This window comes from Macaca nemestrina, chromosome 6, assembly GCF_043159975.1.
Source record: "Macaca nemestrina isolate mMacNem1 chromosome 6, mMacNem.hap1, whole genome shotgun sequence".
In the NCBI taxonomy this organism is placed as follows: Eukaryota; Metazoa; Chordata; class Mammalia; order Primates; family Cercopithecidae; genus Macaca; species Macaca nemestrina.
The window spans coordinates 3823523-3955907 of NC_092130.1; the positions used below are offsets into that span (position 1 = coordinate 3823523).

General features: G+C 45.9%; 2 protein-coding genes and 2 long non-coding RNA genes across 6 annotated transcripts; 2 read left to right on the plus strand and 2 right to left on the minus strand.

The window, feature by feature from the left end:
* The first annotated feature begins 329 nt into the window (after positions 1-329).
* LOC105480941 (ring finger protein 44) lies at positions 330-13156 on the plus strand. Of its 2 annotated transcripts, XM_071098058.1 has the most exons (12): positions 330-2940; positions 7421-7561; positions 7644-7794; positions 7967-8156; positions 8530-8697; positions 9137-9310; positions 9429-9590; positions 9677-9801; positions 10068-10155; positions 10241-10362; positions 10498-10597; positions 10794-13156. In XM_071098058.1, exons 3-12 carry the CDS (start codon positions 7688-7690, stop codon positions 10854-10856), a joined length of 1299 nt encoding a protein of 432 aa, XP_070954159.1. In that variant the 5' UTR covers positions 330-2940; positions 7421-7561; positions 7644-7687; the 3' UTR covers positions 10857-13156. The 2 variants fall into 2 exon arrangements, with proteins under 2 accessions (XP_070954159.1, XP_011738449.1); XM_011740147.3 differs by lacking the exon at positions 7421-7561.
* Positions 13157-14528: 1372 nt separating this feature from the next.
* Positions 14529-23226, minus strand: LOC139363687 (uncharacterized). The gene is made up of 3 exons (XR_011624413.1): positions 22961-23226; positions 22688-22760; positions 14529-14628 (listed from the first exon to the last, which is right to left on the minus strand). It is a non-coding gene; the product is annotated as an uncharacterized lncRNA (long non-coding RNA).
* A 12354-nt stretch (positions 23227-35580) lies between these two features.
* LOC105480940 (Fas associated factor family member 2) lies at positions 35581-96155 on the minus strand. Of its 2 annotated transcripts, none has more exons than XM_011740145.3 (11): positions 96132-96155; positions 63483-63551; positions 56074-56208; positions 53530-53606; positions 50615-50753; positions 48854-48939; positions 48663-48754; positions 46289-46466; positions 43545-43716; positions 42560-42703; positions 35581-36448 (listed from the first exon to the last, which is right to left on the minus strand). In XM_011740145.3, exons 2-11 carry the CDS (start codon positions 63528-63530, stop codon positions 36266-36268), a joined length of 1254 nt encoding a protein of 417 aa, XP_011738447.1. In that variant the 5' UTR covers positions 63531-63551; positions 96132-96155; the 3' UTR covers positions 35581-36265. The 2 variants fall into 2 exon arrangements, with proteins under 2 accessions (XP_011738447.1, XP_011738446.1); XM_011740144.2 differs by lacking the exon at positions 96132-96155 and adding an exon at positions 95840-95996.
* Positions 96156-123946: 27791 nt separating this feature from the next.
* LOC139363688 (uncharacterized) lies at positions 123947-128575 on the plus strand. The gene is made up of 3 exons (XR_011624414.1): positions 123947-124079; positions 124770-124917; positions 128437-128575. It is a non-coding gene; the product is annotated as an uncharacterized lncRNA (long non-coding RNA).
* Positions 128576-132385: the final 3810 nt, after the last annotated feature.

Consider the following 132385-nt stretch of genomic DNA (forward strand, 5'->3'; position numbering starts at 1 on the left):
AGAGGCGAGCCTGAAAAGTTTGGGCAGGAAGAGCTTATTAAGTACAGCCTCCAAGCCAGGCTTCCATGCAGTTGGCAGTAGGGAGCCACTGTAGGCCCTATCCATAAGGGCAGGCAGGCAGTAATCTAACAAATATGTAGGTACCTTCGAATGTGGGGAGGGTTTTTTTTGTTTTGTTTTGTTTTTTGAGACAGAGTCTCGCTCTGTCGCCCAGGCTGGAGTGTAGTGACGTGATCTCAGCTCACTGCAACGTCCACCTCCTGGGTTCAAGCGATTCTCCTGCCTCAGCCTCCTGAGTAGCTGGGTTTACGGGTGCATGCCACCATGCCCGGCTCATTTTTGTATTTTTTGTAGATACGGGATTTCACCACGTTGGTCAGGCTGGTCTCAAACTCCTGACCTTGTGATCTGCCCGCCTCGATCTCCCAAAGTGCAGGGATTACAGGTGTGAGCCACTGCGCCCGGCCAAGGGGAGGGTTTTCAAATTGCTTTTATGTAGTGGGGAAAACAAAAGGTTGAAGGAGACATTGGAGGTGAAGGAACAGTTGATGATAAGGAACTGGTTAAAGACATAACCTTGTATATCTACACTTATTCTCATGCACACGTAATTTTTAACTGTGATGGATAGAGTTTGGCATTCCGGGTAACATCGATAGCACTGCATCATGAACTTGCTCTTGTGTTGCTTAGAGATCTGCAAAGAACCGGCTCAGTTCCATCTTCAGTCATTGTATTGCACAGTGATACTGATTGTTGCTGGTCTAAACATTGCCATAAACATGTCTGTTCCCCAAGCGGAAAGGGGATTTCTGATTCTAAGGGAACAAACGGTTTTCTGGCTTAAAAGACTTAAGACATAGTCTCTATAATAGTTTTCTTTTAAAATTTCAGTGGGTTATGATGCATAGAGTTTTTTAAAAAGAGCTAATGTGCAATATATACAATAGTCTATCCTCCTGACCCACTTCTCCCTTCCAGTTCTCCCTAAGGACAATTGTTAATCAGTTTTCTGTATACCCTTCCAGAAATAAATGCAGATGTGGTATATGTCCAATTAAAAAAACCTGATACATACTGTTACACCTGTTAAGCATCTTGGTTTCAATTTTTATTTAAAATTTGGGATTATGAAATATACCAAAGAAGCAAAGAAAGTGAGCCCCCCATCCCCCTGCCCCATGGCCCACCACGCAGGTTAACAGATGTTAACATTTTGCATTGGCGCCTCGTTTATGGCTGTCTTGGAGGTAGCTCCATGTCGCCTCCAGCTGCCTCTTTGTGGTAACTGCCCAAGAGTCGTTATTGATTATATATGCATGCACTCAATATTCATTATTCGACCTCTTCCAGCTCTCGGATATTTAGGAAATTACTGATTTTCTGCTTATATAATTGTGGTGGAGGTAATACCCCATTTTGTATAAATTTTGCCCGGGTGGGTGGGCTTCGAGGCAAAGGAGAACGAGGCTTGGCTTTGGGTTAGGTTCAAATTCCTGCTCCGCCACATTTCTAGTTGTGTGATCTGGAGTAAGGGAAGGCCCTCACTTTCCCCATCTGTAAAAAGAACTGGCTATTAGCAATCCCTCCGTCTCATAGCTGCTGAGAGGAATAGAAAACTAAAGTATAGAGGCTTCACTGGGCTTAGTTCCCAGTTTCCCTGGGTAGGGAGGTCTCCGCGGGGACACCAAACTCTCAAGCCCAGCCTAGCAGCTAGAGCGCCCGGTGCCTGCAGTTTTGCTTTAAACTACTACCTGTTCCCCGCCCCTGTTCCTTCGCCGCCACGCTGGGGGCGGGGCGGTTAAATGTCTCTGTGACGTCAGCGCGAGCAGGGCCAATCTCCTTGCCCGGCGGACGTTATCTCGTTTGCATGGGTGGCCCGCCATTGGTCTGTTGGGCAATGTGGGCCGTCCCAGCTTTTTAAAGACGCCGCGTAGTATAAACAAGGAGATGTGGGGCGGCCGGGCCATGATGTCAGCGCGGTGCTGCAGCTCTTGGGGGTGACGTCATCTCCGGGAAGGTGGCCGGCCCAGGGTTGTTAGAGCTAGCCTAACTACTTGGGCCGGCTTGAGGCCGCTCTCGCCCTGTCAGAGGTCAGACCCATTGCACTTCAGTATCTCAGGCGGCACCCTGTCCCCGAGGAGGGGACCATGACACAGTAAGTCCGTACTGCCGGTTGTCCTGCAGTACAGTTTCTTCGGCAGGGAAACAGCCTCAGAGGCGCGAGTAGTTAGCGAGTTTGCATAGCAAGTTCGAGTTGCAGCCGATCGGTTTTGCCCACCCTGGGGTCTCCCCATCTTTATATCAGTCCATGTGGCCCCGCCCCTTGCTTTTGACTAGGGCTGCGGTCACTTTAAGTGCGAAGGTGGGGGCGAGGTGGTTAAAAAAATCTTTCAAGATGGCGGCCCAGTAGTCACGTGCGTGGTCGCGGCGAGTGATTGGCTCTCAGGGCGGAGCTCCCGGCGCGGGGCGGGGCCCCCGCGGGCTTGCAGCGGGCTACTGTTTGCCGTATCCTCCTGGCGCGCCCCCGCGAGCCCCCTCCCGCCCGGCGCGCGACCCCGCCGCTTCGAATGTTGTGAATCAAATGTGGGGTTTGTTACATTCCGCTGCCGCCGCGGACAGTTCTTAAAGGGCCAGCCGCCGGCTGCCGCGCAGACCCAGCTGCGTCCTTCGCCGCCTCCCGCTCCCTGAGGGCTTGGGCCGAGAGAGACTGACCGCGTGTGGGCCTCGCGAGGCAGACGCCGTCGGGCGGACAACAAAGAGAGAGGCCCCGGAAGGAGCCGGGCTGCCCCCGGACCCGGGGGTGGGGAGGGGAGCACATTGTTTCGCAGGGCGGGAGCTCTTAAAGGGTCCAGGCAGCCCCCCCCCCCCCGCCCCCTGCCCAGTTTGGCCGTCTTAGATCGGAAACAAAGGAGTCAACGTGTGGCCGGGCGGCCAAAGGTGAGTCGGGGCCAGGGCCCCCAACTCCCTATTCCCCTACTCATGGACCTCCTGCTCCCCTCCCCTGGGAATGGGGGCCGTGATCTAGCTAGCTCCGCAGGGGTTAATCACGGGCGATCCAGACTGCGGACAGCGAGACCCCAGGGATCAGGAACCCCCCCGGGCCCCCCGTGGCCAGGCCGGGTCTCCACTCTTCCTGCGGCTGAACGCTGCGGTTGGAGAGGAAGGAGCCGCCCCCCTCCCCCTGCGGCCGCCACTTCCTTTGTTGTTGCTTTTGTCTCTCGCCGAGCACATGGTCCGGGATCCTCGGCTCTTAAAGTCACAGCGCTCCGGCCCCTGCGCTGCAGTCTTGTCTCCCGCCCCCGGTGTCCCTCCGAGAGCGGCACAAAAGAGTGGGAAGCGGACGAGGGAGGCCCCTCTCGGGGCAGACGTCCGCGCCTCGGCTCCCCAGCGCTATGCCTGGAGAGGGGTGGCTGGGTAAGCTTCCCAGAGCCCCACAACATGCACTTGGCCCGCGTTGGAGAGCCCCCCTTCCCCAGGGACACTGGTCTCCTCCCCCACTAGTGTGACCACCTGGTTTCTTCTTGACTCTTCTGGTTTTATTTGGGCGCTCTGGGAAGGAAAGATTTCCACCCCCATTTTACAGTTGTGCCAACTGAGGCTCTCAGAAGCAAAGGGATTTCCTTGACCAAGGTCACCCAGGGAGTTTTCTCTCCTTGTCTGGTGGTCCGGCCCTCAGCGGCTTCCAGCTGGGAAGCTCTGCTTGCGCTGGGCAGAGCCTGCTTGTTTGGAGTGGGGTATGGGGAAGTAAGAAGGGGGGCTTCTCTTCCTGGCTGTGTCTACTCATGCCCCCAGGGTCTGACTTTGTTTTTATCTGCAAAAGGGAGTGTCTCTTCCTGCAAACAGATCCCTGGGGCTCTTAGACCGAGGTCAGGGTAGGTGCTTGGGGCGCTGGACCTAAGGGGTTGGCCGGCTTTCCTCGGTGGGTGTAGAGGGGTGGTGTTAACTGCAGAATGCATTGCATGCCTCAGGGCGGACGGGGCTCAGCGACGGGACTCCCAAGACTTGATCGCACAGACCTCCGTGACAGCACAGCACAGAAATGTGGACCGGCAGAGCAGTTGTTAGGGGAGGCCACTTGGCCACCCTTGCTGTTTGACCTTGAGCAAGTTGCTAGCTCCAACTCTGGGCCTTGCTTGCTTCTCTGTACCACCGAGCTAAAGACGGGTGCCTGAAAGAGAGTGCTCTCCCAGCCTCCTGTACGGCTTGGCCACTCGGGATTAGGCGATTTCCTCCAGCTACTGATGCCACAAGGAGTTATGGGTTGGGGGAGTTTGGGCCTAGGAGGCCAACTAGGACGGACCAGTTCTGTTCTCTCTGGCCTTGTGGCCTAGAGTAACTTACTTCCTTTCTCTCAGCCCCAGTTTTCTCAGCTGTGAAGTGGGTGTAACCCTTCTATGCCACCCCTGTTCCTGGCAGGGCTTAAAGAGCCAGGATCCACTCTTCCCAGCTGAGGTATTCCCCTCGAGTAGCCTGCTGCCTGGGAAGTGGTGCCCTTCAAGCTCTGCTGGGGGCTGGAAATGGAGGTCAGCGTGTTGTAGTCTCTAATAATGATCATTCACACCCAAGCTACGTTCAGACTTTACAAGCTGCTTCTGCTGTTGCCTTGGAGCAGTCCCTGATGGTAAACTGGGAGGTAGTTATTGGGCTGTTCCCATTTTACAGATGAAGATACTGAGGCTCGGGAGGGGAAGCCCTTGCCCACGGTCTAGCTAGGCAAGAATCTAGCTAGGCAAGAATCTAGCTAGAAGTGACTGTCATGTGTGAGTCTGTGAGGGCCGACGCTCTTATAGCTGGAGGCCCTTCTGTCTTCTGGCTTGCTTTCCCAGCTCCTTACCACCTTCCCTGCCTTGGGGAGTGGGTGCCTTTGTAGGGTGTCTACAGAGCAGACACCCACAAGCCTGGGCCTCTGTGAGAGTGCCTTGGGTCTGGCACTGCTCAGCCATCTGCAAGACATCCTGGCATAAGAGGAGCAGTCAAGGCTGCTGGCTTGGTGGCTAATCGTGGGTGCTTTACGGCCAGACTGCTTAGGTCATGCCCCTGTGCACTCACGATTCCGGCTGACTGGCCTTGGACCTCACCTCTCCGAGCCTTGGTGTCTTGGCTGCTGGGAGGACTCACCAAGTTGGCGCGGGGGAAACAGCATAGTTACTATGGTGCTTGTTCCGCACCAGCAGAACTGCGGGCTCCCAGGCTTTCTGAGGTTAGCTGGGGTAGAAATTCCCAAACCTAGCTGTGCTGTGACAACTTCTGGGGAATTTGATAAAAATCTAGGTGCCCTTGTTCCCCATCCCTCCAAAGCGTCTGGTCCAGGAGGCTTGGGATGGGCCAGGCATCTGCTGTTTCAGTTATTTGGGGATTTCCTGAGTCTCCCTTGGCCGTTGTTTGCTTGGCTGGTTTGTCGGCAGGAATGAGGGAGGCTGTGCGTGTAGACATGCCTGTCACGATGTGCACTTGGCCCAGGCCAGGGGTCACAAACCCAGTCCCCGATGATGGGCAGGCAGAGGATGGGCCTGGGTGACCTGGAGGGAAGGCTCTTGCTCCCAGTGAGGGGGCCAGGCAGAAACAAGTGGGACCAGACTTGTCATGAGACGCCAGGTTTTTTTGTAATCTCCCAATTTTCAGTCATTGGCATTAAAGTCATCGCTGCCAGACTGGGTGGCCTGGGACCTGTGTGATTGGCTCTGTTCCGTGCACATTTATCCCATCAGGCCTGCCCTGAGCTGGACACAAGGTGGTCCCTGGCCCTGCCCACATCCTCTGCTGGCCGGGCCCCGTCTCCCATGTGGGCTCCTTTTGAGAAGTAGGGCCCAGGCTTGTGAAGTGCAGCACAGAGGAAATGGTTCTTGTCGCTGTTGGCAGGAAGGAACTAGGTGTTGAGCTGACAGTTACGCTGGCTGGCTGTGTCAACAGGGAGGCAGCCTTGAAAGCTGGGTATAGGCCGGGCGCGGTGGCTCAAGCCTGTAATCCCAGCACTTTGGGAGGCCGAGACGGGCGGATCATGAGGTCAGGAGATCGAGACCATCCTGGCTAACACGGTGAAACCCCGTCTCTACTAAAAAATACAAAAAACTAGCCGGGCGAGGTGGCGGGCGCCTGTAGTCCCAGCTACTCGGGAGGCTGAGGCAGGAGAATGGCGTGAACCCGGGAGGCGGAGCTTGCAGTGAGCTGAGATCGCGCCACTGCACTCCAGCCTGGGCGACAGAGCGAGACTCCGTCTCAAAAAAAAAAAAAAAAAAAAAAAAGAAAGCTGGGTATCAGGGATGCATAGGAGTTTTGTTAGGTGGGAGAAGGGATGGAAGGGGCCTCCCTGTGGCAGGAACAACAAAGAGCTGGTCCTGTCGGACGCATCCTTCAGCTTTGCAGGGCCTGATAGGTTCTAGAGCTTTTCCAGCAAGGGCCTTGTCGCAACTTTGAGTTGAGCGGAACCCTGAGGTTGAGCCAGGTCCCTGGACATCCCCCACCTGGACCCTCGGCTCTGACCTGAGGCAGGAGACCCTGCCCAACCCATTCCTATTCAACTTCCTCTCTCGGGTTCTTGCTTCCCTTTTTTCTCAACAGGCCCCACCTCCTACTTTGAGGGCTGGGTTGGGGGCCCCAGAGCAAAGGCCTGGCTGCATGCCAGACTCCAGTCTCCCCAGGCCGGCCTCCTTCATTGCCTCCCGTGAAGCCTGGGACGGGTCCTCTCTGTTGGCAGCAGAGCACAGGGAGAAGCTTGTGTTTGGCCCACCTCCCAGCTTTAACACTACCGTGGGGCTTTGGGCAAGTTTCTTCTGGCTGAGCCTCAGTTTCCTCCTCTATAAAATGGGCCAGCTATACATTCTTGAAAGGTAGATGAAGTCACACTTGGCTAGGCACAGTGGGAGCAGGTAAAGGAAAGAAAGAGTAGTGTCTTGCCTTGGACTGGAAGCCCCCGAGGGCAGGAGCAGGTTAGAACCTCTTGCCTGGCGCCCGTAAGAGGAGAACTGGGTGCCAGGCCTGTTTGGAATCCCTGCTGGAGCCAACCAGAGGGAAGGGAGGATGCTGGAGCCTCCTCAGGAACCCCCAGCTGCCACCTGGAGGCCAAGTTGTAGCCCCTGGTATAAGGCAGAAAAAGGTCCATCCCTAAGCCCCTCTCCGAGACAGGGTGCCCTGAGACCCCGCCCAGCAGGAGCCTGTGGGGAGCCCACTGGCCTGGAAGCGCGCTGGCCAGCTCCCTGAGCTCACAACTGAGGAGGCCTGGGTGCTGGCCCGCTGAATTGTCCTGGCTCTTCAGCAGTGGACCCCAGGCCTCAGAGGAGGGGCGCGGCTGAGCACCATTGGTCCCTGGGGTCACACTGCAGAGGTTTGGTTCTGTCTCCTGACCCCTCATGGTGCAAGCGCCTGGACTCCTCTGTGCCTCAGTTTCTTTTTTTCTTTTTTCTTTTTTTTTTTGAGACAGAGTCTCGCTCTGTCACCAGGCTGGAGTGCAGCGGCGCGATCTCAGCTCAGCTCACCGCAACCTCTGCTTCCCAGGTTCAAGCGACTCTCGTGCCTCAGCCCCCCAAGTAGCTGGGATTACAGGTGTCCCCCACCATGCCTGGTTAGTTTTTGTATTTTTAGTAGAGACGAGGTTTCACCATGTTGACCAGGCGCCTCAGTTTCCTTGTCTCTTTGCCTCCTAGAGTTGTGAGTCCCGGCCCAGCCCCTCCACCCCCCTGCCCCCCTGATGCGACCATGGGCTCTGGCAGTGACTAGGTGGCCACCCTCTGCCCCCGTGGGTCAGCGGCGATTCTCTGCGGGACCCGGCAGCACCCCGGGCCAGCTCTGGGGAAGGTAGGAAGGAGCCTCACCATTCTGATGCTGGGGCACGGGGGCCAGCAGGGGTGGGGCGCAGGGCCCTGAGCTGCCTTCCCTCCCCATGGGGGGAGTCACCCTGGCTTCTCTCCCTGCTCTGTGCACGAGTGGCCCCCCTCAGTCCTATCGGGGCCTCCTCTCTGTGGTGCAGCCCCGGCCTCGAGGGTCCCCTGGCCAGCCCACCTGCCCGGGATGAGCGCTTACCCTCCCAGCAGCCGCCGTCCCGACCTCCACACCTCCCCGTAGAGGAGCGCCGAGCCTCGGCTCCTGCCGGCGGGGGCCCCCGAATGCTGCACCCAGCCACCCAGCAGAGCCCGTTCATGGTTGATCTCCACGAACAGGTAGGCAGAACCCCATCCCCTGTGCCCCTGGCCCTGTGAGCCATTCTAAGAAGCAGAGGCAGCAAGGCCTTGATTTCACCTAGCTTGCTTCATTTCACGTTCCAGGGAGGCATTATTAGCCCTGTTTTACAGGTAGGTAAACTGAGGCCCGGGGAAGGGGCCACAGTGGATGACTGGCAGAGCTGGATTCCCACAGGGCTTTCTCTGCCCCGGGGCCCTGGGAGTAGAGGCACAGTCTGGTCTGCACTGAGGTAGGCCGCTGTGGAGAAGGGAAGGGAGCCGGCAGCTGATCGTGGCAGGACGATTTCTCCTGAGAGTAGCCCTCAGGGCCAGCTTCCTTCTCACACTTTCCTGGCGTTCTCTCTACCCACAGGTGCACCAGGGACCTGTCCCTCTGTCCTACACGGTCACCACAGTGACGACCCAAGGCTTCCCCTTGCCTACAGGCCAACACATCCCTGGCTGCAGTGCCCAGCAGCTCCCAGCATGCTCCGTGATGTTCAGCGGGCAGCACTACCCCCTCTGCTGCCTCCCGCCCCCGGTGAGTGAGTGTTTCCAGCTCCTACTCCACCAGCTGCAAGCCCCAGGCACAGGCCAGCGGCTCAGCGGGCCCAGGGCAGCCCTGCACTGAGCTGAGCTATCCAGCCATCCAGGCTGTCAGAGCGCCTGCCTGGCCGCCCCAGGAGAGCGTACGTGTATTCACATTTGGTAATAGAGTGTTTCAAGGTTCAGGGGCCTTCCAGTACCCCTGTACCTGCCTTACAGCTTGGCAGAGGCCCGGGAGTTGAGGCTGTGGGCCTGAAGAGTAGAGTGGCCTGCCTGGTGGCCTAGGACAGGGATGGGCCTTCCACACGGTTTCTTGTGCAGACCCTGGAGCTGCTGGGTGTGTGCCCGGTGGGGGCCTCTTGCTGGGCGGCATGGCATAGACCTGGCCCAGAGCCCAGGAGAACATTGTCGCCTCCTGTCCCCTCTCTCGGCAGCTCATCCAGGCGTGCACCATGCAGCAGCTGCCTGTGCCCTATCAGGCCTACCCCCACCTCATCTCCAGTGACCACTACATCCTGCATCCCCCACCACCGGCCCCACCCCCGCAGCCCACCCACATGGCACCCCTGGGGCAGTTTGTGTCTCTGCAGGCCCAGCACCCGCGGATGGTGAGTCGCAGGGTCTGATGCTGGCGGGGGATGATGATGGAGGGGGATGGCGCCGGGGGAGGCGGGGCGAGGACAGCGTTGTCTCACTGACTTCCTGACCCAGCGCCGCTTCTTCCAGCCCCTACAGCGGCTCGACAATGACGTGGACCTGCGTGGGGACCAGCACTCCCTCGGTAGCTTCACCTACTCCACCTCTGCGCCTGGCCCAGCCCTTTCCCCATCGGTGCCCTTGCACTACCTGCCCCACGACCCGCTGCACCAGGAGCTGTCCTTTGGTGTGGTGAGTGCCACTGCAAACCCCACTGGGCTCCGGGCCGGCTGGGAGGCAGGCCCGTCGGGCTGACCCGCACCTGACCCCTCTTGCAGCCATATTCTCACATGATGCCGCGGAGACTGAGCACCCAGAGATACCGCCTGCAGCAGCCACTGCCCCCGCCGCCCCCACCACCACCCCCACCACCCTACTACCCCAGCTTCCTGCCCTACTTCCTGTAAGTATCTGCACATCCACCCGAGGTCCCTGATGCCCTGTTCTCCTAGAACCTCCAGTGGTTAGACCCAAACACAGCTCCAGGGGCCCCAGGGCCTCTGAAGCCATCTTGCGTTCTCCCCCAAGCCTGACAGGCACACCAGCTGGGCTCCCGTCCCCGCTGCAACGTTCTGGGCTCTGTTTGCAAGGAGGGAGTCAGGAGAGCGGCTCTGTGCGCCCCACTCCTTTTGACCTTGACCCTGGGCCCCCACACTTGTCTCTCTCTAGCTCGATGCTGCCAATGTCACCAACAGCAATGGGGCCCACCATCAGCCTGGATCTGGACGTGGATGACGTGGAGATGGAGAACTATGAGGTCCCGTGGAGCCCCATGCTGGGAGGTGGGGTTTGGGAGACCTGCAGCCCTGGGCGCCGCTGACCCGTTTCCTGCCCGCATGCAGGCCCTCCTGAACCTGGCCGAGCGGTTGGGAGATGCCAAGCCCCGGGGCCTCACCAAAGCAGACATAGAGCAGCTCCCGTCATACCGCTTTAACCCGGACAGCCGCCAGTCAGAGCAGACGCTGTGAGTACCGTGCGCCACCTCCCACCCCTCTGAACACAGCTGGCTGCCGTGGGCCACCCCTCTCAGGGCAGTCACACTCCACTGAGCGCTCCCGTGGACCTCAGCGCGGAGGTGACGCTCCGTGCCCCTCCGCAGGTGTGTGGTCTGCTTCAGCGACTTCGAGACGCGGCAGCTGCTCCGAGTGCTGCCCTGCAACCATGAGTTCCACACCAAGTGTGTTGACAAGTGGCTGAAGGTAACACTGCCCAGGCCGGCTCCTGGGCATTCCTCGTGCAGTGACGGGGATGGGCAGGCCTGGGCTGTTTCCCTCCTTGTCCTTGTCATCATCTCAGAAGTTCCGGCTCTAAGGGGACCAAGTCCCCCCAGGTGGCTGCACAGATGTGATGGGTTGGGGCTGGTGAGAGCAACGCCTGACATGCATGTTCCCGCAGGCCAACCGGACGTGTCCCATCTGCCGGGCCGACGCCTCCGAGGTGCCCAGGGAGGCTGAGTGAGGCCACACAGCCGCTCGGGAGAACCCTGCGTGAAGCTCTGGAAACTTGGGGGTAGGGCCCAGGGAGGATGGGGAGGGAGTGGCCCAGGCCTGCCCCATCGCTCCTGCCTGTATCTCCAGAGCTGGTGCCAGGGTCAGCCCGGCGAGGAGTCCCTGCAATAAGCCCCTGCATTTGCCAAGCTCCAAAGACTCCCTCCCTAGTCTGCCTGCCCGTCCGCCCGCCACGGAGCTGCCTGAGTGTCCCTAATCTGGTCTCCCTCCTGTGCGCCCCTCGGGTCCCTCCTTTTCCTGCTGGCACTGAGAGCCAGGGGTCCACTCCCCCGCTGCAGCTGGTGGAGATCCTTGGCCCCAGGATGGGCAGACAGCACCATCCTGGGTCAGAAGGTCTCGTGCTCTGAAATGGTGTGCCCTCTGCCCAGGTGGCACTGCCAGGTGCATAGACTGACGGTGTTACGAGGCCATTTCCTGAGCTCCAGAGCTGAATCCTCCCCCCTTGACCCCAAACAGTGAACTCAGGCAGCCGGCTCTGCGTTGGCTGCTGTTGAGGGCTGAGTCTGGCTCCCTAGAGGACCCTCATCCCAGGCACAACATTCCAGCCCTACCCTCAGGCTGGAGAGTGTCCCAGCCTAGCCCCGAGCTGGGGCACACGTATCCTGAGGGGCCTGGGCCATACGGGGAGAGGGAGTCCTGTGTTCCCGGTGGCTGTCCCTCCCAGGGATGCAGCCAGACCCGTGCCCATTCTCCTCTCCCTCTGTTGTTTTGCATGAACGTGAGGAGCAGCAGTTTTTGTTTATTCATTTGGCCCGAAATCGCGTGTAGGATTTGGGGATGTGGATATTTAAGACAATTTATGTTTTCTTTTGGTTTAACAGGGGCGAGTATAGGGACCAACTGGGACCGAGTGCCCAGGGGCCGAGCACGGCCGTGCTGGCCAGCCTGCATGCATGCGTGTGCCCGGCCGGCCGGCGGTCGTGGGGCAGGGTTGGGGGTCTGTGCTCAGCTGATAACTGCCATGCACTGTACTGCACACGTCCCTAGAGCCTACCGGGACCCGACGCTTTTCAGGGCATTTCTCCCTCCAGCCGGGGCCCGTCTCCCACCTGCCTGGGCGAGTCTCCTCCAAGGAAATCCCAGGAGAATGGGGACCAGGAAGGCCGTGGACCCCCATCTCCAGGGGGCCCTCCCAACCTGTTCCCTGTCCTCCAAGCCCTGGAGGAGGCCGCTGTAGGGTCTGGCTGAGCTTCCCACCCTCTTTCCCTGGTCCCAATCCTTTCTTGTCCTACACCCAGCTGGGGTTGCTGCCCTGAACGAACTGCGTGTGGGGCCGGCACATCCTAGCAGGTAGCCCCTGGCGCCTGCTGCCTCAGGGATGCTCCAACCACCCTCGTTCTCCCGGCAGCGGCCCTGGCTCCCAGCTCCCGCCCCAGCCTGCCGCGGGGCCCGTCAGCCTGGTCCCACCCCCATGGAGAACCCAAAGTCTTACTGTATATAACTCCAGGTGACGTTTCTATATTTATAGCAGTGTTGAAAACCCACGTGTTTTACACAGAACCACCCTCTCCAACCCCTCCCTTCCCGACCCCAACAAAAGGTTTTCAAACCCCTTACGGTTCCTGGGGCAGGCGGAAACAGGCTCGCAGGCCGTGTGTCGGCTGCAGCAGTGATTCCAACAAGCAGTTGTTGGGGGGGAACACAGCATTGAAAAAATCATCATTAAAACCAAGATTTATACAACAATTACTTAGGATGTTTGTGATTTGCCGACCTTGCTGTAGATGCCATGTTACCAATGATTTCCTGTGGTGGGGGCTTGCCATTGTTTACTCTTTTATTTACCAACTTCTGGCCTAGGCATGACAGTGGGCACCTTCCCCCAGCCCCGGCTGGGCCCAGCGCCTGTGTTCTGTGTTAGAAAGGTTTTATATATATATAAAATTACATATATATATAGAAATATATGTAATTTTGGGGGCCCTGTTCCTTGCACATTTTACAGTTACCTCATTTTTCCCATGTATGTATTTGAGAAAATGCTAATATATAGAGAAAAAAATGGTTCTTAAAGCTTAAATGTGTGGTTTTTTCCATTCCATGGGATTCACATTGGTTTGTAGCATTTAACATAACTAGTATGTTGTATTATATATATGTGTATACTGATTGAAATTTTTAACAGATTTGTACTTTTTTTAAAATGAAAGTTGCTAGTTCTGCTTGACCAAGTAGTGCAATCATTATTTTTTTTAATATTGTTGCTGATTTCAGAGGGATATTCACTAATAAATGTATGATGTATACCAACGACCGCCCACGCTGCCTTTGGCTGCCTGTGTCTTTTTGGTGGGAGGTGGGATGGGGATGAGGCCCGGAGCAGACAAGATTGCTGTTTGCTGTGGAACTGTGGGGTGGCCAACACCCGCTCATCCAGAGGGGCCTGCCAAGCCAGTTCAGTGGTGGCCTATTCCAAGCTATCTGCTTCACATGTGAGTTAGGCTTCTGTTAGCAGGTGACAGGATTCCATCTAATTGGTTTGAGGGAAAAGTCACTTATTGGTCTCCTGTGATTTGAATCCCAAGGTGGAGGCCAGGCTCGGTGGCTTACGCCTGTAATCCCAGCACTTTGGGAGGCCGAGGCTGGTGGATCACTTAAGGTGAGGTGTTCAATACCAGCCTGCCCAACATGGTAAAACCCCTTCTCTACTAAAAATACAAAGAAATTAGGCCAGGCACGGTGGCTCACACCTGTAATCCCAGCACTTTGGGAGGCTGAGGCCGGCGGATCACGAGGTCAGGAGATTGAGACCATCCTGGCTAACATGGTGAAACCCCATCTCTACTAAAAATACAAAAAAAAAAAAAAATTAGCCAGGCGTGGTGGCGGGCACCTGTAGTCCCAGCTACCTGGGAGGCTGAGGCAGGGGAATGGCGTGAACCCAGAAGGCGGAGCTTGCAGTGAGCCGAAATCGTGCCGCTGCACTCCAGCCTGGGTGACAGAGCAAGACTCTCAAAAAAAAATAAGCCAGGTGTGGTGGCATAAGCCTATAGCCCTAGCTACTCGGGAGGCTGAGGTAGGAGAATTGCTTGAATCCAGGAGGTGGAGGTTGCAGTGAGCCAAGATTGCACTACTGCACTCCAGCCTAGGTGACAGCAGACTGTCTCAAAAAATAAATAGATAAAAATGAATCTCAAGGTAGGTTCTTCTGTCCTGACTGGATCAGGGGGCTCAGGCCTGTCATGAGGAAAACTTGTTTTGTTTTTCCAATGGGAACGAGTCTTACTGTGCTGCCCAGGCTGGTCTCGGAACTCCTGGGTTCAAGCGGTCCTCCCACCTTGGCCTCCCAAAGTGCGAGCCACCGTGCCCGGCCTGCAACCTTGCTTTTCTCTGCGCAGTAGCGCTTGGTAGCCCTTGCTCAGTTTCCTCTAATTTAGCATCACCTTTGGGGATCGAGTGTTGTCAGGCTGACTTTGGTTGTGTGCCCACATCAGATCCGTTTACTGGCCAGGCCTGTGTTCATACTGCCCACCCTTCAACCCCACTGAAACTAGGAAGAATTGTACCCCTTGGACCCAGGTTCAGTGGGGATAGAGTGCCCAGGAGCCATGAAAGAGACCAGCTTGGTGATGAGGAATGTTGGCTGACTTGTTAGCGTGTCACAGCAGTGTGGTCTGGAGCCGGAACAGTGGGCTGGAGTCAGGAGACCTGCGACCTTGTGTCTGTGATGCCACTAACCAGAGCCCTGGTCAGGGCACTTCTCTTTCCAGTCTTTGGATCATCTGCAAAGAGGGGACAAGATCAGTAAAACAGTTCTCTAAGTGTGTTTCTGAGAAAGTCCAGTGAGGCCCTAACAGGGTTTGTGCAAAACAAGAGCTCTGTGGTCGAATAAATGTGGTAAAGTCCATGTCAAAGGTAACAGGAATCTATCGCGGGGCTTCACTGAGGCTTGGCTATGACGATGGACATTGTAAAGCTCCAAGAATCTATACGGTGGCATTTCCCGCATTTGGCTAGTTTGGCCAGGTGGAGGGCTCAGGCTACATTCCCTGGAGCACACTGGTACAAGGTGGACTAGAACAGCGGTAGCACCTGAGCTCCTAGGGCCCCATAGGTCTGAGAAAATTGTAAGATCGGGAAGGTTCCAAGCTTTTTACAGTATTTTGCAAATGCTAAAGAAAAATCACATGATCATGTCGATGCAAAAAAAATTTTGACAAACTTCTACACTCATCCATGATAAAAACTGTCAACAAGCTAGGAATAGAAGCTAACTTCCTCAGCTTGATAAAGAACATCTGCAGAAACCCCTACAGCTTGCATCATACTTAATAGTGAAAGGCTAGAGGCCTCCCCTCTGAGATGGGGACCAGGCAAGGCTGTCTCCTCTCACAACTCCTGTTCAACACTGTACTGGAAGACCCAGCCAGCACAATAAGGCAAGAAAAAGAAATAAAATTAGGGCTGGGCGCGGTGGCTCAAGCCTGTAATCCCAGCACTTTGGGAGGCCGAGACGGGTGGATCACGAGGTCAGGAGATCGAGACCATCCTGGATAACACGGTGAAACCCCATCTCTACTAAGAAATACAAAAAACTAGCCAGGCGAGGTGGTGGGCGCCTGTAGTCCCAGCTACTCGGGAGGCTGAGGCCGGAGAATGGCGTGAACCCGGGAGGCGGAGCTTGCAGTGAGCTGAGATCCGGCCACTGCACTCCAGCCTGGGCTACAGAGCCAGACTCCGTCTCAAAAAAAAAAAAAAAATAAATAAATAATAAAATTAGGCAAATAAATGCCTAATATGTAAGGAAAGGGAGAAATAAAATTCCCAATTTATAGCTGATAGGATGAAAATCTAGGTAGAAAATCTGAAGAATCTACAAAAAACTCCTAGGACTAAATGAGTTCAGGTCACAGGTACAATATCAACATAAAAAAATTAATTGATTCTGCTGGACGCGGTGGTTCACACCTGTAATCCCAGCACTTTGGGAGGTTGAGGCAGGCGGATCGCCTGAGGTCAGGAGTTCAAGACCAGCCTGGCCAACATGGTGAAACCCTGTCTCTACTAAAAATACAAAACTTAGCCAGGCATAGTGGCGGGCGCCTGTACTCACAGCTGCTCGGGAGGCTGAGACAGGAGAATCACTAGAACCCAGGAGGCGGAGGTTGCAGTGAGCCAAGATTGCATCATTGCACTCCAGCCTGGGCGACAAGAGTGAAACTCTGTCTGAAAAAAAAAAAGAAAAAAATTAATTGATTCTATGTACTAGCAACGAACACATGGAAACCGAAATTTAAAACACAATAATACCTTTTTTTTTTTTGAGACAGAGTCTCTGTCACCCAGGCTGGAGTGCAGTGGCATGATCTTGGCTCACTGTAACCTCTGACTCCGAGGTTCAAGTGATTCTCTCACCTCAGCCTCCCAAGTAGCTGGGACCAGAGGCGTGCGCCACCACAGCCTACTAATTTTTTGTATTTTTTTGTAGAGATGGGGTCTCATATTGTTTCCCAGGCTGGTCTTGAACTCCTGAACTTAAGTGATCTGCCTGGCTCAGCCTTCCAAAGTGCTGGGATTACTGGGGTGAGCCACCGCGCCCAGCTTAAAACACAATAACACTATTTCTAATTGCTCAAAGAAAAATGAAATACTTAGGACTAAATCTAACAAAACGTGCAGGACTTGCATGCTGAAAACTACACAACTCTAATGAAAGAAGTCAGACCTAAATACGTGGAAACAAACCATGTACTTGGATTGGACTATTCAACATAGTGAAGGTGGCATGTCTTCTCAATCTGTAGGTTTAATGCAATTCCTATCAAAATCTCAGCAAGGGTTTGTTGTCTGTTTTTTAAGACACAGACATGCATAGGCTGGGCACCGTGGCTCGAGCCTATAATGCCAACACTTTGGTTTTTTGTTGTCATTGTTCTTGTTTGTTTATTTGTTTGTTTGAGATGGAGTCTCACTCTGTCACCCAGGCTGGAGTGCAATGGCACGATCTCAGCTTACTGCAACCTCTGCCTCCCAGGTTCAAGTGATTCTCCTGCCTCAGCCTCCTGAGTAGCTGGGACTACAGGCACACACCGCTACGCCCAGCTGATTTTTTTGTTTGTTTGATTGGTTTTTGCTTTTTTTTGAGACGGAGTCTGGCTCTGTCGCCAGGCTGGAGTGCAGTGGTGTGATCTCAGCTCACTGCAACCTCCGCCTCCTGGGTTCAAGTGATTCTGCCACCTCAGCTTCCCAAGTAGCTGGGACTACAGGCACACGCCACCATGCCCAGCTAATTTTTTTTTTTTTTTTTTTTTTTTTTTTTTTTTTTGAGACGGAGTCTCGCTCTGTCGCCCAGGATGGAGTGCAGTGGCCGGATCTCGGCTCACTGCAAGCGCCGCCTCCTGGGTTCACGCCATTCTCCTGCCTCAGCCTCCCGAGTAGCTGGGACTACAGGCGCCCGCCACCTCGCCCGGCTAGTTTTTTGTATTTTTTAGTAGAGATGGGGTTTCACCCTGTTAGCCAGGATGGTCTCGATCTCCTGACCTGGTGATCCACCCGTCTCAGCCTCCCAAAGTGCTGGGATTACAGGCTTGAGCCACCGCGCCCGGCGCCCAGCTAATTTTTGTATTTTTAGTAAAGACGGGTTTTCACCATGTTGGCCAGGATGGTCTTGATCTCCTGACCTCAGGTGATCCGCCTCCCAAAATGCTGGGATTACAGGCGTAAGCCACTGCGCCCAGCCAATTTTTTGTATTTTTAGTAGAGAGAGGGTTTCACCATGTTGGCCAGGCTGCTCTGAACTCCTAACCTCAAGTGATCCACCTGCCTCGGCCTCCCAGAGTGCTGGGATTACAGGCGTGAGCCACCACGCCTGGCCCTGTTTTTGTGGGTTTGTTGTTGTTGTTGTTGTTGTTGTTGTTGTTTTTCTGAGACAGATTCTCACTCTGTCACCCAGGCTGGAGTGCAGTGGTGCGATCTTGGCTCACTGCAACCTCTGCCTTCCGGGTTCAAGAGATTCTCGTGCCTCAGCCTCCCAAATGGCTGGGACTACAAGTGTGGGCCACCACGCCCAGCTTTTTGTATTTTTAGTAGAGACTAGGTTTCTCTATGTTGTCCAGGCTGGGCATGAACTCCTGGCCTTAAGTGATCCACCCGCCTCGGCCTCCCAAAGTGCTGAGATTACGGGTGTGAGCCACCACGTCTGGCCTAATGCCAACACTTTGGGAGGCAGAGGTGGGAGAATCACTTAAGGCCAGCCTGGCTGGTCTCAAACTGTCTCTACAAGCAAAAAAAAAAAAAAAAAAAAAATACAGATATGCTTATTCTAAAATGTATATGAAAAGGCAAAGGAATGAGAGTAGCTAAAACAATTTTGAAAAACAAGAATAGGTTGGGCGTGGTAGCTCACTCCTGTAATCCCAGCACTTTGGGAGACCGAGGCAGGCAGATCACCTGAGGTCAGGAGTTCAAGACCAGCCTGGCCAACATGGTGAAACCACATCTCTACTAAAAATACAAAAATTAGCCGGGCATGGTAGTGGATGCCTGTAATCCCAGCTACTCAGAAGGCTGAAGCTGCAGAACTGCTTGAACCCAGGAGACGGAGGTTGCAGTGAGCCGAGGTCGTGCCATTGCACTCCGACCTGGGCAACAAAAGCGAAACTCTGTCTCAAAAAAAAAAAAAGAAAGAAAAACAAGAATAGGCTGAGCATGGTGGCTCTTGCCTGTAATCTTTGGGAGGCCAAGGGAGACAGATTGCTTGAGCTCAGGAGTTTGAGATCAGCCTGGGCAACCTATGTGGCAAAATCCCGTCTCTATAAACAAAACAAAACACAAATTAGCCGGGCATGGTGGCACATGTCTGTAGTCCCAGCTACTTGGAAGGCTGAGGCAGGAGAATCACTTGAGGCCAGGTGGTGGAAGTTGCAGTGAGCCAAGATCATGCCACTGCACTCCAGCCTGGGTGACAGAGGCAGACCCTGTCTCAAAAAAAGAAGAAGAAGAAAAAGAGGGAAGAAGAAGAGGAGGAGGAGGAGGAGGAGGAAGAAGGAAGAAGGAGAAGGAGAGGAAGAAGGTGGCAAAAATAAAGTGGGAAGATCAACTGTACTTGATTTTAAGAAGAGAAGAAGAAAGAAGAAGAAGAAAAAGGAGGAGGAGGAGGAGAAGGAGGAGGAGGAGGAGAAGAAGGAGGAGGAGGAGGAGAAGGAGGAAGAGAAGGAGAAGAAAAAAAAATAAAGTGGGAAGATCAACTGTACCTGATGTTAAGACTTATTGTCATCGCTGTATTAGTCAAGACAATGTGGTATTTGCAGAGGACAGAGAAATGCATCAATGGAACAGAATTAAGAACCCAGAAATACACCCACACAAGTATAACCAACTGATTTTTAAACATTCAATGAAGGATAGTCTTTTCAACAAATAAACTCCACAACTTACACAAAAATTAACTTAAAATGGGTCATAGATGTAAAGGTAAAACATAAAATTAGAAAACTTTTAGAAGAAAACGGGTGAAAATCTAGGGCTAGGTGTAAAGGTCTTAGACATGACACCAAAAACAATCCATCAAAGAAAAATCTATAATTGGCCCTTATCAAGATTAAAAACTTTTAATTTGCAGCCACATATCTGACAAATAACTCACATCTCAGATATATAAAAACTCTCAATTTCAACCTGAGAAAGCTGAAAAAAAAAACTCTGAAAAGCCCAAAAGATCAACATACATTTTACTAAAGAGATATTTCATGTACTCACAAAAATACGTTCCACACCTTTAACATTGCAAAAATGTAAATTAAGACACAACGAGGAATTTTTTACACACCTATTAAAAGAACTAAAATAAAAAATACTGACTATTGGCCGGGCATGGTGACTCATGCCTGTAATCCCAGCACTTTGGGAGCCCGAGGCAGGAGGATCATTTGAGTCAGGAGTCCAAGACCAGCCTGGCCAACATGATGAAACCCCGTCTCTAGTAAAAATACAAAAATTAAGGCTGGGCACGGTGGCTCATGCCTGTAATCACAGCACTTTGGGAGGCCGAGGCCAATGGATCACCTGAGGTCGGGAGTTCAAGGTCAGCCTGACCAACGTGGAGAAACCCCGTCTCTACTAAAAATACAAAATTAGCCGGGCGTGGTTGCACATGCCTGTAATCCCAGCTACTCAGGAGGCTGAGGCAACAAGAATTGCTTGAACCAGGGAGGCAGACGTTATGGTGAGCCGAGATCGCACCACTGCACTCCAGCCTGGGCAACAAGAGCAAAACTCTGTCTCAAAAAATAAAAAATAAAAAAAATTATCCAGGCATGGTGGCACCTGACTGTAGTCCCAGCTACTTAGGAGGCTGAGGCAGGAGAATCGCTTGTACCCAGGAGACGGAGATTGCAGTGAACCAAGATTATGCCACTGCACTCCAGCCTGGGGTACAAAGCAAGACTCCATTTCAAAAAAAAAAAAAAAATAGGGGGTGGGAAGAGGGTGGCATGACTTTTTTTTTTTTTTTTTTTTTGAGATGAAGTCTCGCTCTGTGGCCCAGGCTGGAGTGCAGTGGCGTGATCTTGGCTCACTGCGAGCTCCGCCTCCCAGGTTCATGCCATTCTCCAGCCTCAGCCTCGTGGGTAGCTGGGACTACAGGCGCCGGGCACCACACCCGGCTAATTTTTTGTATTTTTAGTAGACATAGGGTTTCACTGTGTTCGCCAGGATGGTCTTGATCTCCTGACCTCGTGATCCACCCGTCTCGGCCTCCCAAAGTGCTGGGATTACAGGCATGAGCCACCGCACCCGGCAAGGGTGGCATGATTTTTAAAGAGGCAGCATAAGTAAGATGTTTGCACTGATGGAACAGATCTGTATCTTGATCATAGTGTGGGCTACACACATCCACATGTGATGAAATTTATAGAACTACACACACACCACACACACACACACACACACACACAAATAGGTGCATGTAAAACTAGTAAAATCTGTACATTGTAACAATGCCAATTTTCTGGTTTTAAACAAGATGCTGCCATTTGAGGGAAACTAAGGGTACATAGGTCCTTTCTGTAATGTTTTTGCAATGTCCTATGAATCTTAAATTATTTCAAAATTGTAAAAAGGTCATTTGTGCCAAACCATTCATTCAGCAGAACTGGCCAAGTGCCTCTGCCCAGGCCGGGCACTATCCTGGGCATTGGGACTACTCCAGTGGACAAGATGGAGCTGCTGTCTCCAGGAAACTGGCCCTCCCAAAGGACAGTGGGACAAAATGGAAGTCAGCAATTATTTCAGAGCACAACAAGGGCTATGAAGGAAAAGTAACAAGCCACAGAGGATCTGTGGACCCTGACGTAGGAGTGGCCTCTCAGAGGAAGCAACCTGGAGATGAGTGAGGCCTGAGTGGTGGGAAGGAGCCAGTCAGGAGAAGAGCATTCCACACAGCACACAGAATGAGCAAGGCAGAGGCAGGGCGGTGCTTGAGCGGGAGCTGGAGGGAGCTGGGAGCTGGTGAGGTGGCAGAGGGGGCAGGAGCAGGGCCAGGTCCCAGGGCCTCACAAACCCTCGCATTTCATTTGCATCTTGGCATCCAGAGTTGAGGTGTTTATTATATTCTGTTTCTATTTGGAGAAAACGAGGCTTAGAACGGCCTGGGTCTAGGCCCAGCTAGAAAATGGGAGTATCAGGTAGTTCTGTAGTCCCCATTCCTGCATTCCCCAAGTCAGAGAATCTACTTTTGGAAAGCCTGCATGGAGGCCCCCCGGCTTGGTTGGCCTCTGCACCTCGGAGGCCCCTGTTCAGCCTATCCCCCCTGCTTCCTGGGAGCTCCAGGTGTGCCCTCCCTTCCTGCCACCTCCATTGCCACTGCCACTGCCCTGCCACAATAGGAAGCGGAAGGCCTCTGACCCTTAGAGGGCTCTTTGAGGGGCCATCAGCAACAGAATATGTTGTTCCTTTATTGAATGAGGAGACTGAAGTCAGACTGGATCCAGTCCTGAATTTAAATCTCCTTTGCCATTTCAGAGGAAGGTGAAGGCTCTCAAAGGGTAAGTTTGCAAGCTGGACTCTCCCTCGTCTCCCATCTTCTCCAGCCTCCCTGCGGGAGGGATGGAGGTGGTGGAAGAACCAGTATCCCAATCTAGTCACACTTTGTCAGTTCCCACCTCTCTCTCCTCCCTTCCAGCCATGCTCCAACCCTTGTGGCTCCCCAGTGTCCGTTCCAGCATGCAGGGCGTGTGCTTCCTCTGCCCGGGGACACTCACACTCTTTGTCCTGCCGTGCTGCCATCTCACCCCTGCGGGACCCTTCTGCTTTCTTTCTCTTTTTCCTTCTTTCCTTTTTAGAGGTAGGGTCTTGCTTTGTCACCCAGGCTGGAGTGCAGTGGCGCAATCATAGCTCACTGCAGCCTTGACCTCCCAGGCTCAAGCCATCCTCCCGCCTCAGTCTCCCAAAGTGCTGGGCTTCCAGGTGTGTGCCACTATGCCTGGGCTCTTCTGTTTTCTTGACAGTAAAACTGTTATTACCTTCCTTCTAGTTCCCATTGAAGAAACAGAGGCTCAGAGAGGGAAGATGACTTCCCCAAGGTCACAGAACCAACAAACAGCAGAGCTGGGATTCAGACCCAGGTCATCTGCCCCTGCACCTTCCGCCCTTTCATCACCTGTGTTGCCTCAAATGCCTTAACGTGTCTTCTCCTCCTGGCAAGCATGCTCCTTTCTCACAGCCCAGTGCAAATGTCCTCTCCTCAAGCGAGTTGCCCTGACCCCTCCCTCAATCCTGAGCAGCTGCGCTTCCACTCTGGGCTCCACTGCACACCTGCAGGTGGCTCTTCTCTGTGCATCTCACCTGTCAGGATGGATCCCGCTGACTGCCCGCGTTCGCTAGACCGAAGGCCATCATGTTTGCCATGTTCCCAGACCTAGCAAGAGGGCAAGGACACAGCGGGCATCAGAGAGTATCACCTGAATAGGTGACTGAGTAAGCGAGTAAGCGAGTAAGTGAGTGCACTGCTGGGACAGAAAGTGTGTGCGGAGCTGACTCCACCCCTGGGCCCAGGTGCCCTTACACAGGCCCTGCCCTCTCTTTCCAGTGCCCCAGTGTAGTGAAATGACCTGTTACCTGTCCCGTTTCTGATTATTTTTTGTGTAACGATGACTCCTTACACCCCTCCTCACTGCAGATCAGACAAGCTGGTTCACATCCGTAGGCCTCTGCTGCTGTTTCTACCTGAGATGAAGGCTCTGGAGAAAGGGCACCCTGGAGAGACCCTCATGTTGAAGACTCGTGGCTGATCAGTGCCCAGCATGCTGTCAGGTCTGCCCAGGGGTAAGTGCCAAAGTCCAGCTTGGCTAGATGTTAGCCACATTTGCATAGCATGGATTTATTTTAGCATATCTATAAACATTTTCTGTAATTTTCTTTTTTTTTTTTTTTTTGAGACAGAGTATCACTCTGTCACCCAGGCTCGAGTGCAGTGGTACAATCTTGGCTCACTGCAACCTCTGCCTCCTGGGTTCCAGCAATTCTCCTGCCTCAGCCTCTCGAGTACCTAGGATTACAGGTGCCTGCACCATAGCCCGCTAATTTTTTATTTTTAGTAGAGACGGGGTTTCACCATGTTGGCCAGGCTGGCCTTGACCTTCTGACCTCAGGTGATCCACCCGCCTCGGACTACCAAAGTGCTGGGATTACAGGCATGAGCAACCGAGTCCAGCCCACATTTTCTGTTATTTTAACCAAAGTATATCCATGAAAAAAGCTGGAAGCTGGCCGGGCACGGTGGCTCACTCCTGTGATCCCAGCACTTTGGGAGGCCAAGGCAGGCAAATCACCTGATGTCAGGAGTTCAAGACCAGCCTGGCCAACATGGTGAAACCTCGTCTCTACTAAAAATACAAAAATTAGCTGGGTGTGGTGCAGGCACCTGTAATCCCAGCTACTTGGGAGGCTGAGGCAGGAGAATTGCTTGAACCTAGGAGGCGGAGGTTGCAGGTGAGCTGAGATCGCACTGCTGTACTCCAGCCTGGATGACAGAGCAAGACTCTGTCTCAAAAACAAACAAACAAACAAACAACAACAACAAAAAAAAAACTGGAAGCAAATATGCCAAAATATTAATCATTTTGGATGGTAGGAATAATGGTTATTTTTTCTTTATACTTTTCTGCAATTCTTTCTTTTCTCCTTTTTTTTATTTTTTTATTTTTGAGACAGAGTCTCGCTCTGTCACCCAGGCTAGAGTTCAGTGGCACTATCTCAGCACACTGCAACCTCCGCCTTCCAGGTTCAAGCGATTCTCCTGCCTCAGCCTCCCGAGCTAGGATTACAGGCATGCGCCACCACACCCATCTAATTTTTTGTATTTTTAGTATTAACGGGGTTTCATCATGTTGGCCAGGCTGGTCTCGAACTTCTGAGCTCAAGTGATCCACCTGCCTCAGCCTCCCGAAGTGCTGAGATTACTGGTGTGCGCCACCGCGCCCAGCCCTCTTTTTTCTTTTTAGAGACAGGGTCTTGCTCTGTTGACCAGGCTGCAGTGCAGTGGTGCTCACTGCAGCTTCAAACTCCCAAGCTCAGGCAATCCTCCTGGCCAGGCACAGTGGCTCTTGCCTATAATCTCAGTACTTTGGGAGGCCAAAGCGGGCGGATTACTTGAGGTCAGGAGTTCAAGACCAGCCTGGCCAACATGGTGAAACTCTGTCTCTACTAAAAATACAAAAATTAGCTGGATGTGGTGGCAGGCACCTGTAGTCCCAGCTACTCGGGAGGCTGATTCAGGAGAATGACTTGAACCTGGGAGGCAGAGGTTGCAGTGAGTGGAGATCACACCACTACACTCCAGCCTGGGTGACAGGGTGAGACTCCATCTCAGAAAAAAGAAAAAAATAAAAAATCAATTATCCTCTTCAGCCCTCTGAGTAGCTGGTTAGTATAGGCACAAGCCACCATACTTGGCTTTTTTTTTTTTTTTTTTGAGGTGGAGTTATGCTCTTGTTGCCTAGGCTGGAGTGCAATGGTGTGATCCTGGCTCACTGCAACCTCCGCCTCCCAGGTTCAAATGATTCTCCTTCCTGCCTCAGCCTCCCGATTAGCTGGGATTACAGGCATGCACCACCACGCCTGGCTAACTTTGTATTTTTAGTAGAGAAGGGGTTTCTCCATGTTGATCAGGCTGGTCTCAAACTCCCGACCTCAGGTGATCCGCCAGCCTAGGCCTCCCAGAGTGCTGGGATTACAGGCATGAGCCACCACTCCTGGCCTTACTTGGGTAATTTTAAAAAAAAGAAAAAAAATGTGTAGAGACGGGGTCTCACCATGTTGCCCAGGTTTGTCTCGAATGCCTGGGCTCGAGTGATCCTCCCACCTCAGCCTACCAAAGCACTAGATTTATAGGTGTGAGCCACCACACCTGGCTTGTCTACAACTTTTTAATAAAGCTCTGCCCTTTTTTTTTTTTTTGAGATGGAGTCTTACTCTGTCGCGCAGGCTGGAGTATAGAGGCACAATCTTGGTTCACTGCAACCTCCGCCTCCCAGGTTCAAGCAGTTCTCTGCCTCAGCCTCCCGAATAGCTGGGATTACAGGTACCCACCAGCATACCCGGCTAATTTTTGTATTTTTAGTAGAGACAGGGTTTCACCATCTTGGCCAGGCTGGTCTTGAACTCTTGACCTCGTGATCCACTCACCTCAGCCTCCCAAAGTGCTGGGATTACAGGCGTAAGCCACTGCACCCGGCCAGGTATTTCTTTTTAGCAATGAAAACAGACTTACACACCTCCCTTCTAATCCCTATGGTGACAGAAATACCTATAATCCACATCTGATAAAGCCCTTCACTGGCCCTTGGGGCAAAATGTGAATTCCTTAACCTAGTTCACACAGTCTGACCTCAAACTTGTGGGAACAGAGACAGGGGGACTTACTCTGTGTTGGGTACCAGCTGGAGAACTTTTACATTCAGAGAAGTTTTGTAAGAAGCCAATGAAGATGGTAATTAGGAGGTCACAGGTGACCATAAGAGATGGTCAGTGGAGACGAAAGTTCAATTACAGGAGGCTTAGGAGGAAGTGGAGGCTGGCTGTGTAAACCATCCTGGCAGCAACTTGTGGGTAAACTGGGATTGAAGTTTTGTAAGGGAGGGGACTCCAAACATTTTTAGAGAGAAGATAAAGAGATCCAAGTGGTTTAGAAGGGGATGATTGTTGGTGAAGGTTCTGAACATGGTGACAGGTGGGAGGCTGAGCACATACTCATACACTGCTGGCAGGAGGAGAAATGACTTCTCTGGACTACAGTTTGGAGATAACACAAACATTAAAAAGAAGAAAAACTTTTATCCCTTTTTGACTAAGCAGTTCTAGGATTATTATTTTTTTCTCCTGAGGAAACTAGCATGGATGTTCACATTCAGGTATGGGGATGTTTATCAATTTACTATTTTAGAAAAGAGAAAAAAAGTTTAGCATGTCACAAGATAATTTTCATCAATATATGGTACATCCATTTAGTGAAATGCTGTACAGCTATTTAAAAAGACACAGAAGAGGCCGGGCACGGTGGCTCACGCCTGTAATCCCAGCACTTTGGGAGGCCAACGAGGACAGATCACCTGAGGTCAGGAGTTTGAGACGAGCCTGACCAACATGGCGAAACCTCATCTCTACTAAAAATACATCTTTACTAAAAATACAAAAATTAGCTGGTCATGGTGGTGGGCACCTGTAATCCCAGCTACTTGGGAGGCTGAGGCAGGAGAATCACTTGAATCCGGGAGGCGGAGGCTGCAGTGAGCCAAGATCGCGCCACTGCACTTCAGCCTGGGCGACAGAGTGAGACTCTAAATAAATAAATAAATAAGATACAGAAGAATGTGTGAACTTGAAGTAATACACTATTTATATTATATCCCATTTCTGTCTCATTCTGTCACCCAGGCTAGAGTATAATTGCATGATCTTGACTCATTGCAACCTCTGCCTGCTGGGCTAAATTGATCCTCCCACCTCACCCTCTTGAGTAGCTGGGGTCACAGGCCTGTGCCACCATGCCCAGCTAATTTTTGTATTTTTTAGTAGAGTCTGGGTTTTGCCATGTTGCCCACACTGGTCTCAAACTCCTGGCCTTAAGTGATCCACCCGCCTTAGCCTCCCAAAGTACTAGAATTACAGGCATGAGCCACTGTGTCCTGATTGAAAAGTTTTTATATGCAATGAAAAGTCTAGAAAGATAAACATCAGAATATTAACAGTGGAGACCGGGCACAGTGGCTCACGCCTGTAATCCCAGCGCTTTGGGAGGCCAAGGTGGGTGGATAACTTGAGGTCAGGAGTTCGAGACCAGCCTGACCAACATAGTGAAACCCTGTCTCTACTAAAACCACAAAAAATTAGTTGGGCGTGGTGGCAGGCGCCTGTAATCCCAGCTACTCGGGAGGCTAAGGCAGGATAATCACTTGAACCCAGGAGGCAGAGGTTGCAGTGAGCCGAGATCGTGCCACTACACCCCAGCCTGGGCAACAGAGTGAGGCTTTGTCTTAAAAAAAAAAAAAAAAAAAAAAAAGAATATTAACAATGGACATTCCTGGCCAGTGTGGCATTACGAATTTTTCCTTGTCTTTTTCGTTTCTTTGCATTTTCTAAGTTTTCCTACATGAAAAGAAATTAAACTCAACCAGGAAAACAGTTGATAAACCACCCCCCCTACCCCTGCAACACACACACACACACACACACACACGCACACGCACACGCACACAGTTTAGTAAGAACAGGCAACCTGGCAACAGTGAGATCCTATTTCTACAAGACAATTTTAAAAATTAGCTGGGCATGGTGGTGCCTAGCTACTTAGGAGGCTGAGGCAGGAGCATCACTTGAGCCTAGGAGTTCGAGGCTGCAGTGAGCCATGATAATGCCACGGCACTCCAGCCTGGGTGACAGAGTAAGACCCTATCTCAAACAAAAAACAAAAAACAAAACAAATAAAAGGAGGCCGGGCGTGGTGGCTCACACCTGTAATCCCAGCACTTTGGGAGGCTGAGGCAGGCGGATCACGAGGTCAGGAGATCGAGACCATCCTGGCTAACATGGTGAAAACCCCGTCTCTACTAAAAATACAAAAAATTAGCTGGGCATGGTGGTGGATGCCTATAGTCCCAGCTACTTGGGAGGCTGAGGCAGGAGAATAGCGTGAACCCGGGAGGTGCAGCTTGCAGTGAGCTGAGATCGAGCCATTGCACTCCAGCCTGGGCGACACAGCAAGACTCTGTCTCAAAATAAATAAATAACATAAAAATAAAAAAATATAGAGGAGGAGCAGGCAAAACAATGGTGAAGAGAAGTTAGAAGAATGATCTCTGAAGGCACTATTGACTGAGCAGGCTCCCAGAGGAACTTTCCAGGGGGATGGAGGTATTCTGCATCTTGATTTTGGTGCATACATAGTTAAAAAATTATCAAGCTGTGGATTTAAAATTTGGGCATTTTACTGTTTGTAAAGTATGTTTCATTAAAAATATACATCCACAAGACAAAAGGGAAAGAGGAAGTAGGTAACATCACTAAACAACTTTTTTTTCTTTTGAGACAAGGTCTTGCTCTGTTGCCCAGGCTGGAGTGCAGTGGCGCAGTCATGACCCATTGCAACCTCTACCTCCCAGGCTCAAGCCATCCTCCCACTTCAGCCTCCTGAGTAGCTGGCACCACAGGCACATGCCACCATGGCCAGCTAATTTTTCCATTTTTTATGGAGACAGGGTTTTGCCATGTTGGCCAGACTGGTCTCAGACTCCTGAGCTCAAGCAGTCTTCCCACCTTGGCTTCCCAAAGTGCTAGGATTACAGGCGTGAGCCACCACACACAGCCCACAAAACAATTTTGAGGTGAAAAAGGAAGATAAAGTTCTGTGATGTCAATTTCTTTCAGGAGGCGTGCTCTCATAGTAATGAGCTTAGAATGAGGATGCAGGTGGGCTTGGATTTGGGAAAACTGGACATGCTGGAGCCATTCCTATGTGGCAGTGGTGCAGGAAGTATCCTAGAGCCGGATTCAAGGAATGGCCACCAACATTCAGGGCTCCCAAGTTTGCTCTGATATATGCTGAGGTTCTCCAGCTTGAAGAGTAGGAGAGAAATCAAACAGTTGAGTTTACTTCAGAATTGTGGCAGTCAGTACTGGCTTGTGAGGGAGACAGGAATGAAGGCAAGGAGGTTCTAGTAGGAAGAACTGAGGCAACTGCAGAGGGACAGAATGGCTTTGCAAACAGATCAGGGACAGCGGGAGCTGGAGAGAGAAAGGCTGTGCTCGCAGGGAGTGGTGCTGAGGTCTTGAGGGCAAAGCAGTTCCAAGTGAGGCATGGCCCCGCTGGGAGAGGACTGGGAGGGAAGCAAGCTAACACTGACTAAGCAGCCCAATGCTCAATGCCAGGCACTCCAGTCATCAGCTCACTTAAACAGCACCCCAACTTTACAAGGATGTGCTATTGTAATATTTATGGGTGAGGAAACAGGTTCCAAGGTCAACAAATATCATTGTCAGCAAGCAGCAGAACAACTTCAAATCTAGATTTGACTCTGAAGTCTCCACCACACTTTAACACAAGTTAAATCAGAAACAGTAGAACCGGAATTTCAGGGAATCCATGTATGCAGATGTGGGAGTCATCTAGGCTGCCAGTGGAGGCAAAAATACCTGTTGTTTTGAGTCAGACTTTCAATAAACATAAAAATAAAAAAGGAAAAAAATATCAGTTGCCAACTTCTGGAGAATGGCTAGTAATAGCAAGCAGAACAGGACAAAGTCGTACAAGCAGATGGCATGCTCTTCAGCACTGTCCTTCAAGACCACGCACCAAAGTGGCAGAAAAGAAATACAGATCCTGGCCGGTGGCTCATGCTTGTAACCCTAGCACTTTGGGAGGCTGAGGCTGGTGGATCACAAGGTCAAGGGATTGAGACCATCCTGGCCAACATGGTGAAACCCTATCTCTACTAAAAATACAAAAATTAGTTGAGCGTGGTGGCATGCGCCTGTAGTCCCAGCTACTCGGGAGGCTGAGGCAGGAGAATTACTTGAACCCGGCAGGTGGAGGTTGCAGTGAGGTGAGATCATGCCACTGCCCTCTGGCCTGGGCAACAAAGTGAGACTCCATCTTAAAAAAAAAAAAAAAAAAAAAAAAAAAAAAAAGGAAAGAAATGCAGATCCTGCCTCCTGGTGTCAAGATTCATGGGAAAATTAGCGACCTTTGCTTAAGGGTTTTTTCAAGTGGCATCTTCAAGGGAAAACCAGGTTTCAGTTAAAGGGGAAGAAACCTGGGAGTTTTGGGGCATCACTCTGTTAGCGAGGACAGACAGTGCAGTGGCCGAGCTTATAGGCGTGAGGGACCCTGGGGGCCCAAGGCTCCATCAGGGTAAAAGTGCACATGGAGCTCTGCCTGCCACGCCAGAGAGAGGTGTGAAGAAAAAAAATGCCAGGCACTCAGCCACTTCTAGGGTAAATCTTCAGTAGTAAGCTACAACTGTTTTGAAAACAGCAACAGGAGGTATTCCAAACACCTACTACGTGCCAGGCGTTCTGCAACAGCAATTCATTTCAACTTCACAGCAACGCCACAATCAACCCTATTTTACAGATGAAAAGTAGGTCTACGGAGTTAAAGCCAGTCACTTGGCCATGGTCATGGCCAGAGCCAGGATTTAAAACCAAATGTTGGCTGGGCGCAGTGGCTCACACCTGTAATCCCAGCACTTTGGGAGGCTGAGGCAGGCAGATCACTTGAGGTCAGAGGATCGAAACCAGCCTAGCCAAATGGTGAAACTCCATCTCTACTAAAATTACAAAAATTAGCCAGGTGTGGTGGCACATGCCTGTAATCCTAGCTACTCGGGAGGATAAGGCAGGAGAATTGCTTGAACCCGGGAGGCAAAGGTTGCAGTGAGCCGAGATTGTACCACTGCACTCCAGCCTGGGCGATGGAGCAAAGACTCCATCTCAAAAAAAAAAAAAAAAAAAAAAAAAGTGTAATCTGGCATTGGAGTGTTGAGTCCTCTGATTCTGTTCTCTGATAGCAAAACTTTATGGGGTTTTTTTGGGATAGAGTTTCATTCCTGTTGCTCAGGCTGGAGTGTAATGGTGCAATCTTGGCTCACTGCAACCTCTGCCTCCTGGGTTCAAGCGATTCTCCTGCCTCAGCCTCCCAAGTAGCTGGGATTATAGGCATGCACCACCATGCCCAGCTAAAACTTTTATACTTAGTTTCTTTTATTTTTTTGAGACAGAGTCTCACTCTGTCACCCAGGCTGGAGTGCAGTGGCGAGATTTCGGCTCACTGCAACCTCTGCCTCCTGGGTTCAAGCGATTGCCTCTTGAGTAGCTGGGACTACAGGCATGTGTCACCACGCCCGGGTAATTTTTTTTATTTTTTAGTGGAGATGGGGTTTCACCATGTTGGCTAGGCTGGTCTGGAACTCCTGACCTCAGGTGATCTGCCCGCCTCAGCCTCCCAAAGTGCTAGGATTACAGTCGTTAACCACCACAATTGATTTTAAGTTTCAAAATCAATTGTGAAATGTTTTAGTGGCTTCTCACCTTATGTAAATAAACTCTTGCACACTTATTAAACTGAGCAATAGAATTCTAGTTTACACTTAATGCACATTAAAAAAATGAGGGTCCCAAATCTTTGGCTAGGAACAGGGGGACAACTCTGAAGGTACCAAGAATCTGTATCCACAAAAGTGAGTATCTGCACAGGAGAAAGGCAGAGAACTGAGGCTTAAATTTCCTCTCAGAAATGAAAACATGAGGCTGGGTGCAGTGGCTTATGCCTGTAATTCCAGCACTTTGGGAGCCTGAGGCGGGCGGATCACGAAGTCAGCAGTTAGAGACTAGCCTGGCCAACATGGTGAAACCCCATCTCTACTAAAAATACAAAAATTAGCCAGGAGTGGTGTCGCGTGCCTGTAATCCCAGCTAGTCGGGAACCTGAGGCAGGAGAATCGCTTGAAACCGGGAGGCGGAGGTTGCAGTGTAAGCTGAGACCATGCCACTGCACTCCAGCCTGGGCAACAGAGCCAGACTCTATAAAAAAAAAAAAAAAAAAAAAAAAAAAAAAAAGTGGCCGGGCACGGTGGTTTACGCAGGTAATCCCAGCACTTTGGGAGGCCGAAGCGGGCGGATCACGAGGTCAGGAGATCGAGACCATCCTGGCTAACACGGTGAAACCTCGTCTCTACTAAAAATACAAAAAATTAGCCGGGGGTGGTGGCGGACGCCTGTGGTCCCAGCTACTCGGGAGGCTGAGGCAGGAGAGTGGCGTGAACCCGGGAGGTGGAGCTTGCAGTGAGCCGAGATCGTGCCACTGCACTCCAGCCTGGGCGACAGAGCAAGACTCCGTCTCAAAAAATAAATAAATAAAAAATAAAAACATGAGCAAAAGTACCTAGGAGAATGCCAATCATCCAGAATCTGTAAGATAAGAAGAGACTTTTTTTCTTTTTTTTTTGAGACGGAGTCTTGCTCTGTCCCCCAGGCTGGAGTGCAGCGGCCGCATCTCAGCTCACTGCAAGCTCCGCCTCCCGGGTTCACGCCATTCTCCTGCCTCAGCCTCCCGAGTAGCTGGGACTACAGGCGCCCACCACCTCGCCCGGCTAGTTTTTTGTATTTTTTTAGTAGAGACGGGGTTTCACCGTGTTAGCCAGGATGGTCTCGATCTCCTGACCTCGTGATCCGCCCGTCTCGGCCTCCCAAAGTGCTGGGATTACAGGCTTGAGCCACTGCACACGGCCAGAAGAGGCTTCTTCTAGCCACTGCTTTGCAAGGACACAAGTTGGTTCCAACAGAAGTGACAAATTCCTTAAGAAAGTAAGTTACTGCAAGAAAATACTCACAAAATACACTCCCATAGAAGGGGAAGAAACACTTAATGACATCTTTGTATCAAGAGCCTCATATACATTTACTTAATTGAATCTATAAACCTATTCTGAGGTGAATGGCATTATCTTCATTTATAGTTGGGGAAATTCAAGTTCAGGGAAGCTACAGAAATTGCCCGAGGTTGCAAACCTGAGAAACCAGAGCCCAAATCTGAACCCAGGCCTGTCTGCTCTCTCTCCATCATACTAAGTTGCTATTTTTCCACAGGGATACAACAGAAAAGACCTAACTCCATCCTTCTCTTTGACTCTCCCTTCCTTGGCAATGCCACACCATGCTGTTCCTTTCCGGTGTTTTTCAACCTCTCCTTCAGACATAGAAAATTATCTACCACATCTGTCCTACACAGAAAGACCCACAGCGTGTTATGAAATTTTTGTTATAAAACATTTAATGTTAACCTACAATACAATGTAAACTTTTATGAAAAAAATTTTAAGTACACTAGATTTCTTCAGTAAATTATCACATGACTATTCAGGCGCAGTACAAGTTGGGGCACTGCATCCTTTGTGGATGGATTTCCGTTGCTGCGTTCCTCACAAGTCCTAAAAAACCAGTTGTAGAGTGGAGCTCCTTGTTCAAGCACCAGATGATGATGCCCCTGATTTTGCATTCTGGGGGTTATCACTCCTTCTCAGTCATTTTCTGAAACTCTTTGCTTGGCCTTGGCACCATTAGCAATTTTCACAACTGCTCAGTTGAAGGTTCTAGGTTCTTTTTAGCTTAGTTTTTAAAAGGTAAGTGTTATCCTCTGGCCATCTCTTATTCAAATATCATGGCGGAGGCAAGCAAGGAGAAAGAAGTATTTGCTAGAGGAAATTCTGCAGAAGTGGAAGAAAAGATCAGAAGGGCTCCACGGAGGGTATAAATATTCAACGGACTCCAATCGGGTGTCTGCTTGGTCACTTCCCATGGCTATTCAGCTGAATCTACAACTGCAGTCTTCGGAGTGCAGAACAAAACTTGAAACAAGTGCTTTTAGTTGATCGCTTGCCATTTGGAAACAACAGCTGAAATATCCCAGAGGTGATGTGGAAACAAGCGCAAATGCTTGCAGATCATCGGCTTCTCAGTGTCTTCTCCCTTGCAGGTCCCGTCAAAATCCCAAAAGCCCTTAGGAGTGACACAGATTGTACTGGCATTAAGTGACAGAATGTGCAGCCTGTGTTTGACTTAGGAGGAAAGGAAATGGCATGAAGGCAGCAGCACTAGGGTCAGCAAGAAGACCGGTCTAGGGTCTCAGTAAAGCAGAACTGTTTCAAATGGGACTAGACAGGGGCATGTGCTTCTGGTGAAGCCTCTTGAAACCTGAAGTAAATGGGTAGGCCACCCCAACAGTTGTACTGACGTGAAGGAGACCCTTCTTAATATTCTGGCAGCTGACTTCCTTCACTGTTATCAAAAGGCAAGAGGCATAAAGTGCACACTGTAGAGTAAGATGAGACTGAATTATGACGGGAAAAAATCGTAACTTCCCCGAAGAGGTGTGGACAAGATCCCTATATAGTGTACCTAGCCTCACAAAGGTTCTTAATACCCTCCTGTGTGCTGCCAGGGAAAACCTGTGAATTCCAGACGGGGAGGAAGGCTCTGACTTCAGTGGGAAAATTCCTCGGCATGGTTGTCGGCAGGAAAGTTGCACGTAAGGTTATCCTCAAGTGGAGAACATGGGTTATCCTGCTGTTCAGTCCAGATACACTTCATTGACAATAGTCAGATGGTGAGTCCCACTCGTCTGGCCTTGGGAGAGCAGAAAACCAAGTGGAAGAACAACAGGTAGCCAGGGACAGAGTTAAATTTTCCGAGAGATGGTGTTCTAGACAGCTACGCCAAGGCCACTGGCAATTTCTCAGGCTCTCCAGGTTAATTTCTGTGGGGTGCCTTACTCTGTCATATGGGATTTACCCCCAACAACTCAGGACTGCAGTGGATAGTAACCATATAATTGCTACCAAAAACAGTGGTCCTTAGGTTTTAGTTAAGCAAGAGAGAAAGCCTTGAGACTACAACTCTACCAAGTTATGCTTTATGTTGATCTGAACCCCCATCCTCACAGCATACTAGGAACTGCAGTAACGTCAGTTGGTTGCAGTGGTACGAGCCTGCACCAGTCTAGCTACAGAACACTTTGGAATACTTGTCAGAGCGCACTGGCATCTGTTAATACATGGCCTGACCCATGTACCCATTACCATAAACTGAACCACAGACGAGATATCCAGAGGTTAAAAAAAAACCCTATTACTTCAACAGAGCAATAGAGAGAAAGGATAAAAGCTGCCTCCAGAAGGTGGCTGCATCAGAAACGAAAATGTGCCTTCCAAGAGATTACACAGGCTGGGAGTTCTGTCTTGGCTCCCTTCAAGGCCTCTGGTGCTTTCTATCCTTAAAACAATAATACACTTCCACTGAGACAGGCAGGGCACTCTCCTGTGGTTCTGCTGGCTCCACCACAGGCCCTGCTAGTCCTTTGGAAAGGCACCAGGCTTGGCAATTCAGGAAAGCCCAGGGCTGGGAGGAGCAGCATGCACATGTCAGAAGAGGAATGAAGAGCTGCTATCCTTTGGTTCGGACCCCATAACCACCACCTGGTACAGACTCCAAGGAAAAGCTGCAGTTGTGTGTAAAGATGAGTTCCACCACATACATAGGTGTATCTACATATACAGCCTTTGCAGGGTCACAGACCCAGATTTCCTCCTACTGCTCCAAGTGGGGTGCACAGGTGGTAAGAAAGGACAGCAAGAGCTGGACCAAAAAGAATGACCTCTCTGGGAACATGAGAGGGACAATGGCAGAAATAAGCACAAACCAGCCCAGGGCACTTTTATTACACTATTGTGGGCTAAGGAGCCCAGGGCATAAACTCATGGGTTTAAAGAATTGGCTCTTTATCAAATAAAGGAAAAAAAAAATACACCTATGTCAGCCTCATTCCTTTGGTCATTACAAAACAGAAACAAAAGTTATTGAAAAATTGTGGGCAGTTCAAGGAACATCTCTGCTTCTCTGCTTTCTCTTCCCTCTCTTCCCCAGAGGCAGGAGAAGCAAGTCCTCAGGAGATGCTGCAAGTAGCTGGTTGATGGAGGTTTTTCACTTTTATTTTCCATAAAAGCAAGAATGAATGAGAACTAGTGGGAATGTCCCCTTCCCAGCTGGGACGATGGATGGGTTGAAGGTGAAGAGTCTCTGTTCACTGGAAGGTGCGTGCACAGAGGCCATAGGAAGGGTGGGCTTGCCGAGTGGGTACGTTTGTTGCTAACCTTGCGCGCACACACACAGGTTGTGACTCTTGCGGGCAGCATGGTTTCTGATCCTTCCTAAGGATGCAGCAGTCTTTTAAAAAAAATATTGTATTATAATAATAATAATAATATGAATTTCTCTCTCTCTCTCTTTTTTTTTTTTCTGCTTTGTTGTCGTCGTTTTCTTTTTTCCCTATTTCATTTAGGGACTGGGGTAGGAGGGGAGAGGAAGAAAAAAATGTCATTCGTCAGTTAGGTCCTGAACAAAAAGAACTTCTGTGTGGCTGAGTCCGGCTTCCTGTAGCGTAGGGGGATTGGGCCACTCCTCTGAAGGGATGCAGGGCAGCACTCGCCTGGGAAAATTGGCTTCAATCTGAAACTTTTCAGGGCTTTCCTTCAAGGAGAATAAGAAGTCGTGGATTACCTGCAGAGGTCATATAGAAGAAGGGCGGTGAGAAAAAGAGAAACACACACACACACACACACACACACAACTCTGAAGTCAAATATCCCCCAACTCTCCCCAGGATGACTCTAGATGAAAGAATCACATGACACTGGAATTCTAGATCTTTTCATTCCCCACAGCATATGCATGGGGCAGCCCTTTTAAAAGAAATCACACAAACCCAACACTAGTCCTACTCTGAATTCATCTGTCTCTTCTGTGACGTGTCTGATAAAATGCTAACTTAGAAATCATCACAAAGTTACAGAAAAGTTGGAAGTATAGGACACAGAATTTTTTTCTTTAAATCAGTTGAGAGTGAAGTGCCAACTGTAAGACACATGGCCTCAAGTATTCTGAGGTGATCACAGACTCACAGGACAATCTTCTATATAACCACAACTTGGCTCTCAAAATCAGGAAATGTAACTGACACATTATTTCTATAATATAATATATTATCATTCAGACCCTATTCAAGTTTTGCCAATTATCTTTTACATAATAGCAAAAGGATCCAGTTTTTTTTTTTTTTTTTTTTTTTTGAGACGGAGTCTCACTTCTGTCGCCCAGGCTGGAGTGCAGTGGCACGATCTCAGCTCACTGCAAGCTCCGCCTCCCAGGTTCACGCCATTCTCCTGCCTCAGCCTCCCGAGTAGCTGGGACTACAGGCACCTGCCACTATGCCCGGCTAATTTTTTTGTATTTTTAGTAGAGACGGGGTTTCACCGTGTTAGTCAGGATGGTCTCGATCTTCTGACCTCGTGATCTGCCTGTCTTGGCCTCCCAAAGTGCAGGGATTACAGGCATGAGCCACTGCACCCAGCCAAGGATCCAGTTTTAAGCCCATCAATCAACGTGTGGATAAAGAAACTGTAGTATATATATATACACGATGGAATACTTCTCAGTCATAAAAAGGAATGAATTAACGGCATTCACAGCGACCTTGATGAAAGTGGACACTATTATTCTAAGTGAAGTAACTAGAAATGGAAAACCAAACATTGTATGTCCTCACTGATATGTGGGAGCTAAGCTATGAGGATACAAAGGCAAAAGAATGATACAAGGGACTTTGGGGACTTGGGGGAAAGAGTGGGAAGGGGCGAGGGATAAAAGACTACAAATAGGGTATAGTGTATACTGCTTGGGTGATGGGTGCACCAAAATCTCACAAATCCCACTAAATAACTTCCTCATGTAACAAAACACCACCTGTTCCCCAATAACCTATGGACAAAAAAATACAATAAAATAAACATGTTGCACCTCATATGAATCTCCTCTCTGTGGGAATGCCCTCCTTACCCTGCTCTGGCTCTGACAAGGTACAGGTAAAATCCTCAGTGAGAAGGGAGGCAGGATCAGGAGAGTCCATGATGCTAAAATTTAAACTGTGTGTGAGATGCCCCACAGGCCACTGCCATCTCTCCCTCTCTCTGCTCTGTGGCCCCTCCATCTAGCATTCTACTTCTAACAACAATTCTGCCAGCCTCTTTCAGATCAACCCCAAAGATGACGAACGTGTCATTCAAGTTATTTTTCCTTTTTGGGAGGAATCTATTCTTATTTTCTTTTTGATACACCTCTCACAATGATGAATTCTCTGGGTTTTATTTCCCTCTGTGTAAAGCAGCCCTTTATTTCTTAAACTTAGCTCTTTAGGGACTTCCCCCCCACCCGACAGGTCTCGCTCTGTCACCCAGGCTGGAGTGCAGTGGCACAAACACAACTCACTGCAGCCTCGACCTCTCAGGTTCAAGCAATCCCCCTGTCTCAGCCTCCCAAGTAAGTGGGATCACACATGTGCAACACCATGCCTGGTTAGTTTTTAAAAATTTCTGTAGAGACAGAGTCTTGTCCTGTTGCCCTCCTGAGGGATTTTTAAAGGGCTATAATCCAGAATTTAAGCAGTAAATCCATGTTCCTCTTATCTAATCCATTCCTGATTTTATAAACTTCTCATATTTTAGTCTATCAGCCCCACTCATTTTCAGTTTCCTTCTCTCTTTGCAATTCCCACTAACGTTCACTCTTTCTTAAGATGCATCAATTAGACTTACACCAAGTATTCTTGATATGAAACCAATATGGGTTTGATACAAGAGTGAAAAAAAAAAAAACTTTTTTTTTTTTTTTTTTTGAGATGGAGTCTTGCTCTGTTGCCCAGGCTGGAGTGCAGTGGGAGGATCTCGGCTCACTGCAACTTCTGCCTCCCGGGCTCTAGCGATTTTCCTGCCTCAGCCTCCCGAGCAGCTGGGACTACAGGCGCGTGTCACCATGCCTGGCTAATTTTTTTGTATTTTTCGTAGAGATGGGGTTTCACCATGTTGGCCAGGCTGGTCTCGAACTCCTGACCTCGTGATCCACCCACCTTGGCCTCCCAAAGTGCTGGGACTACTGGCATGGGCCACCTAGCCTGGCCAGAGACAGGGTTTCATCAGGCTTGTCTCGAACTCCTGACCTCAGGTGACCCACCCACCTCGGCCTCCCAAAGTGCTGAGATTACAGGTGTGAACAACCATGCCCGGTCAAAAAAATACTTTCTGATTCCTTTTTAATCACTGCTTGAGAATACCTGGTACAAACTTGGCTTTTGTTTTTCTTTTTTTTTTTGAGATGGAATCTCACTCTGTCATCCAGGCTGGAGTACAGTGGCACGATCTCGGCTCACTGCAACCTCTGCTTCCCAGGTTCAAGCCATTCTCCTGTCTCAGCCTCCGGAGTAGCTGGGATTACAGGTGCATGTCACCACGCCTGGCTAATTTTTGTATTTTCAGTAGAGATGGGGTTTCACCATGTTGGCTAGGGTGGTCTTGAACTCCTGGCCTTAAGTGATCCACCGCCTTGGCATCCCAAAGTGCTAGTATTACAGGCATGAGTCACCGCACCCAGCTGGCATTTTTTATTTACTAATGGCAAAGGGTTGATAACCATCAGGAAACAGATTATATTACTACCAGAGGTCCCTTTCGGTTTGCAATGGACAGAAAAATTAGTTCTGGGCTTTGGATCTCTTATACATTTGTTTAAAACAAAGTCAGTTGCCTCTTTTATGACCACTCATGGGACCTGGCGATTGTTCTGCAGCGTATCCCTCTTATCTTAGCATTTCACTACTTTCCAGAGCTGAGCATTACCCACAAATCTGTCACTCCTCGAGATTATTTACAAAGGACCAAGTTCACAGGAAGATGATACAAGGCCTTTTTTTTTTGAGACAGAATTTTGCTCTGTTCACTCAGGCTGGAGTGCAATGGCACTATCTCTGTTCATTGCAACCTCCGCCTCCTGGGTTCAAGTGATTCTACAGCGTCAGCCTCCTGAATAGCTGGGATTACAGGCCTGTGCCACCACGCCTGGCTAATTTTTGTATTTTTAGTAGAGATGGGGTTTCACCATGTTGGCCAGGCTGGTCTCAAACTCCTGAACTCAGGTGATCCACCCACCTCGGCCTCCCAAAGTGCTGGGATTACAGGCATGAGCCACCGCGCCTGGCCGACACAAAGTCTTTAAGGGTACTAAAAAACACTATAGCATTATTAGGTTTTATGTAATTATCTCTGTGAATGTTAAATTCCAGGCCGGCACTATCAGGGCACTGCTACTTTACACCTTTTTCCATCTCTAAGCCCCATTTATGAGCAAACATTTCTCTTAGACTCATCTCAGGTGGCCATGATACTCTTTTTTAAAAAACAGCTTTTAGTGAGGAACTCATTTAAAAGTCTTCAAGGATCAATGAAGACTTTTAAATGAATGAATGGCTGGTTCCCTTCTGGCTGTAAGCCTATTCTGTTCCACAGTTCTAACAAATTTTTCCTCCAAAACTCTCAGGAGAGTAAATTTTTGTTAAGTTTTTCATTCTTTTTTTTTTTTTTTTTTTGAGCCAGAGTTTCACACTTGTTGCTCAGGCTGGAGTGCAATTATAGGCGTGAGCTACGGCACCTGGCCTAGGTTTTTCATATATAGTTTTATCAGAATTTTTGGGGTAGAAATTCCATGTAGTTTGTGTGTACAATAGCAAAATTGCTAGTGAACATGAAAGCTAAACTACATATACAAACCCATAGTTAAGAAACGGGACACCAGGGGAAGAAAATTAACACTAATTAACCACCTACTACATGGTGGATACTGTGTGAGGCACATCCATGTTATCTCAATTTAAAAATCCAAAGTTAGAGACATGGGGCTGAGTGCAGTGGCTCACACCTGTAATCCCAGCACTTTGGGAGGCCGAGGTGGGTGGATCACTTGAGGTCAGGAGTTTGAGACCAGCCTGACCAACATGGTGAAACCCCATCTCTACTAAAAAAAAAAAAAAAAAAAAAAAAAAAATTAGCCAGGCATGGTGGCGGGTGCCTACTTGGGAGGCTAAGGCAGGAGAATTGCTTGAGCCCAGGAGGCGGAGGTTGCAGTGAGCTGGGATAGTGCCATTGCGCTCCAGCTAGGGTGACAAGGCGAAACTGTGTCTCAAAACAAACAAAGTTAGAGACATGAGCACTTCCCCTAATATAAATAAATGCATAAATGAGAGAGAAATAAAACAAGGAAGCCATTTGCTTCTCTCTTACCAGAATGTTTCATAACTTTAATTCTGTATTAGTTCTCTGAGTCTTACTTACATTCTGTACTGGCCAGTAAGCTCCATGAATTCCAAAACCATGTCTCAATCATCTAAACGATTCCTAGACTATCTAGCTCAGTGTATGACACACCTATCTGCAGTTTAAACTTATCAGAGGGCAGATTATAGTTCCAGTTCACTAATGGGATATCTGAGGCCCTGTAAAAGTTTTGCAACTTGCCCAATGTTGTCCAGTTAAACAAACAGAAGCCATGAATGTACTACCCAGCCTCACCTGACTACAGTGCATCATCCTTTAATTACGAAGTTTACCCTTGATTATTCTGAATGATCAGGAAAACTGCAGAATCCACTACAGCTATAAATTTGGAAAGGTGACATACTGACTCTCAATATAAACAAATTTTCTTTTGGTTACAAATACCAAAAATAGTAGTGAGTATTTAAGTGCTTACTAGGAGCCAGGCACAATGTTGAGAATTTAATTCTAACAACAATCCTACTAGGGAATGCCTATTATTATTATTATTATTATTATTATTATTATTATTTTTGACAGGGTCTCTCTCTATCGCCCGGGCTGGAGTGCAGTGGCACGATCTTGGCTCACTGCAACCTCCACCTCCCGGGTTCAAGTGATTCTCCTGCCTCAGTCTCCTGAGTAGCTGGGACTACAGGCGTGTGCCACCACGCCCAGCTAATTTTTGTAATTTTAGTAGAGGCGAGGTTTCACCATGTTGGCCAGGCTGGTCTCAAACTCTTGACCTCAAATGATCCACTCACCTTGGCCTCCCAAAGTGCTGGGATTACAGGCATGAGCACTGTGCCATGCCATGCCTATTATTAAACCCATTTTACAGATGAAGAAGTTGAGGCTTAGAAATTAAGTAAACTGACCAAGGAAACACATTTAGTAACCCTGGAAGAATGAAAATTTGATCCCCATGCTGTGAGACTGAGTTTCTGTTTTTAATGACTTCCATGTGGAAATGACAAACACTATTACATGGCTATCATATATACAAAGTAGCCTCAGAAAATGGGGCCTCAGAAAATGAGTAGAAAGAGAAAGACAACTGCATCCAAACTGCAAGTGCACTTATATTCAGGTATGTCATTCTAGTGCTTTTTCTACAGAGCAGGCGTCTGGTGGGATTCTGAAGCCAAGGCAGGAAGACAGCACAGAAGAGTCTCCCATCTTCAAACACACAAGTCTTTTGAGGGACTTATGTAAGGTACCTGTTTTTCTTAGCAGAGCCCAAACATAATTAAACAAAAACTTAAACATTGCTTTGAGTTGGAAGCTAGAACTGAAGGAGCCTACAGCAGTCCACTCTGCAGTACTGTTCCTGGTATCCACTGATGGCATACCCATCTCTCTCTCTGTTCCCTGTTCATCAGAGCAGCAGACAGACACTCTCAAGAGTCAGTAAAAGCTCCAAATCTATAGCCCAGATGCTACATACACTTCACAGAACTTAGGTGGTCCTTACTGTTAGAGACTGTGAAAAGTGGAATCGTCTCTCTACTCGAGAATCATTGGGCAATTTGAAGATGATCTTGACACTTTCAGGGTCATCAGGGGAAGGTTCAGGGGGCAGGCATTCCAACTTCCTTTCCTTTTCCTCCTGTAAATTCTGCAGAGACACAAAGCAAAGGTGAGGCTATGGCTCAAGAAATAAATACAATGACCATGTAGCTTTATTATACAGTCGTCAGAAGAAAAATTAATGTTTAAGTATTCTAAGAAAAACCTCTTGGGAATAGTCAAAAACAACCTAAATTTAAAGTACAATTATATCTCATGTATTATTTATTATGTCTAGGTATTTATTTGAGAAAAAGGGGAAAGGGAGCAGGGTGCCATGGTATGTGCTTGTAGTTCCAGCTACTTGAGAGGCCACAGCAGGACTGCTTGAGCCCAGGTGTTTCGGGGTGTAGTGTGCCATGACTGCACTAGTGAATAGCCACTGCACTCCAACCTGGGCAACACAGTGAGACCCCATCTCTTAAAAAAAAAAAAAAAAAAGAAATACATTGCTAGGGAACAAAAACAACAACAACAAAACAAAACAAAAACAAAAAGATAATGAGTAAAATGCCAAATCAGCTAATACTGGTATCAATAATGAATATTTAGGGCCAGGCATGGTGGCTCATGCCCGTAATCCCAGCACTTTGGAAAGCCAAGACAGGCAGATCACGTGAGGTCAGGAGTTCGAGAGCAGGCTGGCCAACATGGCAAAGCCTGTCTCTTTTTAAAAATTTTTATTTAAAAAAGAATGAGTATTTAAATGGTATGAAAAATTTAAATCACCCATAATCACAACATGTTCTATTTTTTTCTTTCCTTTTTCCTTTTGTTTTTCTCTTAGTCTGTTTAAAGTGGCTATCATTTATTCCTTTTACACTTAAGACCAAGATGGCAAAGTCTCGGCAGTTTGGGAACCACAGGGAGTAAAGCCACAGGTCCATTACCCGCCGCCGTCTCTCCTCTGCCAACTTTTGTTGTTGCACCTCCTCCTCCTTCCGCCGCTTACGCTCCCGCTCCTCCCGTTTCTTTCTTTCTTTCTCCTGGTCAGCCCTAAGAGAGGCCAGGTAGGCCTCATCCTGCTGTTGTCTCAGCACTTGGGTCTGGTTTCTTTCTTCCCTGTGAACAGATCAAAAGCAAGAGAAGAAAAACAGCACTCTCACAAGTTCTGTTTTCTTATACTGAAATTTTCTGTGTGCGCGCGCGTGCGTGCGTGTGTGTGTGTAAAAACGGTGATATTCTTAGCAGATGACTATTTCACACTGCCATAAGGGATTCCAAAAGCAAAGCATGGCAGAATCTGAATAAGCCACCTTTTATCTCAGTTTAATTTGGCAGAAAAGAAAACAGCAAGTTGTCCTCTCCTCTTTTACAATAAAATTTTTCCCCTAATTCTAACAAATGTAACACAGTACTGTTATTATGAAGGGATCATCAACATCATATTTTGGGTTACTGCATTTTTGTACTGATCTCATAAAACCAAAACACACACATATACATCCATATACACATTGTAGCAGATCTGAAAATGTAGAGTTTTCAGAGTGATTCAGAGATTCCCTAATCAAAGATAAAACACTATATAACATTTGGCATAGCTCCTATTTTCTCTCCAACAAATTTCTGTTTTGTCTTACCCAAAATATTTAGCCAATCAAAATAGTTGAACAGATAAAACATTCTTGCTTTATACTTTCTTTAAAAATTAAGACAAAATTTACATGCAATGAAATGCACAGATCTTAATGTACAATTCAATGAATTTTGATAAATGTAACCACATAATCACCACTTCAATCAAGAAAGAACATTTCAGTTACCTCAGAAAGTTTCCTCTTCTATACATTTTTTTTTTTTTTTTTTTTTTTGAGACGGAGTCTCGCTCTGTCACTCAGGCTGGAGTGCAGTGGCCGGATCTCAGCTCACTGCAAGCTCCGCCTCCCGGGTTCACGCCATTCTCCGGCCTCAGCCTCCCGAGTAGCTGGGACTACAGGCGCCCGCCACCTTGCCTGGCTAGTTTTTTGTATTTCTTAGTAGAGACGGGGTTTCACTGTGTTAGCCAGGATGGTCTCGATTTCCTGACCTCGTGATCCGCCCGTCTCGGCCTCCCAAAGTGCTGGGATTACAGGCTTGAGCCACCGCGCCCGGCCTACATTTTTTTACACAGTTAAAATAACACTATATTTATAGGGTTTTGACCTTGTTTTTTCTTTTTTTTGGAGACAGGGTGTTGCTCTGTCACCCAGGCTAGAGTGCAGTGGTGCGATCATGACTCACTGCAGCCTCAACCTCCTAGGCTAAAGCAATCCTGCCACCTCAGCTTACAGACGTGTGCCGCCACGCCTAGCTAATTTTTGTATTTTTTGTAGAGATGGGGTTTCACCTTGTTGCCCGGGCTGACCTCAAACTCCTGAGTTCAAGTGATCTTCTTACCTCAGCCTCCCGAAGTGCTGGGATTACAGGTATGAGCCAACATGCCCGGCCTGATTCTGCATTTTTCTAATATGTAACAAGCATGTCCCCATGTTATTAAAAGCTTTCCATAAATTTAAGTTTGTTTAACTTTCTTGAGGGCAAGTTGGCATTACAAATCAAAAGTCGTAAACATATACTTATATTGTCTCACCCAGAAACTGTACTTTCAGGAATTTAAATTTTAATCTAAGGAAACCATCACAAATTGCAAAAAAATTATCTCCATGTATGCTATTTATTATAGCAACAAACAGAAAGTAATCCAAAAATCCAAAAAGAGTGGCCTGGTTAAATTATGATGTATTTAGATAATAGAATGTTATGCAGTAATTTTTAAAATGTGGCAGAATATTTAATGATGAGGGAAAAGGCTGTGATACATTCTTACATGAAGAAGGGTTGTAAAAAAGTATTGTCTCAATTTTACAAATAAATGTGTACATATAGAGGGGTGTGTGTTGTGTGTAAAATTAAAAAAATATATAACAATGTTCAAGTGGTGGCAGGATTATCAGTGATTTTAAATTTCTTCCTTGTGCTTTTTTGTGGTTTTAGGATTTCCTATAATTAATGTACATAACTTATGTAATGGAGAGGAATTATAGCCATTCCACTTTTTTTTTTTTTACATCAAAGTTCTTTATATTGTATTCGGCTATTCTAAATACCACAATGTACATTCTTGAGCATAGAGGCCTGTCTTTATTTTGTTTATTCATTCATTTATTTTTTAAAGACAGCGTCCTGCTCTGTCATTCAGGCTGGAGTGCAGAGGCACAATCAGAGATCACTGCTGCCTCCAACTCCTGGCCTCAAGCAATCCTCCCACCGCAGGCTCCCAAGTAGCTGGGACTACAGGCATGTACCACCATGCCTGGCTAATTTTTTCTTATTTTTTGTAGAGATGGGGTCTTACTTTGCTGCCCAGTCTGGGTTCAAGTAATCCTCCTGCCTCAGCCTCCTAATGTGGTAGGATTTCAGGTGTTAGCCACTGCACCCAGCCCTTGTCTTTATTTTGAACATCTCTAAGAACAGATTACCTGATATAGAGTAATTTAGGTCAAACTATGTAAATATTTTGACGATAAATGGGCAAAGCTAAAAGCTAACAGTGGCCTGATGCACAGAAGAAGTCAGTATTGGTAGAGCCCCAGGTCAGCCCTCCAAATTTACAACTGGTCTCTCTCTGTTCCAGAAGGGAACTCCCTTGTACCTTTCTAGGCGTTCTGACACCAGGTAAGTCTGGTTAGCATCCATGATAAATGTCAGTTGGTTAATGAGGTCATCAGGTTGAATGAGGCCTTCTAGCCGTCCCACCACAGTCATCCTTCGATCCTTCAGCATAATCATGGCCAGGAATGGATAGGTGTTCTCTCGTAAAGCCTGTGAGACTGACAAAAAGACCCAACAGATCAAGGGCAGGACTTGACGGTGAAAAAGATCAACCTTAGACTTTTCACAATGAGTGAGAGAGAACTATTTTAATCCTGGTTGAGGAAGACGGGAGGTATCATTTGGTCTCTGCCTTTCCCCACTTCCTAGTTTCTTTCTTTCTTTTCTTTTTTTGAGCCAGGGTCTCACTATGTTGTTCAGGCTGGTCTCCAACTCCTGGGCTCAAGTGACCTGACCACCTCAGCCTCCTGAGTAGCTGGGAGTACAGGTGTGTGCCACCATGCCTAGTTCCTCCCAGTTTTGTAATCTTTTGTTTTTGTTATCAATTTGCATGCCTATCCCTAGGTGCTTGACTAGAATAAGACAGGCTTTCCTGGTGGCGGTGTGGTTGTTGTGATGATGCCAGGGAAGGCTGCAGAGTTCAAGGATAATGTCTACTTGATGGTAGGAAAAGGATCTATAAAGAATCTGGCAGTTTTTCCCTGTACAAGGGCTCAAACATAAAAGGGCACAAGGCTGCAAGTCTCAGCTTGATGATACTGATGATAATCTCCACCATCATCTTTTTTCTCTTGCCTAATCCTTTCCTTACCCTTTCTCCCCATGTATCTTTTCTCTACCCGTAAAAAGGTTAGTTTTTCTGTTCCAAAGAAGTTTATTAATAGAAAGTTGAGGCTGGGCTGGTAGCTCACACCTTTAATCCCAGCAGTTTTGGGAGGCCGAGGTGGTTGGGTCATTTGAGGTCAGGGATTCGAGACCAGCCTGGCCAACATGATGAAACCCCATCTCTACAAAAAATACAAAAATTAGTAGGGCATGGTGGTACGTCCCTGTAATTCCAGCTACTTGGGAGGCTAAGGCAGGAGAATCACTTGAACCCGGGAGGTGGAGGCTGCAGTGAACCAAGATCGCACCACTGCACTCCAACCTGGGTGACAGAGTAAGACTTGGTCTCAAAAAAAAACAAAAAAAACAAAAAGAAAATTGGTTTCCAAATGACTAAACTTTTTACCATAACAGAGTTTTATCTATGTTTTCCTTATGGTGTGAAATAAGAGATTTTATAAACTTCTATTAAAAAAAGTCCTTACCTTCCTTCTACTCACAACCTCCCTTTCGCCCCCGTCAAAGCTGTATTAGAATGGCAAAATGCATGCAGGAATTTGGATGTTTAAAAACAAATAGGCTGAAGATTCAGATTCCGGGATGCAGGGACAACATCTGCCGCATCTTTGGTTCTAAAGTCATGGCACAGTATGTGGCATGCTAATATAAACTCAAAGGTTGCTGGATACAAGTAGCCGCAAAAATGACTACATTCTTCCTCACTGGATGCCTTCATATCTTTTACTAAACGCCTAAAAATACTTATCTCTAAAGATCTGAACTTTCCAAATCCATATTAGTACTCAAGGTACTCAAACAACTGACTCACTATGCAAGGGCTCTGTTAAAATTGTTGATGAAAAGAATAAACTCTTCAGTAAAAGCCCATTAAGATTAAAGGCAAGCTGCTAGCCAAGACTGGATATTTCTATGAATGTGGCAGGCTTTGGCAATGCTGAATGTGAAGAATGGGCTTTAGAATCTGGCAGACCCAATCATATGCTACAACTTGCTAATTATGGCGGGGCACAGTGGCTCACACCTGTAATCCCAGCACTTTGGGAGGCTGAGGTGGGCTGATCACTTGAGTCCAGGAGTCTGAAGCCACATGGTGAAACCCTGTCTCTACTAAAAATACAAAAAAATTAACTAGGTGTGGTGGCGCACACCAGTAGTTCCAGCTACTCAGGAGGCTGAGGCAGGACCATCGCTTGAACCCAGGAGGTGGAGGCTGCAGTGAGCCAAGACTGCGCCACTGCACTCCAGCCTGGGTGACAGAGCAAGACTCCATCTCAAAAAAAAAATTTTTAATTAAATAAAAAACAAAAAAATAAAACTTGCTAATTGTGTGATCTTCAGCCAGTGGCTTAAACTCTCTGAGCCTGTTTCCTAAACCATAAAGTGAAGGTAATATGACCCCCTATCTCTCAGGACTGCTGAGAGGATTAAATAAGACAATATAAAACAGTAACTAGCATCGTATCCTACCACAGAACGAACACTCTTGTAATAAATGGCACGGCATGTCTTTCCAGACTATTCCAAAGATTCTCCAACAACCTGAATGAGGCAGAAGAAACATAACTTACCCCTGTATCCCTCAGGTTTGTTTGTAGAGCATGCCCAGAAGAGCATCCTTGTGTTTATTAGTGAAATAACTTCAGGTGCACAGAGTGTGTTGCTGTGGAAAGGTACGAAAAGGTCATGAGAACAACTTGCTGACTACGAACTGTCACCAGAAAGAGTCAGAAAAGAGAAGGAAAATAATCAATCCACTTACCGACAAAACTCATCAGAGTCCTGGTGATCATCTCCATGAAGATAAACCAAAAGAAAGCGAAGCTCCCGTTTGGCATCGTTAAGTGCCTGTGAGAAACAAGAGCACTCATTATTACGAAGACTGTGCCTTGAGCTTATATTTAGGCTAAGGGTCCTAATGGATACAGTTATGTATTTAAGAACAAAAGGAAAAAATAAGGAAAAAAGGTGAGCGAGAAATCAGAAAATTCCTGAGCTCCTACCTTCACACCCCTGGCATTGCTCTCCCTATAGAAACTCCATGCTAACAAGCTTTAATGAAAAGGTTTTAGTGTTGTTAGGATTCAAACTGTAACAGACACATGAGAGTAGACAGGCTTACAAATACAGGTTCCCAACAAATCACAGAAAAGTCAGCTGCACCCACAGTCTAAGGAAGATTAAAAACAGGAGAATCTGACCATATGAAAGGGAGGTGAGAATTTTTCTACTTCACAGCTACAACATCCTTGTAAGTAAAAAATAACCGTGAAGACAACCCTGATCCTAGGCCATATGGAGTAGGAATGATGGACTGTACGATCCAAAGGCATTCTAAAGAGCACAGGGTGTAAAAGACTTTCAAAGACTTTCATCCAAGACTCGTGTGCGTGCTCCTGAGTGTGCGTGCTCCTGCGTGTGCGTGCTCCTGAGTACACTATACGGTACAACTGCTGACATGGCCAAGGGTGGTCTACCCTCAGGATCATAGCAGAGAGGGTACACGGGAGGTGCTCATCTCACTCATCTCTGTATCTTTAGCACTGAGGACACTGCCTGGCATACAGTAGGTGCTCAGTGTTTGTTGAGTGGGGTGGGAACAGCCACCGAGGAGACTGACTATGATAAAAAGCAGATATGGGAAAATCAAAGCAGGAAGCAAGGGTGAGCATTTTTCTCTTTCTCCAGATAGATTCAGGAATTCTGGAGGCTGCATAATAGAACCCCCTTGTGCCTATTCCCACGGCATTCCCATAGTTTTTCCTATTCCCATAGTGTTAATTCTATGTATTTCTCTGGCAAACTAGGGACATACCTAACACCCACAGAACTCTAATTTTTCCTTCCCTGAATGGTCAGGTCTTGAGTCAAAGGTCTACATAGCTGAGGTTGAATGAGATGTGCTACCCTGAGTCTATGGTCTACGTTCTTGTTCAATTCTGTGAGAGATAAAGAAGATTTAGGCTTTGCCTTCAAGGGGCTTACAGTCTGGTAGCAGAGATTAGACATGAACACAAATAATATATGAAAGAATATAAAATTGCTATCAAGTTTTAAAAGCTATGGAAGAACAAAGGGAAATATTAGTATTCTAGATTGTGAGACAGGGGAGGACAGGGCACAACAATCAGGGATAGTTATAAGTGGGGAGCAACATGAGCTAGTTGAAGGACTGGTAAGATTCCAATTAGCAAAAATGTGAGGAAGGCATTCCATATGGAGGGACCAGCAAAAGCAAAGGCACAGAGGTAGGCAAGTATGGACTATGTTCAGGGAATGAGCCAGCTGGAACTGAGGGTATGGTAAAGTAAGTTATGCAGAAAAGACCTCAAAAGAAGGGCAGCATTAGATCAAAGAGGGGCCAGCTACAGGGTTTGGTCTTTTTTTATTACCCCCTGTAAGCACTGAAGAGCTAATTAAGGTTTTCAAGTAAAAGAAGGACATGATCAGTACTGGGCTATGCTTTCCTTTGAGGGTAGAATCATCTCAGTAAGTTGGCATCTACATGGTTTGCGGCACTGACCTGGCTGTACGTTCCCTGGTAGAAGACAGGGTGTGCCCTCCCATATTTCTCTTCAAAAGAGTGCATAAATGAAACAATGTCCCCAACGGGGTCAGTGACCCGGCTGCGAGGGTCAGGCCGTATAAAACGAAGAGCAAACCTGGGGAAGAAGGAATAAATATCACATGAATCCAGCTTACTATAGTGCATATGGAGTGGGCCAATTTGTACAGATTCCTGTAACATAGCCAGAGGCATCGCAACAAAGGGAGGTGAATGGTCTGTGAGTGGACCATCAAATCCGACAGTAGAGTCTGGTTCAAAAGCCATAAAGCAGCAAGTGTTATTCTACTGCTTGTTCAGGAAGAATGCAAACTACTGGGATTATAAATTCCAACACTGGCCTACATAAATTCTGAGTATTTTTTGTGGAACAATTTAGGGCTAGAAGGATTTGGAAGGGAAGACACAGTATCCAAAAAGATCATGTGTCAGGCTATGCATCCAGACTCTCTAGAATGGCACCATCTAAATACTGTAGCCACTAGTCGAATGTGGCTATTCTGAATTTAAATCTATTACATACAATTAAAATTCAGTTCCTTAGTAATGCTAGCCACATTTCAAGTGCTCAACAGCCACATGTTTAATGGTTTTCATATTGAACAGCGGAGATACAGAACACTTCTATCATCACAGAGAGTTCTACTGGACAGTGCTTTAGAACAGAGGTCACTTTCTGGTTGTCCTACTTGCTCCTCCTTCTCCTTTGTTTTCCTGGGATTTTGAATATTGAGTTCACAACCCCAAACTATTCAAATTACGGATAGGAACTTCAAATCTAAAGTTGCGGTTATGATTTACTTGCTCTTCAAAGGGGCAAGTACATTTTGCTTGATGATTTATTGTTGATGGTATCCACGGAGGAAGTTATAAAACTGCTCCACAGTACCCTGGCAGATGTGGAGTACTGGCAGCTCTTGTAAAGTGAAGAATACATACCTAATGGTATCACACATCTGTTTCCAAAGGGCCTACCCTATTTGCATAGTACCATTTATTTATCCTTTGGGTTTCCAGAGAAGGCAATGGGACAGAGGCTAATGTGTTACCTAACATTAAACAAGCCGGTTGGATGATACAGCTGCATTAAAATTAGTAATACATGCCATGCATATTTTCCCTGGGAAAGCAAACAATATTCATTTACTTGGAAAATTTTCAGCACAGACAAGGTGACTAAACTATAATACTTTCCTTAACAAAAAGTGAACAAATTCATTATCCCAACAAATTCCCCGTGTATACAATTCTACTTGGAATTTCTCCCGAGTAATCAAACCAAATTCATCAACACAAACATTCCAGAGCGAATTAAAAGCACAAAATGTAGTAAGTTGTATATGTGGGGGAATGGTTAGAAATTCTTTAGTAGCCTGATGTTTTAACTACTTTCTTTGAAATTAAGCATTTTAGAATTATCTCTTAAAGGCTTTATTTTTTTTTCCTCATTATACAATATTCCTACAATCTACACAATGTAGGACAATCAGCTTTTTTTATTTTTTAGAAAAAAACAGAGATGTCAACTTAGTTTTCATTATGATTTTTAAAGGTTTCTACCTGTTCATTCTTAAATAAAACGGGGATGGAAAGAGTACTAAGCAATTAATTGATGACCATGAAGAACGTTGCTAAAGCAAGAAAGTCATTAAGCCAATAGCCTCATAAAACACCAAGGGGCCAATATAAAAGGTACTATCTGACCCTTGTACTTATGCAGCTGCTGGACTCACACCTTCAGACTCTGTGCCCTACAGCAGGGTAAAGGCTGTCCCATATTTGAAGGGAGGTACAGGTTCCCCGTATACACAAGGCCCAGACTACATATCCCAGCTCCATCTGCTCGCCTGGATGCCCATGAACATTTTAGTTCCCCATATCTGGCTCTGGGCCAGATAACCCAAGTGTGACGTGCTAGGAAGTTATGCCCCACTCATTTTCTGGCCCTGGACCCTCTGTAGCTTCCAATGATGAGCTCTTTTAATGGTACATGAAGGAAGCTAGAAGAAAGGTGAAGGTATGAAGCAAGTGGGTATATACATAAAAGGGTCCAGTGTTTGCAACCTAGGGGTTGCTGGAGCAAAGTGAAAAGGTACAGAAGGTACTAGGCGTGGTGGCTCACTTGAGGCCAGGAGCTCAAGATCAGCCTGGCCAACAAAATGAGACTCCATCTCTACTGTCTCTAGTAAAAATACAAAAATTAGTCGGGCGTGGTGGCGCATGCCTGTAATCCCAGCTACTTGGGAGGCTGAGGTATGAGAATCGCCTGAACCCAGGAGGTGAAGGTTGCAGTAAGTCGAGATGGTGGCACTGCACTCCAGCCTGGGCGACGGCAACAGAGCAAGACTCTGTTTCAAAAAAAGAGAAAAAAAAAAGAAAGAAAGAAAAGGTATAACGGGAGTGTCTAGAGAGGTCCAACTATTGTGGGAGGAATCAAGGGCAAACTGGGTAATCTCAGAGCAAGAGAATTTGTTGGGATTGTGAGTAGTCAGGTGGAGAAGTAGTTTAGGAAAAAAGTTCTAAGGAGTCTGAAGCTAGGAGATGACAGTGGTTAGAAAGGAAAGGGTGTGGACATCAACTACGAAGTGTAGAGGTGACAAATATGGTTGGGGGAGGGGGAGACAATATAGCCAGACTGGTTTTTGCAAACAATAGGTAAGACTGATGTAAAAACAATTTCATTTCACAATGCCTGCCAATGCTTCAACAATTTAAAATACTTTTATACTGTATTAAAAGACAGTTCGGGAAGAGTATTCAATCTCATGACAAATTGGCAAGTCAACATTGATAGAGCATAAAACTTATTTTGGCCTAAATTTGAGCTCTGAAGTCTTACTATTCTACTAACACATAAATCCAAAGGTACATACCTAAATATATCAAGTATCGTGTAATAGGTAAACCGGAATGGAAGCATTATCAAGTAATAACCCCATCCAAGCAGCCCCTGAAAGTCCAAAAACAAAGTTAGACACAATTCTCTCAATCTCTAATATTTTATCAAATGGCTAGGTCAGATTTTCTGACTCTTTTTTGTCCTTCCATGTGATTTGTTCCTCTAAAATACAGTTCCTTCTTCCTGGCCACCTCATCCTTCCTAAGTGCCACCATCCTTGGTCTTATTTCATCTTACTATCATTTTCTTTTTTGCATAATTTTTGTATTAAATCTGCTTTAAGGTCCAGAGCTGTGTCTCCTGCCTATAATCCCAGCACTTTGGGAGGCTGAGGGGGGCGGATCACCTGAGGTCAGGAGTTTGAGATCAGCCTGGCCAACATGATGAAACTCCATCTCTACTAAAAATACAAAAATTAGCCAGGCATGGTGGCATGCACCTGTAGTCCCAGCTACTTGGGGAGGCTGAGGCAGGAGAATCGCTTGAACCCAGGATGTGGAGGTTGCAATGATCTGAGATCGCGCCACTGAACTCCAGCCTGGGGGCAGAGCAAGACTCTGTCTCAAAAACAAACAAACAAACAAACAAAAACCAAAACTGCTTTAATACTTATTTTTGACAGCTACTTATATACTTGTCAAATTCAGTTGCAAGTTAATGTCCCCCAAATGATACATACTCATTCTTTCCTTTTTAGATTTATACATCAAAATATGGTATACAGAAATAGGCCAGGCTCGGTGGCTCACGCCTGTAATCCCAACACTTTGGGAGGCTGAGGCAGATGGATCACCTGAGGTCAAGAGTTCGAGACCAGCCTGGTCAACATGGTGAAACCCTGTCTCTACTAAAAATACAAAAATTAGCTGGGTATAGTGGCTCACACCTGTAATCCCAGCACTTTGGGAGGCCAAGGCAGGCAGATCACTTGAAGTCAGGAGTTTGGGACCAGCCTGGCCAACATGGTGAAACCCCATCTCTACTAAAAATACAAAAATTAGACAGGCGTGGTGGTGGGCGCCTGTAATCCCAGCTACTCGGGAGGCTAAGGCAGGAGAATCGCTTGAACCTGGGAGGCAGAGGTTGCAGTGAGCTGAGATCACGCCACTGCACTCCAGCCTGGGCAACAGAAGGAGATTTTGTCCCAAAACAAAACACACAAACATAAAAACCTAAAATAATGTATATAGAAATAGGAAGAAAGATAATCACTATTACTAACCTTGGACATTGGTATATAAATGTTAAATAATTGTATTAACCACAATGACAAATCCCCATATAGCTGCTTATCTTAGTAATAATGCTAATTATTATTGCTGTTATTAATTATTAAAACTAGCATACATCCAGGGCTCTATAGTTTATAAAGCATTTCACAGATGTCACATTGTGTTAACCTGAGACACTTTCTGTGTCTGCGGACAGGAAGCTCTGGAGCCCCACGGCTGACATGGGAATCTGCTACTGTACTTCAGAAAACCACAAAGCACTACTTAGAAACATGTTTTAAAACATCAAGTAGGCCAAGTGCAGTGGCTCAAGCCTGTAATTTCAGCACTTTGGGAGGCTGAGGTGGGCAGATAACTTGAGCTCAGGAGTTTAAGACCAGCCTAGGCAACATAGCAAGACCCCATCTCTACAAAAAATACAAAAATTAACCAGGATGGTGGCGCACACCTGTAGTCCCAGTTACTTAGGAGGCTGAGGTGGAGGACTGCTTGAGCCCAGGAGGTCTAGCCTGCAGTGAGCCAAGATTGTGCCACTGCACTCCAGGCTGGGTGACAGAGTGAAACACTGTCTCAAACAGAACAAAACAAAACAAAAATCAAGTACTCCACAAAAAGGCTTGATGATGGAGAAAATTCTAACTGTTGCAATGTTAAAGGGAATGTTCTCTTAGGATTCTAAATGCAAGTATAAAAGTATAAGAAGTGAGTATAACCCCAAGGATAAGAAAAAGAAAGTCCAAGAAGTTCTTCAGAGTTCATTATCAGGTACACATCTGACTTCCTTCACTAGACTGTGAAAAATTGAATTTGAAATGGGAAGATTGGCTCTTTATTCATGTCTGGATCCCCAGTAGCAAAATACCAGGCTATTGGAGTGCTCTTAAATATCTGTCAAATTTAAGTGAACCACCTCCTTGCTACTAGCCCTTCAAGGCTAATTTCAAAGACGTGGCCAAAGCTCCTACAAAGATTCCATGTACTTCCTCAAAAGTAGTTTAAGATTAAGTAAACTGAAGCAACAAAGAACTTGAGTAAACAAATTGTAACTTAAGAGATAGAAAACACTCTCCAAATAACTGGCAAAGAATAGAAAACAAAAAACTTAGCAGTTTCTATAACAATTCCTTGAGGAATCAAGGCAAAATTATATACCCAAGGGGCCAAGTCTAACTAACAGGTTTACATTCTAAATATTTATTTTGCTCCTGTCACAGGGAGATCAATATAACCAAGTGAATATACTTAAAAATAAAAATGGGGGAAATTCCAGCTATGAAATAACTTGCCCTTGGTTGAGGTCTTGAGACAACATAGCTGTAGATCCTGTGGTCAGCTGTATTAACCTGCAGGGGTCGTGATGGAGGCGGGTTGAAAACACTAGGTACACCCTCTTGTTCATTCAATCTGTCCTGTACAGCAGCCTGAGAAGGAAAACAGAGTAGCAAGAGTTTCAGTGACGCTCAAATCAACCCAGAAAAAGAGGTGAGGCAACTATTGCGTGGTATTCCAAAATAGGATGGCCAGTAATACACCAAAAGGTCACTTGAGGAGTGTACCTTCACGGACCTTTTAACCGGCTATACTGGGAGGCAATGTGGAGAGATGGCTCCAGAATGCATACACAGTAGAGGAGACGAGGAAACTTGTCTGGAAGCTACATTTATGCAGCAAGCACACTGCCTTTATTCAGATGGTATGTATTATTTAGGGTTGCTGGGATATAAAGTGCTTCACTGTACAATCCCAGGAAAAGCCATCCTCAGAGAATACAATGTGGGCGGTAACCCTGGAGTTATGCAGTGAAGCAGTCCTGATGAGTGGCATCTGATGAAGGGGTTTGCAGCAGAGAAGCTTCGGTCTGATCCTAGCTCCATCTCTCAGAAAAGGTGCTCAATGTATGAGCCTTAGGTCAGGTGCGGTGGCTCAAACCTGTAATCCTAACACTTTGGGAGGCTGAGGTGAGAGGATTGCTTGAGCCCAGAGACCACAAATTCGAGACCAGCCGGGGCAATGAAGCGAGACCCTGTCTCTAAAAATAAAAAATAAAGAAGAAAAAAACATGAGCCTCAGTTTCCTTATGTGCAAAATAAAGGAACAATATTTCTCAGAGTTAATCTAAAAATGTAATGAGTTGGCCGTACATAAAGATCCTAATACAACTCCTGCCAGACTACTGATACGCAGTTTAAAACACTCATTCCCTCCTGAACTCTGTCCTTAAAATAGATATTTATCTCAATGTAGTAAAAAAAAGTTGGCCTTACCCAAAGAGATATCTGGCCTTTGCCTTTTGGGAGGTAATCTATGTCAGACCTGATAAGCATGTCTTTGTTACCAGATTTTAGGTTGCAGCTGCAACACCCAGTAGTCTTAGGGTGAAAGCTGGCCATGCCAGAAAGACCAACCATGTGGTTTAGGGTGGGGAACTTTGGACAACTTGGTATCAGTTGACTTGAAGATTGAGTTCAACCATGTGGGCAGCCAAGCAAATCAATCATGCCTATGTAATGATGCCCTAATAAATACTCTGGAAGCACTGAAGCTTCCGTGGTTGGCAATACAGTAGTCCCTCCTTATCCACAGGGATATATTCCAAGACCTCTAGTAGATTCCTGAAATCATGTATAGTACCAAACTTGAATGCTGTCAATCGGAAGCTGTTTCTCTTCATGTCTTCCACTCAGAAAATGCCTTTTCCATCTTAACTAAGCACTTATCATGCACTGTGGCTGCAATTTTTGCAGAAGTGTGACAACAAAACTAGCATGAATTTCTTTTTCTTCACAATTTCACAAACACAAGCTAGATCTTAGCAACCTCAGCATACAATTTTTTTTTTATTTCCTTATTAAGTCAGGAACTTTAACCCTTTTTTTTTCTTGAGACGGAGTCTTACTCTGTTGCGCTGGCTGGAGTGCAGTGACACGATCTCAGCTCACTCCCCACCCCGGGTTCAAGCGATTCTGCTGCCTCTCAGACTCCCGAGTAGCTGGGATTACAGGCTCCTGCCACCATGCCCGGCTAATTTTTGTATTTTTAGTAGAGACGGGATTTCACCATCTTGGCCAGGCTGGTCTTGAACGCCTCACCTCACGATCTACCCACCTTGGCTTCCCAAAATGCTGGGATTACAGGCATGAGCCACCACACCTGGCCAGGAACTTTAACCTTTTCACTTAAAAGACACATTTCCTGGCTTCTCTCTGGCATATCTGAGTTGCCAGTATCACTACTCTTGTGCTTTGGGGCCAATATTAAGTAAAATAGGGGGACCTGAACAAAAGCACTGTAATGGCACAACAGTTGATCTGATAACAGCTACTAATTGACTAACACGTGGGTCTGTATACAGCGTGGAGACACTGAACAAAGGGATAATTAACGTTCTGGGTAAGGTAGAGTGGGACAGAGTGAGATTTCATCATGCTTCTCAGAACAGCATGCATTTTAAAACTTATGAATTGTTTATTTCTGGAATCTTACACCTAAAATTTTCAAACCACAGTTGTTTACGAGTAACTGAAACCACAGAATGTGAAACTGTGGGTAGGAGGGGGCTACTATACTTCATGCATATTGTCATATATCTATGCCAAGAAGGTAATGTCTCCTGACTCTGCAGGAGCGTAGTATGCAAGCTTCATGTCCAAAATCCTTTTAGTATGCAAGCTTCATGTCCAAAATCCTTTTAGACTCTGCCCCCTTTTTCTCTTTTTTTTTGAGACGGAGTCTAGCTCTGTCACCAGGCTGGAGTGCAGTGGTGCAATCTCGGCTCACTGTAACTTCCGCCTCCCAGGTTCAAGCAATTCTCCCACCTCATCCTCCCGAGTAACTGGGATTACAGGCAGGTACTGCCACGCCCAGCTACTTTTTGTATTTTTAGTAGAGATGGGGTTTCACCATGCTGGCCAGGATGGTCTTAAACTCCCCACCTCGTGATCCACCCACCTCGGCCTCCCAAAGTGCTAGGATTTCAGGCATGAGCCATGACACCTGGCTAATTCTGCCCTATTTGTCTCTTCCGTCAGCTGCTTTTAATGTATATGTTCCCTATAATAAACTATAACTATGACTGTAACAGCTTTCAGTGAGTTCTAGTGAATTAGCAAATCTGAAGATGGTTTTGCGACCATCTGAAACTGCAGGTGGTTTCAGAAGTGAAAGTGGTCTTTCGGAGGGCAGTGTGCCCTCTAAACTCAATTACTCGCTTCAAACTTGAAATTTGGCTAATATCAAGTAGGCCCCTAGTTTTATAATTCATTGAGGAAAGAATAATCTTTCAACAAATGATGGTGAGATAATTGGACATCCACATGCAAAAGAAAGTGGATTAACCCCTAGATCACACTATACATAAAAAGTAACTACAAATACATCAAATACATCAAAAACCTAAATATAAGAGCTGAAATTATAAAACTCTTAAAACAAGGGTATAAATCTTCACAACCTCAGATTAAGCAAAAGTATCTTAGATATGACAACAAAAGCACAAGCGACAAAAGAAAAAAGTAGATAAATTGGACTTCATCAAAAAGAAAAACTCTTCTGCATCAAATTACACTATCATGAATGGGGCAAGATGGCATGCACCTGTAGTCCCAGCTATCAGGGAGGGTAAGGGAGGAGGGCTTCTTGAGCCCAGGAGTTCAAGGTTACAGTGAGCTATGGTCATGCCACTGCACTCTAGCCTGGGCAAGAAACCAAGACTCCATCTCTCAAAAAAACCAAAATACAAAAACCACAAACCACTATCAAGAGAGTAAAAAGATAACTCACAGAATGGGAGAAAACATTTGCAAATCAAATATCAGATAAGTGCCAGGCATGGTGGCTCATGTCTGTAATCACAGCACTTTGGAAAGACAAGGTGGGAGAATCACTGGAGCCCAGGAGTTTAAGACAAGCCTGGTCAATACAGCGAGACCCCATCTGTACAAAAAATAAAAAAATAAAGTATTAGTTGGGCGTGGTGGTGTGTGCTTGTAGTCCTAGCTACTCAGGAGGCTGAAGTGAAAGGATCACTTGAGTCCGGCAGGTCAAGGCTGCAGTTAGCCATAACAGTACCACTGTACTCCAGCCTGGGCAACAGAGAGAAATCCTGTCTCAAAAAACACAAACTGGCCAGACATGCTGGCTTACACCTGTAATTCCAGCAATTTGGGAGGCAGAGGCGGGTGGATCACTTGAGGCCAGGAGTTCAAGATCAGCCTGGCCAACATGGAGAAACCTCGCCTCTAGTAAAAATACAAAAATTAGCCGGGCATGGGGCACTTGTAGTCCCAGCCACTCAGGAGGCTGAGGAAGGAAAACTGTTTGAACCTGGGAGGTGGAGGCTGCAGTGAGTCGTGATCATGCCACTGCACTCTAGCCTGTGCCACAGAGTGAAACTTCATCTCAAAAAAACAAAAACAAAAACAAACTTTCACAGCTCAATATGAAAAAGATAATCAAATTTAAAAACTGGCAAAGGACCTGAATAGACATTTTTGCAAAGAAGATACACAAACGTTCAACAAGAATATGAAAAAATATTCAACATAATTTTAGCCACTAGGGAAATGCAAATCAAAACCACATAGAGAGAGTACTTCACACTCACTAGGGTGAGTATGATCTAAAAGACAAATATTAACAAGTGTTGGTGAGGGTGTGGAGAAATTGAGACCTTCATACAATGCTGTTGGGAATTTAAAATGGTATAATCACTTTGAAAACAGTCTGGGAGCTCTTCAAAAGGTTAAACATAGTGCTACCATATGACTCAGAGAAGTCCATTCCTAGGTACAGACCCAAGAGAAATGAAAACACATATTCATAGGGCTGGGCGCGGTGGCTCAAGCCTGTAATCCCAGCACTTTGGGAGGCTGAGACGGGCGGATCACGAGTTCAGGAGATCGAGATCATCCTGGCTAACACGGTGAAACCCCGTCTCTACTAAAATACAAAAAAAATTAGCCGGGCGAGGTGGCGGGCGCCTGTACTCCCAGCTACTCGGGAGGCTGAGGCAGGAGAATGGCGTGAACCCGGGAGGCGGGGCTTGCAGTGAGCTGAGATCCAGCCACTGCACTCCAGCCTGGGCAACAGAGCCAGACTCCGTCTCAGAAAAAAAAAAAAAAAAAAAAAAGAAAACACATATTCACACAAAAACTTGAACACTAGGGCCTGGTGTGGTAGTGTGGGCCTGTAGTTCCATCTACTTGAAGCTGAGGTCAGAGGAATGCTCGAGCCCAGGAGTTCAACTGCAGTGAGCTATGATCAAACCTGCACTCCAGCTTGGGTGACAGAATAAGACCTTGTCTCTCTTTCTCTCTTTTTTTTTTCCTTTTGAGACGGAGTCTCACCCTGTCGCTCAGGCTGGAGTGCAGTGGTGCGATCTCGGCTCACCGCAAGCTCTGCCTCCCAGGTTCACGCCATTCTCCTGCCTCAGCCTCCTGAGTAGCTGGGACTACAGGCACCCGCCACCACGCCCGGCTAATTTTTTGTATTTTTAGTAGAGACAAGGTTTCACCATGTTAGCCAGGATGGTCGCGATCTCCTGACCTCATGATCTGCCCGCCTCAGCCTCCCAAAGTGTTGGGATTATAGGTGTGAACCACCACGCCCGGCCCAAACCTGTCTCTTAAAAATAAAAAAACAAGGCCAGGTGCGGTGGCTCATGCCTGTAATCCCAGCACTTTGGGAGGCCAAGGTGAGTGGATCGGAAGGTCAGGAGATCAAGACTAGCCTGGCCAGCATGGTGAAACCTCATCTCTACTGAAAATACAAAAAATTAGCCGGGCGTGGTGGCGCACGCCTGTAATCCCAGCTACTCGGGAGACTGAGGCAGGAGAGTCGCTTGAACCCAGGAGGCAGAGGTTGCAATGAGCCAAGATCACACCATTGCACTCCAGCCTGGGCAACAAGAACGAAACTCCATCTCAAAAAAAATAAAAAGAAATAAAGACAAAAAAACAAAAAGCAAAACTCTCCAGATCCTCTGTTCCATTTCCTATGCTCATCTCATTTGCATTCATTTATTTTTTTTAAATTATACTTTAAGTTCTGGGATACATGTGCAGAATGTGCAGGTTTGTTACATAGGTATACACATGCCATGGTGGTTTGCTGCACCCATCAACCCGTCATCTACATTAGGTATTTCTCCTAATGCTATCCCTCCCCCAGACCCCCAGACCCCCAGTCCCCCACTCCCCGAGAGGCCCTGTGTGTTATGTTCCCCTCCCATCATTTATTACAAACTGAAATTCTCTAGAATTAAGTTCCATAAGAGTAGGGACTTGGCTGGATGTGGTGGCTCACAACTGTAATCCCAGTACTTTGGGAAGCTGAGGCAGGAGGATTGCTTGAGCCCAGGAATTCAAGACCAGCTTGGGCAACATAGCAAGACCCCGTCTCCACAAAAACATTAAAAATTAGCTGGGCATGGTGTTACATGTTTGTAGTCCCAGCTATTTGGGAGGCTGGGGCAGGAAAATCGCTTGAGCCCAGAAGTCAAAGGCTGTAGTGAGGTACGCTTGTGCCAATGCATTCCAGTCCAGGTGACAGAGCAAGACCCCGTCTTAAAAAAATTAAAAAAGAGTAAGGACTTACTTTTGTTCACTAATATAATGTCAGAGCCTGAGTTTAATTGCTCAAAAATGTGTTGAATAATGAAATCATATTAGGAATACATTTTTAGGAATCCAGCATCCTATTTAAATAGCAGATAATAATTAAAACAGTAATTTGAGATCAAAAAGGTGTTTGACAAAATTCAGCATCCACTCAGTATAAACTATTAATATACTAAGAATGGAAGGGAAACATCAACAGATATTTATTTCCATGTTATATGCTAGGAATACAGTAGTTAAAACAAAACAAAAAAATCTTTGTTCTTAGGGAGCTTACATCCTTGGGGATCTATCTCAAAGTAACAACTAACATCACACTTGCTAATAAAAAATCAGAGGCATGGTCAGGCGCGGTGGCACACGCGGGTAATCCCAGCACTTTGGAAGGCTGAGCAGGGCAGATCATCTGAGGTCAGCAGTTCAAGACCAGCATGGCCAACATGGTGAAACCCCATCTCTACTAAAAATACAAATTAGCCAGGTGCAGTGGTGTGCGCCTGTAGTCCCAGCTACTCAGGAGGCTGAGGTAGGAGAATCGCTTGAACTTGGGAGGCAGAGGTTGCAGTGAGCAGAGAGCATGCCACTGCACTCTAGCCTGGGTGACAGAGCAAGACTCCGTCTCAAAAAAAAAAAAAAAAAAAAAAAAAAATTCAGAGGCATTATAGTGAGGACAAAACACTATTACCATTATCAACTGACAGTGTTTTAATTCTAGCTAATTCAATGGTCAAGGAGAAGAGTTGCAGAGAACACGACTACTCAGACAATCTCAAAGAATGTAAGAAGAAGGTTCACATCAAAACATCTGGTTAAAAACTAAATATACAAAAACCAGTTGTTTTACCAACAAGATACTAACTAACAGTAGGGGGTAGGGCACTATACCGAGGGATTTAGTCACAAATTTTTCTATGATTTTATAAACTTTCTCACATTCTTTACCTTCCCACACTTTTATTTTTGAGTCATAATTCTGAAAAAAATCTACTGAAAAGATTCCTGCTATGGAAAAACATACGGTTTTGATTCTTAATCAGACCAGACAAAAAGAAATAAGCTCAGAATGCATCCTATTATACCTCTATGTTCCAGTTATGCTGTTCCAAGGTATGGCGACACTGATCCATAGATTCTATGCCAGTCAGATCCTGAAAAGAAGGATAAAAACAAAAAGTTACTTAGAGAAAAACCAACAGTATACATATGAGTATTTTTACACCAAATGCTGCTAGGAAGATACACTAAAAAATGTTACAAGTGGGTGTGAAAGTATGGTAAAACTTCACCGATTCGGAATTTATACAGTCAGCTAACTGTTCTAGACACATAAAGAACTAAAAAAATGATAATTCCTTTTAAAACTTCAAGGCTTTCAACTAGGAGTACTGACTAAGATCAATATTCTCTCAAATTCAAGTTTGAAAAATTAAAGATTGTTCAACCTGTGGGCTAAGCAAAATATTATTTAATGCTAAACAACTATTCTGTTGATAGTACAGGTTGAGCATCCCAAATCTGAAATCTAAAATGCTCCAACATTTTTTGAAACATTTTGAGTGCTGACATGTCTCAAAGGAAATGCATAGTGGAACATTTCAGATTTGAGATGCTCAACCAGTATAACATAAATATTCCAAAATCTTAACACAATCCAAATCTGAAACACTTGTGGTTCCAAGTACTTTGGACAAAGAATACTCAACCTCTAAATAATGATGTAATGCGCCTTTTCTGCAAAACGTCATGCCTTTCATTAACTTATTTCGTTTTATATACTGGTATTAACCTAGTTTATAATATGAACTGTGTAAAACCTAACATACCCCATCCCCCTACACTGTTTTTTCGAGACAGGGTCTTGCTGTCACCCAGTTTGGAGTGCAATAGCGCCATGACTGCTCACTGCAGTCTCAATTTCCCAGGCTGAAGCAATCCTCCCACCTCAGCCTCCTGAGTAGCTGGCACTGCAGGTGTGCACCACCACACCCAGCTAAATTTTGGATGTTTTTTGTAAAGACAGGGTCTCCCTATATTCCTCAGGCTGGTCTCCAACTCCAGGGCTCAAGCAATCCTCCTGCCTTGGCCTCCCAAAGTGCTGGGATTATAGGCGTAAGCCACTGCAGTTACAGTATTTTCTCACTATTTCCCTTCAGATATCCAATATTCAGCAAATCTAACAGTTCATGTATGTACACATCTCATGCCCAGAATTTCCACAGAGCTAAACTGTAGCATTCCTTTAAAGTCTAATATAAAAGCCAAAACCATCCATCTATTCATCCATCCTTTCATTTGACAAATGTGGGCTATACGCCTATTCTGTACAGCACTTACTTACTATATTGGAGGGATAGAAAATGAATAAGATATAGCCTCTATCCTCAAGAAACTCCTCTAAACACCCAGTAGGCTTCAGGGCAAAGAGACTGATCTCAACCTGACAAGAATGTAGTAGCATGGACTGATGAGTCTGAAAACTGAAGTTCTTGCCTAATTCTGTACCCTATGGCCATGGACAGGCACATTTTAACTCTGAATTTAGTTTCCTTTATGTGCAATGTGAAGGGTTTAATGTGGAATGCATTTCTTTTCCAGAGCTTAAAAAAATGAAACAAAATTCAAAAACCGAAGTTTAGATTTTTAGGTATACAAGTTTTCATTTTTTATAATTATACATGTAGTACAAAAACTTGCAATAAAAAATTTTAATGTTGGCCGGGCACGGTGGCTCAAGCCTGTAATCCCAGCACTTTAGGAGGCCGAGACGGGCGGATCACGAGGTCAGGAGATCGAGACCATCCTGGCTAACACGGTGAAACCCTGTCTCTACTAAAAAAAAAAAATACAAAAAAAAAAAAAAAAAAAACTAGCCGGGCGAGGTGGCGGGTGCCTGTAGTCCCAGCTACTCGGGAGGCTGAGGTAGGAGAATGGCATAAACCTGGGAGGCGGAGCTTGCAGTGAGCTGAGATCCGGCCACTGCACTCCAGCCTGGGCGACAGAGCTAGACTCCGTCTCAAAAAAAAAAAATTTTAATGTTTAAAATACTGAAATTGAAAAGTTCCTTTAAGAACTGCTGGCTTTGACAGTTCTGAGTCTGGATTTTAGGTCCTGACCATTATAGAACTCTTCTCATTTGACTATTCCCTTCTGGCTTCTAATAGGACCCCCTTAACTTTCAATGCTCTACATTACAACCCACTAAAGGATTGGGATATCCAGGGCTCCTCCTTCTCGCTGTGGATTCTCTTTAAGAATTGGACTCTAGGCCAGGGGTGGTGGCTCACGCCTGTAATCCCAGCACTTTGGGAGGCTGAGGTGGGCGGATCACTTGAGGTCAGGAGTTCAAGACCAGCCTGGCCAACATGGTAAAACCCCATCTCTACTTAAAAAAAAAAAAAAAAAAAAATTAGCTGGGCACATTGGTGCTGCATACCTGTAGTCCCAGATACTCAGGAGGCTGCGGCAAGGGAACTGCTTGAACCCAGGAGGCAGAGGCTGTAGTGAGCCAAGATCATGCCACTACACTCCAGCCTGGGTAACAGAGCAAGACTCCATCTCCAAAAAAAAAAAGAATTGGAATTGGACTCATCTTAACATCTTCCCAGTGTGCAAATGACTGCTCTCTCCTCTAAATATCAAAATTGTTTTCTCTCTCTCTTATGTGCCTATTGTTTCCTATCTTATGATTATTTACATTCATTCTATTGCTGTCTCAGAGGTAATGTAAGTTCTCTGAGAGCAGGGAACGATTCACTGTAATATTCACTAGTACCAAGCACACAGTATGGGCTTAAATCGTTGTAGAAGAATCAGTCCAAGTTAAAAGGTTCTTTTTGTATAAGCTTCAGTCATCATAGCTATAAGCTGAAATCCTCTAGACACTATCAGAAAATCTCATTTTACATTAATACATTATATTTTTAAATTTTGTTTTGGGAATTTTTTTTTTTTTTTTTTTTTTTTTTTTAGACAGGCTCTGTCTGGCTCTGCTGCCCAGGCTAGAGTGCAGTGGCACGATCTTGGCTCACTTGCAACCGCTGTCTCTCAGGCTCAAATGATCCTCCCATCTCAGCCTCCTGAGTAGCTGGAACCACAGGTGTGTGCCACCACGCTTGGCTAATTTTTCTGTTTTTCTTGGGTAGAGACAGGATTTCACCATGTTGCCCAGGCTGGCCTTGAACTCCTGGGCTCAAGCGATCCTCCCGCCTTGGCCTCCCAATGTGTTGGGATTATAGGCGTGAGCCACCATACCTGGCTGTTGGGGTTTTTTAACTTCAAATGTTCTGACTAGATGCCAAGCTGGTTGTTAAAACATTACAAATTTGTAGAATTTTCCTGAAAATCAGTAAGGCAGGAAAGAACTCAGGAAGCAGTGTTTGTTCTTAAAGCTCCTCAGCTGATTCTAATGTACAGCCGAGCTGGGAAATCCGTGGTATTAACAGTAATTCTTTTTTTTTAGACGAAGTGTCGCTCTTGTCCCCCAGGCTGGAGTGCGATGGCGGGGTCTCAGCTCACTGCAACCTCCACCTCCCGGGTTCAAGCAATTCTCCTGCCTTGGCTCCCCGAGGAGCTGGGATTACAGGTGCCTGCCACCACGCCTGGCAAGTTTTTGTATTTTTAGTAGAGATGGGGTTTCACCATGTTGGTCAGGCTGGTCTCGAACTCCTGACCTCAGGTGATCCACCTGTCTCGGCCTCCCAAAATGCTGGGATTACAGGCGTGAGCCACCACGCCTGGCCGGTATTGATATGTAATTCTAAGTAGGAGTAGAGATTATAAATCCCTCCCTAAAATAACTTTTAGGCTGGCACAGTGGCTCACACCTGCAATCCTAGCACGGTGGGAAGCCAAGGTGGGTGAATCACTTCAGCCCAGGAGTTAAGACCAGCCTGGACAATATAGAGAAACTCCATTTCTATAAAAAATACAAAAAAAATTAGCCAGGTGTGGTGGTGCTCCTGTAGTCCCAGCCATTCAAGAAGGATTACCTACTCAGGATCACCTGAGCCTGAGGAGGTCAAGACTGTAGTAGACTGCGCCACTGCACTCCAACCTGGGCGATAGAAAGACCTTGTCTCAATAATAATAATAATAACCTTAAATAAATGCTTATAAACACTGCAGGAGAGAACAGAGTGACTGCCATCTTTAATATACTGAAACACTTAACCTAACTTGCAACCAAAACACTTTTTAAGTAGTAAAGCAGGGTGAGCTGGAAACCCAACTGAACAAGCCTGCTTTCAATCACTACTGATCAGTACTAAAACTATGCCCTAGAAATAAGTGATGCTGGACACACCTGGGACAGGATTATTCACTCATATATCAACATACATTCACTATATATCCAGGATACAGATACAGTCCCTGCCCTCTTTAAATTTTCATCCTACTAAATGGAGACTGGTCAAAACAAACCACACATACTGAAGAAACTACACTAACAAAATTTTCATTTTGTTCTAGAAGATTCCTTTAGATTGGGTGCTCAAGGAAAGTTTCCTCAAGGAGATAATATTTGAGCAGAGATCTGAATGAAAGATAAGGGGCCAGTCATGGGGAAATATCTGGGAAAGGCCAACATATGCAAAAACTCTGAGACAGATAAAAACCCACAGAACTTTACAGCAGAGTGAACCTTAATGTATGTAAATTTAAAACATCATTTAAGAGATCAGAGGATCTCTGGATGGAACAGAGACTTTGACAAAAGAATTTAATTGTCTAGAAAATATGTGAAACAACCTCCTCAAAGGGGGATGGGGTGCTAACTAACAAACTTTGGAAATGAAGTCTGTAAGACTAAAGGCAACAGGAATTACACATAAGCACAGTCCTCTACTTGATAAGGTTTTTCTCCATGGGAGTATGTATTAATTCTGAAGCCTCTATATCTGCATATGTATCCCAGATTTGAACAATTAAGTAAACATCATGAATGGTGAAAGCCAGTTTTCTCACTGTAAAAGTGGGAGGTGACAGATAACCAAAGGAAGAAGGCTAGAATGGATAGAGTGGTAATGGACAGAACTGGAAACATCAACTCATGTTTAGCTTAATATAGATACAGATGACTGCATACAGAAAAACTTAGTTTAGTATATACACATGCATATCCCTTGCTCAGTCAGCTGAAAGGCCCTACAAGCAACAACATCCCAGTAGCAAGCACAACTAATGCCTAGATCTTGGTTTCTAATACCATTCTCTAATAAAAAGAATCAGGGCTCCTTGGAGAAGTGGCTGATTCTAGGACTGGGGCCAGAAATATATAAGATGTGCCTAGAGAATCTTGTGGTCAAAAGGATAGAGGAGGCTGGGAGTGGTGGCTCATGCCTGTAATCCTGACACTTTGGGAGGCCAAGGTGGGAGGACTGCTTGAGGCCAGGAGTTCAATACCAGCCTGGGCAACACAGCAAGATCCCTTCTCTACCAAGGGAAAAAAAAAAAGATAGAGGACTCAACTGAAAAAGATCCCAGTGACTAAAGCTCGAACACTTTCAGCAATAAAATATTCATGATATAAATACATGGCTGAATAAATAAATTGGGGAGAATAGAAAAATATCCTGTGCAGAAGAATTCCAAGTAACTTACGTAGATATTTTACCTTTACCTTCAAGGAAGTAGAACATAACTTTTCATTCCTTCCCAGAATGGGCTAGGCATGGTAACTTCCTTCCAAAGAATACAGTATGGAAACAGTGGCGGGGGGATTAACAGTGGAGAAACCTGACCAACGCTACCACAGCTAGGTGATCAAGGCCAAAACATTGACAGTGATAAAGCATGCTGAGGGTACCTTTGATTTGTTGTAGTGAAAATAGCACTTTACCTCCGTAAATCTTCCTGCCAAAAACCCATAATCCCAGCTCCAATTGTGAGAGAAACATCAGGCAAATGTCAATTGAGAAATATTTTACAAAATATCTGACTGGTACTCCTGAAAACTGTTGAGGTCACCAAGAACTATCACAGCCCGGAGGAACCTAAGATATGACTACTAAATAGTATGCAGTGCCCTAAATGGGATCCTGGAACACAAAAAGAATATCAGGTAAAAACTAAGAGAATTAGAATAAAGAATGGACTTTTGTTAATCATAGTGTATCAGTGGCCGGGCGCGGTGGCTCACGCCTGTAATCCCAGCACGTTAGGAGGCCGAGGCGGGTGGATCTCGAAGTCAGGAGATCGAGACCATCCTGGCTAATATGGTGAAACTCCGTCTCTACCAAAAATACAAAAAAATTAGCCGGGCATGGTGGCGGGCGCCTGTAGTCCCAGCTACTTGGGAGGCTGAGGCAGGAGAATGGTGTGAACCCGGGAGGCGGAGGTTGCAGTGAGCTGAGATCGCGCCACTGCTCCCCAGCCTGGGTGACAGAGCGAGACTCGGTCTCAAAAAAAAAAAAACATTAATAATAATAGTGTATCAATATTGGTTCATCGATTGTGACAAGTGTACCACACTAATAATGCAAGGTGCTAATAGGAAACATTCAGCATGAGATTTATAGGAATTTTCTTTTTTTTTTTTTTTTTTTTTGAGGCGGAGTCTCGCTCTGTCCCCCAGGCTGGAGTGCAGTGGCGCGATCTCGGCTCACTGCAAGCTCCGCCTCCCGGGTTCACGCCATTCTCCTGCCTCAGCCTCCCGAGTAGCTGGGACTACAGGCGCCCACAACCGCGCCCGGCTAATTTTTTGTATTTTTAGTAGAGACGGGGTTTCACCGTGGTCTCGATCTCCTGACCTTGTGATCTGCCCGCCTCGGCCTCCCAAAGTGCTGGGATTACAGGCGTGAGCCACTGCGCCCGGCCAGGAATTTTCTATATTATCTTCACGATTTCCTGTTAATATAAATCTCTTCTAATGACAAGTTTATTTAAAAAGTAAAACAAAACTTGAAGGAGGGAGGAAACAAGAAGGGAGAAAACACTGGAGGCAGAACCAGCTTGACAAGTTGACAGATAAGGTCTGAGAAGTAGGCAGGGGAAAGATCATTCATGTCAGGCAATATTTTTCCATTTTACCTGTATAAGAACCACATGAGGAGCCCTGTTTTTTCTTTCTTTCTTTTTTTTTGTAGAGATGAAGATTTCACTACGTTGACCAGGCTGGTCTCAAACTCCTGGCCTCAAGTGATCCTCCCACCTTGCCCTCCCAAAGCATGAGCCACTATGGTGTGCCTGTATGAGGGACCTTTTTAAAAAATGCTATAAGCCGGGTGCAGTGGCTTATGCTTGTAATCCCAGCATTCTGGGAGGCCAAAGTGGGAGGATCACTTGAGCCCTGAAGTTCAACACCAGCCTGAACAACATAGCAAGACCCTGTTCTCTACTTTAAAAAAAAATAAAAACAGGCCGGGTGTGGTGGAGCACGCCTGTAATCCCAGCACTTCGGGAGATTGAGGTGGACAGATCATGAGGTCAGGACTTCGAGACCAGCCTGGTCAACATGGTGAAACCCTATCTCTACTAAAAATACAAAAATTAGCCAGGCGTGGTGGTGGGCACCTGTAATCCCAGCTACTCGGGAGGCTGAGGCAGGAGAATCACTTGAACCTGGGAGGCAGAGGTTGCAGTGAGCTGAGATCGTACCATTGCACTCCAGCGTGGGCAACAAGAGTAAAACTCTTGTCTCAAAAAAAAAAAAAGAACGTATAGATAGGGATGAGAATCACTAATCCAGACCCTTCATTCTAAATTTAGTGACAGTGACATGATCATATGCACATTTTAAAGTAAGTCATTCCTGTTTGCATATGAAGTCACTGTAGAAAGCATGAAAGACAGCAAGACACCAGCAAGATTATATAGATGAAGTCCATGGAAAAGAGAATGATGGCATAGAATGACAGCAGTGAAATGGAAAAGAAATGGACATATTTGGGGTTTATTTAAGAGGTAGTGCCAAAAGGATCGGATGATAGATTAAACATGGGGGGGTGGAAGAGAAATATTAAGGTGTACTCAAAGGCTTACGCAAATGGAGTAACGGTGTTATTTACAAACAATGAGGTAAACTATTTACCTTTGTGAGAAATTTTTATGTATGGTAAAGTAAATCTCTCTAAAAAGAACAAGAGATATAAAACCCCTCATTGCTAAATTTGACTGGCTTTAAAAAGGTAAAAAGAATGGGAGGCCGGGCGCGGTGGCTCAAGCCTGTAATCCCAGCACTTTGGGAGGCCGAGATGGGCGGATCACGAGGTCAGGAGATCGAGACCATCCTGGCTAACACGGTGAAACCCCGTCTCTACTAAAAAATACAAAAAATTAGCTGGGCCAGGTGGCGGGCGCCTGTAGTCCCAGCTACTCAGGAGGCTGAGGCAGGAGAATGGCGTAAACCCGGGAGGCGGAGCTTGCAGTGAGCTGAGATCTGGCCACTGCACCCCAGCCTGGGCGACAGAGCGAGACTCCGTCTCAAAAAAAAAAAAAAAAAAAAAAAGAATGGGAAAAAGTGGAAACAAACTGCCAGATGAAGGTAAAAACGCTATTTCATCACACTAAATGCGTTGTGTGGGAACTACCTGACCTCACTGCTAGTCAGCAGGATAGTTTTCTAGTGATCTCTTCAAAAAGCCAAAGTAAGCTAGTGTGCTGAACTCATTTGGCATTCACCGTCTGGAAACAGTTGCATTCATAACTCAGACAGGGTTGATTATCTGGGTTTTCTATCGGTTTTTTTAAACCTAGTATAAGTTAGGTAGAGTTTATTTATTTATTTATATTTTTGGAGATGGAGTTTTGCTCTTTGTTGCCCAGGCTGGAGTGCAGTGGCGCGATCTCAGCTGCAACCTCCGCCTCCCGGGTTCAAGTGATTCTCCTGCCTCAGCCTCCTGAGTAGCTGGGATTACAGGCATGCACCACCACGATCGGCTAATTTTGTATTTTTAGTGGAGACAGGGTTTCTCCATGTTGGTCAGATTGGTCTTGAACTCCCAACCTCAGGTGATCTGTCCGCCTCGGCCTCCCAAAGTGCTGGGATTACAGGTGTGAGCCACTGCGCCTGGCTGGTAAAGTTTAAATATTAGAGAAAGATTAGAAATGGTGTGGGGTAAGAGGCTACCCTGTGGTGGTTCCAATCATTAGTAATACAATTGGTTTACATTTACATATTTCCTTCTAGTTCCCCACACTCCAAGGAAAAGGTTTAGGGCTTGATTCAACCTCTTTTATAATTAAATAAAATTATTATAGGGGAAACTGTTTAATGGTCTTTTCTTCTCCATTCTAGACTGTATGTATGCTGAGGAAAATCCATTCATCTCTGCCTTTGATGTTTACAGGAGTCTTCTGGTGTTTTCTCTCCCGGCTAGAAAACCAACTTTTCCACCCCACCTCTCACATCACTACATACAAGTCAAGGTTTGAGGAGCCTTCTCTATTTTCTCTTACCTGTGTGAGACTTCTCTTAGATATTTATAATTTTGCACATTTTACAAAATACTTCCTTATAACTCTTCATAAACTTCATACACTCTTCATAACCATGGTTATACAATACTCTAACTGGCTACAACAATTTACATATAGATGTTACGGCTGCTTCCAATTTTCACTATTAAAATAGCACTATGATGAACACTACTATTTATAAAGTTTGCCTGTATTTAGGATTTCTTCTGGATCTAGGTAAAACTTGGAGCCAAAGAATATACATTATTTTTAGAGTTCTTGACCACAGTGCCAAAACGCATTTCAAAAGGACTACTCCAATTTATATTGGATGGGCTGGATTCAATAAGTCAAATGCTAAGTACGTCTCAAGCTAATATTCATTGCCATTTCAGTGCCAACCAAAGTTTTGCAATGCCAGATTTGTTCAGAGAGAAAGAATACTGCAGTTTTGGCTGGAGACATTCCATTAGCTTTGCTACCAATTCTCTGCTCAGCAATAAAATAATGTTTGGCTATCAGCACTTCTGGAAGAGAGGTAAAACAGAGAAGCAGAGGAATGCTAGACTTACATCAGTCACAGGCTTCCAGCTCCCACCAAAGTAATTTCTTCAGAACTCCAATTATAATTCTTTTTTCACAGTTTTTTATTTTTATTTTTAGAGACAGAGTCTCGCTCTGTCACCCAGGCTGGAGTACAATGGTGCGATCTCAGCTCACTGCAACCTCTGCTTCCTGGGTTCAAGTGATTCTTCTACCTCAGCCTCTGGAGTAGCTGGGATTATAGGCACCTGCCACCATACCCACCTAATTTTTGTATTTTGAGTAGAGACAGGGTTTCATCATGTTGGCCAGGCTGGTCTCGAACTCCCGACCTCAGGCAATGCACCCACCTTGGCATCCCAAAGTGCTGGGATTACAGGCATGAGGCACCACGACCAGCCTAAATTTTTTTGTATTTTTTAGAGAGAGGGTCTCTCTGCCACTCGGTCTGGAGTGCAGTAGCATGATCATAGCTCACTATAACCATCAGCTCCTGGGCTCAAGTCATCCTTCTGCCTCAGCCTCCCAAGTAGCTAGGACTACAGGCACGTACCACCATACCCACTTTTTTTTGCTTTTTGGGGGGGCATAGATTGGGGGGGGTCCCACATGTTGCTCAGCCTGGTCTTGAACTCCTAGCCTCAAGTGATCCTCCCACTTCGCCTTCCAAAGTGGTGGGATTATAGGTGTGAACCAATGTGCCCAGCCATGATTCTCTTTTAAAAGGAACTTTCTTTTGAGGAGGGAATCTATACTCCCAAGACTCAGTGCAATGCCTTGGCATAAAGTAGGAAATGTTTGAATAAATGAATGAATCCTACCTCAGTCTAACAATCAACTTTTGTTTATCTCTCTCTAGTTTCTTTCTTTTTCTTTTTTTTTTTTTTTTTTGAGACAGATTCTCACTCTTGTCAACCAGGCTGGCGTGCAGTGGCGAGATTCCAGCTCACTGCAATCTCCGCTTTCCGGGTTCAAGTGATTCTCCTGCCTCAGCCTCTCAAGTAGCTGGGATTACAGGTGCCCACCAACACACCCAGCTAATTTTTGTATTTTTAATAGAGACAGGGTTTCACCATGTTGGCCAGGCTAGTCTTGAACTCCTGACCTCAAGTGATCTGCCCCCCTCAGCTTCCCAAAGTGCTGGGATTACAGGTGTGAGCCACCAAGTCCGCCCTTCTAGTTTCTTAAACACTGATCTTTTCATTATTACTCATTTATTCCTACTCTGTTTCAGGAACTAAGATAGCTATCTTCACATTTTCCTTAACGATCCTGTAAGACAGATATTGCTATCTTGCCTATTATCAATTGAGAATGTTGAATCTTTGAAAAGAATTACATGAAAGTATCCCATACCAATTTGGGTATACCTTCTTTGTGATACCTTCTTTGAGTCATGCTTTAGTAAGAGATAGATCAGGGATCATAGTATTTCAAAAGCTAGTCTCCAAGTGACTGACACCTTCTTGTCTTCTGACTTGGGAGAGGAGGAAGTAAGTGCTTAAAGGTCAGCTAAAACTGGCATTATGTGAGCATGGTGGCTCATGCCCATAATCCCAGAACTTTGGGAGGCCAAGAATTTGAGACCAGCCTGGCCAACACGGCAAAACCCGGTTCTGTATAAATACAAAACAGCCAGGTGTGGTTGCGCATGCCTGTAATCTCCAGCTACTTGGGTGGCTGAGGCACCAGAATCGCTTGAACCTGGGAGATGAAGGTTGCAGCGAGCTGAGATGGCACCACTGCACTCTAGGCTGGGTGAAAAGAGTGAGACTGACTCAAAAAAAAAAAAAAAAAAAAAAGTCTATTGACACCTAAGGTGGCTTGAGATAGCATTGTACAAATTAGCTGCAATGGATATAAGGGTTAACTATGGCACCCCCTTCTCTAATCTTTTAGGGCCGAGTGTCTAATGTCATCAACTGCCACCATAAATCCCCCACTGGTCTGGGACAGACAGGTGACAGAAAAAAAAAAAAAAAAAAGGAAAGAAAACCATCCATTGGGCAGGTCCATCCCAGTCTGTCTTACTGAGAAAAATCCATTGCTCCATGATCCTTTCCCTCTTTCCTCCTCCCTTCAGAGATGACTCCCCTTCCATAAACTGCCTTTCCAAGGATTTTGGAGAGCACTGCATTTAACTATAGCAACTTAAAAATGTAATTGCCTGATAGTATCAGTGGGAGAAAGGCATTATTTACTTTTGGGGCATTTTACTAGAGACTGAACCCCAATCAATCTCTAGTAAAATGCACAGGGGAGACTGGGGAAGTGTGTGAACTATTCTATACTACTTTCCTACTTCAGCTTTGGTCAAGCACCTAGTAAAATATATAGGGGAGATTGGAGAAGTGTGTGAACTACTTTCCTACTCCAGCTTTGGTCAAACTTCCGCCTCTCCCAAGTCAGAAGACAAGAAGGTGTCAGTCACCTGGAGACTAGCTTTTGAAATACTGTGATCCCTGATCTATCTCTTGCTAAAGCATGACTCAAAGAAGGTATGGCAAACAATAATAGATGGTGTGTAGTATTTTAACAAGATGGCTCAAACAGCTATTTGGATAGGGATTGGGTAACCAGGGTGTAGTCTCCTCATTTTCCTAAGTGGAGTTTATCTTTCCATATCTCATCTGTTTATACTAACAAACGCTGCACGGGGTTGGTGTGAAATCTCAGCTGAGATCTAAATACTCTCTAAATTCCAATTGGCTTGTTGGTTTTAGCTTGCTAAGAATGCGTATTTCAGGTCTTGTTTTCAGTTATTCCCAGAGAGAAACTTGGCAAAACTAGGGATCTTTGTTCTCTCCTTCCGACCACACAGACAGCTTTGCTTTGCTTTATGTAATAGACAGAATGCCTTCTCTGATAGTAGCAGGAGAAATGAAATCTGAAATCCGTTCAGGAAATTAAGTGATCGTGGCTAGGCTCTGATCTAGACTAATTCAAACTCTTAAACACACTCAGATCTTTATTATTCACATTTAATTACTGATACTCCAAATTAAGTACCGGCAACTTACTAAACATCTACTACCATGTGATAAAATAGATACTGTAAGTATTGAAACCCTTATTTTCATCACTGAGAAAGCCAGAGATTCAAAATGTACATGCCTTGTCTAGGAATATGCAGATAATGGTAAATGGTGGAGCAAAGACTGAAATCTAGACTAATTACTTCCAAAGCCCAGATTCTCTCTTATGCCAAAATGCCTCCCATTCATTATTACTAGAAAGTGTTTTCTTTTCTTTTTTTTTTTTTGAGATGAAGTCTCGCTCTGTTGGCCAGGCTGGAGTGCAGTGGCATGATCTCGGCTCACTGCAATCCCTGCCTCTTGGGTTCAAGTGATTCTCCTGCCTCAGCCTCCCAGGTGCCCATTACAGGCATGAGCCATTGTGCCCAGCTAAAATAGCTTTCAATAAATCCTTAATTCAGAAAATTTCAATTTCTGGGATGGGCATGGTGGCTCATAACTGTAATTTCAGCACTTTGGGAGGCCAAGGAGGACAGATCACCTGAGATCAGGAGTTTGAGACCAGCCTGGCCAACATAGTGAAACCCTGTCTCTACTAAAATACAAAAATTAGGCAGGCATGGTGGCAGGTGCCTGCAATCCCAGTTACTCAACAGGTTGAGGCAGGAGAATTGCTTGAATCCGGGAAGCAGACGCTGCAGTAAGCCAAGATTGTGTCATTGCACTCCAGCCTGGATGACAAGGGCCAAACTCCATCTCAAAAAAAAAAAAAAGAAAAAAGAAAAAGAAACTTTCAATTTCTTTATTGTATATACTAGTAGCTGAGTATCAGCCCATAGATGTATATAAAATTGTTCTCCTTTAGGCATAAGATCAACAAACATGTTAATACAGTTTTTCTCTATGGACAAAGGGTTTGGAGTCAAATAAGACTGGAAAATGGTGCATATCTGGCTAGGCTCCGTGGCTCACGCCTGTAATCCCAGCATTTTGGGACACTGAGGCGGACAGATCACTTAGGTCAGAAGTTCGAGACCAGCCTGGCCAACACAGTGAAACCCTGTCTCTACTAAAAATACAAAAATTAGCAGGGCGTGGTGGTGCATGCCTGTAATCCTAGCTACTCAGAAGGCTGAGGCAAGAGGATCACTTGAGCCTGGAAGGCGGAGGTTGCAGTGAGCTGAGATTGCGCCACTGTACCCTAGCCGGGGAGACAGAATGAGACTCTGCCTCAAAAAAAAAAAAAAAAAAAGTGCATATCAAATATCTCTTTTCAAATACCCCTTTTAGAAATCTGCAATATGCCGGGCGCGGTGGCTCACGCCTGTAATCCCAGCACTTTGGGAGGCCGAGTCAGGCGGATCACGAGGTCGGGAGATCGAGACCATCCTGGCTAACACGGTGAAACCCCGTCTCTACTAAAAATACAAAAAATTAGCCGGGCGTGGTGGTGCACGACTGTAGTCCCAGCTACTCAGGAGGCTGAAGCAGGAGAATGACGTAAACCCAGGAGGCAGAGCTTGCAGTGAGCCGAGATGGTGCCACTGCACTCCAGCCTGGGCGACAAAGTGAGACTCTGTCTCAAAAAAAAAAAAAAAGAAATCTGCAATATAGGTCGGGCGCGGCGGCTCACGCCTGTAATCCCAGCACTTTGGGAGGCCGAGTCAGGCGGATCATGAGGTCAGGAGATCGAGACCATCCTGGCTAACATGGTGAAACCCCATCTCTACTAAAAATACAAAAAATTAGCCGGGCATGTGGTGGGCGCCTGTAATCCCAGCTGCTCGGGAGGCTGAGGCAGGAGAATGACATGAACTCAGGAGACGGAGCTTGCAGTGAGCTGAAATCGCACCACTGCACTCCAGCCTGGGCGACAGAGCAAGACTCTGTCTCAAAAAAAAAAAAAAGATATCTGCAATATAATCTTCTAAAGGCTTTGAAAGGTTCTGCTTCTAGAAAAAAAGAAAATTTAATCTCACAACTTCACATAAGGGAAGGTCTAAAAAAAAAAAAAATACTAACATCCCTTGAAGAATTTTCACTTAGAATCAGTTTGGCAGCCTGGGCAACACAGTGAGACCCATCTCTACAGAAAATAAAAACATTAGCTGGGCATGGCGGTATATGCATTTAGTCCCAGCTACTTGGGAGGCTGATGTGGGAGGGTCACTTGAGCCCGGGAGGTTGAGGCTACAGTGAGCTATGGTTGTGCCACCGTACTCCAGCCCAGGTGACAGAGCAAGACCCTGTCTCAAAAAAAAAAAAAAAAAAAAAAAAGAATCAGCTTGGAAACACCAGCTGTGGAACCAAATGGTCTGTGCAAATCAAGATATAACCATATCTTAATCTCAAATAATAGATTCTCAAATATTTGATAACTGATTGGACCCAAATAGCAGTACACAAGTGTGGATGTTTACTGTATAAATATTTGAATATACATAAATACCACATGAATAAACATTTCCAAAAAAAACCCCTACAATATTCTTTATCCAAGCAATTAAAATAGGTGGGGGCCGGGTGTGGTGGCTCACACCTGTAATCCCAACACTTTGGGAGGCCAAGGCAGGAGGCCTTAAGGACAGGGGTTCGCGCCCAGCCTGGGAAACATGATGAGACCCTGTCCCTACAAAAAAAGGAAAAGAAAAAAAAAGAGTAAGTGGAAGAAGTGGCTGAGCTTTGTTGGAAAGTTAAGAGACACAAACAATTTTAATTTGTGCAGCAGCAATAGAAAAATTTAAGGCTGGGTGCAGTGGCTCATGCCTGTAATCCCAGCACTATGGGAGGCTGAGGCAGGCAGATCACTGAGGTCAGGAGTTCGAGACCAGCCTGGCCAACATGGTGAAACCCCGTCTCTACTAAAACTACAAAAATTAGCCAGGTGTGGTGGTGAGCACCTGTAATCCCAGCTACTCGGGAGGCTGAGGCAGGAGAATCACTTGAACCCAGGAGGCGGAGGTTGCAGTGAGCCAAGATCAAGTCATTGCACTCTAGCCTGGGAAACAGAGCAAGACTCTGTCTCAAGGAGAAAAAAAAAGAAAGAAAAAGTAAAACAAAAAACAAAAAACGGCCGGGCGCGGCGGCTCAAGCCTGTAATCCCAGCACTTTGGGAGGCCGAGACGGGAGGATCACGAGGTCAGGAGATCGAGACCATCCTGGCTAACACGGTGAAACCCCATCTCTACTAAAAAATACAAAAAACTAGCCGGGCGAGGTGGCGGGCGCCTGTAGTCCCAGCTACTCAGGAGGCTGAGGCAGGAGAATGGCGTAAACCCGGGAGGTGGAGCTTGCAGTGAGCTGAGATCCGGCCACTGCACCCCAGCCTGGGCGACAGAGCAAGACTCCGTCTCAAAAAAAAAAAAAAAACAAAAAACAAAAAACAAAAAACAAAAAAAACAAAAAACAAAAAACACACAAGCAATAACCCTTTATTCTAATTCTACCACGCACTAGCTTGGTAACCTTAGGCATCTTTCTTAGGTTTAGCTTCCTCATTGGTAAAATGTAAATAAAAATAGTGCTCAGTCCCTTGGGTTGTGCAGATTAAAACAGGTTAGCTACTATTACTATTGAGAAACAGGAGGTCTTCCAGTATCTGAGTGAGGAAAAAAAAGAAACACGAAGGACACGTTAAGGAGACATTTGTAAAAAGCATCCTGAGATGAGTCTGAACTAGCTTAAAAGGTTCTGAAGTAATACAATTAGATTTTGGGGGAACCAAATAAATTATCTTTCATTAATTCCTTTTTTTTTTTTTTTTTAGATGGAGTCTCACTCTGTTGCCCAGGCTGGAGTGCAGTGATACCCTCTTGGCTCACTGCAACCTCTGCCTCCCAGGCCAGGCGATTCTCCTGCCTCGCCCTTCCAAATACAGGAGTGTGCCACCAGGTCTGGCTAATTTTTTTTGTATTCTTAGTAGAGATGTGGTTTCACCATGTTGGCCAGGCAGGTCTCAAATTCCTGACCTCAGGTGATCCACCCGCCTTAGCCTCTCAAAGTGCTGGGATTACAGGCATGAGCCACCAGGCCCGGCCCCCATTAATTCCTATTCTAGTATTGATTCTTTCACTTAACAGACTTAATTCCACTAAAACAAACAGAAACAAAAAGTATGCTGGCTATATTCAATCTTTCCTAAGCGTGAGTTTACCGCTCAGATTCAAGCAGAAAAGTTGTTCTGAGAGACATGAAGGTATTTCTTTTTTTTTTTTTTTTTTTTTTTTTTTTTGAGATGGAGTCTCGCTCTGCCGACCAGGCTGGAGTGCAGTGGCCGGATCTCAGCTCACTGCAAGCTCCGCCTCCCGGGTTCACACCATTCTCCTGCCTCAGCCTCCCGAGTAGTTGGGACTACAGGCGCCCGCCACCGCGCCCGGCTAGTTTTTTGTATTTTTTAGTAGAGACGGGGTTTCACCGTGTTAGCCAGGATGGTCTCGATCTCCTGACCTCGTGATCCGCCCGTCTCGGCCTCCCAAAGTGCTGGGATTACAGGCTTGAGCCACCGCGCCCGGCCGGCATGAAGGTATTTCACTTCAAAAACACTATAGAGAAACAAACTTTATAGGTCCTCCAAAAATAATCTAATAATTTGACCTTCCCTGTTCCCTGCCCATCCCTCACTCCTTCTAGGCTGAGAAAATCTGCCATTATGTTTCAAGATAGCTTGAAATCACACCCCTAGAATTTCACATGCATAAGATGTATACATATTAGCAAAATTTAATGTCAAGTCACAAAATGTTAAAAATTTATCACTGGCCAGGCGCGGTGGCTCATGCCTGTAATCCCAGCACTTTGGGAGGCCGAGACGGGCAGATCACGAGGTCAGGAGATCGAGACCACCCTGGCTAACACAGTGAAACCCCGTCTCTACTAAAAAAAAAAAAAAAAATACAAAAAATTAGCCGGGCGTGGTGGCGGGCGCCTGTAGTCCCAGCTACTCCGGAGACTGAGGAAGGAGGTGTGAACCCAGGAGGCGGAGGTTACAGTGAGCTGAGATTGCGCCACTGCACTCCAGCCTGGGCGACAGAGCCAGACTTTGTCTCAAACAAAAAAAAAAAAAAAAAAATTTATCACTTTTCAATCTTAAAACTTGACATGAGAGGATGCTCTAGGATTTAGATTCAACTACTTATTAAACATCTATTGCATTTTATTTTTTTGAGACAGAGTCTTGCTCTGTCATTAGGCTGGAGTACAGTGGCGTGATCTCGGCGCACTGCAACCTCCGCCTCCCAGGTTCAAGCAATTCTCCTGCCTCAGTCTCCTGAGTAGCTGGGACTACAGACATGCGCCACCACACCCAGCTAATTTTTTTATTTTTAGTAGAGATGGGGTTTCACCATGTTAGCCAGGATGGTCTCGATCTCTTGACCTCATGATCCACCTGACTCGGCCTCCCAAAGTGCTGAGATTACAGGCGTGAGCCACGGCGCCCAGCCTATTAAACACCTATTAACCAAGCACTATAGTATGTGTTTTCTGATCCACTTTTTCTTGTTTTGTTTGGAGAACAGAATCTCACTCTGTCACCCAGGCTGGAGTGCAATGGTGTGATCTCAGATCACTGCAACCTCTGTCTCTTGGGTTCAAGTGATTCTCCTGCCTCAGCCTCCCAAGTAGCTGGTACTACAAGCGCCTGCCACCACGCCCAGCTAATTTTGTATTTTTAGTAGGGTTAGGGTTTCACCACGTTGGCCAGGCTAGTCTCGAACTCCTGACCTCGGGTGATCCTCCCACCTCTGTCTCATAAAGTGCTGGGATAACAGGCGTGAGCCACTGCACCTAGCCTTTCTGATCCTTTTTTTTTTTTTTTTTTTTTTTTTTTTGAGACAGAGTCTCGCTCTGTCACCCAGGCTGGAGTGCAGTAGCCAGATCTCAGCTCACTGCAAGCTCCGCCTCCTGGGTTTACCCCATTCTCCTGCCTCAGCCTTCCCGAGTAGCTGGGACTACAGACGCCCGCCACCTTGTCCGGCTAGTTTTTTGTATTTTTTTTAGTAGAGACGGGGTTTCACCGTGTTAGCCAGGATGGTCTCGATCTCCTGACCTCGTGATCTGCCCGTCTCGGCCTCCCAAAGTGCTGGGATTATAGGCTTGAGCCACCGCGCCTGGCCTCTGATCCTTTCTTATAACAGCCCTGTAAAGTTTAAAAATATTAGTCATTAAATGTAAGACCTAAAACTACAAAAATCCTAGAAGAAAACCTAGTAGTACCATTCTGGACATCAGTCTTGGCAAAGAATTTATGACTAAGTCCCCAAAAACATTTGCAACAAAAACAAATATTGAAAAGTGGGACCTAATTAAACTAAAGAGCTTCTACACAGCAAAAGAAACTATCAACAGAGTAAACAGACAAAATGGAAGAAAATCTTTGCAAACTATGAATCTGACAAAGGCCTAATATCCGAAATATATGAGAAACTTAAACAATTCAATGAGCAAATAATAGTAATAATAATAACCCCATTAAAAAAAAAGGGCAAAAGCCAGGCGGAGTGGCTCATACTAGTAATCCCATCACTTGGGGAGGCCAAGGTGGGAGGATTGCTTAAAATCAGAAGTTCAAGACCAGGCTAGGCAACATCTCTAAAAAACATTTAAAAATTAGCCCAGTGTGGTGGTGTACACCTGTAGGCCCAGCTCCTCTGGAAGCTGAAGTGGGAGGACCACTTGAGCAAGACTCTGAGGCCACAGTGAGCTATCATCACACTACTCTACTTTAGCTTGGGAGACAGAGCAAGAACCTGTCTCGAAAAACAAAAACAAAAACAAAACAAAAACAAAAAGCTGGGTGCAGTGGCTCACACCTGTAATCCCAGCACCTTGGGAGGCTGAGCTGGGTGAACCGCTTGAGGTCAGGAGTTCGAGACTAGCCTGAACAACACAGTGAAACCCTGTCTCTACTAAAAATACAAAAATTAGCTGGGTGTGGTGGTGTGCGCCTGTTATCCCAGCTACTCAGGAAGCTGAGGCAAGAGACATTGCTTGAACCTGGGAGGCAGAGGTTGCAGTGAGCCAAGATGGCACCACTGCACTCCAGCCTAAGCGATGGAGTAAAATACTGTCTCAAAAAAAAAAAAGGGAGGTGGGTACAAAGTACATGAACAGACACTTCTTTTTTTTTCTTTGAGACAAGGGTGTCACTCTGTCACCCAGGTTGGAGTGCACTGGCACCATCTTGCTTGGCTCATTGCAACCTCCATCTCCCAGGTTCAAGTGATCCTCCCACCTCAGCCTCCCAAGTAGCTGGGACAACAGGCCCACACCACCATGCCTGGTGAATTTTCTGGATTTTTGGTACAGTTTGGGTCTTGTCATGTTGCCCAGGCTGGTTTTTTTTTTTTTTTTTTTTTTTTGAGGCAGAGTCCCGCTCTGTCGCCCAGGCTGGAGTGCAGTGGCTGGATCTCGGCTCACTGCAAGCTCCGCCTCCCAGGTTTACGCCATTCTCCTGCCTCAGCCTCCCGAGTAGCTGGGACTACAGGCGCCCACCACCTCGCTCAGCTAGTTTTTTGTATTTTTTTAGTAGAGACGGGGTTTCACTGTGTTAGCCAGGATGGTCTCGATCTCCTGACCTAGTGATCTGCCCGTCTCGGCCTCCCAAAGTGCTGGGATTACAGGCTTGAGCCACCGCGCCCGGCCGCCCAGGCTGGTCTTAAACTCCTAAGCTCAAGAGATCCACTGCCTAAGCCTCCCAAAGTGCTGGGATTACAGGTGTGAGCCACCACACCCACCTCAGACACTTCTCAAAAGAAGACATATACAGGGCCGGGAGTGGTGGCTCGTGCCTGCAATCCCATAATTTTGGGAGGCCAAGGTGAGTGGGTCACTTGAGGCCAGGAGTTCAAGATCAGCCTGGCCAACAGGTGAAACCCCATCTCTACCAAAAAATACAAAAGTTAGCTGGGCATGGTGGCACGTGCCTGTAGTGCCAGCTACTCGGGAGGCTGAGGTAGGAGAATCTCTTGAACCTGGAAGGCGGAGGCTGCAGTGAGCTGAGATCATGCCACTACACTCCAGTCCCGGCAACGAAGTGAGACCCTAAGGAAAAAAAATATATATATACACACACACACACACACACACACACACACACACATACACACACATATACATACACACTCACAGCCAAAAATAGTCAACATCACCGATCATTAGAGAAATGTAAATCAAAATCACAATGAGTTACCATTTTGTACCAGTCAGAATGGCTACTACTTAAAAGTCAAAAAATAACTAGGTATTGGCAAGGCCATAGAGAAAAAGGAATGCTTATACAATATTGGTGGGAATGTAAATTAGTTCAGCCACTGCGGAAAGCAGTCTGGGGATTTCTCAAAGAACTCAAAAAACCGAAACTATCATTTGACCCAGCAATCCCATTAATGTGTATACACTCAAAGGAGAATAACTCGTTCTACCAAAAAGACACACACTCATATGTTGATCACAGCATTATTCATGATAGCAAAGACATGGAATCAACCTAGATGCCCATCAACAGTGATCTGAATAAAGAAAATGTGGTACATGGCTGGGCGCAGTGGCTCACACCTGTAATCCCAACACTTTGGGAGGCCAAGGTGGGCAGATCACAAGGTCAGGAGATCGAGACCATCCTGCCTAACACAGTGAAACCCCACCTCTACTAAAAATACAAAAAATCAGCCAGGCATGGTGGCGGGCGCCTATAGTCCCAGCTACTCAGGAGGCTGAGGCAGGAGAATGGCATGAACCTGGGAGGCAGAGCTTGCAGTGAGCCGAGATGGCGCCACTGCACTCCAGCCTGGGCGACAGAGCGAGACTCCGTCTCAAAAAGAAAAAAAAAAAAAAGAAAATGTGGTACATATACACATAGAATACCATGCACTTATAAAAAAGAACAAAATCACATCCTTCACAGCAATACGGATGTAGCTGGAGGCTGTCATCGTAAATTAATGCAGAACCAAAAAACCAAATACCACATTCTTACTTATAAGTGGGAGCTAAACACACTGAGTACACGTGGACACAAAGATGAGAACAACAGACACTGAGGACTACTAGATGGGGTAGAGTGGGAAGGGGGCAAGTGTTGAAAAATTAAACTAAGTGTTGGATACTACGCTTACAATCTGGGTGATGGGATCATTCATACAACAAATCCCAGCAACAAATCATTTACTCATGTATCAAACCTGCACACTCACCCCCTTAGCTAAAATGAAAGTTGAAAGAAAAAACAAAACACCCACACCCACACCCACACAAATATCTATGTCATTTTGCAGATACAGAAACTGAGGCCTACAAGGATAAAGTAACTGTCAGAGATATCAAATTGCTAAGTTCCTAATATGGACCTCTTTCCCCTACACTGCTGCAAAGATGAGAATATGGTTAACTTTCAACGCTCAAAAAACAAAAAAAAAAATAAAAAAGAGGCTGAAGCAGGCAGATCTCTTGAGTCCAGGAGTTTGAGACCAGCCTGGACAACTTAAGGAGACCATGTTAGCTGGGTGTGGTGGCATGGGCCTGTAGTTCGAAAGAGAAAAGAAAAAGAATAGAACAAAAAACTCTTTGGGATTGAGATTTCAGGTGAATTATTCACTGAACAAATATTAATCAAGCATCTATCATGCAGCAAGCACCAAACAATCAGTTTGAACCCCCCAAAACTGTGTGGAGTTAAAAGACATGTAAATAATTTTATTATTATGACAATTACTACACACCAGTAAACAAATCTTTAAGTCCTTCAAGGAACTTATCAAGGAAGAAATCAAGGTTCTGAGCTGAAAGCTAGTGGAAAGAGAAATTTCAGGACAAGGGAAGAGCAAGTATGGAGGCATGAGAAGGAATAATATGTTAGGGAAATTAAAAAATATCACTGGAATAGAAATAGAAAGGGTAAAAATGTAAGGTTTGACAGTGAAGTCAGACCATGAGGTACACAGAAAAATTTTATGCTGCTCTAATCAATGCCACTCCAATTATTTTTGTTAGAAATACTGTTCTGGGCCGGGCACGGTGGCTCACGCCTGTAATCCCAGCACTTTGGGAGGCCGAGGTGGGTGGATCACAAGGTCAGGAGTTCAAGACCAGCCTGGCCAATGTGGTGAAACTCCATCTCTACTAAAAAAATACAAAAATCAATCGGTCGTGGTGGCACACGCCTGTAGTCTCAGCTACTCGGGAAGCTGAGGCAGAACAAAGTTGGGAGGCAGAGGTTGCAGTGAGCCGAGATCGTGCCACTGCACTCCAGCCTGGGCGAGAGAGTGAGACTCCGTCTCAAAAAAAAAAAACAAAAAAATATTATTCTGAGGTCAGATGTGGTGGCTCATGCCTATAATCCCAGTACTTTGTAAGGCCAAGGCAGGTGGATCACTTAAGGTCAGGAGTTCAATACCAGCCTGGCCAACATGGCGAAACCCCATCTCTACTAAAAATACAAAAATTAGCTGGGCATGGTGGCATGTGCCTGTGGTCCCAACTACCTAAGAGGGGGAGGTGGGAGGATGGCTTGAGCCCAGCAGGCGGAGGCTGCAGTGAGCCAAGACTGCACAATTGCACTCCAGCCTGGGCGACAGATACTCTGTCAAGAAGGGAAGGGAAGGGGAGGGGAGGCAGGGGTGTTCCTCCAGATCAAAATATATCATAAGCCTCTGTAATTAAGTGCAATATTGGCACATATAGGAAAAGACCAATGGAACAGAAATTCCAGCTGAGGCTGGGTGCAGAGGCTCACACCTGTAATTCAAGCACTTTGGGAGGCCAAGGTGGCCGGGTTGCTTGAACTCAGGAGGGTTCCTGTTTCACTGTTGTTTTAATTTGCAATTCCTTAAGGACCTCAAATCCTTAAAGATTTGAGCACTGGGAGTTATAACTAATATAAATGACGAGCTGATGGGTGCTGACGAATTGATGGGTGCAGCACACCAACACGGCACATGTATACATATGTAACAAACCTGCACGTTGTGCACATGTACCCTAGAACTTAAAGTATAATAAAAATTAAATAAAAATAAATTAAAAAATAAATAAATCATAAAATTATTTAAAAAAAAAGATTTAAGCATCTTCTCATATGCTTACATGCCATCTGTGTATCTTCTTTGGTGAGTTGTCTATTCTGATCTTTTGCCTACCTTTTAATGGAGTTGTTCATTTTAAGTTTTAAAAATATATTTTGGGCTAGGCACTGTGGCTCACGCCTGTAATCCCAGCACTTTGAGAGGCCGAGGTGGGCAGCTCACCTCAGGTTAGAAATTTAAGACGAGCCTGGCCAGCATGGGGAAACCCCAGCTCTACTAAAGATACAAAAATTAGCCGAGCATGGTGGCACACACCTGTAATCCCAGCTACTCGGGAGGCTGAGGCAGGAGAATTGCTTGAACCCAGGAGGTAGAGGTTGCAATGAGCTGAGATCACACCACTGCACTCCAGCCTGGGCAACAAGAGCAAAACTATGTCTCAAATAAACAAATCCAGTCAGTCTTCATGACTACTTACCTATGCTACGCAGTTAAGTATAATATAATCATATTTCTGTAAGACAAAGACAGAAGTTCTCTTACCCAGCGAGAATGGGACCCATAACTAATCAATTAACTGAAGTCAAAGTGAGTAATAAAAATATTCTACACAGTATGTCAACATTTCATTTTAACAAAGAACTCACAGTAACACAACAACCTTTTGAGAAAAGCCTATCCTTTTCTTTAGGGAATGGATCCACTGGCACTCCTTGGATCTTTTTTAGTTTTTTGAGAGGGAGTCTCGCTCGGTCACCCAGGCTGGAGGGTACTGGTGCGACCTCGGCTCACTGCAACCTCTGCCTCCCAGGTTCAAGCGATTCTCCTGCCTCAGCCTCCTGAGTATCTGGAATTACAGGCACCCGCCACGAAGTCCGGCTAATTTCTGTATTTTAGTAGAGATAGGGTTTCACCATGTTGGCTAGGCTGGTCTCAAACTCCTGGCCTCAGGTGATCTGCCCACCTCGGCCTCCCAAAGTACTGGGATTACAGGCGTGCACCACTGTGCCCAGCTGTTTTTTACTTTTTTTTTTTTGTTTGAGACAAGGTCTCACTCTGTCACCCAGGCTGGAGTGCAGTGGTGCAATCATGGCCCACTGCAGCCTCCACCTCCTGGGCTAAGGTGATGCTCCCACCTCAGTCTCCCAAGTAGCTGGGATCACAGGCCCACAGGCATGCGCCACTAAGTCCAGCTAATTTTTTTGTTGTAGTTTTAGCAGAGATGAGATTTCACCATGTTGCCCAGGCTGGGATCTTTTTAGCATAACCCATACTGATTTGATTTCTTTAAGTGGAGTGCAACCCTGAACACTTGCCAAGCAGTAAGTGTACAATCTTGCATCTCAATGATTTTTCCCAAAGTCATTTACAGTTAACTTGCCCACACCTAACTGAACAGCAATTTTTTTTTTTTTTTTTAGCAATTTCCCGGACAGAGCCAGTTTAAAGCTTTTCATTTTGGTTTCATATCAATGAAAACTCCTTTTGCACTGGTATTTTATAGGTTTATGTAGTGTTTAATTAAATGCACATGACAAACATAACCAGTACACAGTAGTTTGGGAGCAAACATAACTGCCTCTTGTCAGGAGTACAACTGGACACTTGAGAGTATTACAGAGTAAAGTTTGCAGAAACGCTTGAATATATTACAGAACAGAGTTTAGGGAAAGGAGGATATCTGTTCCAATTAATCAGTCAAGTGAAGGTTAAGGTTAAGAAAGCTTCCACATTAAGCGTTTGTAGATGTGTACATGCAGAAGACAAAAATACACAAACAACAAACCTGGAACTAGAAACGGGGAAATAAAATAAGATTTGATTACTTTTTAAAATACAATTGTATGTTGCTAACTTGCAACAAGCATATATTACTACATTTTTTTTTAGAAAGAATCTGGCTCTGTTGCCCAGGTTAGAGTGCAGTGGCGGGATCTTGGCTCACTGGTACCTCCACCTCCTGAGTTCAAGTGATTCCCATGCCTCAGCCTCCTGAGTAGCTGGGATTACAGGCCCGTGCCACCACACCTGACTAACTTCTTTTGTATTTTTATTTTTATTTATTTTGATATTTTATTTTTATTTATTTGAGATTCGCACTCTGTCGCCCAGGCTGGAGTGCAGTGTCACGATCTCGGCTCACTGCAACCACTGCCTCCAGAGTTCAAGTGATTCTCCTGCCTCAGCCTCCCAAGTAGCTGGGATCACAAGTGCATGCCAATATGTCTGGCTAATTTTTATATTTTTAGTAGAGACGGTCAGGCTGGTCTTGAACTCCTGGCCTCAAGTGATCTGCCTGCCTCGGCCTCCCAAAGTGCTGGGATTACAGGTCCCCAGCCTACTAGATTTTTTAAAGTAAAAAATAAAAAGAATGCTGTGAACTAGATAATAGTATCTCCAACTTTTTTTTTTGTTTTTAAGATGGAGTCTTGCGGTTGCCCAGGCTGGAGTGCAATGGCGTGGTCTTGGATCACTGCAACCTCCACCTATCAGGTTCAAGCAATTCTCCTGCCTCAGCCTCCTAAGTAGCTGGGATGACAGGCACCTGCCACCATGCCCAGGTAATTTTTTTGTATTTTTAGTAGAGATGGGGTTTCACCATGTTGTCCAGGCTGGTCTCAAACTCCTGACCTCATGATCCGCCGGCCTTGACCTCCCAAAGTGCTGGGATTAAAGGCATGAGCCACTGCGCCCGGCCAGTATCTCCATTTTATAGAAAATGAAAGAGGTTCAAAGAAGCAAGAACCTGTTTAAGATCGCAGAACTCACCAGAAGCTGTTGAAAAACTAAGTCATATTTGCCTGGATTTTCAAAGCTCTTGTTTTCTCAACAGTGCCAAATTCTCTGGCAAAAAAACCTCAACTGGACCATCGTATGTTCTGTTTTCAATACATGAACAGCACCATGTGTTTTTCCCTTTAGGTAATAATCAGGTGAAGCCAAAAGAAAGATTTTCAAAATGAGTTATAAATTTGATTCTACAGCCCAGCGTTCAGACTGTCATTTAAAAGGATGAAGGCCATACATTTCTTCCTCCTGTGCAAGCAGAAAAGGGATCATTTCTTCCTCTGCTGGCCTGCGTAACTCCTTTAGTTCCCCCTTCTCTCTGTCCATGTCATCCTTCTCCAGCTGTTCCAACAGCAATCTAGAGGCAGTGAACCAAGGCACTAGGAGAGTCTGCTATATTTGGAAATCTGGGAAAATGAACGCCAATAAAAGTAACCTTTCACATACCTGCATTAGCTCTCCTTAAAGCCTATGTCCTTATTCTTTCCCATTTGAAATGGCTTAAAACAATTATCTGCAATAGTTACTCATATTCAACTGATTCCAAAACAAACAGAAGTGGAGAACTATAGAAGAATCCTAGAAGACATCAAATAGGCTGAGAAACATGATATTAAATAAAATGCCTTGGGGAGTTCTAACCAAATCATGTCACAAAAAAAGTGAAACACAGGAAACCTGAGATTTCCAAAATATTTTACTTTCCCTAATTTCAATATACCAAATGAAAAAACATATTGAGAACCAACTCCTAACGTGTCATCCTGTTCTGTCCTAACCCCTGTGGAGATTCCAAACACATACTCCATACTGTTAGTGAAGCAAACCTGAAACCTAGTGCCACTCCCTAGTTGAAAAATCCTTTGATGGCTCCCCTTGTCTACAGATTAAAGTTTAAACCATTTCAAAGCTGGAAGCCAGCTTTGACAGGCCTCCAAAATCTGGCTTTAATTTACCTTTCTAGTCTTACTGTCCGCTTCCAATACTCTTCAGTTCATCACCACAGACACTTCACTTTCCCATCTCCCTACCTTGTGCAAGCTATTTCTTCAGCTTTGAATATTCTGCCCAACACCTGTTGAAATTCTATTCCTCTTCCAAAGTAGCAAGGTATATTGGTAAGAGCTCAGCCTTAAAGTACAGATGTAGACCCACTAGAATTCCACTACCTAGTAGCTCAATCACCTTGAGCAAATACATCGATAGATTTGTTTCCTTATGCATACCACCTATGGTACTTTAAAAACTGCTGTAAGGATTAAATGTAATAGTTATACTTTAACACTACGCCTAAGGTATAGTAGATACTTAATAAATGTTACCTGCTGGCCGGGTCCTGTGGCTCACGCCTGTAATCCTAGCACTTTGGGAGGCTGAGGGAGGCGGATCACCTGAGGTCAGAAGTTCTAGACCAGCCTGGCCAACATGGTGAAACCCCATCTCTACTAAAAATACAAAAATTAGCCGGCGCGTGGCGCATGCCTGTAATCCCAGCTACCTGGGAGGCTGAGGCTGCAGTGAGCCGAGATCGCACCACTGCACTCCAGCCTGGGCAACAGAGAGAGACTCCGTCTCAAAAAAAAAAAAAAAAAAAAAAAAAAAATTGTTAACTGCTAAACCATCTTTCTCCCCTCATGAATACTCTTGGTCTTCCCTAAGCTCCACAGCACTCTTTAAATACCACATTATGGCCAGTCGCAGTGGTTCACACCTGCACTTTGAGAGGCTGAGGCAGGAGGACTGCTTGAGCACAGGAGTTCGAGACCAGCCTGGGCAACATAGGGAGACCTCGTTTCTACACACACAGAAAACTTTAGCCAGGCGTGGTAGCACAAGCCTGTAGTCCCAGCTATTCAAGAGGCTGAGGTGGAAGGATCTGCTTGAGCCTTCAGTTCATCACTGCAGTAAGCCATGATCATGCCACTGCTCTCCAGCCTAGGCAACAGAGCTAGCCCCTGTCTAAAAAATTAAAAAAAAAAAAAATTTTTTTTTTTAATTAAAAAAGAAAATAGAAGAAAAAATTAGCCAGGGCTGGGAGTAGTGGCTCATGCCTGTAATATCCCAGCACTTTGGGAGGCTGAGGCAGGTGGGTCACCTGAGGTCAGGAGTTCAAGACCAGCCTGGCCAACACAGGGAAACGTCATCTCTACTAAAAATACAAAAATTAGCCAGGCATGGTGGCAGCTGCCTGTAATCCCAGCTACTCAGGAGGCTGAGGCAGGAGAATAGCTTGAACCCAGGAGGCGGAGGCTGCAGTGAGTTGAGATCGTGCCGCTGCACCCCAGCCTGGGCAAGAGAGCAAGACTCTGTCTCAAAAACAAACAAAAATTAGCTGGGCACTTCTAGTCCTAGCCACTTAGGAGGCTGAGGTGGGAGAATTCACTTGAGTCCAGGAGTTTGAGGTTGCAATGAACTATGATCACACCACCGCACTTCAGCCTGGGCTGAAGTGTGTGTGTGTGTGTGTGTGTATCATATACCCATTATTCATGTGTGTACTTGACTTCTCCATTAAGTTACACACAAGATGGTAGTGGATATAAATTTCTAAATCTCTACCACTTACTACTTGTGCAAGCTATTTGACCTCTCAGAACCTGTTTCTTCATTATTAAAATGAACAAGATTAATCCTTTACACTGTTATATTAAAAGATTTAAAAGAGTTAAGGGGCCAAGTGTGGTGGCTCACACCTGTAATCTCAACACTGTGAGAGGCTGAGGCAGGAGTTCGAGACCAGCCTGGACAACATGGCAAGACCCCCATCTCTACTTTTAAAGTTTTTTTTTTTTTTTTCTTTTTTGAGACAGAGTCCCGCTCTGTTGCCCAGGCTGGAGTGCAGTGGCACGATCTCGGCTCACTGCAACCTCCGCCTCCCAGGTTTAAGCGATCCTCCTGCCTCAGTCCCCCTAATAGCTGGGATTACAGGCATGTGCCACTATGCCTGGCTAATTTCTGTATTTTCAGTAGAGACGGGGTTTTGTCATGTTGGCCAGGCTGATCTTGAACTCCTGACCTCAGGTGATCCACCCGCCTCAGCCTCCCAAAGTGTTGGGATTACAGGCGTGAGCCACCGCACACAGCCTAAAATATTTTTCTTAAAAAAAGAGTTAATGAACATCAACTGATGCTTGGTATAATGCTTGGCATCTAGTGAGTTTCAACAAATGTTGGTTTAATGGCAATCTGGATAATGAATCTGATCCAGCGATTGCTTATAGAATGGAAAAAAGAAAGATGCATTTCCCTCAATAAATCCAGTTTCATAAGGCAATCTTAATACAGCTCAAACCTGCTACCCACCTCTCTTCTAATAAAGATCTCCACAGTTCTGGCCCGGCACAGTGGCTCACGCCTGTAATCCCAGCCAAGGCGGGTGGATCATGAGGTCAAGAAATCGAGACCATCCTGGCCAATATAGTGAAACCCCGTCTCTACTAAAAATACAAAAAGTTAGCTGGGTGTGGTGGCATGTGCCTGTAGTCCCAGCTATTCGGGAGGCTGAGGCGGGAGAATGGCTTGAAACCGGAAGGCATGGGTTGAAGTGAGCCGAGATCGCGCCACTGCACTCCAGCCTGGGCAACAAGAGCGAAACCCATTTCAAAAAAAAAAAAAAAAAACTCCACAGAAGATGGAAGTTCCTATGCACTTTACTTCAGAAATGCTATCATATATTCATATTCATGCTCTCCCAGTATGAGACTAAAGATACCATAACTCACATTGCTTCATTGCACTTAAACAACATGTTAGCTTACCCCTGAAGAGTTCTAGGGGGTAAAATGGTCTGCCAAAGTTAAACAACACTCTGAAATTGGTGGTCTACCTGGAAGTGTAATGGAAGTGTAAGCTGGTTGTCTGCTGTTTACTCATTCTTTAATTATAATTTGCTGGATCATCAATTCAATTTCTCTACCAAAAATTCCAATCAAATGTCAATTACATCTACGACAGCATTTTTCCATTTATACACTTCCAACCCACTGCTCAATTTAAGAGGGGAAAAAATAACCACTTCAAAATTTATTATAGTGAAGTCTATTCAAGGAAATTGCAGAAAAGTGAGAACTCGCCAAAAAAATATTTATTATCTCAGCATCTGCATTCCACACTCAACTGTACACTGACATATAAGTTGTACAAGACAGAAGTCAGAAGCCTGGGAAGGGTTCTGGAAGATGGACATAGCTTTAAATCTGACATCATCACTTTCTAGCTGTGTAACCTAAGCATTTTATTTCTTGGTCCTGATACCCTTCATCTGTAAATCAGCGACTGTAACAGTATGAACCTCATAGGGTTGTTGTATTAAATAAGGTTATGTACACTAAGTTTACAAAGTACTTACATCTGAAATAGTAAGTGGGATTCCACCTAGCAGCGCTGAGCACTAAGGTTCTTCATAAATATAGCTGAATAAATGAATATTTACACATTTTATATAAGGAAATAAGTGTATCAATAACGTTAGGTCTATCCTAAGTCAAATTAATAGCAGAAATACTATTTGGGGGCATTTTACAGTCCACAAGGCCCTTCTGACATCCATATGTCCATTTGATCTCCAGAACATCCTCAGGAAGTAGATTTTTTTTTTTTTTTTTTTTTTTGAGACGGAGTTTCACTCTTGCTGCTGCCCAGGCTGGAGTGCAGTGGTGCGATCTCGGCTCACTGCAACCTCCGCCTTCCGGGTTCAAGCGAGTCTCCTGCTTCAGCCTCCCGAGTACCTGGGACTACAGGCGTGCACCACCACGCTCGGCTAATCTTTGTATGTTTAGTAGAGACAGGGTTTCACCATATTGGCCAGGCTGGTCTCGAACTCCTGACCTCGTGATTCGCCCGCCTTGGCCTCCCAAAGTGCAGAAATTACAGGCGTGAGCCACCGCGGCCGGCTTGGGGGTAGATATTTTTAAGACAGTCTCTTCAGAGATAAGAAACTGGTAACAAAGTGCCAAGGTTACCCACCCTAGTGGTATCCTCCAACCATTCTCCAGCTCAAGGGTAAGTGATTAGTGGCAAACGTTCTTAATACGACGTCCTGTATTAACATAACATTCCTGCAAGTTACCACCCTCCTCAAGCATAGTGAAGCACAGGAATCCAGGAATAAGCCAAAAGTAATAAATCCCGTCAGAAGCCACTGATGACACTTAGCACCTTGCATTGTTTTCTCACTTGGTGTCCTCCCACACCTCTAGGGCGGGGACCAGGTCTGTGTGTAGGTGCCCCCTTCCCGACCGGAACCCCCAACACGAAACCTGGTATCCAAGAGGCCTCAGTTTGTGGGAATGTTTGTGGAAATGGCATGGGATGTTGGCAGGAGGTTTTCCTGTCAGAGACCCGAACTGACGCCAACTCCGCGGTAGGGATTAAGCGTCTCCGGCAGATACAGACTCGTTGGGCGGAGAGGGTCCGACCGATAACCGGGCTGGGAAGGATGGCTGAGGACTGACGCCGCTAAGGGAAACCAGGGAAGCTGACACGCTGAGGGCACAGAAGCACAAACGAGGCGGGTCTGGCCGCAGCGATGGCTGGAAGGATAGGGACCAACAGAGGCTTGGGGGCCGGGGGAATCAGGGCAGTTGGAGTCTGGGGGGAGGGGGTCGGCCTGCTGGTCTAAGAAGAATCTGAGCCCAATCTGAGGAAAGTTTTGAACTCCTCTAGGGGCCCACTCCCCATCCCGCGGAGGCATTTGCTGCACCGAGTACTCGCTGCTACCTGAAACTGCAGCAGCTTCTCTGTCTGCTCCTGGGTTAGATCTCGCTCCTCAGGCGCCGCCATTTTGCCGCCGCCTCTACGCTCCTGACCCGTCCGCACCGTCACCCGCCGGAACTGACCTCAGCCACAACCACATCCGGTCTGAACGACCGCCGGCGCGCAGCTGCGTCTGCGCGCGCTGGCCCACTAACTCCTACCCCACCCCTGGTCGCCGCCAGAGGGCGCCACGCTCGGGCCTATCCCGAACACCTCCGGAAACTGCCGAGGGACTGTCGGTACAAGTCGCCCTTACCCTTTAGGCGACGAAACGATCTGCTCGAGACCTGAGATTCCAGTGGAGTCTTGCAGAGCCGAGAGGGCCCGAATGTGCCTCGAGAAACTCCGGAGCGCCCGAATGGCATTCGGCTGATTTCGGCTGCTCTCTAACCTTTTTCCGGCAACCTGTTATTCTTGGAGGTTTCTCAGGAGATGTGGCCGTTCCGAAATACCAGCCTTTTGGTCTTTGGCCCCTGACCTAAAGTTTCCAAAAGCTCCTGACCATCTCTCGGGAGGTGCCGAAGGATACTGGCGCGGCATTTCCAACGCCGCCTTCGAAGCGGAAGCTGTGGGCAGGCTTCGACCACCGTCCCATTGCCGCTTCGCGGTCGCTTGCTAGGAAGGGCTGGACTGGGCTCCCCGGATCCTCGACGATTCATGGCGCCCCCAGCCGTCGGCAGAGCTTTCCGTCCACCGCCGTGGTTGCAGCGCTGGAGCCCCGGCCCGGCGTCTGCTTTTCCGTGCCTAGAGTCTTGTCTCTCCGCACTAGCGCTGCACTGGCCCCTTGTCCCTGTGACAGGCGAAGAAAGATCCCTGGACCGCCATTAGGAGACGCGGGTTCTAGCTGCCACCTTGCCAAGTGCTGGACATCCTTGGGCAAACCACTTGGGCTCCATTTTGCCATTTGTTGAATGAGATTCACCAAGAGCCCCTGACGTGCTGCCGCTGCCCCTTCTCTTCGAGGCAGTTTCCTGCCCTTCCCTTCTGCTGCTTACACTGCCCTATCACCATCCCTCAATCTCTATCTTCCTCTGCACGTTCTTTGCCCCTTCTCGTCCGCCACCTCTCTTTAGATTTCCTGTTCTCATTTCCACCTCTGCCTCCGAACGCCTCCTCTGCCCACCTTCCAGAGAGGCCTGGGTCTTGGTACACGCTTTTCCACGGACGACCTGTGTGATTCCCAGCAAGGCTCTCAGCCGCCTGCGCCCCACTCTCATCCCCTTGCGAGGCTGATCTGGTGAGACAGAAAAGGCTTTCAGCGCTGGTTCTGTGAAGAGTACATGAAATTTCTTTTGCTGTGCAGAAGCTCTTTAGTTTAATGAGATCCCATTTGTCAATTTTGGCTTTTGCTGCCATTGCTTTTGGTGTTTTAGACATGAAGTCTTTGCCCATGCCTATGTCCTGAATGGTACTACCTAGGTTTTCTTCTAGGGTTTTTATGGTATTAGGTCTAACATTTAAGTCTCTAATCCATCTTGAATTAATTTTCGTATAAGGAGTAAGGAAAGGATCCAGTTTCAGCTTTCTACTTATGGCTAGCCAATTTTCCCAGCACCATTTATTAAATAGGGAATCCTTTCCCCCTTTCTTGTTTCTCTCAGGTTTGTCAAAGATCAGATGGCTGTAGATGTGTGGTATTATTTCTGAGGACTCTGTTCTGTTCCATTGGTCTATATCTCTGTTTTGGTACCAGTACCATGCTGTTTTGGTTACTGTAGCCTTGTAGTATAGTTTGAAGTCAGGTAGCGTGATGCCTCCAGCTTTGTTCTTTTGACTTAGGATTGTCTTGGAGATGCGGGCTCTTTTTTGGTTCCAGAGTGTACAGGCAACCTACAGAATGGGAGAAAATTTTTGCAATCTACTCATCTGACAAAGGGCTAATATCCAGAACCTACAAAGAACTGAAACAAATTTACAAGAAAAAAACAACCCCATCAAAAAGTGGGCAAAGGATATGAACAGACATTTCTCAAAAGAAGACATTCATACAGCCAACAGACACATGAAAAAATGCTCATCATCACTGGCCATCAGAGAAATGCAAATCAAAACCACAATGAGATACCATCTCACACCAGTTAGAATGGCGATCATTAAAAAGTCAGGAAACAACAGGTGCTAGAGAGGATGTGGAGAAATAGGAACACTTTTACACTGTTGGTGGGATTGTAAACTAGTTCAACCATTATGGAAAACAGTATGGCGATTCCTCAAGGATCTAGAACTAGATGTACCATATGACCCAGACATCCCATTACTGGGTATATACCCAAAGGATTATAAATCATGCTGCTATAAAGACACATGCACACGTATGTTTATTGCGGCACTATTCACAATAGCAAAGACTTGGAATCAACCCAAATGTCCATCAGTGACAGACTGGATTAAGAAAATGTGGCACATATATACCATGGAATACTATGCAGCCATAAAAAAGGATGAGTTTGTGTCCTTTGTAGGGACATGGATGCAGCTGGAAACCATCACTCCTAGCAAACTATCACAAGAACAGAAAACCAAACACCGCATGTTCTCACTCATAGGTGGGAACTGAACAATGAGATCACTTGGACTCAGGAAGGGGAACATCACACACCCACACACCGGGGCCTATCATGGGGAGGGGGGAGTGGGGAGGGATTGCATTGGGAGTTATACCTGATGTAAATGACGAGTTGATGGGTGCAGCACAGCAACATGACACAAGTATACATATGTAACAAACCTGCACGTTATGCACATGTACCCTAGAACTTAAAAGTATAATAATAAAAAAATTAATTAATTTAAAAAAAAAAGAGTACATGAAATTTTGGCTACTTCTTTCCGGACTTTATCAGGTCTGCACAAACCACAACGTCCTGGAAAAACATCACATTGTACGCCCTAAAACACAACCCCCAAAAAGTGCTAATTTGAAAAACAAAACAAAACAAAAACCCTGCAAATTTGGATCTGCATATGAAATCTCTCCATTTAAAAATGGTGTCGGCGGGTCTGTGTGGCTCACACCTGTAATCCAAGCTCTTTGGGTGGCCGAGGCGGGCGGATCACCTGAGGTCAGGAGTTCTAAACTGGCCTGGTCGACGTGGCGAAACCCCGTCTCTACTAAAAATACAAAAATTAGCCAGGGGTGGTGGCGCGTGCCTGTAGTCCCAGGTACTCAGGAGCCTGAGGCAGGAGAATCGCTTGAATCTGGGAGGCGGAGGTTGCAGTGAGCCGAGATTGCCCCACTGCACTTCAGCCTGGGCGATAGAGTGAGACTCCCTCTCAAAAATAAGTAAATAAATAAATAAATAAAATGTCAATTAATTAAAAACCCCCAAAGGCAAAATTGGAAGCAGACAGCTGCTACTCTAGAGAATTTATTACAGCAACTCAAAGCTCAAAGGAGACTTAGGGTTGTTCAACCTCACCAAAAACACTGGGTTCAGGTAAACTGAATTAGATGTGGCAAAGTCAGGTGTCTTCAGGAATTGTGTAATTCTCACTCAAGATATATACTTGCCAGCAGGCACGGTGGTGCCACCGCGCACGGCTAATTCATGCCTGTAATCCTAGCACTCTGGGAGGCCAAGGTGGGAGGATTGCTTGAGCCCAGGAGTTGGGGACCAGCCTGGGCAATATAGTGAGACTGTCTCTACGAAATTTTTTTTTTTTTTAATTAGCCAAGTGTGTGCGGGGCGCGGTGGCTCACACCTGTAATCCCAGCACTTTGGGAGGCTGAGGCAGGCGGATCACAAGGTCAGGAGATTGAGACCATCCTGGCTAACACGGTGAAACCCTGTCTGTACTAAAAATAAAAAAAAAAATTAGCCAGGCGTGGTGGCAGGGGCCTGTAGTCCCAGCTACTCGGGAGGCTGAGGCAGGAGAATTGCTTGAACCTGGGAGGCAGAGGTTGCAGTGAGCTGAGATCATGCCAATGCACTCCAGCCTGGGCGACAGAGCGAGACTCTGTCTCAAAAAAAAAAAAAAAAAAAAAAATTTAGCTGAGTGTGTTAGCACGCATCTATAGTTCTAGCTAGTTAGGACACCGAGGCAGGGATGATCACTTAAACCCAGGAGGCAGAGGTTGCAGTGAGCCATAGTCACCACCGCACTCCAGCCTGGGTAACAGAGCAAGACCAAGACCGTGTCTCAAAAAAACAAACAAAAACAAAACATAACAAAACACAGATGGTTTCTGCCTTTTAGCTGTAGAGGATGGCTTCCATGTATTGCCAAAACTGCCCATTTTTTTTAAGAGCGCATACATTCGCATCACAAAAAAATACATGTGAGGTGATGCATGTTAATCAGCTTGATTTAGCCATTCCACAAAGTACATATATTTCAAAACATCATGTCATATATGATAAATTTTATTTGAAAAACATCACATTGTACACCTTAAAAAGTAAAATATGCTAATTTGAAAAGAAAAATTCTACACATTTGGATTTCCATGTGAAATCTCCCCATTTAAAAATGGTGTTGGCCAGGCGTGGTGGCTCACATGCCTGTCATCCCAGCACTTTGGAAGTCCGAGGCGGGTGGATCACCTGAGGTCAGGAGTTCAAGACCAGCCTGGCCAACATGGTAAAACCCGATCTTCACAAAAAATACAAAAATTAGCCGGGTGTGGTGGCCTGCGCCTGTAATCCCAGCTACTTGGGAGGCTGAGGCAGGAGAATCACTGGAACCCAGGAGGCGGAGGTTGCGGTGAGCCAAGATCACACCATTGTACTCCAGCCTGGGAGACAGGAGTGAAACTCTGTCACAAAAAGAAAAAAAGAAAAGAAAAAAAAAGATGTCAACTAATTCAATTTTAAGGAAAATTACTCTGCAAGTCAATCAGAATTGAAAGAAGCCTCACAGCCTCTATTTGTCATGGGAGAAACAGACCTGGGAAGAAACTCAAACTTTTTTTGATAAGTTCAAGATGAAGAGTGTGAAAAGTGTTACCAGTTATTGGCTTGCCTTTTCTTTTTTTCTTTTCTTTTCTTTTTTATTTATATTTTATTTTTGAGACGGAGTCTCACTCTTGTAGCCCAGGCTGGAGTGCGGTGGCGCGATCTTGGCTCACTGCAAGCTCTGCTTCCTGGGTTCACACCATTCTCCTGCCTCAGCCTCCCGAGAAGCTGGGACTACAGGCGCCCGCCACCACGCATGGCTAATTTTTTTGTATTTTTAGTAGAGACGGGGTTTCACCGTGTTGGCCAGGATGGTCTTGATCTCCTGACCTCCTGATCTGCCTACCTCGGCCTCCCAAAGTGCTGGAATTCCAGGCGTGAGACACCACACACGGCCCACTTTTTTTTTTTTTTTTGAGACAGAGTCTTGCTCTGTCACCCAGGCTGGAGTACAGTGGCACTATCTCGGCCCACTGCAACCTCCACTTTCCAGGTTCAAGCGATTCTCCTACCTCGGCCTCCCAAGTAGCTGGGATTAAAGGCACATGCCACCACACCTGGCTAATTTTTGTATTTTTAAGTAGAGATGGGGGTTTCTCCAGGTTGGCCAGGCTGGTCTTGAACTCCTGACCTCAGGTGATCCACCCTCCTTGGCCTCCCAAAGTGCTGGAATTACAGGTGTGAGCCACTGTGCCTGGCCTTCTTTTCTTTCTTTTCTTTTCTCGTTTATTTTCTTTTCTCTTTTCTTTCTTTTCTCTTTTATTTTCTTTTCTCTTTTCTTTCTTTTCTTTTCCCTTCTCTCTCTTTTTTTTCTTTCTTTCTTTCTCTTTTTTTTGAGACAGGGCCTCCCTCTGTTGCTCAGGCCAGAGTACAGTGGCATGATCATGGCTCACCGCAGCCTCAACCTCCAGGGTGCAAGCGATCCTCTCACCTCAGCCTCCCAAGTAGCTGAGACTACAGGCACACACCACCACACCAGGCTAATTCTTTTATTTTATTTTACTTTATGTTCCAGGATACATGTGCAGAACGTGCAGGTTTGTTACATAGGTATATATGTGCCATGGTGGTTTGCTGCACCTGTCCACCCATCCTCTAGGTTTAAGCCCTACACACATTAGGTGTTTGTCCTAATGCGCTCCCTCCCCTTCCCTGCACCTCCGGACAAGCCCCGTGTGTGTTGTTCCCCTCCCTGTGTCCATGCGTTCTCATTGTTTAACCCCCACTTACGAGGAAGGACATGAGGTGTTTGCTTTTCTGTTTCTGCATTAGTTTGCTGAGGATGATGGCTTCCAGCTTCATCCATGTCCCTGCAAAGGACATGATCACATTCTTTTTTATAGTGCATAGTATTCCATGGTGTATATGTACCACATTTTCTTTATCCATTTGATCATTGATGGGCATCCATGTCTTTGCTAATATAAATAGTGCTGCAATGAACATACGTGTGCATATGTCTTTATAGCAGAATGATTTATATTCCTTTGGGTATACACCCAGTAATGGGATTGCTCACAGCAGGTTCATTCTTGTATTTTTTTGTAGAGATGGGGTTTCACCATGTTGCCCAGGCTGGTCTCACACTCCAGAACTCAAGCTATCTTCATGCCTCATCCTTTGGAGTAGCTTGGTCTAACAGGCCTGCACCACCAAACCCAGTTTCTATTTTAATCCAAAGTGGATTTAAAAATTCCACGCAGGGCAAGAGGATTGCTTAAGCCCAGAAGACCAGCTTTGGCAACACAGTGAGACCTCTGTGTATATAGAAAATAATAAGTAAAGTAAATCAGATTCTATCATGCTCCTGCTTAAAACATTCTATTGGCTTCCCGTTGTCCTTAAAATAGAATCCAAGCTCTTTACTGTGGCCTAAAATGCCCTATAGCTGGCTCCTATGGCTTCTCTGACCTCATTGGTGCCAAGTCACTTCTCTCAAACTTTCACCTCATTATTCCTATTTAGACATCAGGGACTTTGCATCTGCAAGACCCTGTCTCCTTGAGTCCTCACATGATTGGCCCCTTTTGACATTCAGATCTCAGCATAAGATAATGCAGTCTCATCTGTAATCTCATCGCTTTGGGAGGCCGAGGCGGGTGGATCACGAGGTAAGGAGTTTGAGACCAGCCTGGCCAACATGGTGAAACCCCGACTCTACTGAATACAAAAATTAGCCGGGCATGGTGGCACGTGCCTGTTATTGCAGCTATTCAGGAGGCTGAGGCAGGAGAATCCCTTGAACCTGGGAGGCGGAGGTTGCAGTGAGCCGAGATCGGGCCACTGTACTCCTGCCTGGGTGACAAGAGTGAAACTCTGTCTCAAAAATAAATAAATAAATAAATAAATAATAAAAATGCATCTCACAGAAGACCTAAACATGTTGCATTTTCCTCAAAGCATTTATTACTACATGGCATTATCTTATTTACCTGTTTATTGTTTACCTCCTCACTCTGTATTCTAGAAGGGTTACAGAAACCAGGCTTGCTTTGGCCACCGCTGAATCCCCAGTGCCTAGAACTGGGCTGCACGTGGAGTACAAGGTCTATAAATATTTGGCCCAGGCTAGCTCCTTAGAGAAAGGGCCTAGGAATACAGGTGGACTTACAAGAGTAACACTAAGGGAATTCAATTGGGAGATAAAGCCACTGCCTGTGGGATGCAGAGAGATGGGATTGAATTAGAGCATCTCAAATCAGAAGAGAAAAGAAGAACCACTTCAATTTCAGGTGTTGGGCTAAGAAATGCTGATAACAGGTGACTTTAAAGCAGAAATATTTTATTGCTCTTGGTTTTGTTTCTTGTTTTTTTTTTGAGACTGAGTCTTGCTGTGTCGCCCAGGCTGGAGTGCAGTGGCGCGATCTTGGCTTACTGCAAGCTCCACCTCCCGAGTTCACGCCATTCTCCTGCCTCAGCCTCCTGAGTAGCTGGGACTACAGGTGCCCACCACCAAGCCCGGCTTTTTGTATTTTTAGTAGAGACGGGGTTTCACCACATTAGCCAGGATGGTCTTGAACTCCTGACCTTGTGATCCGCCTGCCTCAGCTTCCCAAAGTGCTGGGATTACAGGCGTGAGCCACTGCACCCGGCCTACTGCTCTTTTAAAAAAATCTCTGAGCCAGGTGCGGTGGCTCACGCCTGTAATCCCAGCACTTTGGGAGGCTGAGGTGGGCAGATCATGAGGTCAGAAGATCGAGACCATCCTGGCTAACACGGTGAAACCCCGTCTCTACTAAAAATACAAAAAATTAGCTGGGCGTGGTGGCATGCACCTTTAGTCCCAGCTACTAGGGAGGTTGAGATAGGAGAATCATTTGAACTGGGAGGCGGAGCTTGCAGTGAGCCAAGATCGCGCCACTGCACTCCAGCCTGGGCGACAGAGTGAGACTCTGTCTCAAAAAAAAAAAAAAAAAAAAAAAAAAGCCGGGCACGGTGGCTCAAGCCTGTAATCCCAGCACTTTGGGAGGCTGAGACGGGCGGATCACAAGGTCAGGAGATCGAGACCATCCTGGCTAACCCGGTGAAACCCCGTCTCTACTAAAAAATACAAAAAACTAGCCGGGCGAGGTGGCGGGTGCCTGTGGTCCCAGCTACTCCGGAGGCTGAGGCAGGAGAATGGCGTAAACCCGGGAGGCGGAGCTTGCAGTGAGCTGAGATGCGGCCACTGCACTCCAGCCTGGGCGACAGAGCGAGACTCCGTCTGAAAAAAAAAAAAAAAAAAATTGCATGATTTGTGAACTGTGAAAAAGTTTAACACCTGAGCTGGCAGAATGGGAAAGGGAGGAAAAGCAACAGACCTGCCTACAGATGGTTTAAATAACCCATTTGCATTTAAATCGTTCCTACAATCTTAGCCTCTGCCTGGTTGTGGGGGGGCATGTTTCCCAGGAGGCATAGTGTAGTTTCCATTGAACTGCTTGCTGCAATGACTACCTGGACACTTTGGACACCTCGTGCCGTAAACCTGGGAGTGGAGGAGTTGTCAGAGCAGCAGGGTAATCCCCCTGTTTACAATGAGGGGCCAGGGTTGCTGTTATACACCACAGAGTCAGGAGTGTGTCTGGAGCTCAGGGGACTTACCAGGACATCTTTTGTCACTTCCACACCTAGTGATAACAGAAAACAAGCAATTGCAACAACCACAGCCCGACAAGGGAAGGTAATTAAAGGCTAAGACCCTTCTGAAATAAAAGTCTGGATTGCCCAGGCCGGGAAAGCATTTAGGCCAACCAAAGTACTAGCCAAGGGTGAGGGAAATGCGGAATTATGGAGGAAGGAGATGATGATTATCACTTACAGCTTTGTGACCAGTTGCAGCTGCAGAGAGCTTAGTTTTTTTCACCAGCTAGCTCACCTTAAGTCTTTTAGAGATTGTTGCTGGCTACTACATCAAAAGGGATTTATATGAATGTTTGGACTCCTACCGTCCCTCTTGGAAGGAACGAGGGCATTTTGTTCCTACAGTCATGGAGAACTATGGGACTGGATATAACGGGAGGGAGTGAGCAGTGCAAGGAAGGGATTGCATCCAACATCTCTTACATTTCACCTGAGATCTTTGCAGTCTTACCTATCTCCAAGGCCCTTGGTCAATTGTTGCACCCCCAGCCACTTCTGTGCTGACCAGTTCTACTTGGATGGATTCTGTCTGGCCACCCCCATGGTGACCAGCTTGCACAGACCCAATGCAACAGCATGTCACTGGCACGTGTACTACACGCTTTGGACTCCTGCCCTAGAGCTTTTCTATTGCTACTGGAGCAGGAGACACCATGGACCAGCATAGTGCTTACCTATGTGTGACCCAGAAGTGCAGTGGAAGTAATGTCCCGCGGAGCAGATTTTTGGCCAATAAGAGATGGGAGTGTGAACCCTGAAAGAGCTGGTCCTTCAAGATGGATCCTGAGTGGCTAAGGTGGCCTGAAATCAGAACACAGCCAAGCAACCATTCGCTGTCTCTAGGTCACCCACGTATCCTGCATTCCCAGAAACCCACATGCTCATGTAACGTTGGGACTTTCATACCTGTCTGTTCTTGTTCATCCTGCCTGAAATCACTGCTGCTGGAAAATCCCATTTCACTTCCTGAACTGCTATTGTTTGAATATGGTTTGTTTGGCTCCACCAAGTCTCATGCTGAAGTTTGATCCCCTATGTTGGAGGTGGGGCCGTGTGGGAGGTGCTTGGGCGATGGGGGTGGATCCCTTGTTAATAGCTTGGTGCTGTTCTTGTGGGAGGGAGGGAGGTCTCACTCTTAGCTCTCAGGATAACTGATTGTTGAAAAGAGCATGGCACCTCCTCCCCTCTCTCTCGCCTCTTCTCTCTCCATGTTATCTGCACAAGCCTGTTCCCCTTCACCTTTTGTCATGAGTGGAAAACTTCCTGAGGCCCTCATCAGAGACAGATGCTGGTGCCATGCTTCTTGTACAGCTGCAGAACTGTGAGCCTAATAACCCTCTGTTCTTTATAAATTATTCAGTCTTAGGCATTCCTTTAGAGCAACACAAACAGGCAAAGACATGGACCTAATCAATAGACTATGACCTGTATGGACGAATCAGAACTCAACAAACATCAGTCAATCAGAACTAGACAAGATTGTATCCCTCATTTGCATAAGTAGACCATAGTGAGAACCTGGGCGGAGCTTTCTTTGTAAAAGACAACTCCTCTCTTTTTTCTCTTGGAAGGTACCTTTGTTTTCACTGAAGGATGCATCTCTCTGGTTTGCAAACTGTTCATTAGAATGAAGTCTCTCTTTTTTAAAAAAGACAATCCTTGGCCGGGCATGGTGGCTCACGCCTGTAAACCCAGCACTTTGGCAGGCCGAGGTGGCTGGATCATCTGAGGTCAGGAGTTTGAGACCAGTCTGGCCAACATGATGAAACTCCATCTCTAATAAAAACACAAAAATTAGCTGGATGTGGTGGTGGGCGCCTGTAATCCCAGCTACCTGGGAGGTTGAGGCAGGAGAATCGCTTGAACACAGGAGGCGGAGGTTGCAGTGAGTTGAGATCACACCACTGCACACCACAGCCTGGGCAACAGAAAGAGACACTGTCTCAAAAAAAAAAAAAAGACAATCTTTGTGAGTGGAATTTATATATTTATTTATTTATTTTAGATAGGCTCTCAGCTGGGCGTGGTGGCTCACACCTATAATCCCAGCACGTTGGGAGGCTGAGGAGGGTGGATTCCTTGAGGCTAGGAGTTCAAGACCAGCCTGGGCAACATGGTAAAACCCCCTCTCTACAAAAAATACAAAAATTAGCTGGGCGCAGTGGCACGTGCCTATAGTCCTGAGGCAGGAAAATAGGGTTTGGAGGCAAGGAACATAAGGCCAATTCATACTTCAGCTATAACAGGAAATATCCTCTCCATAAAACGTATGTGTAAATAACTTGTAACTTTACTTCATTCTCTCCATTTATGTAGGGTGTGCCTGAAGTAACCAATGGAATCCTCTAGGGGATATTTAAACTCCCAAAAATTCTGTAACGGGGCCCTTGAGCCTCTATGCTCGGGCCTGCTCCCACACTGTGGAGTGTACTTTCATTTGCAATAAATCCCTTCATTCTTTCCTTCTTTGTGTATTTTGTTCAATTCTTTGTTCAAGATGCCAAAAACCTGGAAATCCTCCACCATTAACAGTCGCAGCTACTCAGGAGGCCAAGGCAGGAGGATTTGCTTGAGCCCCAGAGGTCAAGGCTGCAGTGAATCGTGATTGTGCTACTGCACTCCAGCGTGAGTGACAGGAATAAAACCCTGCCTCAAAAAAAAAAAAAAAAAGAAAAGAAAAGAAAAGAGAGAGAGAGAGGGAGGGTCTCATTCTGTCTCTTGTAATCATGCCCAGCTAACTTAAGTATTTTGGTATTTTAGTATTTTGGTAAGGACGGGGTTTCACCATGTTGGCCAAGCTGGTCTTGAACTCTTGACCTCAGGTGATCTGCCTACCTCGGCCTCTCAAAGTGCTGGGGTTACAGGCATGAGGCACCACGTCTGGCCTATATATTCCTTATAGGTTATATCCTGAGAACAAAAAGAAAAGCAAAGAAATCTGAAATGGTTTTAAATAATCCTAGTGTCAGTAATAATATTGATATTGCTACTTTATTTATTTTTGTTTTGCTTTGTTTTTTGTTTCTTTTTTGAGACAGGGTCTTGCTCTGTTGCCTAGGCTGGAGTACAATGGTGTGATCTTGGCTCACTGCAACCTCCACCTCCCGGGTTCAAGTGATTCTCCCACCTCAGCCTCCCAGGTAGTTAGGACTACAGGCGCACGCCAGAATGCCCAGCTAGTTTTTAGTACAGACAGCGTTTCACCATGTTGGCCAGGCTGGTCTCAAACTCCTGACCTCAAGTGATCTGCCTGCCTCAGCCTCCCAGAGTGCTGGGATTTACAGGCATGAGCCACTGCACCCAGCCTGATATTGCTACACACACACACACACATACTTATATATGTACTCCCAGTGGGTCCTGAAACCACGAATAGTACCAAATCTGAATGCTGCCAGTTGAAACCTGTTTCTGTTCATCTCTCCCACCCACAAATGTAATGCCTTTTCCATCTGAACTAAGCACTTATCACATACTGCGGTGTAACTTTTGCAGTTTGGGGTGTGACAGCAAAACTGGCACAAATTTCTTTTTCCTTCTTTACAATTTCATGGATAGATCTGTTTCTATCACAGATCTTAGCAACCTCAGCATACATTTTTTTCTTTCCTTATTAAATCAAGAACGTTCACCTTTACACTCAAAGAAAGGAATTTATGGCTTCTCTTTGGCGTATCTGAGCTACCAGCATCACTAGTCTCGGGCTTTGGGACTGATATTAAGTAAAATAAGGGGAACCTGAGCAAAAGCACTGCAGAACGGTAACAATTGATCTGATAACTGCAAAGTGACTGATGGGTGGGGAGTGTATACAGCATGGAGACGCTGGACAAAGGGGCGATTCACATCCCAGGCAGGATGCAATGGGAGGATGCAAGATTTCATCACGCCCCTCAATTCAAAACTTATGAATTGTTTATTTCTGGAATTTTCCATGTAATATTTTCAGACTGTGGTTGACCACAAGTAACTATAATCATGGAAAGTGAAACCAAGGATTATAAGGGACTACTGTGTATATATGGAGACAGCAAAAAAGAGTGAATATGTTATGCATTAGAACCAAGATTTTCAGTGAAAGGAAAAATATATAGATCTAAAGAGATTAAGTAAAAACATTATTTTAAATTTAATTAAGAAATATCAGTAACAGTACAATGCGTTTTCTTTTTTTAAAAAAAATGTATTTCCGGCCGGGCGCGGTGGCTCAAGCCTGTAATCCCAGCACTTTGGGAGGCCCAGACGGGCGGATCACGAGGTCAGGAGATCGAGACCATCCTGGCTAACACGGTGAAACCCTGTCTCTACTAAAAAATACAGAAAACTAGCCGGGCGCGGTGGCGGGCGCCTGTAGTCCCAACTACTTGGGAGGCTGAGGCAGGAGAATGGCGTGAACCCGGGAGACGGAGCTTGCAGTGAGCTGAGATCCGGCCACTGCACTCCAGCCTGGGCGACAGAGCGAGACTCTGTCTCAAAAAAAAAAAAAAAAAAAAAAATGTATTTCCTAGTGTTTGTTTTTTTTTTTTAAGAGACGGAGTCTCGCTCTGTCACCCAGGCTGGAGTGCAGTGGCCGGATCTCAGCTCACTGCAAGCTCCACCTCCTGGGTTCACCCGCCATTCTCCTGCATCAGCCTCCTGAGTAGCTGGGACTACAGGCGCCCGCCACCATGCCTGGCTAATTTTTGTATTTTTAGTAGAGACGGGGTTTCACCGTGTTAGCTAGGATGGTCTCGATCTCCTGACCTCGTGATCCACCCGCCTCGGCCTCCCAAAGTGCTGGGATTACAGGTGTGAGCCACCGCGCCCGGCCGTATTTCCTAGTTTTCTTGACTAAAGAGATTTATAAGAAATAATTAGACCCAATGCAGTGGCTAAGCACACGTTAGCTCCAGTAGCTTTTTTGTAGAATCTACTTTTTTACATAGACAGTCATGTAGTATGCATATAAAGATAGTTTTATGGTGACTGTGCCTGTAATCTCAGCATTTTGGGAGACTGAGGTGGGAGGATCGCTTGAGGCCAGGAGTTCAAGACCAGCCTGGGCAAAGTAGAGAGACACCCCCAACCTGCCACCGCCTTGCTGTTTCTACAAAAAAAGAAAAGAAAAAAAGAGGATTGTTTAACCCTTCATTCAAATCTGGATTCCTTTTGTTTCTTTTTCCTTTTTCCCTCCCTTCCTTCCCTTCATTGTTCTTCTTATTGCACTGGTTGGAACCTCCAGTGTAATGTTGAACAAAAGTGGTAAAAGCAGACATCTTTGCCTTATTCCTACTCTTTGAGGGAAAGTGTTCAGTCTCTCACCATTAAGTTTAATGTTAGCCGAAGATTTTTTGTAGCTGTAAGATTGAGGAAGTTCCCTTCGATTTGTAGTTTGCTGAGCATTTTTATTAGGAATCTATGTTGTCAAATGCTTTTTCTGTTATTGAGATGATCATATGACTTCTCCCTTTTGTTTTTTTTTTTTGATATGAATAATTATACTGATTGATTCTTTTAAAATTGTGGTAACAAATATCTAACATAAAATTTATCATTTTAATCATTTTATAGTGTACAATCCAGTGGCATTTAGTAAAATGTTGTACAACCATCACTACTACATAGTTCCAAAATATTTTCATTAACCCAAAAGGAAACCCTGTGTGCATTAGCAGTCACTTCCCATTTCTCCCTCCCCCAGCTCCTAGCAACCACAAATCCACATTCTTTCTCTATGAATTGGTCTGTTCTGGATATTTGATATAAAAGGAATAATACAATATATGTGGCTTTTGTGTATAGCTTCTTTCATGCAGGATAATGTTTTCAAGGTTTAACTACGTTGTAGTGTGTATCAGTATCAGATTTTGTTTTTTGAGATGGAGTCTCACTCTGTTGCCCCGGCCGGAGTGCAATGGTGCCATCTTGGCTCGTTGCAACCTCTGCCTCCCAAGTTCAAGCGATTCTCCTGCCTCAGCCTCCCCAGTAGCCGGGATTACAGGCGCACACCACTGCACCTTGCTAATTTTTGTGTTTTTAGTAGAGACAGAGTTTCACTCTGTTGGCCAGGATGATCTTGAACTCCTAACCACAGGTGATCTGCCTGCCTCGGCTTCCCAAAGTGCTGGGATTACAGGCGTGAGCCACCGTTCCGGGCCTGTTTTTTTGTTTGTTTGTTTGTTTTTGAGGCAGAGTTTTGCTCTATGGCCCAGGCTGGAGTGCAGGGTGCGATTTTGGCTCACTACAGCCTGAGATTGCTCAAGCCATCCTCCTGCCTCAGCCTCCCAAGCAGCTGGGACTACAGGTGTGCACCACCATGCCTGGCTAATTTTGGTATTTTTTGTAGAGATGGGGTTTTACCATGTTGCTCAGGCTGGTCTTGAACTCTTGAGCTCAAGCAATCCTCTCACCTCAACCTCCCAAAGTGCTGGGATTACAGGCATGAGCCACTGCGCCTCACCCTTCAGTTCTTTGTTTGGCCAAATAGTGTTCCATTGTATGAATGTACTACTTTTTTTTTTTTTTTTGACAGAGCCTCACTCTGTCATCCAGGCTGTAGTGCAGTGTTGGGATCTCGGCTCACTGCAGCCTCTACCTCCCAGGTTCAAGTGATTCTTGTGCCTCAGCCTCTGGAGTAGCTGGGGTTACAGGCTCGCACCACTGCACCTGGCTGATTTTTGTATTTTTGTTAGAGACGGGTTTTCGCCATGTTGGCCAGGCTGGTCTCGAACTCCTGACCTCAGGTGATCCACCCACCTCGGCCTCCCAAAGTGCTAGGATTACAGGCATGAGCCACTGAGCCCGAATATACTACATTTTTAATCCATTTGTCAGCTGATAGGTATCTGCCTTTTGGCTATTGTGAATAGCACTGCAGTAAACATTTGTGTATAGTTTTTGGGTTGAATACTTGTTTTGATTTTTGTGGATATATACCTAGGAGTGGAATTGCTAGATCATATAGTAATTCTATTTTTAACTTTTTTTTTTTTTTTTTTTTTGAGACGGAGTCTTACTCTGTTCCCCTGGCTGGAGTGCAGTGGCGTGATCTCAGCTCACAGCAAGTTCCACCTCCCGGGATCATGCCATTCTCCTGCCTCAGCCTCCTGAGTAGCTGGGACTACAGGCGCCCACCACCGCGGCCAGCTAATTTTTTGTATTTTTAGTAGAGACGGGGTTTCTTTTTTTTTTTTTTTTTGAGGCGGAATCTCGCTCTGTCGCCCAGGCTGGAGTGCAGTGGCCGCATCTCAGCTTACTGCAAGCTCCGCCTCCCGGGTTTACGCCATTCTCCTGCCTCAGCCTCCCGAGGAGCTGGGACCACAGGCGCCCGCCACCTTGCCCGGCTAGTTCTTTGTATTTTTTAGTAGAGACGGGGTTTCACCAGGTTAGCCAGGATGGTCTCGATCTCCTGACCTCGTGATCCGCCCGTCTTGGCCTCCCAAAGTGCTGGGATTACAGGCTTGAGCCACCGCGCCCGGCCAGAGACGGGGTTTCACTGGGTTAGCCAGGATGGTCTCGATCTCCTGACCTTGTGATCTGCCCGCCTCGGCCTCCCAAAGTGCTGGGATTACAGGCATGAGTCACCGTGCCCGGCCTATTTTTAACTTTTTGAGACAACACCAAAGTGTGTTTTACAATGGTTGCACCATTTTACATTCTACCAGCAGTGTGCAAGGGTTCCAATTTTCCCTCATACTTGCCAGCCCTCATTTTCTCTTTAAAAAAATTATAGCCCGCCGGGCGCGGTGGCTCAAGCCTGTAATCCCAGCACTTTGGGAGGTCGAGACGGGCGGATCACGAGGTCAGGAGATCGAGACCATCCTGGCTAACACAATGAAACCCCGTCTCCACTAAAAATACAAAAAAATTAGCCGGGCATGGTGGCGGCGCCTGTAGTCCCAGCTACTCGGGAGGCTGAGGCAGGAGAATGGCGGGAACCCGGGAGGCGGAGCTTGCAGTGAGCCGAGATCGCGCCACTGCACTCCAGCCTGGGCGACAGAGCGAGACTCCGTCTCAAAAAAAAAAAAAAAAAAAAAAAATTATAGCCAGCCTCATGGGTGTGAAGTGGTGTTTCACTGTGATTTTCATTTGCATTTACCTAATGACCAGTAATGTGAAGCCTCTTTTCATGTGACTTCTAGCCATGTGCATATCTTCTTTGGAGAAATATCTATTCAAGCTCTCTGCTCCTTTTTTTTTTTTTTTTTTTTTTTTTTTTTTTTTTTTTAGACAGGGTCTTGCTCTGTCGCCCAGGCTGGAGTGCAGTGGCACCATCTCAGCTTACTGCAAGCTCCACCTCCCAGGTTCATGCCATTCTCCCGCCTCAGCCTCCCGAGTAGCTGGGACTACAGGCACCCGCCACCTCGCCCGGCTAATTTTGTTTTTGTATTTTTAGTAGAGACAGGGTTTCACTGTATTAGGCAGGATGGTCTCAATCTCCTGACCTTGTGATCTGCCTGCCTCAGCCTCCCAAAGTGCTGGGATTACAGGTTTAAGCCGCTGTGCCCGGCCGCTCCCTGCTCATATTTTTAATTGAATTGTTTGTCTTTTTGCTGTTGAGTTATGAAAGTTTTTTTTTAATGTATATTCTGGATACCATACCCTTATCAGATATATGATAAAATGTTTTTCAAATATTTTCTCCCATTCTGTAGGTTGTCTTTTCTCCTTCCTTCCTTCCCTCCCTCTCTCCTTCCCTTCCTTCCTTCCCCTCTCTCTGTTCTCTGTCTTTCCCTCCCTTCCTTCCTTCCTCCTTCTTTCCCTCCTTCCCTCCCTCCCTCCCTCCCTCCCTTCTTTCCTGCCATCCTCTCTCTCTCTCTTTCTTTCCTCACACTGTCACCCAGGCTGGAATGCCATGGCATGATCATGGCTCACTGAAGCCTCAACATCCTGGGTTCAAACAATCTTCCCACCTCAGCCTTCTGAGTTGCTGGGACCCACCACACCCAGCTACTTTTGTTGCTGTTGTTGTAGAGACAGAGTCCCCCTATGTCTCCCAGGCTGGGCTTGAACTCCTGAGTTCAAGCAATCCTTCCGTGTATCTTCCTTCCCTCCCTCCATCCCTCCCTTCCTTCCATTTCACTCTGTCACCCAGGATGGAACACAGTGGCACAATCATGACTCACTGCAGCCTTGACCTCCCGGACTCAATGAACCCTGATACTTCAGCCTCCCCAGTAGCTGGGTCTACAGTTACATCCCATCATACTGGCTAATTTTTTATTTGTTTTGTTTTTAGAGACGAGTTCTTGCTATGTTGTCCAAGCTGGTCTCAAACTCCTGGGCTCAAGTGATCTTCCTACCTCAGTCTCCCAAATTACTGGGATTATAGGAGTGAGCCACTGTGCCTGGCCTGTTTTCTTACTATTGAGTTTGGCTCATTCTTTGTTTTCTAAAATTACTCATCAGATACATGATTTGCTTATTGGTCTCTGAGTGGCAAAGTTGTCCCTGGTTGAGAGTCACCGCTCTAGATCTTACTACCACCACTTTACAGGAAATTCAGGTTCAGAAGAGTATGTTAAATGCCACCACAGGAATGTGAACAGGATAGCCCACACTGAGATAAACTCTACAGGACAAACGATAGGGTTTCTTTAACAATAACACATTGTAAAGAAAAGAGAGAAATATGTCAATTGAAGATTTAAGAAAAGAACTTTTTTTTTTTTTTTGAGAGAGAGTCTTGCTCTCTTGCCCAGGCTGGAGTGCACTGGTATGATCTCAGCTCACTGCAACCTCCATCTCCTGGGTTCAAGCGATTTTCCTGCCTCAGCCTCCCAAGTAGCTGGGACTACAGGCATGCAACACCATGCCCAGCCAATTTTTGTGTTTTTAGTACAGACGGGGTTTCACCATGTTGGTCAGGCTGGTCTTAAACTCCTGACCTCCAGTGACCCACCCACCTTGGCCTCCCAAAGTGCTGAGATTACAGGCATAAGCCACTGCACCTGGCCAGAAAAGAACATTCTTTTTGTTGGTTTGTTTGTTTTTTGAGATGGAGTCTCGCTCTGTGGCCCAGGCTGGAGTGCAGTGGCACCATCTCGGCTCACTGCAAGCTCCGCCTCCCAGGTTCAGGCCATTCTCCTGCCTCAGACTCCCGAGTAGCTGGGACTACAGGCACCCGCCACCACCCCCAGCTAATTTTTTTGTATTTTTAGTAGAGACGGGGGTTTCACCATGTTAGCCAGGATGGTCTGGATCCTCTGACCTCATGATCCATCTGCCTCGGCCTCCCGAAGTGCTGGGATTACAGGCGTGAGCCACTGCACCCGGCCGAAAAGAACATTCTTAAAGGTAGTGAGCTTGGCCGGGTGCGGTGGCTCAAGCCTGTAATCCCAGCACTTTGGGAGGCCGAGATGGGCGGATCACGAGGTCAGGAGATCGAGACCATCCTGGCTGACACGGTGAAACCCCGTCTCTACTAAAAAATACAAAAAACTAGCTGGGCGAGGTGGCGGGCGCCTGTAGTCCCAGCTACTCGGGAGGCTGAGGCAGGAGAATGGTGTGAACCCGGGAGGCGGAGCTTGCAGGGAGCTGAGATCCGGCCATTGCACTCCAGCCTGGGCAGCAGAGCGAGACTCCGTCTCAAAAAAAAAAAACAAAAAACAAAAACAAACAAAAAAAAGGTAGTGAGCTAGAAAACTTCCTGAAATAAAATTTCACCATCTGGAGAGAATGACGCCCCACGAGACTCTAAACCAGGAGAATGCTAAGGAGCGGAAGTAGAACTGGGGCCTCCCATACCATAGAGACCTAGGATAGGAGGTTAGCAGAGACCGCGCTGTGAGGGAACACTCCAGTTCCCAGCACAGAAGAGACAGGCACCTCCTAGAAGTGAATTTAAAACTACTCGGTCTGGCCGGGCGCGGTGGCTCACGCCTGTAATCCCAGTTCTTTGAGAGGCCGAGGCGGGCGAATCACGAGGTCAGGAGATCGACACCATCCTGGCTAATACGGTGAAACCCGGGCCCTACTAAAAATACAAAAAATTAGCTGGGCAAGGTTGTGGGCGTCTGTAGCCCCAGCTGCTCGTGAGGCTGAGGCAGGAAAATGGCGTGAATCCAGGAGGCGGAGCTTGCAGTGAGCCGAGACCGCGCCACTGCACTCCAGCCTGGGCGGCAGAGCGAGGCTCCGTCTAAAAAACAAAACAAAACAAAAACCACTACTCAGCCAGGCGCGGTGGCTCATGCCTGTAATCCCAGCCCTGTGGGAGGCCGAGGCGGGTGGATTGAGCTCAGGAGTTCGAGACCTGCCTGGGCAATATGGTGAAACCTTGTCTCTACAAAAAAATTACAAAAATTAGCCAGGCACAGTGGTGCGTACCTGTGGTCCCAACTACTTGGGAGGCTGAAATGGGAGGATCCCTTGAGCCTGGGAGATAGAGGTTGCAGTGAGCTGAGATCGAGCCACTGACTCCAGCCTGGTGACAGTAATGAAACCCTGTCTCAAAACAACAACAAAAGAAGTAGAACTCAGTGTTTTTCTCAGTGTTTACCCCAGAGAAAAGGCAAAGCGCTGGAAGATCGGAAGATCCCCTGCCACAAACAGGTAAGGGTCAGCCTCTGTAAGCAGTGCAGGCCCAGGGACCGCCGTGCTACTTTAATAGGAAGTAAAGATACTGAAAGGCAGGAGAAAGCTGTTAGGCAGATGTCACAGAAGAAAACGCCAACTTTATGCTTGGTTATCTGGTGGGAAAAGAGAATCCAGGTGCAGGACATCTTTTAGTTGGATGTATCTGCAGCCTTCGTGTGGCCTCAGAGGGCCTGAATTTTCTAGGGAGATACAAGCAGATCAGGGACAGGCACAGACTTACTGCAAAAATCATGAAATCCCAGGATCTACAACTATGGTGGAGCATCCTCTGTCCATGCCTCCCAGGGACCCTGTGCCCCATCCAGCACCAGCTACGATGTACCAAGGCTCCCAGGAGCCTCAGAACATCTCCATCTTCATAGATGTGTGTTTCATAGTGAAGGGGGTTTGAAAGGAAAATAAATCTTGGGGCCTCCAGATCGCTAAGCTAAAGGGAAAAGGTCAAGCTGGGAATTGCTTGGGAAAAACCTGCTTCGCATTCTATTCAGTCACCCCTCTGCTCACTGAGATAAATGCATATCCGATTGCCTTCTTTGGAGAGGTTACTCAGAAACTCAAAAGAATGCAACCATTTGTCTCTTATCTACCTATGACCTGGAAGCCCCCTCCCCATGGAGTTGTCCCACCTTTGCTTCAAGTTGTCCCACCTTTCCGGACGGAACCAATGTTCATATGTAAATATGTTGATTGATGTCTCACATCTCCCTAAAATGTATGAAACCAAACTCTGCTCTGACCACCTTGAGCACCATGTCGTCAGGACCCCTCCTGAGGCCGTGTCACGGGCACGTGTCCTCAACCTCAGCAAAATAAACTTTATTAACTAAGACCTGTCTCAGACATTCGGGGTTCACATTTTAGTAACCATCTCCATAGAAGGATTCTGAGTGGAGATGCCCCTGACCTTTGGCATATCTCCTATCAGTGCTTGGGACCAGCATGAGCTACCTTTATGGCTCAGACCAATAGGACAATTTGCTGAGGTCGGATGCACCCCCTCCAGAGAATCCCTGATCTCCCAAAATTTGGTGGAGATCTAAAGTTTATTTTGCTGTACCACTCCCTTGTTTGTAGTTTTACTTGCTTCCAACAAGAAGATCTCCTGCTTCCACGATGATTGAAGGCAGGTAATTCTTTTACGGAGTTTGAGCTCGCTGCCAGCAGGGAAGATGAGTTTGAGTTTTTTCCTGCTTTTAGGATGGTAGAGAGCAGTCTTCAGCCTGAGACCCATCCCTACGTAAGTAGCTGAATTGGGGTTTTGTCTTGGCTAAAGTTTAACAACCAGCTGGTCTTAATTTCTCTTTACCATTAGAGTGCTTAGTGACCATATTGTTGGGTTTGTTGTTATTGTTGTATGTTCTAGTCTTTCTCCCATTAGATTTGACCAACTCTACGTGACTTCATCAAATCCGAGTGCGAATTCCAAAATATGGGTAACAAAGCCTTTCTAATTTGGCTAAAATTTCTTGCAGCTGCAAAGAGGGAAAACAGAAAACAAAAAAAACCCAAAAACCATGTGCTTGGTTTCTGTGTTTGTTTTCTGTTTAAAAAAAAATTCTTTTTTTTGGTGGCGGGGACAGGGTCTCATTCTGTCACTCAGACTGGAATGCAGTGGTGCAATCTTGGCCCAGCACAACCTCTGCCTCCCGGGTTCAAGTGATTCTCCTGCCTCAGCCTCCCAAGTAGCTGAGATTACAGGTGCGTGCCACTAAGACCCGGCTAATTTTTGTATTTGTATTTGTATTTGTATTTTTTGAGATGGAGTCTCACTCTGTCACCCAGGCTGGAGTGCAGTGGCATGATCTCGGCTCACTACAACCTCCGCCTCCCAGATTCAAGCGATTCTTCTGCCTCAACCTCCTGAGTAGCTGGAACTACAGGCGTGTGCCACCACACCCAGTTAATTTTTGTATTTTTAGTAGAGACGGGTTTTCACCATGTTGGCCAGGATGGTCTCGAACTCCTGACCTCAAATGATCCATCCACCTTGGCCTCCCAAAGTGCTGGGATTACAGGCATGAGCCACTGCACCTAACCAAAAAAAAAAATTTTTATTTACTTTTCTTGCATCCTAACCTCCTTCCCTCTTTGCCATATGCACTACCAAAAAATCTAGCGAAGGCTTCCAATGACTTCATCCTCTTTAAATAATTCAAACAAAGGCGCCGCTCACCCTTTTTGAGGTGTTCTGTTTTCTCTGTGGAGTTTTAAGAGTCATGAGCAGATTTTTCTTAGCTCTAAAGCTCTGTTTCCCTGTATTGTATGACCTGACCTCTTGGGCTTTGGGGATATCAGAGATTACCTTATCCTGTGAGAGGATTTGGCCTTGCTGTGTGTAATGGCGGATGAGAGCTACAAATAAGGGTGGCTGAGCACAGTTTACAGGAAGTAGTCTTGGCTGTTGGTTTTTATTTGCTCTCCTAGGAAGTTGTTGTTTAAGGATCCTACTTCTAGTTCAGAGATGCTCTCAAAATTAATCTAAATTTGGCTTCTCTGTGCATATTTGTGTGAGGAACTGAACTGTTGTTTTCATAGGTAAATGAGAGACTAAGTTTTCTCAGCACCTAAGAGAAAGGGCATTTGCTCCTCCCCGCCGAAAGGCACCCCTGGGTGACTGGGGGCCTCATGGGAGTGTCTGGGGGATTCACCCCCGGTGATGTGCAGTGGCCCCACGAGGAAATCCACAACAAAAATTAATTTTAAAAAAAGGCTTGTCTAAGAAACACATATAAGGGCTGACACTCAGCGTTCTGAGCCCTTTCAGAGGTCATAGACCTCTGGAGAGAGAAACAGAGGGTGGAAACGACTCAGTGGTGACACACTTTGGAGTCCTGCCCACAAGCAGTACGCATCCATCCACCACACAAAAACCCTAGGCCACAGCTCAGTGCCTCCTTTTAAGAGAAAAAAAAAAAAAAAGTGAGAAACAAATAATCTAAGAATGAGGAGAAAACTATGAGAATAATCACCTTGAAAGCACTCCATAGGTTTTATGGCATCTCTGCTTGCCAGACTTTATGTAAAATGAAAGTAATATGGTCTTTGTGCACATTTACATTAAGGAAAAAGAGCCCTAAGGTCGATCAGCAACTATAGAGTTCCTAAGTCCTCTTTTTCTCTATTTTCTTTTCTGCCTGCTTTAAGTCTGCTGTTATTTTTCTATTAAAATAAAAACCATTGTTTGGATCCAACAGGTTCTTTTTGCAAGCTGGTGAATTTGTATTTATCTCATGGCTAAAGTTCTGAAGTAAAAGCTATAGGATCTTTGTGTATGTGTGTGTGTATATATATTTAAAAGGCCTTTATAATTTCTATAATTTTATGTTAAATTGGCAATTAAATCTGTTTTAATTTCCCTCTAGCACACCATAGTTTTTTCTCCATACCTTATGATATAAATTTTGCTATTTGATTTTCATCTGAGTTGTTTCCTTTAGTATGCAACTTGAAGGCAATTTAGCTGACAATTGCCTAGGGTAGTGAAACAGGTTATAAAGAATTTGCAAGTCTAAGGAAAATAAAAGATTTTTATGAATCTATAAGATGTACTTCTTTTTTTTTGAGATGGAGCCTTGCTGTGTTACCCAGGCTGGAGTGCAGTGGTGTGACCTCGGCTCAATGCAACCTCTGCCTCCTGGGTTCAAGCAATTCTGCTGCCTCAGCCTCCCAGGTAAATGGGATTACAGGTGCTCATGCCCAGCTAATTTTTGTATTTTTAGTAGAGACTGAGTTTCACCATGTTGCCCAGGCTGTTCTTGAACTCCTGACCTCAAGTGATCTGCCTGCCTTGGCCTCCCACAGTGTTGGGATTAGAGGCGTGAGCCACTGTGCCTGGCCAGAAAACATTCTTTCCAAAAAAAAAAAAAAAAAAGTGAACAATTTTTGTCTAATTCAAAGCTTATTTAAAGATTATATGGTTATATTAAAAAGGTAAAAGAAACCAGGAAATAAGAGAGATGTAAAGTAAGTTATATAAAAAAAAAAGTTTTATTTTGTTTGTTTGGTAGGGTTTTTTTGGTAAGGAGGCTTAAAGATTTTTTTTTTTTTTTTTTTTTTTTTTTTTTTTTTTTTTTTTTTTTTGCGATGGATGGAGTTTTGCTCTTGTCACCCAGGCTGGAGTGCATTGGCGTTATCTCAGCTCACTGAAACGTCTGCCTCCCAGGTTCAAGCAATTATCCTGTTTCAGCCTCCCGAGTAGCTGGGATTACAGGTGCCTGCCACCACACCCAGCTAATTTTTGTATTTTTAGTAGAGATGGGGTTTCACCATGTTGGCCAGGCTGGTCTCGAACTCCTGACCCCAGGTGATCCTCCTGCCTTGCCCTCCCAAAGTGCTGAGATTACAGACGTAAGCCACTGTGACCAGTCATGAGAAACAATTTTATATGAGCAAGAACCTTGTATGGTAAGTTTAGTCCTAGAATAAAATGACTGGTTGTTTAAGAGAGAGGGGTGTTTGACCAGGCATAGTGGCTCACACCTGTAATCCCAGCACTTTGGGAGGCCGAGGTGGGTGGATCAGCTGAGGTCAGGAGTTCAAGACCAGCCTAGTCAACATGGTAAAACTCCATCTCTACTAGAATTATAAAAAATGAGTCAGGCATGGTGATTTGCGCTTGAAATTCTAGCTACTCAGGAGGCTGAGGCATGAGAATCACTTGAACCTGGGAGGTGGAGGTTGTAGTGAGCTGAGATTGTGCCACTGCACTCCAGCCTGAGTGACACAGTGAGACTTTGTCAAGAAAGAAAGAAAGAGAGAGAGAGAGAGAGAAAAGAAAGGAAAAGGAAGGAAGGAAGGAAGGAAGGAAGGAAGGAAGGAAGGAAGGAAGGAAGGAAGGAAGAAGAGAGGGAAAGAAAAAAGAGAAAGAAAGAAAGAAAGAAAGAAAGAAAGAAAGAAAGAAAGAAAGAAAGAAAGAAAGAAAGAAAAGAAAGAAAGAAGAGGAAGGAAGGAAGGAAAGAAGGAAGGAAGGAAGGGAGAAGGAAAGAAAGAAAGATGTTCAGGACAAACCAGAAAGTCCAAGCATGGCATGAACAGTCTTTGTAAGTCATAAGAGGATTTATTTAAAAAAAAAACTTTTATGTGATCAAGTTGTCTATTAATTAAAGGGAAATTATAATGGTCTTTCCAGAGATTGGGCTTGATGTAAATGAAAAAAATGCAGTGAATAATTGGTAAGAGCAATGAAACTTTCTTAAGTGATTGATTTACTGTTAATAAATCATAAGAGATTTAAATATTTTTGAACCCAAATTTCAACTTCTATTATAGCTTGCCATTTTCGGTTTTCTCTCCTCTTTTAAAGGGCAAGACAGTAATGCTCTTCAACTTATTTTTCAGCTCATATAAGTTTTTTTCCTTGAGTTCTATTTGTTGTGGACTGATGCGAACAATGTTTTCTTAAAGGTATAAAGGAAATGTTTTCTTCCAACATAATATTTGGCGCAGTGCTGAAGGTTTTTTCTTTTGCCCTTTGGTAACCAGCCTAACAAATTTTATGGTTTACTGAAACAATTCCTATGCCATTATTATCAAGTTTTGGTTTGCTGAAAAAAAAGTGAGATTAAAAGAATTTTTTTTGCTGGGCATGTTGGTTCATGCCTGTAATCCCAGCCCTTTGGGAGACTGAGGTGGGTGGATCACCTGAGGTCAGGAGTTTGAGACTAGCCTGACCAATATGGTAAAACCCCATCTCTACTAATATTACAAAAATTAGCCTGGTAGCAGGTGCCTGTAGTCCCAGCTACTCGGGAGGCTGAGACAGGAGAATCACTCAAACCTGGAAGGCAGAGGTTGCAGTGAGCTGAGATAGCACCACTGCACTCTAGCCTGGGTGACAGAGTGAGACTCTATCTCAGAAAAAAAAAAAGAATTTTTTTAACCTTAAGGTTATTACATTCATGTATCTTTCTAAATGGGCTTTTAAAGTCCTTGTGATACTGAGTTAAAGGGCTTTGACTACTGGGTCTAAGAAGGACACCAAGTCTTGCTAAATGTTGAACACTGACATCAATTAAAGCCTCATCTTTAGGCCGGTAGAAGATGGCAGTCAAAATAAACTGCATTCCTGAGACATGGAGCCAGAAATTAAAGCTATTTAACTCCTCAAGGCCCAGGGACTATCACAGAGGAAGTGGGCATGTGAGATTGTAAAAGCCAATTTTGAGAGATAAAATAAGTTTAGTTTCTCTATAAATTAATCATTAATGTCAAATGCATGCTGATGCAAGACCAGCATTAACAATGTTTTCTCAAAGCATTAACCAACTCATTAATAAAGGTTATAAAAGGCTTATGGAAGTTATAACTTATGGGCAAGATTAAAATTTTATAGATTACTTATAAAATTTTGAAAAACGGCCGGGCACAGTGGCTCATTCCTGTAATCCCAGCACTTTGGGAGGCTGAGACAGGTGGATCACGAGGTCAGGAGATCGAGACCATCCTGGCTAACACGGTGAAACCCCATCTCTACTAAAAAATACAAAAAACTAACCGGGTGACATGGCAGGCGCCTGTAGTCCCAGCTACTCGGGAGGCTGAGGCAGGTGAATGGCGTAAACCCGGGAGGCGGAGCTTGCAGTGAGCTGAGATCCGGCCACTGCACTCCAGCCTGGGCGACAGAGCAAGACTCCGTCTCAAAAAATAAAATAAAATAAAATAAAATATTGAAAAACAAATTTAATTGGCTTCCTGTTGTTTTCATTAGGGCTTATTGTTTACAAAATTAAGTCTCCTCTCTCAAAGAATGAAGGTTTCCTCTTTTTTAGAAAAAAATCCTTGAGTTAGCACTTTGGTCAAAAGAATGACTTATTTTACAATGACCTGTGGTATCAAGTGTTTTCAACCTTTAATATTTGACAAACTTTCTAAACTCAAATTATAAATTATGTCTTTTTCTGACCTAATTAATGCTTTAAGATATTAGATTCCCTAAAGTCCAAAAATGACACAATTTGGCTTATTTGGTATAAAAAGTATATAGAAAACACAGTCAAATATGAAATGGTGTTTGGTTTTCTTTGGGCTATATTTGTATAAATATGTTATTAGTATGTGTTCCAAAATTATGGGAAACCCCTATAATTATTGTATGACTTAGTGTATATTATCAGTAATAATTATAATTGTTACATTAAATTATTTTGTGCCACAGATGTAACAAATATCCTTGTCAATTGTGTTTGACTATGGCTGCCCTAAAACTTTTTGTCATCCACAGACAATTGTTGTCTTGTTTTGGTTCTCTTTAGAAGGTTGTTTTATAATCAGCTATAAAATCTAACAGGTGCTCTTGAATACAAGTTTCTGATACATTTGGAGATTGTGACATCAGAATAGAATAAAACTTTCAGAACTCACAGAGAAGTGAAAAGTTCATGAATATCAAGCTGAACAGCAATGAACTACATGGAATGAGCTAACAGAAGACTGATGTAATCTTTTTGACTTTTTGCTGAAAACATTGCTAATCCTTTGTTTTGTTTTTTCAGAGTCAAGGGAAGTTTTCTTTTGAGCTATTGACAGCTTTTAATAATTTAGTATACTCCTATGAACAACATTTTGAACATATTTTTTGCTCTTTACCTGATTTCTCCAGAATTTGGAAACTATCTGTGAGTATTCTTTTTTTTTTTTTTTTTTTTTTTTTGAGACGTTCTCGCTCTGCCGCCCAGGCTGGAGTGCAGTGGCCGGATCTCAGCTCACTGCAAGCTCCGCCTCCCGGGTTCACGCCATTCTCCTGCCTCAGCCTCCGGAGTAGCTGGGACTACAGGCGCCCGCCACCGCGCCCAGCTAGTTTTTTGTATTTTTTAGTAGAGACAGGGTTTCACCGTGTTAGCCAGGATGGTCTCGATCTCCTGACCTCGTGATCCGCCCATCTCGGCCTCCCACAGTGCTGGGATTACAGTATCTGTGAGTATTCTTAACTTATGGTAACACAGTTATTTACATCAGTACAATAAGAATCTGTTTTTGGCCAGGTACAGTAGCTCACAACTGTAATCTCAGCACTTTGGGAGGCCAAGGCGGGCAGATCACCTGAGGTTGGGAGTTCGTAACCAGCCTGACCAACATGAAGAAACCCCATCTGTACAAAAAATACAAAATTAGCCAGGCGTGGTGGTGCATGCCTGTAATCCTAGCTACTTGGGAGGCTGAGGCAGGAGAATCACTTGAACCCGGGAGGTGGAGGTTGCCAACAGTGAGCCAAGACCATGCCACTGTACTCCAGCCTGGGCAACAAGAGCAAAATTCTGTCTCAAAAAGAAAAAAAAGAAAAAAGAATCTGTTTTCATTTATTACAGGACAGAATTGGAGAAACTGGTTACTGACTGGAATGGTATGCTTTCCTTTAAGGAATCAAACTTGACCTATGGGGCCAATAAAAGCACCTTGGGAAAACTGGCCTCTTACCTTGTCTACACAGTCCCTGTACAGCATTCCTGACCTGTGGTAAGTAAAGAATGTCACTTTCTGACAGGCCCAGGAGCCACAAGTTTATCTTGGAACTTCAAGAAGAGAGGAATTCACCCAACTCATAGGTTATTTGATGATATAAATCCATGGCTGGGCTCAGTTTTAAAAAAGTCTTGGCCGGGCGCGGTGGCTCAAGCCTGTAATCCCAGCACTTTGGGAGGCCGAGACGGGCGGATCACAAGGTCAGGAGATCGAGACCATCCTGGCTAACACGATGAAACCCTGTCTCTACTAAAAAAATACAAAAAACTAGCCGGGCGAGGTGGCGGACGCCTGTAGTCCCAGCTACTCGGGAGGCTGAGGCAGGAGAATGGCATGAACCCGGGAGGTGGAGCTTGCAGTGAGCTGAGATCCGGCCACTGCCCTCCAGCTTGGGTGACAGAGCGAGACTCCGTCTCAAAAAAAAAAAAAAAAAAAAAAAAAGTCTTATCTGAGATTCCTTCTATGGAACAAAGTCCATTCATAGCCTTAAAAGCCTATGTAAAAAAATTATTCTTGCCGCACTGTATACAAATAATCAGGCCAAGTATAATAAAGCAAATCAGTCCTAACATGACTTTAGTAAAAATGGGAAACTAGAGAGAGAAAAATTATGTTTCAAAAACTGTAGTACACCTGTTGTTAGACTCTAATCTTGCCTAATGTTTTTCATTTTTTATTATTTTCTACAGTTTGGACTGAATTCTAATTTTTCTTGGCTACAAGTCTTAAAAATAATGTTTTTAATTTCTTTCCTCTTTTTTTTTTTTTTTTTTGAGACAGAGTCTTGCTCTGTTGCCCAGACTGGAGTGCGACGGTACGCTCTTGGCTCACTGCAACCTCCATCTCCTGGATTAAAGCAATTATCCTGCCTCAGCCTCCCAAGTAGCTAGGATTACAGGTGCCTGCCACTATGCTTGGCTAATATTTAGTATTTTTAGTAGAGACAGGGTTTCACCTTGTTGGCCAGGCTGGTCTCGAACTCCTGACCTCAGGTGATCCACCCACCTTGGCCTCCCACAGTGCTGGGATTACAAGTGTGAGCCACTGTGCCTGGCCCTGTTTTTAGACATTGGCAATGGGCAGCACAGGACTGTGATCCCTGAGAGAAGAGAAACAAAGAGAGTGAACCCTGTGATTTTCCAGGTGTAGGAAAACAGCCAGTTGCCTGGCAAGAGTAACACTATCTTGAAGGGAAACCACCATAATGACCCATGTTTGACTAGTGCATACTAAGGCGGTCCTGTGGCAAGGTCAGGAAACAGTGCCTGTAATGGAGATAACCCCTTGTAAAGAAACAGTGCCTGTAGCAGAGATAACCTCTCATAAAGATGTTTATCTAGGCTGGGTTGCAGTGGCTTAATCCCAGCACTTTGGGAGACTGAGGTGGGAGGATCTCTTGAGCCCAGGAATTTGCGATCAGCCTGGGCAACACAGTGAGACCCTGTCTCTTTAAAAAAAAAAAAAAAGAGAGAGAGAGAGCTTATTTAAATTCCCCAGTGGTCAGGAGTTTCACAAGACGTCTGAGGCTAAAATTTCACTATAAAAAGGATACTTTCTGGAGGGCAGTTGCAGAGATCCACTGCCATGTGGCTGCCTCAGACAAGGCTTCTGTTTGTCTCTATTAAATATTTCTTTTTGAGAAACTGGATTTGTCAACCTCTTTCTTCAGCCTCTCAGTTCCCTTGGCCTTTGGAGGTAGGTTATCTTAGATCTGCTAACAACAGAACACCAGCCTTTCTGCCTGAAGGAATTTCTTTTCTTTTCTTTTTTTTTTTTTTTTTTTTGAGACGGAGTTTTGCTCTTGTTGCCCAGGCTGGAGTGCAATGGTGTGATCTTGGCTCACCGCAACCTCCGCCTCCTGGGTTCCAGCGATTCTCCTGCCTCAGCCTCCCAAGTAGCTGGGATTGCAGGCATGCGCCACCACACCTGGCTAATTTTGTATTTTTAGTGGGGGTGGGGGTTTCTTCATGTTGGTCAGGCTGGTCTTGAACTCCTGACCTTGGGTTATCCACCCGCCTCAGCCTCCCAAAGTGCTGGGATTACAGGCGTGAGCCACTGTGCCCGGCCTGCCTGAAGGAATTTCTAAGCTGCTAGGAAGGGAAGGGGAACCCAGACAGACAGTCCAGTAGTCTCACAGAGGCAAGAGACAGAGATAGGAGTTGGGGGAAGTTGAAGTGGCTAGGATTTGCAGGGTAAGGTACTGAGAAGAGGGAGCTAGGCAGGGCAAGAATTCCAGAAATGTGCATAGGAATTACCTTTAAATCATCAGCCAAATAATTATCTGTGCATCCATGGAATAAAACTCCACTAGTCTTGGCAAAAATAATTTACGAGCATAGAAAGTTGATTCTTCATCTGGGCATGGTGGCTCACACCTGTAATCCTAGCACTTTGTAAGGCTGAGGTGGGCAGATCACTTGAGGCCAGGAGTTCAAGACCAACCTGGCCAACATGGTGAAACTCCATCTCTATAAATAATGATAATATTGGGCCGGGCGCGGTGGCTCAAGCCTGTAATCCCAGCACTTTGGGAGGCCGAGGCGGGCGGATCACGAGGTCAGGAGATCGAGACCATCCTGGTGAACACGGTGAAACCCCGTCTCTACTAAAAAATACAAAAAAAAACTAGCCGGGCGAGGTGGCGGGCGCCTGTAGTCCCAGCTACTCGGGAGGCCGAGGCAGGAGAATGGCGTAAACCTGGGAGGCAGAGCTTGCAGTGAGCTGAGATCCGGCCACTGCACTCCAGCCTGGGCGACAGAGCAAGACTCTGTCTCAAAAAAAAAAAAAAAAAAAAAAAAGATAATATTAATAAATTAAAAAAAAAGAAAGTTGGTTCTTTGAAAAGATCAACAAAATTGACAAACCTTTAGCTAGATGAACTAAGAAAAAAAAAATTCAAATTACTAAAAGTAGAAACAAGAATGAGGACATTGCTACTGATTCCATAGGAATAATAAGGATTATAAAAGATTACTGTGGCCGGGCACGGTGGCTCATGCCTGTAATCCCAACACTTTGGGAGGCTGAGGCCAGAGGATCACCTGAGTTCAGGAGTGCGAGATCAACCTGACCAACATGGAGAAACCCTGTCCCTACTAAAAATACAAAATTAGCCAGGTGTGGTGGCACACACTTGTAATCCCAGCTACTCAAGAGGCTGAGGCAGGAAGGAGAATCACTTGAATCTGGGAGGCGGAGGTTGTGGTGAGCCGAGATCACACCATTGCAATTACACTCCAGAGCAAAACTCTGTCTCAAAAAAAAAAAAAAAAGATTACTGTGAGAAATTGTACACCAACCTAGATGAAATGAACAAATTCCTAGAAACACAAAACCTATCAAGACTAAGCCATAAAGAAATAGAAAATCTGAGTAAACCTATAACTAGTGAGATTGGATTGGTAATCGAAAATCTCCTAAGAAAGAAAAGCCCAGGATCTAATGGCTTCACTGGTGAATTCTATAAAACATTTAAAGAAGAACTAATATCAACTCTTCTCAAACTTCTGACAGAAATTGAAGAGAACACTTCCTAACTCTTTCTATGAGGCCAGCATCATGCTGACACCAAGGCCAAATAAAGACACTACAAGTCCCAGTAATAGCATAAAGAAAAGAAGACACTAGTAGAAAGAAAAACTGTAGATCATTATCTCTTGTGAACATTGATGCAAAAATCCTCAGCAAAATACTAGCAACTGAATTCAACAGCATGATAAAAGGATTGTGTACTGTGACCAAGGGGGTTTATACCCTGAAAGCAAGAGTGGTTCACCATACAAGAATCATCAATGTAATGTATTGCATTAACCGAATTAATTAAAAAAACACGTGATCATCTCAACAGAGCAGAAAAATCATTTGGCAAAATTCAACACCCTTTCATGATTAAAACAGTCAATAAAGTAGGAACAGAAGGTAGTTATATAATGTAATAAAAGCCATACATGAAAAATCTGGCCAGGTATGGTGGCTCATACGTATAAATTCCAAACACTTTTTGGGAGGCAGTGGCAGGAGGATCACTTAAGCCCAAGAGTTTGAGACCAGGTTGGGCAACATAGTGATACCCAGCTCTATAAAAAAGAAAAGAAAAGAAATCCACAGCAAACATCATATTCCATGGTGGAAGACTGAAAGCTCATCCACTGGGATCAGGAGCAAGGAGAGAGTCAACCTAAAATAACAACAGATACAGTGGCTCTAAGAAAAAATGATATTACTTGGGAATGAATGACAAATTGTATATTAGTCCGTTTTCACGCTTCTGACAAAGACATACCTGAGACTGAGTAATTTACAAAAGAAAGAGGTTTAGTGGACTTACAGTTCCAAGTGACTGGGGAGGTACACAATCACAGTGGAAGGCAAGGAGGAGCACGTAATGTCTTACATGGATGGCAAAAGGCAAAAAGAGAGAAAAGCTTGTTCAGGGGAACTCTCTTGTGAGACTTATTCACTGTCACAAGAACAGCACAGGAAAGACTTGCCCCCATGATTCACCTCCCACCGGGTCCCTCCTACAACATGTGGGAATTCAAGATAAGATTTGGGAGGGGACACAGCCTAACCATATCAGATTGTGTGAAAGGAAAATAAAATCTCAGGACCCCAAACTCACTATTCAAAAGGAAAAGTTAAGCTTGGAAACTAAGCCACACAAAAAGCTGCCTTACCTTTTGTTCCTAAACAGATAGGTATAAGATAGAAGGCCACATGTCTCCCCAGGTGGCCTCCCTCACCTTGACAATGTAAATTAACAGCTTATCTTCACAGGTGCAGCACAAAAGGAGACTAGAAATCATCCCCCCATATACCCCTCAGAAAAATGCATATTTGACCTCTTCCTCTACTCTCTGTTTATCTTATGTACAGATTTACTGAGTGTAAGATATGTAATTGACTATTCCTCTACCCTGTCCTTTTCACATGGAACATGTGGATTCAGTGAGCACTAATCAAAGCCTCAAAAGAATGCAATGGCTTATCTCACTTGTCTACCTTCCCTTTTTTTCCCTTTCTTCTTTCCCCTCCTGCCCATTTTTCCCCTTTAAATAATGAAGTCCTCAAAATCTTCTTTGGAAAAAAGTGCATGCCACAGATCGTACTGTCTTGTGTCTCTTCTTCTTGGGTGCATGCACAACCTTGGCAAAATAAACCTCTAAATTGATGGAGACCTATCTGAGATACTTTTTTGTTTACAGTTCCATCCCCGGGAATACATGTACCATGGTGAACCATTGGGGGAGGCACTCAGAGAGAAAAAGAAAGGAAAGGGGTTTTAAAGGCAAAATGAGGAAGGTTACATTAGTTGTTTTGAAAAAATTATCCTTGGCTACAAGGATTGATAACAAGGGTAGCATTAGTCCAAGATTGAACAGGCAATTGCTGGACAGGTGTCCTTGCAGAAATATTCTTTGTGCATGGGTGTGACGACCTTTGTGCAAGATTGTGGTTTCAGACAGTCCTTGTTTTTTATTGTTGTGTTGGGGTTTTTTTTTTGTTTGTTTCTTTGTTTTTGTTTTTGTTTTTGTTTGAGACAGAGCTTTGCTCTTGTTGCCCAGGCTGGAGTACAATGGGGCAATCTCGGCTCACTGCAACCTCTGCCTCCTAGGTTCAAGTGATTCATCTGCCTCAGTCTCCTGAGTAGCTGGGATTACAGGTGCCTGCCACCACGCCCGGCTAATTTTGTATTTTTAGTAGAGACGGGGTTTCATCATGTTAGTCAGGCTGGTCTTGAACGCCAGACCTCAGGTGATCCACCCATCTCAGCATCTCAAAGTGTTGGGATTACAGGCATGAGCCACCGTGTCCAGCCTCAGACAGTCCTTGTAATATTTTCTATCATAGGCGTGTGTGCATGGAAGCCCCTCCTCAGCCTCCTAAGTTCATTTTTTTTTTTTTTTTTTTTTTTTTTGAGACGGAGTCTCGCTCTGTCGCCCAGGCTGGAGTGCAGTGGCGTGATCTCGGCTCACTGCAAGCTCCACCTCCCGGGCTCACGCCATTCTCCTGCCTCAGCCTCCCGAGCAGCTGGGACTACAGGCGCCCACCACCGCGCCCAGCTAATTTTTTGTATTTTTAGTAGAGACGGGGTTTCACCATGGTCTCGATCTCCTGACCTTGTGATCCGCCCGCCTCGGCCTCCCAAAGTGCTGGGATTACAGGCGTGAGCCACCACGCCCGGCCTAAGTTCATTTTGTTAGGGTTTGGCATAAGTGACTCCAGTTTGATTTGGACAACTTGTGCAGAAGGATGCCCACTTTTGCTACTTCTATTCAACATAGGACTGGAAGTCCTAGCCAGGGAAATTAGGCAAGAAAAAGAAATAAAAGCAACTCAGATTGGAAAGGAAGAAGTATCTCTGTTCGCAGATGGTATTTATTTATTTAGAGACAGGGCCTCACTCTCATTGCCCAGGATGGAGTGCAGTGGTGTGATTGTTACAGGACAGGGGTAACCCCAAGAGAGGGTTCTTGGATCTCATGCAAGAAAGAATTCAGGGTGAGTCCTTGGTGCAAAGAGAAAACAGGTTTATTAAGAAAGTAAAGGAGGGGCAAAGTCTCACTCTGTTGCCCAGGCTGGAGTGCAGTGGCGCGATCTCAGCTCACTGCAAGCTCCGCCTCCTGGGTTCACACCATTCTCCTGCCTCAGCCTCCTGAGTAGCTGGGACTACCGGCACCTGCCACCATGCCTGGCTAATTTTTTTTTTTTTTTTTTTTTTTAAATAGAGATGGTGTTTCACCGTGTTAGCCAGGATGGTCTCGATCTCCTGACCTCATGATCCGCCCACCTCGGCCTCCCAAAGTGCTGGGATTACAGGCGTGAGCCACTGTGCCCAGCACTGCAACCTGTGTTATCAGCAAGGTCTTTATGACTTGTATTTTGTGCTGACCTCCTATCTCATCCTGTGATTGAGTATGCCCTAACCATCTGGGAATGCAGCCCAGTAGGTTTCAGCCTCATTTTACCCAGATCCTGCTTATGATGGACTTGCTCTGGTCCACACGCCTCTGACACAATCATGGCTCACTGCAACCTTGACTCCCCGGGCTCAGGTGATTCCCTCACCTCAGCCTCCTGAGTAACTGGGACTATGGGCACCATAACACCATGCCTGGCTAATTTTTTGTAGTTTTAGTAGTGATGGGGTTTGCCAGGTTGTCCAGACTGGTCTCAAACTCCTGGGCTCAATCTATCCACCCATCTCCACCTCCCAAAGTGCTGGGATTGTGGGTATGAACCATGGAACCTGGCTAATAAGCTCTTATCTGTATAAAACCCTAAATATTCCACACACCAAAAAAATGTTAGAGGTAATAAATGAATTTAGCAAAGCAGTAGGAATCAAAGCCAATGCACAAAAATCAGTTAAATTTCTATGCATTAACAATAAGCAACCAAAAAAGAAGACAAAACTTCCACTTACAATAACATCAAAAAGACCAATCAAAAAGCTCATGGC

What these genes read in the sequence shown, in the direction of transcription:
- LOC105480941 (XM_071098058.1), top strand. Translation starts at nt 7,688, where the DNA reads ATGCGACCATGGGCTCTGGCAGTGACTAGGTGGCCACCCTCTGCCCCC. An exon ending in AGGCCCAGCACCCGCGGATG is followed by an intron (nt 9,311 to 9,428) that starts GTGAGTCGCAGG and finishes CGCTTCTTCCAG; the next exon opens with CCCCTACAGCGGCTCGACAA. An exon ending in GTGTTGACAAGTGGCTGAAG is followed by an intron (nt 10,598 to 10,793) that starts GTAACACTGCCC and finishes ATGTTCCCGCAG; the next exon opens with GCCAACCGGACGTGTCCCAT.
- LOC105480940 (XM_011740144.2), bottom strand. Translation starts at nt 95,902, where the DNA reads ATGGCGGCGCCTGAGGAGCGAGATCTAACCCAGGAGCAGACAGAGAAG. An exon ending in ACGATACTTGATATATTTAG is followed by an intron (nt 50,754 to 53,529) that starts GTATGTACCTTT and finishes CTTCTTCCCCAG; the next exon opens with GTTTGCTCTTCGTTTTATAC. An exon ending in GACTCTGATGAGTTTTGTCG is followed by an intron (nt 48,755 to 48,853) that starts GTAAGTGGATTG and finishes ACCTTTCCACAG; the next exon opens with CAACACACTCTGTGCACCTG.